Here is a 144,179-nt window from a genome sequence, read left to right on the forward strand (position 1 = left end):
ACTGCCTCCTATGTACAAGAATATAACTACTATAATACTGCCCTCTATGTACAAGAATATAACTACTATAATACTGCCCCCTATGTACAAGAATATAACTACTATAATACTGCCCTCTATGTACAGGAATATAACTACTATAATACTGCCCCCTATGTACAAGAATATAACTACTATAAAACTGCCCCTATGTATAAGAATATAACTACTATAATACTATCCCCTATGTACAAGAATATAACTACTATAATACTGCCCCCTATGTACAAGAATATAACTCCTATAATACTGCCCCCTATGTACAAGAATATAACTACTATAATACTGCCCCCTATGTACAGGAATATAACTACTATAATACTGCCCCCTATGTACAAGAATATAACTACTATAATACTGCTCCCTATGTACAGGAATATATCTACTATAATACTGCCCCCTATGTACAGGAATATAACTACTATAATACTGCCCCCTATGTACAGGAATATAACTACTATAATACTGCCCCCTATGTACAGGAATATAACTACTATAATACTGCCCCCTATGTACAGGAATATAACTACTATAATACTGCCCCCTATGTACAAGAATATAACTACTATAATACTGCCCCCTATGTACAAGAATATAACTCCTATAATACTGCCCCCTATGTACAAGAATATAACTCCTATAATACTGCCCCCTATGTACAGGAATATAATTGCAAAAAAACTGTCTCCTATGTACATGAGCACTTTACGGCAGCAGTCCTGTGTAAGAAAACAAAGGTGGTCAGGCTGCAGCAGGCCATCGTAAAATATGGACCTATGGGGTGCAGCAGACCTGTGTAATTTATCCACATGGCTTCTGCACCCCATGGCAGCATATTATATGCAGGAATGCTGCGCCAGACCTCCATATCTTTCCTTCCACAGGACTTCTGTTTCTACCTCGTGTAAAGCAGAAAGTGTCACACTTTGTACAGGATTGTCAGAAGTTACATTTAGCTACTCACAGGTGATGATCATCTCCATGAGGTATAAAAGTGCACTGATTCTCCAGGCCATCACTTGTCGATAAAGAATTCACACTCACGTTTAGTTGCTTCCTTGCAGCTCCTCTGTGAGCCTAAAGACACTACAGTCACTTACACTATAGTGTCACCTGAATAACACTGTGCTCCTAAGTAATATAATATATACCCCTCACACCACAACTGACCACACTGTGTCCCCACATATATCATATATACCCCTCACACCACAACTGACCACACTGTGCTCCCACATATATCATATATACCCCTCACACCACAACTGTACACACTGTGTCCCCACATATATCATATATACCCCTCACACCACAACTGACCACACTGTTCCCCATATATATCATATATACCCCTCACACCACAACTGACCACACTGTACCCCCACATATATCATATATACTCCTCACACCATAACTGACCACACTGTACCTCCACATATATCATATATACCCCTCACACCACAACTGCCCACACTGTGCCCCCACATATATCATATATACTCCTCACACCATAACTGACCACACTGTACCTCCACATATATCATATATATCCCTCACACCACAACTGACCACACTGTGCTCCCACATATATCATATATATCCCTCACACCACAACTGACCACACTGTGCTCCCACATATATCATATATACCCCTCACACCACAACTGACCACACTGTGTCCCCACATATATCATATATACCCCTCACACCACAACTGACCACACTGTACCCCCACATATATCATATATACCCCTCACACCACAACTGACCACACTGCGCCCCCACATATATCATATATACCCCTCACACCACAACTGACCACACTGTGCTCCCACATATATCATATATACCCCTCACACCACAACTGTACACACTGTGTCCCCACATATATCATATATACCCCTCACACCACAACTGACCACACTGTTCCCCATATATATCATATATACCCCTCACACCACAACTGACCACACTGTACCCCCACATATATCATATATACTCCTCACACCATAACTGACCACACTGTACCTCCACATATATCATATATACCCCTCACACCACAACTGCCCACACTGTGCCCCCACATATATCATATATACTCCTCACACCATAACTGACCACACTGTACCTCCACATATATCATATATACCCCTCACACCACAACTGTACACACTGTGTCCCCACATATATCATATATATCCCTCACACCACAACTGACCACACTGTGCTCCCACATATATCATATATATCCCTCACACCACAACTGACCACACTGTGCTCCCACATATATCATATATACCCCTCACACCACAACTGACCACACTGTGTCCCCACATATATCATATATACCCCTCACACCACAACTGACCACACTGTACCCCCACATATATCATATATACCCCTCACACCACAACTGACCACACTGCGCCCCCACATATATCATATACTCCTCACACCACAACTGTACACACTGTGTCCCCACATATATCATATATACCCCTCACACCACAACTGATCACACTGTACCCCCCACATATATCATATATACCCCTCACACCACAACTGACCACACTGTGCCCCCACATATATCATATATACCCCTCACACCACAACTGTACACACTGTGTCCCCACATATATCATATATACCCCTCACACCACAACTGTACACACTGTGTCCCCACATATATCATATATATCCCTCACACCACAACTGACCACACTGTGCCCCCACATATATCATATATACTCCTCACACCATAACTGACCACACTGTACCTCCACATATATTATATATACCCCTCACACCACAACTGACCACACTGTGTCCCCACATATATCATATATACCCCTCACACCACAACTGTACACAATGTGTCCCCACATATATCATATATACCCCTCACACCACAACTGACCACACTGTGCCCCCACATATATCATATATACCCCTCACACCACAACTGACCACACTGTGCCCCACATATATCATATACTCCTCACACCACAACTGCCCACACTGTGCCCCCACATATATCATATATACGATTCACACCACACTGACCACACTGTGCCCCCACATATATCATATATACCCCTCACACCACAACTGACCACTGTGCCCCCACATATATCATATATACCCCTCACACCACAACTGACCACACTGTGCCCCCACATATATCATATATACTCCTCACACCATAACTGACCACACTGTACCTCCACATATATTCTATATACCCCTCACACCACAACTGATCACACTGGGCAGCCACATATATCATATATACCCCTCACACCACAACTGACCACACTGTGCCCCCACATATATCATATATACCCCTCACACCACAACTGTACACACTGTGTCCCCACATATATCATATATACCCCTCACACCACAACTGTACACACTGTGTCCCCACATATATCATATATATCCCTCACACCACAACTGACCACACTGTGCTCCCACATATATCATATATACCCCTCACACCACAACTGACCACACTGTGCCCCCACATATATCATATATACTCCTCACACCATAACTGACCACACTGTACCCCCCACATATATCATATATACCCCTCACACCACAACTGACCACACTGTGCCCCCACATATATCATATATACCCCTCACACCACAACTGTACACACTGTGTCCCCACATATATCATATATACCCCTCACACCACAACTGTACACACTGTGTCCCCACATATATCATATATATCCCTCACACCACAACTGACCACACTGTGCTCCCACATATATCATATATACCCCTCACACCACAACTGACCACACTGTGCCCCCACATATATCATATATACTCCTCACACCATAACTGACCACACTGTGTCCCCACATATATCATATATACCCCTCACACCACAACTGACCACACTGTGTCCCCACATATATCATATATACCCCTCACACCACAACTGTACACACTGTGTCCCCACATATATCATATATACCCCTCACACCACAACTGTCCACACTGCGCCCCCACATATATCATATATACCCCCCACACCACAACTGACCACACTGTGCCCCCACATATATCATATATACCCCTCACACCACAACTGACCACACTGTGCCCCACATATATCATATACTCCTCACACCACAACTGCCCACACTGTGCCCCCACATATATCATATATACGATTCACACCACACTGACCACACTGTGCCCCCACATATATCATATATACCCCTCACACCACAACTGACCACTGTGCCCCCACATATATCATATATACCCCTCACACCACAACTGACCACACTGTGCCCCCACATATATCATATATACTCCTCACACCATAACTGACCACACTGTACCTCCACATATATTCTATATACCCCTCACACCACAACTGATCACACTGTACCCCCCACATATATCATATATACCCCTCACACCACAACTGACCACACTGTGCCCCCACATATATCATATATACCCCTCACACCACAACTGTACACACTGTGTCCCCACATATATCATATATACCCCTCACACCACAACTGTACACACTGTGTCCCCACATATATCATATATATCCCTCACACCACAACTGACCACACTGTGCTCCCACATATATCATATATACCCCTCACACCACAACTGACCACACTGTGCCCCCACATATATCATATATACTCCTCACACCATAACTGACCACACTGTACCTCCACATATATTATATATACCCCTCACACCACAACTGACCACACTGTGTCCCCACATATATCATATATACCCCTCACACCACAACTGTACACACTGTGTCCCCACATATATCATATATACCCCTCACACCACAACTGCCCACACTGTGCCCCCACATATATCATATATACGCCTCACACCACACTGACCACACTGTGCCCCCACATATATCATATATACCCCTCACACCACAACTGACCACTGTGCCCCCACATATATCATATATACCCCTCACACCACAACTGACCACACTGTGCCCCCACATATATCATATATACCCCTCACACCACAACTGATCACACTGTGCCCAAATATATATCATATGTACCCCTCACAGCACAACTGACCACACTGTGCCCCCACATATATCATATATACCCCTCACACCACAACTGATCACACTGTGCCCAAATATATATCATATGTACCCCTCACAGCACAACTGACCACACTGTGCCCCCACATATATCATATATACCCCTCACACCACAACTGACCACACTGTGCCCCCACATATATCATATATACCCCTCACACCACAACTGATCACACTGTGCCCAAATATATATCATATGTACCCCTCACAGCACAACTGACCACACTGTGCCCCACATACATCATATATACCCCTTACACCACAACTGACCACACTGTGCCCCCACATATATCATATATACCCCTCACACCACAACTGACCACACTGTGCCCCACATATATCATATATACCCCTCACACCACAACTGTCCACACTGTACCCCCACATACATCATATATACCCCTCACACCACAACTGACCACACTGTGCCCCCACATATATCATATATACCCCTCACACCACAACTGACCACACTGTACCCCCACATATATCATATATACCCCTCACAGCACAACTGACCACACTGTGCCCCACATATATCATATATACCCCTCACACCACAACTGACCACACTGTGCCCTAGGATAAATTATGTGTGTACTAAAATAATAATATTTACATTGCCACTTATAATTTACTATAAAACATACAGCTCCCCACTACATTAGAATAACTACAATTATATACTGTGAATACAGAAGTATATTCTGTTATATTTCCAAGACCTGTTACAATGTGCCAATGGTACATTGTAATAGATCATGTGTTAAATCCACATATACTGCCGTACTGTCGCATTGCAGTATATGGTAGGACCAATCCAGGGGTATGAAAAAGTAAAAAAAAATCAAAATTATAAAAAAGCTAAATATTTAAATCACCCACTTTCCCTAGAACTGATATGAAAATAAACAGTAAAAATCATAAACATGTAAGGTATCCCCGCAAAATGTCCTTTCTATCAAAATATAATAACGCTTATTCTCGGTGTTGAACCCAGTAATGCAAGTGATCAAAGGCCGTACAGATTTCAAAAAGGAAGCAAAGAAAACATCAGCTCATCGCGCAAAAATTCACATCTTTACACAGTCCCGTACACCCAGAGGTGGCACTAAGATATTTCTAGAAGGGTAATATTACTCCTCTTACTACTTTTGAGGAGTATATAATTTTCAGTAATACTAGTATATACCGTAACTCATGGCGGTACAGAATGTTGATAGACGCTATTTATATAATCATGTGTCAGTGTCTTCTGTGTTTAAATTGAGGCAGTTGTAGTGATGTTACATTATGCATTGCCCAGACTGGAGCCACCAACCCCCCCCCCAACCAGACTGCGACTGCAGCCACCGAAACCTCCCACCACCAAACTGTGGCTGCAGCCACCAAAACCTCCCACCACCAAACTGTGGCTAACGCCACTGACACCAAACACCAAGACTGCAGCCGACGCCGCCGAGCCCCAGTGGCCAGACTGCAGCTGATACTGCACATCCATGATGGTTGCTTTGTAAAAAGCTTTTTTTTTTTTAAAGAAATTTTATTTCATTTTTTTTTTGTTTGTGTGTGTGGGGGGGGGGGCGTTTTTTCATTATTTTATTAATTGAATTTGCATCTTTGTCATTTTTTGCCACCTGTGCACCCGCCAGACATGCAGCCCCACGTAACACACACCTCATGCCACCTCAGCACCTGCCAGACATGCAGCCCCACGTAACACACACCTCATGCCACCTCAGCACCCGCCAGACATGCAGCCCCACGTAACACACACCTCATGCCACCTCAGCCCCTGCCAGACATGCAGCCCCACGTAACACACACCTCATGCCACCTCAGCACCTGCCAGACATGTAGTCCCACATAACACACAGCTCATGCCACCTCAGCACCCGCCAGACATGCAGCCCCACGTAACACACACCTCATGCCACCTCAGCACCTGCCAGACATGTAGTCCCACATAACACACAGCTCATGCCACCTCAGCCCCTGCCAGACATGTAGTCCCACATAACACACAGCTCATGCCACCTCAGCACCTGCCAGACATGTAGTCCCACATAACACACAGCTCATGCCACCTCAGCACCTGCCAGACATGTAGTCCCACATAACACACACCTCATGCCACCTCAGCCCCTGCCAGACATGTAGTCCCACATAACACACACCTCATGCCACCTCAGCCCCTGCCAGACATGCAGCCCCACGTAACACACACCTCATGCCACCTCAGCACCTGCCAGACATGTAGTCCCACATAACACACACCTCATGCCACCTCAGCCCCTGCCAGACATGCAGCCCCACGTAACACACACCTCATGCCACCTCAGCACCTGCCAGACATGTAGTCCCACATAACACACAGCTCATGCCACCTCAGCCCCTGCCAGACATGCAGCCCCACGTAACACACACCTCATGCCACCTCAGCACCTGCCAGACATGTAGTCCCACATAACACACACCTCATGCCACCTCAGCACCTGCCAGACATGCAGCCCCACGTAACACACACCTCATGCCACCTCAGCACCCGCCAGACATGCAGCCCCACGTAACACACACCTCATGCCACCTCAGCACCTGCCAGACATGTAGTCCCACATAACACACACCTCATGCCACCTCAGCACCTGCCAGACATGTAGTCCCACATAACACACAGCTCATGCCACCTCAGCCCCTGCCAGACATGCAGCCCCACGTAACACACACCTCATGCCACCTCAGCACCTGCCAGACATGCAGCCCCACGTAACACACACCTCATGCCACCTCAGCACCCGCCAGACATGCAGCCCCACGTAACACACACCTCATGCCACCTCAGCACCTGCCAGACATGCAGCCCCACGTAACACACACCTCATGCCACCTCAGCACCTGCCAGACATGCAGCCCCACGTAACACACACCTCATGCCACCTCAGCACCTGCCAGACATGCAGCCCCACGTAACACACACCTCATGCCACCTCAGCCCCTGCCAGACATGCAGCCCCATGTAAGATACAGGTGTTCCCTGACCTTACTACAGCCATCCCATCCCCTCCTGTGAAGCCCCTCACCTCCATACACATGTTTGCACACAGTCCCCCTACCAGTTCTTCTTGCAGGCAGCCATTACATCTCCACTTCCTGCACTGTGAGGAGACTGTGTATAAAGTCACGCCCCTTTCCCGGAGGCTCCGCCCCCTCCCGTGACATCACTGCTGCACGGAGCAGCTCCAGTAAGATGTGGTGTGAGCTGAGCGGTGCCGGCCTGCGCGCTGTACACCTTACCTGTGCGCTCCGGACCATCAGCTCACAGGCAGCGGCGCTTCACTGCCTCTGTGTGTCAGTTATAGGATGTGGGTACTATTGATTAAAGTTGTAGGAAGTCCGTGGAGGGGGAGAGGAGACCGGCCCCAGACAGAGGAGATCGGCCCTGTCCAGCCAGAAACCGACCGGCCCACCGGGAGAATTCCCGGTCAGTACAATGGCCAGTCCGCCCCTGCAGGTGTGTGACACCCAGCACCCAGTGACCTCCTCAGCAGTGGCTTCTCCTGGAGGGGATCCCCCAGTGCTGATCTCCTGCTGCACCCCTGTAATTCTGCTCAGTCCCCTCTGAAACACTGGTGATACTGTGCAGAATTACATGGGGGACACTTGTCAGTACTATGTGCAACATTCTATAACGTTCTCTTCTCTCTTGCTGTGAGCTCAGGATTCTGCAGAATGTTTTGTAAATAGAAGGTGATGAACTGTAAATAGAGTCTGCAGCTCCTGTCTGCAGAGTATCTCATGTCTGTATTATATGTTCTAGTGTCTGCAGAGCATCTCATGTCTGTATTATATGTACTATTGTCTGCAGTGTCTGGCTGATCTTTGCTGCTAGAAATGAGCTGCTCTGCAAAGGGGCTCAGTGCTTTCTTCTCAGTTAACGCCACCTTCGGGCTGGAGTGTTTTTGCGCCAGTTTTTGCGCCTAAATTAAAAGTCGCAAATGATGAATATCATTAGGCACAGCAAAACATCTGGATTGCTAGGATAAATGAGGGAAAGCTGGGTATTTTTGCTGCGCAGCTAATTTGGCGTTTAGTCGCAAAAATGGCACAAAAACGGTGCGCCTGAATGAAAAGGCGCAAAAACAACAGAAAAAAACGATTGATACATGTGGCCCAAAGTGTGTTCTTAGATAGTTCTGCATAGAGAAGGGTTAAAACCATGAATATTAGTTGATATTATCCCTTCTCAAAATGTAGTAACATATAAAGTGAATATTTCCATTATCTGTGAGGTGCAGAAGCTCCTGTGTGCAGCAAATGCTCCCTGCAGCCTGATGGCTAAGAATCTGGATTTGGGGGGTTTAATTTCAGGGGGCTGTATCTCTGGCTCTGTGACACATAGAACCTTACTTCCTTTTTCCTATGAAAGAAGAGAGTCTCCTCTTTTATATGAATCTAAATTTGTGTTTCTAAAATGTAGGAAAACTGAGATATTAACTGTTAAACTGCCGTTGGGAGTGATTTTTATATATAAAAATGGCACCTGATATTCTCACTTTAAACCTGAATATCTCTGGATCCATAGCACCTAGAAACAAAATTCAAGATTCATTTGAAAGAAGAGATTCTCCCCTTTCTCCCAGGGGCCCTGGGCAATTGCCACCTTTGCCTACCCATAGCGCCGGCCCTGATTGCGGGTCACGTGAACCCTGGGCAACCGAACCAGGACTTCCTCTGACATCCCGTGTCCTGCTAGATGACGGTGGATAAGGGTGGTCGTGCAGTTTGCACACTCTCTCTGTCATAACCACTCCCACATCAGTGGTTGGTGGGGCAGGTGAGTCACATGACCCCTGGGTTGCAGGACTCAGGACTTCTTGTGACGTCGCTTGTGCTGCCTCTTTCTGGCAGATGGAGTGGGCTGCACAGTCATTACTGTTTGCTCATTCCCTCCATCATAACCATGCCCACATCAAAGTTTGGAGGGTCTGCGGTTGCCCTTGGCATGGATAATAGAGACCACTTGTACCCATCACAAAAATTCTATTATTTTTGGTTTCTGTTACTGATCTAATATATGGGTACCACTGCCCTTATAGTGTCAGATTGAGGTTGGAGCATTCTCTTTCACCTGATATTGTCCATAGACCCCATTGAAATCTCAAATGTTTTCTAGGCACATTCTAAAGGAACGCTAAATGTAGAAATAAATGATAGAAGGAATGTGGAAAAATAGGGTGAAAGTAAAGGAGGAGATGAAGGAAGTAAGGTCTGGGATTGTGAGAAGATTGGTGCTGATTCCTGCTTATTTCCACTCAAAGATAGAGACGAGTGGACCTGAAGATCTTGTTTGGGGTTCGACCGCGTGACCCGGACATATTGCCTGATTGGTCATCGAATAGCCAATCTGGCAAAATTGACACCCCTAACAACTAGCCATGGCTATAATTCTATAACTGTCATAGCCATGGCTAGTTTCTGGTTGCGTTGATTTGCTGGATTTGCCGAATATGTGTGGGTTCAGCTGCCGAACCCAAAAGATGATTGTTGGGTTTGCCCATCTCTAGTCAAGAACCATTATTTTTGGACATACAGTATTTTAGGGTCAATAAGTTTTATTGAACATAATATAACAATGATTTACAGACATTAGAACTAAGCTTGTACCAATTGTGAACATACATATCTTGCCACATTTGTGGGTGAGATTAGGAACAACTCCACCAGATGTGCATCATGATGCCCACCTCTCTGCCTCAACTAGGGACCTGAGGATACATCTGATGTAGTTGTACCAGGATGCAATACCACTGAGATAGTATTTTAATATTAAAGGGGTTTTCCCATGAACACAAGTTAGGTCCTATCCACAGATAGGGCCTAACTTGCTGATCAGTGGGGGTTTCAGTGATAAGACCCCCACAGATCATGAAAACGAAGGGTCCGATGGGGTCCCACGTAGATCTGTTGGACCCCTCGTCGCTCCAACAGAGTAATGGAGAAAACGCCTGCCCTATCCTGTGGATAGGACCTTACTTGTGTTCATGGGAAAGCCCTTTTAAGTTCCTGGAGATGACAAGATACGGACTGCTTATGGTATGCTGTCATTTAAATTGTGGTGAAGTTATTGCTGTATGGCCATGCTACTAATCATATTTATATATATATATATCATGACTAAACGATAATTTAATTTTATATTGGTCACAAAGTGTTAAATTGAAAATGGAGATTGGTTGGGAGGAGCCGAGTAATGTGATCATAGCTGTGTTTAGTCATTGTATTGTACAAACATCTGGAGCCTGTGTGCTCTGCCGGCTTTATACTGTAAAATGTCACAAAAGTAGCTCATTCATTCATTCATTGAAACTTTGTGCTCCTGCACAGCTTCGCCCACGTCCCCCACATGTGATAACTTCCAATTACAACACTGAAGAAATAAATATAGAACAGGGACACTTCCTGACCATAAGACATGACTGCTGTAAATTGTAGACATCTTTGATTCTTCTGTTAGACAAAGAGGTTTTTCTTTCAGATCAATTAGATGTCTTTTTTTTTTAATCCGCCCAACAGTTAAGAAAATATGGCCCCTGAGGCTTATATGTAAATTCACCAAAGTGCAGCACACACTGCAATTAGGAAATCTCTTTCACACAAAACAAAGATTTTTTTATTTTTTTTTTACATGGAGCTGTTTACATGTAATTGTGTATATTACAATATGGTTAATTCCACTTCAAATCTGATTTGGATTTAGTGTAATGTAAATTGATGGGTCAATTGGCAAATCCACAAGCAAATCGGAATTAGGCGATTTAGTGTCAGATTTTTATGCAGATAAGTTTGCAGATTTCGATCAGGACAGGACAGTCCTACTATGTTCATTTACTCTAATTTAACTGCAAATATAACTAGATTTCATTGGTCCTGGACAGCGATGATCTCCAATTTGAGAGCCACAGATTGTGTGGTGGATTAAGTGTCCTATGGACCCTGGTCTGTACACACGACTAGGGCCCCCCCCAGCGTCCAAACCAACATGTGTCCGGGTCTTAGAAATTAAGTATCACGGTTACACCTGCGATCCTCGGTATGGATTGAGGGAGTACCCGTGCCTGCTGCTGCGGTCCCCGCTCCCCCAGCTCTCACTTACCTCTCCTGGCTCCGGCCTGCACTCTTGCTCCCAGCTTGTAGGCCGCATGCTTCTTTCATGCAGTCGCGTGCTCCTGCCACTAGAGGGGACGTGCGCGGACTTCTCCCAGCGTCTTAAAGGGCCAGCTCTGGCATTCCTGGCTCGGCTATATAGCCTGGCGACTCCCAGCGTTCCCTGCCGGATCTTCAGGTCATTCTACTGGAAAGAAAGCCTTCCTGAGCGTTTCCAGACGCCTCTTTGTGTTTCCATGTTCCTATGGTGATTCCCATGTTCTGTGGTGTTCCCGTGTTTCTGTTGTCCCGTGGTCCTGCCTGCCTTCCCGTGGTCCTGCCTGCCTGCCTTCCCGTGGTCCTGCCTGCCTGCTTTCCCGTGGTCCTGCCTGCCTGCCTTCCCGTGGTCCTGCCTGCCTGCCTGTGGTCCTGCCTGCCTGCCTTCCCGTGGTCCTGCCTGCCTTCCCATGGTCCTGCCTGCCTGCCTTCCCGTGGTCCCCGTGTCCCTACCTTGGCTGCCACCGTGGGCCTAGTCGCACCCGCGGAGCGACCTAGTGAATCCCCGCCGCAGCAAGACCATCCCGCTTTGTGGCGGGCTCTGGCGAAGACCAGGAGTTCACTTAGACTCCACTCCCGGGTGCGGCTAAGGTTGTTATCTCCCGCGGTGGTCCAGGGAGTCCACTTACTTAGTCCTAAGGAACTATTCCCCTGAAACTGTGATATTAAGTATTACTCCATACCCTTACTCTTGCACTGTTCATAAAAGTAATTTAATGATGAACTTCAAACCTGCTCTTATAACCCATCTATCTAGGAAAGCCAATCGAATTCCCTACTGCATGAAACCCTCCACCCCAACTACCATACAGACCAGATCTCCCAGACAGTGTAGAAGATGTGGATCCTGCCCCTGGCTGCCCGGCGTCTGTGCTCTGCAGCTGAACTCCCCCTCATACTGTAAATACTTATAAGAATGAAATGTCCACAGCAGATGCCCTTTTACAGAAATGTCCACAGCAAAGCCCCCCTAAAAAGAAATGTCAACAGCAGAGCCTCCTAAAAAATAAATGTCCACAGCAGAGCCCCCCCCCTGTAATGAAATGTCCACCTCTGATGCTCCCTTTAATAAAATACATATATAAAAAAGATCGAAGCCTGCACTGAATAAGAGCAACTGCAAACAGTAACTAGCTTTCTCAAAGCAAAAGGTTCTGAATAATAATCTACCTGTATGATGTAGCTGAGATAGAGCATGAAGGTGAAAATGAAGGTGCGCAGGACTCCAGTATCGTAGAGTTCTCCAGTACTTCCATTTCACTTAGCTTCTCTCACACCAATTTTTCAAGATGTTCAAGGTCTCAGGATACCAGATAAAAAAACATTGGTGGATAATCCAAAAGTTTAAAATCTACATGAACTTTCACAAGGAGCTAAGTGAAATGGAAGTACTGGAGAACTGCAAGATTAAAAGAGTCCTGTACACCTTCATTTTCACCTTTAAGCTTCATTTCAGCTACATCATACGGGTAGATTATCATTCATATCCTTTTGCTTTGAGAAAGCTAGTTACTGTTTGCAGTCACCCTTATCCAGCGCAGGGTTTGATCTTTCTGTCTATGTGTTTTATACAGTTTTGGGGAAGAATTAGGGGGTTTACCCCTCGAGAGAAACCAGCGAAGGTTTTCACATTTATACAAGCTTCATTTTATAGGGTCTTCCGTGCCGGTAAACCATATTTTGTTTCTTTAATAAAATGTCCACAGCAGATGCCCCCTTTTACATAAATGTCCACAGCACAAATCCCTGCCTCTATACTCATCTTCTTCTCCCTGGAGCTCCATCTTCTCCTCTTCATGCCTGCGTGGCGTGCACACACTCTGACATCACGCGTCCGCAACACCACCGCATCATAGTGTATGCGCCCGGGCCGAAAGAAGAAGACTCCGCTAGGGGTCAGGGAGAAGAAGTCACAGGTGAGTATAGATTTTTCATTAAAGACTGATGGCGGATCTTTATATAGGGCCCAGGTATACTGCCTATATGAAGAGTGAAGGTCCGCCATTGGTTCGATGCTGCTGTAGCAGTATAATTATAGGAATTTTTTGGATTTCAACCTATTACCTATAATTTCTAGAATTCACTTTTTAATGTGTGATCTTGCCCATTTACCTAAAAACATTGCTTCCAACGTAATGTGCAATTGAGAAGAGACACTTTAGAGGCTACAGTAGAGCAAGGATTTTTTTTATTGCATCAGACTTGTGTTTCTGGCATCTACAGAATCAGAGATACAGAGTGTTAAAGAAATTGTCAGGAACTGGATCTTCATCTGCAGCTCAGATTTCCAATTATGCCTTAAACAGTCTGTATCCTTGGTTCTGTGTCTCAAATAACCATAAGCCTGCTGCAATCTGAATGAGTATATTATGGCAATACAGGTAATATAGAACCAAAGTTATGGGAATCTGACGTGAATCTCCGCCTCCAGCTATTAAACTTGACTCATCCCTGCAAAAGATGACTGTTCTCTGCTCATTTTCATATTACTTTGTAGGGGTTTTTTTCTATAGATTAATGGTCAAGATGTCTTGAGTTTTTAAGGACATGTCATACATAGGGAAAAATCAAATGAACGGGTCCCTTCAACCATGTACATAAGCCTTAAAAATATTACCCAGCAATTGTTATTGGAGAAAAGACTTTTATCTGTGAAATTATTTTGTCACTTATGTAGATAATTACTTTCTAAGTAGTGGCTTTAGAAAAGCAACCTATGGAGCACTGTGCAGCCACCTCCATCAGCAGTACGTATATGGGCAAAGGCCATCAAGTTCATCTCAGATGGATGTCAGACAGGATTCATGCTTTCTATCCCGGATCATTAGCAATCCCTCATTAATCTTGTTCCATTTACACACAAAACATTTACCGTTAAAAATAAAAACAAGAATTGCTAAATGTTCCATAAATAACTAGTGTTATGCAAGCAAGAATACATCTTCACCCAGATCAACAGCTTGCTGAGCACACTGTGTACCAACATGACACATCCATGTATCCTCACAACCAGTCCTGCTCCCTCGCTTGACAGAGCGGAGCCCATCTGAACACAATTCATGTGCCATAAACGACTGCAGGCGAATAATACGAAGAAGGAATTCCAAAAATGAATCTTCCTTCTGCATTCAGTCTAATACAAACACATAGCAAATAGAACAAACACAAAAACTATCTGCAACAATCTATTTATGTAGTTATACAAAGTACAAGGGGTACCAAAAACAACCGTATTGGGGAACAATAATAATGGCCAAGTCACATGAATATGTAGACAGAGTGCAAGGGGTACAGGGAACAATCTATTTAGATAGTTATACAAAGTACAAAAGGTACTAGTACTAATAACAATAGTAGTGAGGACCAAGTCATGAAAAGTACTAGTAAGTTGTTTGGTAAAGCAACCAGCTAGTCTAAAGCAGCTTACAATTGTGAAGTCTCTAAGGCTAGTGAGACGCATCCACCCAATACTATCCGTCCTACCTGCAGCTATTTCTCTAGATCCAGCCATGTACATGCATGCTCTGCCAGCTGGGGCATGGGCACTGAATAAGAGAGGGGAGAGCACAGCTACTAGATTCCTGTAGCTACAGCTTATCTCTCAGAGAAAGTGTCAGGACTGGAGGTAGTGGATCCTATGGACCACTGTGGACGATGACACAAGCCGACACCTAGTACTGGAGTCTAAGTGGCACCCGGTTTTCACCAGAGCCCGCCGCAAAGCGGGATGGTCTTGTTGCAGTGTGGTACCACCAGGTTGTTTCACAGACGCGACTTTGTCTGCGGTAGCGGCCAAGGGAGGATACAGATTTGGGAGGCAGAAGTGTGGTCGGAGATAGAGGTTAGGACAGGCAGCACAGGATCAGAATCGGGGACGTAGCGGAAGGTCAGGACAGGCAGCACATGAGCGAGGTCAGGAACGGAATCACGGTCACAACAGAAAATCAGGATGATCGCACAGGGCATTAGACAAGCTTTCTCTAAGGCTATGAGGCACAAAGATCCGGCAGGGAACACAGGAAGGGGCTGGGAATTTACCAGGACCCTATGAATGATTTTATGAATGAACCATAATACTACAATGTTTATGTTTACATCTTTGACGTCAGAGCATTGGCATCTCGCGCCAAAAATTACCTTTATAAACCATATGTTCTTCCACTTCTCTGAAGCTATATGTAACTGATGAAGAGCCTAGTACAGGCTCGAAACACGTTTTACACAGCTTAACAATAAAACTAATTATATTAATAATACTACTAAACGGAGTTATTGGCGCCGATGACCAACCTGGAACACACCACAACCAACTGTAAACCTAAGCAATAAGGTCCTAAAGCTGTATGCAAAAGACCTGTGAGATGTCCAATGAGTCATTAACATATTCAAGCTGTTCGGCTTATTCATGAGTGGGAGGCACAGCCACACCCCCCAGTGCTTGACTGACAGCCTGTATAATGCTGTAATGGCTCCTCCATGTGCTTCCTGATGCTGGAGGCCACATCCCCTGCAGCCTGTGTGTGTATAGGAGAGATACAATAGGTGTTCTCCTTAAGGAGACATTGCCAATTAAGGCCACCTTAAAGGCGTGTGGAGACTGAAAGCCATAGATGCTCCAATAGGGAATTCTGGGAAAATTGCAAATAAGTTTTCCAAGGTGTTAAATGGAAAACAATGCCTCCTTTTGCTACCTTGAAAGGCAGCCCTCTTAGGAGAGATACAACAGCTCCAGGCAGCCATGTTATAGCAGAACATGTCATGTACTTGTGTAGCTGATGTCTGTGTCTCTGGAGGAGATGATGTCTGTGTTAGGAGGATGCAGCATGTCAGCAGATGCAGCACACACACCAGCAATGCTTTACTATACATTACACACAGACATGAGCAAGGGGAGGGGTAACAGGAGTGACATTACTGCCTCTGACCATGTGACCAGCGTCATTTACATAATAAAGAATAGATGATTTTATAATCATAAATGCATCCACTGCAGTTCTGTTCCTATCATTATCACATCATGCACTGGCGCACAATCATAAATTTCCCCCATTGCCTGTTGTTAGGGGTGGATCAGTAACAATCACTAAATGCAAACCTATGTACACAAAACTCTATCATATAAGTCATAAAAGCTCTAAATAGTCTCCAAAATAATTTCCTAACCTTTGTGAGCGCAGTTGGAGAAAACACTGGATATTGTGAAAAACTGCAGTCAACTAAAAACGCAGTAAAACTGGCAAATTAGACTTGGGGGTGGCATACATATACCCCTTATTTTAATCTAATAAGAGTCAATTATCCAAAACTAGAAGAACATACACATAGATACATTTTTCCTCCCAGTTGAGATACATTTGACAACAACTTCCCCCTTAAACCAGTCAAATTCTGCCTATATTTCTGGTGTATTTGTGATGGTGGACTTTTGGTTGGTGAAATAATGATTTCTGTAACGTTGTGGAAAGTCATTACTGCCTGGAAAACCTAATCTAATCTAAAAAGTCTATGTGGAACTTGATTTGTAGAGGGCAGGGAGCCCAATTTAGTTTAATATAACACTGGCATTTAATGAATTCCACTGTTCTAAGTTCCAGCCATTCAAAGGGAAACACATCTGTCTAGTTGCACTTCACAGGGATAACTGAGATAATCCTATATGCTTAGTTTGTGGCCATCTCCAAGGATACACATCACAATATTAAAACCAGTGCAGTATTTCTTGGTGCTAGAAAACTAATCAAAAGACTACAAACTTTCCAGACCAGGAGATGTCAAGGAACATAAAGAAACGTTCATAAAATTTTTCTCCTGCTTGTTTTGTTAATGAGGCAACATAATGCTTACCATACCCATAGACCCTTTCATCAACTAAACGATCCAATGTTTTCTGCCGCCCAACAACTGATTCATGTACAAGATACAGCTCTATTTTTAGTTTACGTTGCTGCTTTTGTGCATACAGATTTTTCTTAAAGCAGAAGTTTACCTATCGAACTTAAACAACAAATCTGACCCACTAAAAAGTGTTTTCCGAAACGTGTAGTCCACCATTTGGTCTCCTCACTACCCTATGTTTATTTCCATATTTTCATGTTGTATGACAACTTATTTTTCAATAAATGTGACAGGGCTTATACTCTACGTGGATTCCGTTCAAAGCTGGAGTTTGTCAATTTGTTCAAGTATACTCGGAGCCGAGGTCTTCCGCTGCTCACAGCACCACGCAAGGACTACATGTTTTCTCTGTTTTTTGGACTTTCTGATGTTTTTTTCTCTAACAGCAGACCCACTGTCTTGGGGTTGTGCTGGACTCTGACCTCTCCTTTGCACCGCATATTCAATCTCTTGCTCCCTCTTGCCACATGTATCTCAGAAACATCTCCAGAATCCGCCCTTTTTTTACAATGGAAACCTCTTAAATGCAAATTATTGCTCTGATCTGGACACTCTCGTCTGGACTACTGTAACTTCCTACTAATCAGTCTTTCACTAAATTCTCTCCTCTTCAATCCATTCTTAATGTAGCAGCCCATCTTTCAGTCCAGATGCTACACAGATGCCTCCAGTCTGTGCCAGTCACTGCACTGGTTGCCCGTCTCCTTCCAAATACTGTGTAAAGGAATCACCCTCATCCATAAAGCTCTGCACAATGCTTCATCTCCCTTCAGCTCTTTGTCTATAGCCCAACCCTTGCGCTTCGATCTGCCAGTGATCTGAGACTGATCTCTACCTTGATTCGAAAATCTCACTATATGCCGAATTAATACATCTCAGAACTGACAACAGTTTCTTTATTGTAAACTGAAATGCCCTTCACGATCTACAAAATATTAGGAAGGAGGTTGATATCAGGCCCCTAACCTTTTTATTTTATTTTGTACCCATGTATATTTCATCTCCACTATTGAAGAGTAAAGCCTGGATGATGTTAGCACCATAAAACATTCCTTAGTTATGAATAGAAGAATTGTGTATGAGACGATTCATCTTACTGTCTGGTACAATGTATTGGAACAATATGACAATGCTGAAATAAGGTTTAACAAAAAACAAATGGCCATCTTGTTGACAACAATGGGGTGATTCATCAGTAGGTATATTCCATCCACACCTAGGAGTGTCTAATATCATGTGCCTGACGCTCTTGTTATTTATGAATAAGAGGTAATGACGGCAGAATAGAAACCACTAGTGTGTGTTGCCTTTATCCTTGTATAACATCAATCGGCACATACCGCACAGTGGGGCTCATTTACTAAGGGTCGCTTACAACCTTTTCTCAGACTGTGCAACTTTTTTTGGGCTAAAACGGCTTGCACAGGTATGAGAAGTGTGTGTGCTGGGATTGTGTCACACGCGACCCTTTTGTGGCACAGCTGCGCTGGCTTCCATGCAACACAAATTAGGGGGCGTGCCCGCACCCAATGCGACTGAACCGGACCAAGTGCCTTATTTAACTTTTAAATTGTGACGCAAGCCGTAGCTCTAAGATGCACCACTAAAAAGATGGTGAACTCTGTCAGACCTGAGCAGGAAGCAACAAATTCATGATTTTGGGCGCACGTTCTTAGTGAATGGCTGCACTCTGCATTGTGGGCGGACAACGCACTTTCTGTGAACTCCAGTGACCGGGTATGTAAATGTGCCCCTGTAAGTCCCAGTTCTGATAATTGTGGACAGTACCTTGTTCAATAAAAAAAGGTTTTTTGACTTTTGACCAGGAACAGATGGAACAATTCCGGCTATGACAAAAAGCAATTTTCTCATGCAGCATACAGATAGGATTTCTATGAATCCCATACACAAAACAGTAAGGGAAATGTTTCTCTGCAATTTTTTTTGGCGCATTGGTGGATCTTTGTGTTTTCTTTGAGTCAAAGACTTCCTCTATTTTCTCTAGTGTTTCGTCTGATATATCATCCAAATCCATCAGTTGAGGTCTAAAAAATGCAACAATTTAAAAATTGCCGTAGGAAAGGGTTGTATGGGTTGTGCAAATAAAAGTTGCAAGAAGACTAATGACCTTAAACCCTCGAATGCCAGATTTAAAAAGAAGGAGAACCCACCATGATAAATCTGATGGGCAGAAAAACACAAATAAAAGATGGGTGCACAATTCCTGCCTATTGATAAACGATCCCAGTAATATAATAATACTTTATTGTCCCGAACGGGAACTTAAAGTGTCACATCCGCAATACGCCGATTTAACAAAGACATCACATATTTGGAACTCACATAAAACCACATACACCATAGAAGGGAAAGAGAACACAGGTACATATAAATATGCATTACACCGATTTACAATAAATAGTTAAATGGATTATTAAAAGTAATTAAATAGTACCCTCCAGTTACATTTCTTGGAGTCATTCAGCATGATCCTTTCATATTCTACCCCTGATCGCTGTATTTGACAGCTCGAGAGCGGCCGGTATAAATGTCTTCTTAAATCTCTCCGACCTGCATCGCATAAGAAAAAACCGGGAACTAAAACCACTAGTCTGTGCCTGCAGCACGCCATGCATTGGATGGTCACTGTTATTTCTAATTTTATCCAATTTTTTGAGTATCCCACACCGTACTAGTTTCTCCCATTTTTCAAGGGGCGAGCCCACTATCGAGGAGGCTTTCTTAATTATCTTATCCATCCTCTGACAATCCCTACTAGAGATACAGTTGCCCCAAGCTTCTAAGGCAAATGCAAATGCACTCATCATAACCGTGTTATAAAAACCTACCATCATGGTCCTTGGGACGTCAAATGCCCTTAGTCTACGTAAAAAAATAGATTGCTATTTGCTATATGCTGCTATTGCTATATGCTGCAGCTTAGCCATCAGTGGTTACCAACAAATATATATCAAAAGGACTCTGAGCATTAAATGGGCCCTGGGCCACATCCCACCCACTATGGATTTTTGAGCAGCCCCGGTGGTCATGGGGGTCCCGTCAAAGATACTTACCTGGCAGAGCGGGGTCTGCTGACTGCTCATGCAGTGGCAGGGCATGGAGAACTACACTCCCTGTTCTGCCACTTTTCAGAGTTCCCAATGACGTCACTGTATCACCGGCGCTGGGCGCCTTACCACAAGATAGAAGAATGGAGAGATCAGACCAAAGCAAAGGTAAGTATTCTTTTTTTTAATTACTTACACTGCCATAAGTAGGGGAGAATGGAATTGGGGGCATAATGGGAGGTGGCATGATGAGAGGGGGAACTATAATGGGGACATAATGAGAGGGAAATCTCTAAAGGGGTCATAATGAGAGGGGGCACTATAAAGGGGGCATACTAGAGGGAGCATTATAGAAGGGGGCATAACGAGACGGGGCATAATGGAGGAAGCATTATAAAAATGGGCATAAGGAGAGGGGGCGGCGTAATAAGAAGGGGCATTAGTTATTGAGCAGAACTAATAGAGTCAAATATATTAGTCAGGCCCTCCAAAACCATTTCAATTTTGTATGTGGCCCCATAGAAAAATGAATTGCCCATCCCTGCTCTATTGGCATAGATTACATGTAGCAAGTATAGTCTATGGCCATTTCATTGTATTGGTTTTGTTTTTGTGACCCCTGATTTTATACATGTTTTTCTGTTGCAGCCAGCAAAGGTCTATTGTAAAGGTTGATTTCCACACTATGATCCACAACAATATGTGGTATGTCACTGTGATCAAAAGGTTTCTGCTGTACAACGTATGGTCTCAAGTGCATTTTCTGGGCTGTAAGTAACTGGCCATGTGCCATTGGTTGCCTCCCGCCAATGTCCACCAAACTAGTTCTAGTTCCTGGTGCCCACTGGAAGGCTATAGGACAGTTAGTTATTTGCAGTTTGTGCTTGTACACAACAATGGTAGTGCGCACGAGGCCTTAGTATGGGATTGACGTAAATGCCATACACTGGGGCTTATTTAATAAGGGTCGTGGATCACACTTTCATCGAATTTTCCGACGTTTTTGGGTTTTGCACGACTGTGACAGGTATTTAACAGGGGTCTGTGCTGGGATTGTGTCGCACGTGATCGGATTTTGGCACAGCAGCGCTGGCTTGCATGCGACAGAAATTGGGGTGGGGAGGGGTGCCATCGGACGATCCGACTGATTCGGACTGAGTGCGGGATTTTACTTTCAAATGGTGTCACAAAACAATGCACTTACATGCACCAGGAAGAAGAAGGTGAACTGACCTGAGCGGGGAAGCCACAAATGTAGGATATCGGGCGCACGATGTTAGTGAATCGCAGACAATGCACTTTCTGTGAACTCCTCGGACCGGGTAAGTAAATGTGCCCTACTATGTTTAATGGTGCCCTATAAGGATCAAAAGGTTCTCAAATCGCTTCACCTATTCTGCTGCTACACCAGACTTATATAGAAATTAGGAGCTTGGTTGGATGCTTTTCGGTCCAGTAGATCCACTTTACTAATTGATGTGCAGTTTACCAAATATTCAGACCCATCTCTTGTCAGTGAGGTGTGAACTTACCATGTATCCAATAAACGTCATCACCATTGTTGATATTCCCATTGACTCATTGTTGGGGCAATATGCACAGTGTTTTCTTTTACATTTCCTCCTCGAAATTTATTAATGTTATTTATGAGCAAGATGATTTTTCACATGAGGGTGTAGAAAGGAAAATAGCCCATAAGTGCACCTCAGGGACCGGATTACTTTTCTGTGAGGAGAACAGTAACCTGAGTCAGCACCAAGAATCGGATATAAAATGGAACAATGGATTACATGAAGAAACATGACTCAGAGTCAGATAATTGTCCCCTTGTAAGATCCCATAGTGTTAATAGGCTGACATAACAATGGAGCGCTGCTTTACCTCACTGCGGTGTTACATTCGTAATTCATAGGATGAAGGAAAACAATGTGTGTTTTTCCACCGGAGAACGTTCCAAATTCTCTCTGGGAGGGTTCAGGAACCCAAAAACAATCCATGCTGAGAGGAAGAAGGAGGACGTAGCTCAGGGGTTGTTTGCTCTCTTGTATTCATGTAATGGACAATACTGGGCACATATTGACACAACTGGTATGGAGCGTGCCCACTACCTGTGAAGTGTGCCCGCTACTGGTTGGTTCTCTATTTTCCACGCTATATTTTTGTGGAATATCTTTTGCGTCGGACCATCTAGAACAGTGATGGCAAACCTTTTAGAGGCCGAGTGCCCAAACTACAACGAAGACCCGCTTTTTTTATCGCAAAGTGCCAACACAGAAATTTAATTTGTGATTTATACTCCCTTCTCTGTCAGTTTTCATTGATACCAGCCCCTGAGGCACCAATAAAGCAGAAAATAGTCCCAGGTAGCACTGTCGTTTTAAAATACCTCTGTGCACAGCAAGTCCTGGGCTGTCTGGGACTGCAGGAAGATACCTGGAGTCATCTCTGGTGATGGCCTGAGTGCCCACAGAAAGGGCTCTGAGTGCCACCTCTGGCACCAGTGCCATAGGTTAGCCATCACTGATCTAGAACCTTTCATTATTTTGTACATTCTCTTTTCTGTCGTATTTGTTTTCTCACATGTCTATTATTTACATTATGTTTTGTACAAGATTTGTGTATATTATTAGCTGATGACATGTTGTATATGGATATATCTGCACACAGCTGAGTCAGGGTGAAAATAAACAGCAGAATTGAGCAATATGAGAATTCTTTGTGTATTTGAGATGATTGAATGTAAATTTTTGATGTTAACCCTTTCAATATGGGCATAACTGCTTCTAGAAAGTGGTATTTTAGCTAAGTGTAGACACTAGTACTGTATGTCTTTGTCCTATATTAGATAAAGCATATTTCTTTTTTCTGATTTACTGTGCAATATCAGGTTCATTTGGGTTAATGTAGCACTGAGGAATAGGTTTCCCTTTCCCACCCCGGAAAACGTATTTACATATTCCTTCTCCTGATCATTTGTTGGATAATGGTGGCATCATTAGTTGCTATGAATATTGCTTTGTATTACTAAAGTTTAATATTGTCAAATAAGTTATCTTGTATTTTAAAGGGAACCTGTCACTAAATTTTTCCTAAATACAGCTAGTAATAAGTTTCCATAGAGCTCTATTAACTAAATGCCACGCTTCTTTTAGCTAAAAACGGTTTCTCTCACATCCCCATACCATCTGCTTTGTCATATGGGGCATGTCCTGCTTGGCCAAGTCCAGCGGCCCCTCCCGTCCTAATTTGCTTCTACTCCTCCCTAAGCCCCATTCCGCACCCCATGTCATGTGATCAGGGTGATGTTATCTAAAGTCCTTTATCAATTGATAAAATCTACCCCATGTATGTATCTGTATAAAATCTCAGCATGGTTCCATGGACTTCTACCCCTCCCAGTTCCCCATGGAGACATGTTGTGATTTCATGTAATCAGATACTTAAATGGGCTAGATTTTATAAATGTTAGTGGATAAAGGACATTAGATGACATCACCCTGGTCATATGACATGAAGTGCTGAATGGTGAGAAGGAGGCAATGCTCATGTGGAGGAGTAGAAGGAGGTGAGGACGGCTGGGGCCAGGTAAGATAACATAGTAGATTTTATGGGGATGTGAGGGAAACTATTTTTTTGTTTATAGGGCTCTATGGGAACCTGTCACTACATGAATTTGCGAAAATTGTGGTGACAGGTTCCCATTAAGGACAGTGCATAAGTTCCTAAAAAGATGATTACACTTGTAAAACATAATGATGCAACAACACATCAATAAACGATTCACAACCCTTTGTAACAAGTGAAAACATGGCCACTATGACCTTTTAATGTAATGACGTCAGCAAAACACTGCATAGTCAGAGTATGCAATGTAAGAATTAGTACAGGACATTCAGTAGTACAAAATACACAATGTTTACGCTTCACAGAACATAACAGCTCAACAGTTAAGTAACCAATGTCTGGCCATTGTAAAAGCCGTATTAGGATTGCCCAGTTCTATTCGGATTATTGAAGAGTCTGGAAAATGATCGGACAAAGGATCCGTAGGATAGACAGATCCTGGTGAGGGAATGATTCACAAAATACAGTGGAGACAGACAAATGATTCCTAGGTCACATATAAAATACATTCTAGGCCTCTTCATTTGATTCCCAGTTATATGATGCCAGAATTGGAGCAGTCACTGTGTCATATAATAATACACCAGTGGATTGCAAGGAATTTGTGATCTTGTACTTTCATTTCAATAACATGAGGCTGTCTGTATCTTAGAAGTAACACTGTTGGTTCTTGAGGCCGCAGCGAGCTCATATGAGGCCTTCCAGCTGGTGAGAGATGGGGATGTACATTGGTTTTACAGACAGACATGGCAGATGTTTCCCATTGGAAGGGAGCAAGTATAAGTGCAGAGATAATACTGTCTCTGGTCTTCACAGTCTTACAATACAAAGCTGATACAAGTAACACAGAAAAGGAGATTTCTTCAGAGAAATTACTCAGAAAAAGGTGGAAACATCCCCAGGTCTGCAAAGTCTTCAATGTTGTAGTTCCCAGTTCCTTGGGTGGGATCTCCAGACATAGGAAGCATATCCTGGGGATAGAAAAGATTTACACTTAAATCCTGATTTATCCCTCTAATCTGTGTCCCAGGTCAAAGGCTGTCTGATGAAAACTTGTAAAATAATAAAATAACTTATATATATATAACTTACTGACCCCTGTTGACACACAATCAGCCGTTTGCTGGCCGCAGCAATGAGCTACTTCAGCTGCTGTGACCAGTTACTGGCTATGCCTGTACCAGAAGCCAAAAGGACATTTGCAGTGTAATATAGGGTTATATAGACGCAGTTGGGATAAATGAACATCACTCCTCCTCCTACTTACCTTGAGGAGCACAGATCAAAGTTAATCCATAACATTCCCGTTCCCTAGAGCCTGACCGGCAGTGACTGATATCACCACCATAGTGGTCGTATTGTATATTGAGGGACAGCACATTACCTGGAAGACTTCTGCTTGACCCGGCTGCTGATGGGAGTGTTGGTCATTGCTCTGCTGATTATGATGTTGGCTCTGCCACTGAGACCAGACTTCCGATGCCCGTCCCTGGAACTGGCTACCGCTCTGCCCAGTTTCGGCTGCACATAATGATGAGATAAATAGATGAGCCAAGCAACAAACTATGGCAGAATTTACAACGCACAAGTTTTACACTGAGAACATTGCCTCTTATCTTATAAATATGCATTCAAAGGTTTTTTTTTTTCCTGTCAACACATCATTTACAGTTTGCCAAAATCTATGTAATTTTTGCTGCTTCAAGAAATATCTCACAAATCTTCTGAGAAGGCTGACTTACTGAATGCAGCGTTCCTTCCTCCCAGGCTGGAGTAGGCATTTCCGCTGGGGGATGACGTGGCAGGGCTGGACAGCGGGCTATATGTAGAAGGGTCTGACGTATACGTGTGGCTCGTTCCGATGCCAAATGGAGAAGTTTGAGCTTTTCCAGATTGTGGTGTAATTTGCTGTGTAATACACAATACATATTTGTTTTAAAGTAACCCAGAACCTGACTCTTCACAATTAAACAAGAGTGGGACCACACAATTTCCCCTCTAAACGTTCAAAACAGCCCCCTTCCTGGAATAAATGGAATATAAAGCCATAAAAGAGACATGTCATATAACAAATATATGAAAAGGCAAGCAACATTTCAGAAATATCAACATACTATACAAGACCATTCATACAAACACTTCGTAGTGACAATACCTGTCCTTGGAATGGCGGACGGCTTCCCGTCCAAACTTGTCCAGCATTTATCTGGCGTGATATCTGGGTTAAGTTCTGTCCGGTGCCTGTTGGAGACTGGATTTCATTTACATGGACTACTGAAGAGCTGAAATAATAAAGTGGCAAAAAAGAGCATGTCCTTCATTATAGTGATCTACTTCTTTAAGCAATGTAGCGCATTCTAGATGATTGATTGTAAGCTGAAACAAGCAGGGACCTCCTCCTATTGTTGACTACTGCATTAGGGTCCTTTTACACGACCATATGAAAGTGGCCGTATGCTATCTGTACCGTGCCGTTTATATACGGGTAGCATTGGTCACATTCATTTCAATGGGCAATACAGCCATCTATTTATATAGCTGTATATACGGATTCATAGAGCACAAAAATACAGGACTGGAGAAATCATACGTTCGTGTGAAAGGGGCCTTACTCTGTAATATCTTATCTTGTTTGTATATGAGCACCATGATCTATTAAGCGCTACATTATATAAAGATTGTTTTTGATATATATTACATGATGTAGTATAATATAAAGTTTATTTGTTTCAAAATTTGGTCAGAGTGAAGATATGTCAATATGTGGCTGCAACTTTGAAAAGGGTTTGCCCAATGATTGAAAAAATGAAATTACATGTAAGAAATGTATAAAATACTACACCTTTAATATGGCTGGGAAAGTAAATTGAAATATTCCTCATTTTGCTTTCATATAGAAGATATATCAAATTGTGAATGTAAATAAATAATACTATCACATATAGTGATTACATCTAAGGGGTAACATACAACAATATAGCAAATATTATGATCTAAAAGAAAGCCTCAGGTTTTTACCCTATTACTTGACTTTTCATTTGTTACTTCTTTCTCTTGTTGGTGCATCATGATTTCTGAACAGAATGATCACTGATTTAGTTGCGGTGCAAAGGTCACCAAGATGTAATCCTATGTACCTGAGATGTAAGCTGAAGTCATGGTCATTAATAGGTGACCATATTTGGCATCAGACAGTGTGCGAGCCAAACAATCTGTCAACAATCACTATAGAGATGTGGTCACTATGTCACTATTCATCTCAATGGTCTCATTAGTACATACAGACTTAAAGATAGCCAGAAAAACAAATAGTGGAGCAGCACAGTGAGCAGAGGGATCAGGGACCCAACCAAGGTGCAGACTTCAACAGACCCGACTCAAGGAATTGTGTCGGTAATCTGCAAAGAACCATGGCCTCTCTTCAACATAATCTGGAAAGAACACATAGGCAAGCAGTGCTCCTGACTAGTGTGCAAATTTATTCACCCAAGGGCAAGAGGAGCTGAAAAGTCACAGCTTGCCCTTGGGTGAATAAATTTTCACACTTCTCAGTACCCCTTCCCTATGTGTTCTTTGCGGTCTTAAGGATAGTTATAAATAAGTACCTGAAGGTCTTGCCACCGTGACCAGGTTGGAAGGGGCTACCTGTTGAATACAACTGCTGAGTGCCAGTGCCGGATCCTGATAACATCTTCTTCTCAGCTAATAGAGAGGTAGGGAAGTGGTCAGACATGCGCTTTCAGAGTTCAGTGCAGTTTTTTCTACTTTGTAACCATAAGGGTGCAGTTGCACATGCATACAAGCTCTGGGGGGGACAGCACCCAGTGTCTTGCATGCGTTACGTGTGACCACACCCTTAAAGTGTGCAGCAGGCAGATAGAGAGAGATAAGCAGTGCTGTAAGTAGTTATTGTTAATGGCAAGTCCTATAGTATAGCGATAGGTTACAATAGGGCTATGAATCAATGTATATATCAGAGAGAGCGGCTGTAGGAGCAAAGGAGTCTATACAGCACACAACTGTATTCAGTGTTAGGTTTGTATACACAGTACATGCTAAATACGGATATGGATCTCCTTAACAACATTCAGTTTACAGTGTTGCTTAGGAGAGATATTAAAATAAATCTACCACCAAAAAAAAGCATGATAAACCAGGCACACTAACTAATAGATCCAGGCAATGTGACTGTGGTAATCTTCTTATATTTGAAAGGATCCTAGGGTGTTACGGGAGTCTCGCCAAGCTGCAGCTTCACAGGCTACTACACTGTCTCTCCTCTCTGCACTTCCCCCCTCCTTGTCGGATGTCATCTCAGTACATCTTAACACAATGGGAGGGGGAAAGTGCTCCTGTGTAACAGTTTGTGAAGACAGAGCATAAAGATGATCAGGTAACTTCACCAGGAAAACCATAGCCACATCCTGGTTTATCACACTTGATTTTGAAGGTAGATTTCCTTTAACAAACTAAGTATAAAATATATAACAAAAATGTCACATCCTCCAGACACTATAATACAATTTTGCATCTATCAACACTTTGATGAAAAATATGAATATCTTTAGAGATGTTGATAGGAAGTAAGTAAATGTAAACGGATTAATTAACATAATTAATACTCTTCACCTATCCCTATGGATCTCAATGGTTGGACCCCAAACCTTCAATCACTAATAACTGATCTTATGGATAGGTGATCTATTTGTAAATGATGGGATGATCCCTTTAAGTACAGGATTTGAGGGGTTTTCTGAGGCTTCTGTTATATTACCCAGATATTATAAACACATTGAACATATATTGTTCATTGTAAAATAAATCACCCTGCACCAGTTACAGTATTTAATCTACGTTCAATACATCTTACCTCACAAACACTATATAAATAATTTACAAGCCCTCAGATCTCTTGCAGACATTCCCCCCTAATTCTATCCGAGACCCAAACCCTTGTTACCTCTGAAACTATTCAATGATGGCGACAAGCAGGCTAGCAGAAGGCACCTTGGATACGTTACATTACATTCCTTCTCAGTGAAGACTCGGCATTTGACCCTTTCACTACATTTACAAACATACATAAATGCTTATTGAAAACACACATAACTGAGATCCCCGGGGTCCCTCAATTCTATTGCATTCTCTAAACTGTCCTGATCTGAACTTGATAGGTATCTAAGATCACGTAATCCCTTTATAGAGATGTAATAAATTGTTGAAAGTAGGCAGACTGACTCTATTAGGGTCAAGATAAAAAAGATGAACATTGATAGTCCTCTAGGTACTGAGGCGTCAAGGGCAAGTGCAAGAAAATATCCTGACGACACGCAGACAGGCTGCATGCCCAATAATGAAGCTATCACTTCTAATATCGTGTGATTGTTCCCAAGGGCTAGAATGGACAACTTACAGGCCGTGATTCCAGCAAACATCTCCGCAAACCTTGGGTCCCGATCTTGAGAAAATATGGATTCTGGCTTATCGACCACAGACTTTCCTCCTTCGTGTACATTCCCTGTCAGGTTTGGGACAGGCACCTGAAATGACACTGAGCATGTCAAGGGGCACACAGCAAGAAGATGGGTTGGGAGGAATAAGTGGTAGATACCCACCTGTGACAGGTCATAAGAGGACAGGCTGTCCCTTGGATGAACCTCCAGCTCGGCCTGCTGCTGCTGGACCTGCCTGGGAAGAGAGAGACAGCTGCGGAAATACTGAAGGCTATAACACTACAGATAGTTTATCTGGAAGAGACAAATAAACACCACAGCTGCCCTAGCTGTGCCCTCTTTCCTGCAGCATAGGGTTCAAAACATAAAGCTTAAAGGGGCTCTCCATTTTCAATGGATTATTATAAACTGGAACTATTTTGCAATTGCCTAGTGCCATCAGAGTATGTTCTGTAGTGAGGGAGGAAACCCACGCAAACATGGAGAGAACATACAAACTCTTTGCAGATGTTGACCTGGATGGGACTTGAACCCAAGATCCCATAGCTGCAAGGCTGTAGTGCTAACCATTGAGCCACCGTGCTGCCCATAATGTTGTGAAAGACAGGAGGCTTTACTTCACATATCAGTAAAGGGAAAAAAAATGTAATAGATGTACAGTCAATCCCCGGGTTACGTACAAGATAGGTTATGTAGGTTTGTTCTTAAGTTGAATTTGTATGTTTTATAATTGTAACCCCAGCAAAAATAATTTTTGGTCTCTGTGAAAATTTGATTTTACAAAGTACAAATGGTCAACGCGTTCAAAAACGGCATATCACAACAATAAGAAACAGATGGATGCGCATGAACAGGCCCAAATATGTGTAAAAAATCAATAACTTTATTTGTAATCACATATGAACAACAGGGAATACACAAAAATCATAAAACACACATACGCGGACCCCACGCGTATCATCACGCCGTGTTGACTTCCTCAGGGGTAAGTGAAAAAACATGATACCATCTGTAAATAGGGTGTTCGTAAGTAGAGGACGGCCTGTGTATTGGTAAATTATCTCCTGCTGACACGCTTACACACACATTGCAAAATGCATGAGGTAAAGAGGCCAACCCCTTTAAGCATTAATATTATTATTAAGCATTTGTGGTTCACATGGACAACATCTAAAACAAATGAGAATGACAAAAATTGAACTGAAAATTCACAAGTTTCCCGATAAGAGTTAAGACTAGAGAGTCCGCACATGTGGAGGTCCCAACTCCGATATTTTTGACAAGTCTAGTTCAAGACCAATAAATGTGTATTTAAAATGTAGCTGCCAAACTTATTTATTAAATAGTCTCAAACCTCTTGTAATGTTTTATAGCTATTGGAAGTCATCTTGTATTTCAGTGATGTGGACATCAGAACTTTAAATGGTCTCTTTGCAGACCTTTTATATACTTGGGGGCAATGTAATTGCTTACAGACTGTATATAACATTTCATACTGAATCTTTACTGTGTGCTTTAATACACATCAATACATGTCTATTTGGGAGGGGAAGAAACCCTCTGCATGTTGCTCTCTATTATTTTGAGGATCCAAATCTTTTAGCTATTCAATATAGCAGTGATGCAGCTTGTGGGGGTCTGCAGCCCCACATTACAAGGAAGATTTTTGTTTGGATCAGCCCCATACAACATGGCTGACCAGTGTGTGACCATACCTATAGGTGTTGCTGCAAAGAACAGGCAAAACTGAGCAAGTCATTTCTTCTTCCTCCAAAAAAGTGTGAATTTACCCATTGTGTCTATTTTGTACATTGTACAATGACTATAAGTACAATTGCGTCTCAGTCCATTTATTCTCAGTATTTAGAAACAATGTACAATAGGGTTTTTATCAAACTTCCTCACCCCAAGCTGGCTTACTCCATGCCCAATTGGCGAGAAGGTGGTGTAAAATAGGGAAATGTCACAATTCCTGGTACTTACCATAAATACTCGAGTATAAGCCTAGTTTTTCAGCACAAAAAATGTGCTGAAACCTTAAACTCGGCTTATACTCGAGTAAAAAAATATATCAAAACTCACCTTTCTGGGGCAGGGGGCTGGCTATATACTGGGGGATATGGCCTGGCAGGCTATATACTGGGGGGCAGGTGCTGGCTATATACTATGGGGCAAGGTCTGGCAGGCTACATACTGGGGAGGCTGTGACCAATGTATTTCCCACCCTCGGCTTATACTCGAGTCAACAGGTTTTCCCAGGTTTTTGTGGTGAAATTAGGGGCTTCGGCTTATACTTGGGTCGGCTTATACTCGAGTATATACGGGTAAATGAATTGTTTGTAAGCCTTAATAAATCCCCCAATGCATACATGGTTCTACATTTCATGCGCTGAAAAGCATTGGAACGCGATGGAGTTCACCGACTCGGGCTGAGTGTAGGTAAGTGCAAGCTCCGCGACAGATTTTTGGTTTTAAATGCGGCGGTTTTTCCCGAATCCGTCGGGTTTTCGTTCGGCCATGCCCCCCGATGCGCCAGAATCCGAACGTGTGCGCCAAAATCCCGGGGCAATTCAGGAAGAATGGGCGCAAATCGGAAATATTCGGGTAACACGTCGGGAAAACGCGAATCGGGCCCTTAGTAAATGACCCCCAATGTATAAAGGAAGTAAGAAAGGTCTTTAAAGGAGTGTGGAGACCTACAGCCATTTATGCTCCACTAGGGATTCTGGGAAATTTAATATGCACATAATTTTTCCTGGAAGGGATAAGTAAAACATTGCCTCTTGGCAACCTAGCACGACAGCTCCCTTTAACATGAAGCATAATGACCTGATATTTAAAGGACTGTACTAAGAAAGACAATGTGTAAGATTACTTACTTTACATTGGTATTTGTACAGATAATGTATTCAATCTCATCTGAATATGGGTTCTGGAAAGTGAAGCTGCTGGTGCGCAGTAGCATCCAGTCTCTGGTCTTAGTGTGAAACCGATACATGACTGATAAGACTTGTCCTTTCAGCTTCACCACCTGGAGGAAGACATTACATAATGTAACGAAACAGACAATCTAAGATATAGCATGTCATTCAGATTACTGTATTATTTTATGTAAGATTAAACTGCTGATCTGTACTATTATGTAACTGATTATCTTTTATTAACTTTTTCCAAGAGTGGATGGAGAAGAAAATCTAAATTTTCGAAAAAAAAAATTTGTGGGCAATTTTATTTATTGTGTTCACAGCGCTGTATAATTTGATTTTAATCATTCAGGTTGTTGTTGTCCTGTAAATACCAAACATGTTGATCTTTATTTTTTTTAAAACAATTTTACAAATTGTAAAAATGTGTATGGATAAAAACTTTTACTTTTTGCTATTATGAATTTCTTTTACTTTGCTTAATATTTGTTATGGTCCTGCTCGAAGATGGCACATTGTTACTTTGCTAATGTAATGTAATTTGATATTATAGCTGACCGGCCTATTAGAATGTTTCCTCCGATTGGGCGCAGATTCTACAACTGTCACAGTTGACGAGCAAGCAGAATGTGACCTCTGCAGCCAATCAGTGACCAATGTGGTCAGGTGCTGTATTACTTGTCTTATGTCTACGATCACTCTGGTTTGCAGCTGCTTATAATTTTTGGATGTGTTAGACATCTCCTTTGCACTCACAGAACAGAGCAGACAAAATGTACAAAAGATTTATAAAAATAAATGTCTGAAGTAAAAAATGTCACAGTTAATTATTCAGCAGCACTGACAGAGCTGAGAAATGTGCTGTGATGGGGGTCGCTGCCGAAGAACAAAGACTATTTCCCAGGCATTATGAGATTATAAGATGAAATAAGCGTCTCAGTTCTGCTGTTTGTCGAAAAATAGAGAGATCCTGCTCTGGGCTCATTCAAATTTGCATATTATGGATATGATATTATAATATATTAGTATATTGACAAACTATTTTGGTGAAGCGTTTGGTGCAAATTTCTATTGTTTATGTGCATGGTTTTCTTTTGATTATGCATCATGTCCCTATAGATCCATATGGGAAATAGAATAAGTCCCTAGAAGTCAAAATTCTGGTTAAATTCCACCTGTAACAAATGAGCTGTATATTAGGTGGTGGATTATAAAGGCAGGTAACATGAAGCGCTTAGGTTTCACTAGACAGTGGAGAAGTCTTAAGTACAACGTTGGATTTCTAAATATGCAGATGTATGTGGAAAGGGGTTATACAAAGCAGATGTTTTATTAAAACTTCACATCTGGACATTATCTACCTATCTAGGCATCTATCTTAAGCAATTAAATGTACAGTTCAACCATGTAACACGTCTGGCAAGGAATAATATTAGTTTTTTTGTATGGAAAAGGAAGTACACAATTATACATGGCATAGGAAGCTATGGGGAATGCAGCCTTCATACTTTACATTAGTGGGCTACATGTCATCCGTGCTCTAGGGAGTGGGCTACATGTCATCTGAGCTCTAGGGAGTGGGCTACATGTAATCTGTACATTAGGGAGTGGGCTACATGTAATCTGTACTCTATGGAGTGGGCTACAAGTGATCTGTATTCTAGGGAGTGGGCAACAAGTAATCTGTATTCTAGGGAGTGGGCTACAAGTAATCTGTATTCTAGGCAGTGGGCAACAAGTAATCTGTATTCTAGGGAGTGGGCTACAAGTAATTTGTATTCTAGGCAGTAGGCAACAAGTAATCTGTATTCTAGGGAGTGGGCTGCATGTAATCTGTACTGTAGGAAGTGGGCTACAGGAAATCTGTATTCTGGGAAGTGGGTTACAAGTAATCTGTAATGTAGGGAGTGAGCTACAAGTAATCTGTAATGTAGGGAGTGAGCTACAAGTAATCTGTACTCTAAGGCCCCTTCCACACTAGCGAGTGTGATGCGATGAACTCGCATCACACTCGCAACGCAAGCTGCCGGGAACGCACGGCCCGAACCCTGCACCGCGGGAGTGAACTGACATGCTGAGTTCACTCCCGCGGTGCAGCGTTCGGGCCGTGCGTTCCCGGCAGCTTGCGTTGCAAGTGTGATGCAAGTTCATCGCATCACACTCGCTAGTGTGGAAGGGGCCTTAGGGCCCATTTGCGGCCACATATCGTTCCCGATTGATGTCTTTGGCACTCAGTGCCTTACGGCCCGGTGAATTTACCTTGTGTGAATGTATCCTAAGAAGTTGGCTACAAGTAGTTTGTACTCTATGGAGTGGGTTTAGTAATGCTAAATATATTTATGTTAATGCATCTAAGCACTGTCTAAGATCATGAAATGCTATTTGGATAACAAAACATTAAGATATATAGCATTTATATTTCACAGCTAGACATCTGTCCTACTATCAGGTTGGGCATATGTCACGTATACGAGGACATATCCCCGGTTTCATAGTCTTGGCATTTCTTTAATAGTCAATCAGCACCAAATACCTGTTGAAAACTTTCTCGAAGATGACTCTGATCTTCAGGGTGGCAAAACTCAATAATATCCTTACCCAGGAGGTCCTAGAGAGACAAGAAGCAAAGCACCTCGGTAAATATATATCTCTGCAACATGTAAAGTATACGTCGAGGCCACTTTAGTGCTCCATCAATTATGGTGAGGGAACAACAATGTGCAATGTCTGATCAAAGGCAGAGACCGTAAAACAGTAAATAAATAAGAAGCAGTCAACTCAGACCAAGCCATTACTGTAAAAGAAACTCTGATCAACAAAATACCTCTGCTTGTTAGATCTCAGACAGATCACAGATGGTTACTGGTCCTAGCACTAACCTGTGGTTGGTACCCAATTACACTAATGCACCGAGGGTCTACAAATGTGATGATTCCATCTGTGCTGTGTCGTGACAGGAATTCGGTAGGAAGAGACATTCCATTCATATCCAGGCTCCCAGGAGAACTTGTGACCTGACAAAAAAAAGAATAAACTTTATCCCATAATTTATACTGAAAGGCAGAAATAATATGGAAAACTTACAACTGGATCAGACTTTGTGTGTAGGGAAAAAAAAAATCTGATGTGTGAGAAAGGGCTGAAACTAGATAGTGGATAAAGACGTGATACATAGTTTGTTGTACACGGTTCCACACTAACCTTTTAAGCTATTTTTTTACATTTCAGAAATTAATAGAGCATAATAGTAAACTTTCTAATATACTTGCTTTGTCCAGGCAGTGACTGTGGTCATCTTTGTAAACTTTGTAATATACTTTGTTTAAGAAATATGTTCCTGTGATCTTTTTTCCCCCATGTCTTTCGTCCTACCACCAGATTTAGCGGTGTAGACTGACACCAAAGCAATGTTCGGTACCTTAGGGGTTAAGGGTCAGTGTTTCTCCCTATCTTATACAGGTCCACTACACCAAATAAAGTACTTTATTAAAATATGGTAATGAGCCAGAGTCGCTCTGATCTCCAGAAGCCGAGCGCCTCCGTCCGATGATAAAATATGCATTCCCCCCTCCTCACCATCATTCTTATTCTGGCTATCCGCGAGCGTTGCAGGCCTGATGTCACCCAGCTGTCTGCAAATCTCGCATGAGTACTACACCTTGTGCAGCCACAACGTCTCAGGCAAAAGGTGCAATGCTCACGTGCATGCACGTCATCAGATGTCTGCAGCGCTTGCGGTTGGCCAGAATAATGCTGATGATGGCTCATTAGCATATTTTTATAAAGTACTTTACTTGTGGTAGCAGACCTGCATAAGGATGGGAGAAACACTGACCCTTAACCCCTAAGGTTAAGGGTCACAGGAACATATTTCTTTAACAAAGTATATTATAAAGTTTCTGAGAATATAATAATGATGATCGATTCTAACCTAAGATTGGTTGGGGACCTAACACCAAGCACCACTACTTGGGACCCCAGCATTGAATGAGCACCTTGAACAACTCCATACATTGTATAGTGGCTGTGCTTGCTATTGGAGCTCAGGCCCATTTACTTGCATAGGACGGGTCTGCAAACAGGCCATGTGACCCATGAAGGTGGCATTCAATAGATGGTGCAATAAGTATATCAGCATTCTGACCTGCAGTCTTCCTATGGCAACAAGGCAGTATTTGCTTCCTTGTCCAACCTCAGCATCTTCTTCAGGAATAGTCATACCTGTGAAAACAAGTATAACAAGGTTATGGATAAAGCACAAATGGTAGTATTAATAATAATAATTCTTTATATAGCGCACACAGATTACACAGGTGCTGCACAAAGCATGTCAAATTGGTCCCTGTCCCCAATGGGGCTCACAATCTAAACAACCTAACAGTATGTTTTGAAGTGTGGGAGGAAACTGGAGTACCCGGAGGAAACCCACGCAAACACGGAGAGAACATACAAACTCTTTGCAGATGTTGACCTGGGTGGGAATCGAACCCAGGACCCCAGTGCTGCAAGGCAGAAGCGCTACTCACTCAGCCACCGTGCCGCCCCAGTATTCATAATGACTGTGTCCCATTAACATGCCATTGTGCGTAGTAGTCCTGTATATGACGTGATGTACAATTCATGCGTAGAGAAAAATGTTTTCCGTTAGTTTCCATTAAAATGTTTTGTTTCTAAAATTAGCTTGTAAAAGAATGTCCATGAATGAGAAAAGTAAATATATTACACCCTCATATACACCCACAATGTACGTATTGGTTTTAACAGTAATTGAAGACACTGCTGCATTTGCTCTATATGTAGATTAGTCTCGCAGTACAGCACTAGTAATGCGTCATGGAGGATGCACGCTCTGTATTGGCTCTACATGAAGCTGCTGTCCCCAGTTCCACTGTTCGGCAGACACACAGCTCAAGAATGTTGTTTACTGGTAGCAAATCAGAGGCGATGGAGCACATTTGGGTCTCATTAGAGGTATTTTTATCACATGCAATTCTGTACTGCTTGGAGCCATCCAAACTTCCTGTTATGTATTTGGAGAAAAATGCGGCTTTCCTTCAGCAGAGCTGGTTTCAGCAGTTTTCCAAGCTCATTTCACAGAGTTATGTGGTGACGGTACAAGGGTGAGTCAGCCGGAGCCCATCTTGGTCAATAGAAAGGCTTTATGATTGACCATACCATTACCACCACTCCATGAGCAGCGTCGCTACCTTACAGGGAAATCGCTGTGATCTCCCAGATTGCACAAAGCTGGCACAGAGTCACTTGCTTATATGTAGCTCCAAAGGGGCTGTTCTTTATATACATAATGTGAACTATACACAATATGAGGAATCTACATACATACAAATGATTTGAGGAGGTATTTGCAATAATACTAATGTTAAATCTACACCATATATAGGTCCCTGGTCCTCTCAACCTTTCTGTCTTATATGGGGTCCCGGGGTCCCATCTTGTTGTGGCTAGGGGACATATACAAATATAATACAAAGAAAAAACAATCATATGGAACAATAGTAGTAACGGCCCTGCTCACAAGAGCTTACATTCTATGAGGATGAGGGGGGACACAAGAGCTTAAAGTCTATGAGGATGAGGGGGGACACAAGAGCTTACAGACTATGAGGATGAGGCGGTCACACAAGAGCTTACAGTCTATGAGGATGAGTGAGTGACACAAGAGCTTACAGTCTATGAGGATGAGGGGTGACACAAGAGCTTACAGTCTATGAGGATGAGGGGTGACACAAGAGCTTACAGTCTAATAGGATGAGGGGGGTGACACAAGTGCTTACAGTCTATGAGGATAAGGGGGGACACAAGAGCTTACAGTCTATGAGGATGAGGGGGGACACAAGAGCTTACAGACTATAAGGATGAGGGGTGACACAAGAGCTTACAGTCTATGAGGATGAGGCGGTGACACAAGAGCTTACAGTCTATGAGGATGAGGGGGTGACACAAGAGCTTACAGTCTATGAGGATGAGGCGGTGACACAAGAGGTATAAATGCTTGTATAATGGTCCAGGCATTATTTATAAAGGCAACAGTATAAAATATTTTAATAAATAAAAATTCTGCTGCTTGAACCAGCCATCAGCCACCATTTATATACAAGAACCAAGGTGAAAGTGACTGCAGAGAAGCCTGGAGCTTGCTATATATCTTGTGTCTGTCGGATAAGGAACAGGAGGAGGACACAGGATGGATTAGTAAACAGAGAGTTGACATTTCATGCAGTCAGCGAGTGTGATAGGCTAGTTTGAAACTTTGGAGGGTAGGTATTAGTCTGAGAAGGGCATTCCAGAAAATTGGTGCGGCTTGGAAGAAGGTTAATCTAAAATAACTGGCAGATCAAAGAGCAAGGGTTGGGCGATAGACTGAGATGAGAGAAGAGAGGGAGGTGCAGAGCTTTGTGGATCAGGATTATTATTTTAAACTGAATTCGGAAAGAGACAGGCAGACAGTGCAGTGACAGAGGTATCCGTGTAGCGTTGAAAGACGAGCCTGGCTGTTGCTTTAAGAATAGATTGGATAGGAGAAATTTTAGTGAGTGGAAGACCAATGAGTAGGGATTTACAGTAGTCCAGTCGAGAGTGAAACAAAGCAACAATTAGCATTTTAGAAGTTTCAGTTGAGCGGATTCTGTTGAAATGGGCGGATTCTTGAGATCTTTTTGAGATGCATGCGGCAGGAGCGAGCAAGAGATTGAATATACTTAGCCACATAATGATCTACGCCTCTAAATACATTCAAACATGAAAAGACTGTGGAAAGCTTGACTGGGCCCTGTGTGCTACTGTCCAGCCCCTACTATGCTGTATCTCATTCACATATTGAAGAACAATCAGTACATAAGTGACCAGTCCTGAGTTCTTTCACCCAGGGCCGGCGCTATGGGTAGGCAAAGGTGGCAATTGCCCAGGACCCCTGAGAGAAAGGGGAGAATCTCTTCTTTCAAATGAATCTTGAATTGTGTTTCTAGGTGCTATGGATCCAGAGATATTCAGGTTTAAAGTGAGAATATCAGGTGCCATTTTTATATATAAAAATCACTCCCAACGGCAGTTTAACAGTTATTATCTACGTTTTCCTACATTTTAGAAACACAAATTTAGATTCATATAAAAGAGGAGACTCTCTTCTTTCATAGGAAAGAAGAAGTAAGGTTCTATGTGTCACAGAGCCAGAGATACAGCCCTCTGAAATTAACCCCCCCCCCAATCCAGATTCTTAGCCATCAGGCTGCAGGGAGCATTTGCTGCACACAGGAGCTGCTGCACCTCACAGATAATGGAAATATTCACTTCATATGTTACTACATTTTGAGAAGGGATAATATCAACTAATATTCATGTTTTTAACCCTTCTCTAATTCTGCAGAATTATCTAAGAACACACTTTGGGCCACATGTATCAATGCTTATTTTCTGTTGTTTTTGTGCCTTTTCATTCAGGCGCACCGTTTTTTGTGCCATTTTTGCAACTAAATGCCAAACTAGCTGCGCAACAAAAATAAGCTGCTTTCTCTCATTTATCCTAGCAATCCAGATGTTTTGCTGCGACTAATGATATTCATCACTTGCGACTTTTCATTTAGGCGCAAAAACGGGCGCAAAAACACTCCAGCCTGAAGGTGGCGTTAACTGAGAAGAAAGCACTGAGCCCCTTAGCAGAACAGCTCGCTTCTAGCAGCAAAGCTCAGCGGGAAACTCTGCAGACACTAGAACAGATCGTACAGACATGAGATACTCTGCAGACAGGAGCTGCAGACTCTATTTACAGTTCATCACCTTCTATTTACAAAACATTCTGCAGAATCCTGAGCTCAGAGCAAAAGAGAAGAGAACGTTACAGAATGTTGCACATAGTACTGACAAGTGTCCCTCATGTAATTCTGCACAGTATCACCAGTGTGTCTGAGGGAGATGCTGTGCAGAATTACAGGGGTGCAGCAGGAGATCAGCACCAGAGGATCCCCTCCAGTAGAAGCCCCTGCTGAGGAGGTCACTGGGTGCTGGGTGTCACACACCTGGGTGCTGCTGTGAGTGTTATCTTCATGCTGGGATGTGGGAGACGCAGAGAGGAGCTTGTGTCATCACATGTAAGTGTCTGAATCTAACATTGCGCCTAAACTGCACCACAATTGCACCTAAACTGTGTTAAAGTAAAGTGATTAATAAGAGGCAGGAGATAAACTTATCACAGATGGTTGTAGCTTGTGATAATTCTGGAAAACAGTGCGCCAGAATTTAGGCGCAACTACTACACTTAGGCGCACAAAAGTGATAAATGTGGCCCTTTCTCTCTTATTCCCTTTTATTTTGTGATAGTTTTTTTTTGTTGGGAAAATTCACTGATACGATGAACATTCAATCCTCTTCGCCTAATGTGACTACACCGCGACCAGAACATGTCCAAAAAGTTATATGTAACACCAAAAACACTCACATGTTCTGGAATAAAGTTTTTATTTCCCATCATCCTCCATTATTTACACCTATGTTATGACGTTCTCACTCTCATTCTTATGAAGCGCGGAGGGTTCTGTTATTGTGCAGCTAATACAATGGCGCACATCTAAACGTGACTTTTATTATCTCATTAGAGAGGTTTATGGATATATAGTTATCTATTTGGGTTACCATTGTCAGACAGACAATGATACATCTGTGTGAATTTTCTGCAGTTCCATTTGCTGCATATTTTGGTGAATATATTGGTGTGGGGTATGTATGCTCTCCTCACATCTTACTGTTTTAGGAAAGTAGATTTTCTTTTTATAAGTATCTGGATTTGTACATATTTTAGAGGAAATTTTGAATGTTAATTGCCAAATGCATCCCTGGTTGTCTGCTTTCAAAATTATATTATATATTTTATATTATATTATATATTATATAGTTTTATGGTGCCTTTACTTTTTATTCTGTTTTATTATTATATTTTGCAGGTTGTGACTGTCTAAAAATGTCTAGCTGAAAAGCAGATATCTAGTTATTACAGTTTTAGTGATATTATGTGAACATATCAATAGGGCACATTTGTGAACTCTACAAATGTCCATGTATTACATTTAGGAGATGGGAAGGTAAACATTTTCTGTTTGGATCAAATTTTTTGCCATCAAAGTCAAATTTTAAGTATTTTTAATAAAATGTTTTAATTTGAATAAAAATTGCATGAAGGCGCCTATGTCTATAAAATCTTTGATGCAATTTTGAAAATGGGGCAAGTGTCTACTTTCAGAAAATATCGGTCCCTCTCCCCAATGGGCTTCACAGTCTAATCAACCTACCAGTAATTTTTTTGGAGTGTGGGAGGAAACCCACGCAGACACAGTAGCAAGGCTGTAGTGCTAATGACGGAGCCACCATGCTGCCCATAAATCTCCCTATCATCTATCTCCTATAAAATTCTCCCATATTACAGTTTGTTTTACCCTACTAAAGGAGCCTCTTACTGACTGTGACTGGTCATAAAATAGTTTTATTTTGGGGCCCCACTTTTAGTTTTGCCCAGGGCCCCACTTTGTCTAGAACCGTCCCTGCTTTCACCTATGGGGAGAGCATAATACACCTTTGTGTTTGCCACTTCTAGCCCATATTACTGTGTCCTTATGAGTCTTGTAACAGCTACCCTGTTGCAGTTGATCTTGCCTTTATACCATTCATGTGGGCTCACCTATCCAATGCTCCTGCTTCCCGACTAGGCCGCGCGCATCCTCACTCTCTAGGGTGCGTGGGTCGGCTCTTCAGGATTTAAAGGGCCAGCGCCTCCTGATTGGCGCTGGTTAATCCGGCTCAGCCTTTATAATCCAGCACCTCCCTCCCTGCCTCGCCAAATCTTCAGCATTCTTCAAGGAACTTCCAGGGTTTCCAGACCTCGCTTTCCATAGCGGTTCATGTTGAGGTGAAAGCCATTCCCAGTGTTTCCAGACGCTTCTGTGTTTCCTATGTCTCCAGCGTTTCCAGGCGCTCCTTTGTTTCTTGCTTCTCCAGCAATCCCAGACGCTCCTGTGCGTCTCCAGCATTTCCAGACGCTCCTGTGTGTCTTCAGCCTGCCTCCGTGTTCCTGCTGTGACTTCCAGGCTTCCAGTCCAGCGGTGTCTTCAGTCTATGGCAGTGTTCCTCCGTGTTCCTGTGTTACCAGTGTTCCTGCTGTCATCCCAGGCTCGGACTGTGTCCTGCACTTACTCCTACCCCTGCTACCTTGACTGCCACCGCGGGCTTAGTCACACCCGTGGAACGACCTGGTGGCACCCCGCCGGAGCAAGACCATCCCGCTTTGCGGCGGGCTCTGGTGAAGACCAGGTGCCACTTAGACTCCTGTCCCGGGTGTCAACTGATACCATCACCACCCGCGGTGGGCCAGAGGGTCCACAGACTCTTCCCAAAGAGAATCTCCTCCCAGTACTCCCTAGTACCCTCCGTGACTGTGACAGTTGTCCCTACAAACTGTGCCAGTGCAGTGACACTATGCAACCTAGGGCCATAATGCAGTTTTTTATAGCCCTTGTAAGGAAGGGGTACAGTGTTTTTAAAGGAAGTTGTCTTGACTTGCAGCACACAGTGTAACACTCACTAATACTGAATGTTTATTCTAACAAAATATTTAGATTGATTCCATTCCTTGTTTTCCTAATATGCTCACTCACTCTGCTGGATGTGCATGAACAATAGTAGGCTCCCAAATTCTGCTGTTCACACTCTCAGCTGATGGATCTTCACCCGAATACAGAACCCGCAATGGTCTCTCAGTTTCTCCAAAAGGTTTTGTCACAGTGAATGCACTTGGGCTTGTTCACACATTCAGGTTTTCAGATGCAGTTTTTAATGTCCAAAACAGTAGTGGAGAATCAATGCTCAATTATATGTTTTCACCTACTATCATCCATACCTGCTTTTGGCCTAAAAAACTGCTTCGGAAAACCTGAACGTGTGGACACATCCCAAGGCTGCTTTCACTCATATGCTTACCTGGTTAATTATACGGTGCCACACGTGTGGTTGGGCGCTATAGCCTTCTAGTAAGACATATATACGGCTAAACGTCTCCACAACGGCAGTGTGAAAGGTGCCTAAGGGTGCAACACCCCCCGACTAATCTTATAATGGTTATACTCTAGCCTTGCTTCTCCGATTGTGGCTATAATCTGCCCACTGCTCTGCTCCTTTAGGCACAAACTGTAAACCTTCTGCCCCCTTTACTTAAGCATCATGGGGCTACTGTGTTTCTAGCAGAGTCTGACCGCAGTGCCAAATATAATGGCTGACAACCTTGCCCACGCATAGGCAACAAGTGTAAAAGCAAAATCATCAATTTAGGATTAAATATGTCATTTTAAATATGGGAATACAAATTTAATCCTGTGAGTGTGTCATATATTCCACAAATAACTTCACCTTTTAAGTATGACTCAGGTAAAATGGCATAGTACTGTATAACTGAGGTAAGTACTTCTGTATAAATGAGATAACTAGGAACACTAACATATAACTGAGGTAAGATCTACTGTATAACTGAGGTGAGTAGGCAAACTACTGTATACCCAAGGTAAGTAGGCACACTACTGTTTACCCAAGGTAAGTAGGCACACTACTGTATACCCGAGGTGAGTAGGTACCCTACTATACACCTGATGTAAGCAGGCACACTACTGTATACCCAAGGTAAGTAGGCACACTACTGTATACCCAAGGTAAGTAGGCACACTACTGTATACCCGAGGTAAGTAGGTACCCTACTATACACCTGATGTAAGCAGGCACACTACTGTATACCCGAGGTAAGTAGGCACACTACTGTATACCCAAGGTAAGTAGGCACACTACTGTATACCCGAGGTAAGTAGGCACACTACTGTATACCCAAGGTAAGTAGGTACCCTACTATACACCTGATGTAAGCAGGCACACTACTGTATACCCGAGGTAAATAGGCACACTACTGTATACCAAAGGTAAGTAGGACCACTACTGTATACCTGAGGTAAAAAGGAACACTACTGTATACCTGAGGTAAAAAGGAACACTACTGCATACCTGAGGTAAATAGGAACACACCTGTATATCCAAAATAAGTAGGCATACTACTGTATAATTGAGGTAAGTAGGCACACTGATGTATAATTGAGGTAAGTAGGCACACTACTATATAACGAAGGTAAGTAGCCACACTACTGTATAACTGAGGTGAGTAGTCACACTTCTGTATACCTGAGGTAAGTACTACTGTACACAGTACTAATATTTCTACCTTAGGTAAAGTCCTTCTCCTCAGTAAGAGAAGTGCAGGAGTCACAGTATACGCCAGGAGCACGTCAGCCCAGTCTATAACAAATTATTGTTTTCGTTCCCTTGTCTTATTGTAACCAAATGTTTGAAGCCGAAGAAGCTGCGGGGGTTTTCGGAATGGAAAATGCTTCACCTAGTGAACTATAAATTAGGTTTTTATAATTCACCTCAGGTTCTCTGGTACTGATGCATTAAGCAGACAGCTGAAGACACGAGGCTATACATGATATCTGATGTGGGAATAGACAGATACTCCTGGTAATCTCAGCAGGAGCTGCTTTGTTCTGTACATCATACAAGACCATTGTACTACAACATTAGGTAATAACACATAAAGCACATTATGGAATATAACACTTAGGAACAGAAATGTTTCTTGGCCTGTACATGTACCATTGTATAATGCAAATAAAGCTTATTGAAGATTTTTTTTTTTCGGCGTAATCTGTGCACATTTGCACCTAAAGCCAAATTAAATGAACCTGTCCAGAGATTTCCAGTGTAGCATCTGAGAATGGTATATGATAGGGAAGCTGAGCTCTGTAATGTATAGGACGAGGAGAATGAGTTCTAGAGTAACTCCCCACAGGACTCCTAGTACAGAGATAGTAAGAGTCCTGATGATTAACAACCTTCGCTGCACACACACTAAGGTCTGTTTAAGACGACTGTGAGTCACAAGCTACGCAGTGTCCTGTTTCACAGACCGACCACAACGCCAAGGAAGGGACTCCATGCATCAAAATGATATATGATACAAGGAGTCCCTTCTTCCCTGCGGAACAGTGCATGAGCTCAGTGTTATTTTTACATTTAGTGCTCCTTCCAGCTATAGCACAGTGAATAGTATAACACATTCCAGATATACAGCTCTTTTATACAGTACAAGAGAATAATCATTTGTCAGAGTGACACAAAGCAACGTGTCTTAAGATCCGTAAACAGTTAACACAAGTATCACTCGCCAGCCGGGGCTTTGTTGTGTGCGCCAGATGTGATTCCAGTTACACTCTCCTTTTATGGGACAGAGTCCATGCTACTGCCGAATAAATCCTGGTCCTAGAAGACTTGGCAGGACAGCCGCTGCTCGGAATCTGGGATTTAACACACGGAAAATCTGCAGCTCGCGGCCTGGCGCACGCTGTATGGTTATTGTAGTACAAACATGGACACTATATGAAGGGACATACTTACAGGCTGGAATAGAGTTATATGCGAGAGAGATCTGGTTTCACATAAAAGGTTCTCCCCTTAAGTGTTGGTTGGAAACCTTAGATGTTTTCTCTCAGTCAACATTAGCTTCACCTTGCGGAGTCTATGTTGGCCAAAAACCTGGTCACAACTCATTGTAATAAAAACTAGTGCTGCAAGGTAAACTAATCACAGTACTTTCTCCTAACACCAACATTGCGGCACTTAGATATCTCATGTCATAACTCGAGTCTGTTTATTGCCTTAGGGATCATGCACACGGCCATTTCATGACTATTTGGTACAGAGCAGTAATGCTGCCGGCCCCTTTACTGGCCTTACTGAAGCCTGCACTGGCCTTCAGTTGGATATATTACAATTCTGCTAAATATTGTGGCATGATGCATATGTCTCTGCAAGTATAGAAGTATTTTTCTCTATAATCGCTGCCTCTTCAGAAAGATATATCTGTACAGAGTCCAGCAGAGCTTGTATGTAAGTGCAGACTGGTTGTATGCTGGGGATCATTGGGGTATGAAATCACCGGGACCCCCAAGCGTTCCTCAGAACAAATTTAGCACAGCCTGCACAGTATTTCCCTGAAGCAGACTGCATTCAAATGCACAGGACCTGCTGGGCTTCTCTGCACAACGGAGTGGCTTAAAGGACATCTACCACCAGGATGGAGGATTGTAAACCAAGCACACGGACATATTGATGTGTGCCCCCTCTTGCAGGATCTGCTTTTCTTTAGGTTTCTTATACTCTTGTATAATAAGAGCAAAAGAATTAAAGGCTTTAAAAATTTTGAAAATGAGCCTGAGGGGCTCCAGGCTACATTAAAATGAAGTGCTGAGCCCCTCAGGCTCATTTGCATAATGTTAAAATCCCTTTTTTTAAAGAAATCAGGGAATAAAGAGCTAAAAGAAGAGCAGATCCTGCCACAGGGGGCACACACCAGTATGTCAGTGTGCTTGGTTTGCAATCTTTCATCCTGGTGGTAGATTTCCTTTAACCCTTGCAATAACAATTTTTTTCGGGGGCGGATTTTTGCATTTCTATTTTTCCCTCGGCTCTTTCCACAGGCCATTTATTTTTCCGTTAACAAAACTGTATGAGGTCTTGACGTTGGACAATTTGTATTTTCTAGTGGCACAATTGAAAGTGAGAAATACCAACAGGATCAGCTCGAGGTGTAGAACAGTGAATTACGATAAGGTGGTCCAATAGAATAAATGGAAGGTACTACTTATCTGACATATTTTGTGGGGGGTAATTATCAGGGCTTGTACGCCAGTTTTCTGGCATACAAGTCCTTAAATAATCGCAATGCCTTGAGAACCACCAGGCATTGCGATTATAATCTTCATTATGCCACCTTCATACAGAGGAGGTGTAAAGGGTAGCATGAAGGGGGGCACAGCTGGCAGCGGAGTGGGCCAGCGGCAGGCATTTCTGACCCGCGCCTGCACACTCACTACTGCCTGCAAATTTTTATTAGTCAAATTAGGCTGGGGAGAAACTCTATCCCAGATAGGCCATCATGTAGAATTGTATGCCGACGCAGCTGCCCTGCCAAACACATAAGGAGGCCGGACCTGGTATATCATAAATGTCCCCCTTTGTGTTAATCCAAGGAGCAAGATTTCGGCTACAATTATTTTGTCAAGTGTCTGACTGCCAAAGATTGATATAGCCAAAACCTTGCTGCTTTAATAAATATGTGATGATGAGTCATGTACCGGGGTTTGTGGACCCTTGGGTTATGGTTTTTGAACATTATTTGATAATATAATGATCACATATCATAGCAATATGCCTTTATGGATGAGGTTATCCCTTTAATATTGTGTAGTGTCATGTCCTGTTTTTCCCTAATCTAATGGATTTAAAATAAAAATGATGGACATTTGAAATAAGTTAACTCTAAGAATATCTTTGTTATTTATCTAAACAGTCTCTCTCATTGAGGTCATCAGTTGAACATTAGGGCAGCACGGTGGCCTTGGAGTGCTGGGGTCCTATCAAAATCTCACCCAGGTCAACATCTGCATAGAGTTTGCATGTTCTCTCTGTGTTTGTGTGGGTTTCCTCCGGGCCCTCCGGTTTCCTCCCACACTCCAAAACATACTGTTAGGTTGTGTAGATTGTGAGCCCCATGGGGACAGGGACCAGTTTGTCATGCTTTGTGCAGCGCTGCGTAATCTGTGTGCGCTATATAAATAAAGAATTATTTAACATACAATGGCTAATGATCTTTGGTAAAACTTCGCCCTCCTATCTTTGTGTTATATTTTCAGAAAATGTGCCCACACTTTGAAAAGTATCACCACATGGTTATACATACAAAAAATGTATCTCTATAAAATAAAAAATCCTTTAGTACAAAATTGCGACTAGCGGCCATTGCTGAAATAAAGAATATAGGTAATGACCCTGAATGGAAAAAATGCAACTTAATTTACAGAGAAAAGCTTCCTTAGTTAGTGACCTCTGTCCTTGACACTAAGGAATTTAATTTGCTTACATTTGCCTGAATTGTTTCCATCCTACAGTTTTCACATTTCTTCATAATAAAGCTGAGCTTGCTCCATTAGGGGGTCTTACTCTATATGACCTCACATCAGTGGGATTGTTCCGATCTGAACACACAAACAATGTAAAAGAAGTGATCCATTGCGTGTGCTGGAACGCTGAATTCCCACCTGCCATGCATTAGAGAAGGGGCTGCTGGCTGCAGGCTAAACAATTCTATATATAGGATTTCTGAGCAAAATCTCCATTCCCACAGGACAAAACAGAATACGCCATAACGCTGGAATTTCCACAGGTTATTGAGGGGCAATAATGACCTGATCTGTAGAAGGAAGAAAAAAACCTGGAAACCTGTGCACATATGTCAAAAATCTGCATTTTCAAAATAAATCTAAAAATATATAAATATATATGCGCGTTTGCATATACAAAAGCAGTCAGCAGATATGAGACCATCATTTGAGGTTCTTTGTGGGACTAACTGTACTGTAAACCAATTGTCACGTTGTTTAAAGATCCAAATACGGTACTTCACTTCAGAGCATGCCCAGTTTCCTATGTTAGGCTACATTTAGATCACATTTTATGGATACATTCAATGTATATGCTGGCTTATATGTTGAAAGTATCCATAGACGTATCCTAGCAGGGGGAGGTGTCCTCATTACCTCCGTCTGACCACTGTATGTTGCATTCCGATAACGCTAGCAGTGTAACACTGCGGCATATGCTGTAGCACTTTAGTAAGCTAGTGCAGTTTTTAGAGGTGACCGGTACTCTTTAAGCTTCTTATAATTGTTTTTAAGAAAAATAGGCTTTAAATATTATGCAAATAACCTGAGGGGTTCCAGGCTTCATTAACACCTATGGAGCCTGGAGTGCCTCAGTCTCGTTTGTATAATGTTAGCCTTTTTTTTGTAGAAACTAGGAAATAAGAAGCTAAAAGAAGAGCAGATCCTGTCAGAGGGGGCACACACCAGTAGGTACATGTGCTTGGTTTACAATCCCTTATCCTGGTGGTAGATGCCCTCTAACTCAGAGCAGGCACACACTTAACAGCGCTTATCTGGAAAGTGCAGCAGCACTATACCCAGCACCAGACTCCCGCCACTCTGCAAATACATTATTTTATGTATATTTCATTTCAGCATGTGCTGGTTAAATACTTATACAACATCAGCGATTAGGCACTTACCTTGAGTCACTTTACTAGGAGCCATGAAGACTTGTTGGGAGATTATGCACTTAATTCTAGATGTTGTATTTGGAACTATAAGAATATCAGGTTATCTAATTCTCACTTGATGTACCATAAGTTGGTGGAGAGATTTATTTTCTCCTGATCGCACATACCGTATTCTATGGCTCTCAAGGAATTACATTTTAAAATATGTGGGGTTCATGGCTCTCTCAGCCAAAAAGGTTCCTGACCACTGCCTTAGCTGATGCCAGAACCAGGATTTAACTGCCTACTTCAGGAGAAGCTTTTAAAGGGGTTTTCCCCTAAAAGAAAGTTCTCAAATTTTAATCCCCTAGTGATGTTTACATAATAAACATCATTCTTAACCTCATTACTTTACAATTTTACTCAGTTTTATAGCAGTTTTAGCTGCAATAACTTAGTGTAAAATTCCAGAGTGTGGGCAGGGACTCTCTAACCAGACACATCATGATTCATCTGTGCTATGAGATGCTGTGTGCTGACAATGTGCTTAGATTATCAGAGTCCAGGTTTATCTAGACTTTTATTTAGCTTCTGGACATTCTTCCAGCATCACATGAAAAATGAGAGATGAGAGTCATATGATGGATATAAACCATAAGGACATCAAGCGGGATCCCAGGCTAGGAAAAATTCAACAGCATGATATAGGTATCGCTGTCAAAGGCTGTGTACACTTGGCTGAGCCCAGAAGTGATGTGCAAGAGGCCTGAAGTTAACAGAGTTTTTAAGTGATAATAGGGGGAAAATGATCTCCAATGACTGAGCTGGTTGATAGGGTTTTGCCTAAATCTGTAAATAAAGGACCACGTCTGGTCCTTCTTTATTTACACACTTTCTGGGCTCCTAATACACAATGTTAGGCTACATTCACACTATGTGTGCCCGTAGTACGGTGGGCACACGTATGTGCCAGGAAGAGGAGGAGGAGGCGAGCGCCGTATTTCAGAGAAAGATAGGACATGTCCTATCTTTCTCCCAGGTACAGAACGGTACGGTGCTGCACCATACCGCTCCCGTACGACGGATCGCCCATTGCCGTCTATGGGGGACGTATATACGGCGTATATACGTTGGCTGTATATATGTCCCCCATACGGCCGTGTGAATGTAGCCTTAGTTATGTAAAACAGAGATGCCGGTTTGACAGAGTTTGGCAGTCAGAATCGGTGACTTATTTTCCTTTGAGGATCTCAGCTGCCGGATCATTTTTCAGTAATAAGATGTCACTTTTCTATTTGGAAAAACCATTCTGATCAGACAAATACACCAACACCTCTAATGTTAACCTTTAGCTTTTCATTTGAAAAGAAAAAGGATTGTAAAACTGAGCACAACCCATAGGTATAAGCGATTCTAGAAATATTATAAACGTACATTTTTTTCTGCTCTAGTTAATATTAACAAACCTAGAGTGTAATGTTTTCTCTGGTTCATACAGCGTAGAGGAGAATTCATGTAACGGTAGACTACATAGATGCATCACTGCATATTCATGCCAATGTATTATACTATTCTCAATATACCCCATAATTATATATAAAGATTATTGAGAAGGTCCTGTTCATCCTGAGACTTCTGGTTGTTACAGTTGTCTACCTTGTTTTTATATTTTGTCAATATGTTACATCTCCAACATATACTGCAGTGGTGTACATAGTTTGCAGTGCTATGACCTGTGCCCTCTCTGTTACCCAGTGCAATACACATTGAGGCCAATTTAGGACGCCAAATGACCGATTAGTATGTTCTGAGTGTGGGAGGAATCTGGAACACTACAAACTAACATTGTGCAGGAAGTGTAAAAATGCAGATACTGCTTCCAGATATTACCCTGGTCAGATCTGAACTTATGAACTTGATACTACACGACTACATTCCTTACACAAGCATATGTGCCTCGCTTAACCATCTGATAACTCAAATAGGCAAGTTAAAGTGAACCCATAAACAGGAATGTCATTTTTAGCTGGTGACAGGTTCAAATAGCTGATTCCAATAGACAGGTTCCAATATGCCAATTTTAAAAATGCCTACTGTCTGCAACCATCGCCAGGACTTCTCTGAACCCCCCAAAAACGTGTCAGACAGTCCCCCACCCTCCAGACCTTCAAACATAACCTGAAAACACAACTGTTTACAATTGCCTACAACATACAATCCCCCCACTGCTCTGCTCTCTCACCTTGTGTCTCCCTCTACCCTCCCATATACATCGTCAGCCTTGTCCTTCTTCTTCTAGTCTAGTTTATCTTTGTGACTTTACTTATTTGTGTTGGTCTGCAATATATGAAGCTTGTTTGTTACAAAGTAGTTTCTGAATGGTATGTTAGAAAACGGAACCCTACAACCATGAGCACTCTAAGACAAATCATTACTACAAATGCTATAAATGCACAGTGGATTCTTATTTGTTTCAAGCATTATATGCTCGTAGTGTCATATTCACGGGGGGACATGCTCAAACTACACAAACAGTAGCTGACAATGAACTTACAATGGAATCAATGCTTTCTAAAGATACAACCCCTCAGTGCAGGTTATCATTTATCTCATCTAATGACTATGAACCACTAAAGCTTGAAGCATGTGAGCCATTGCACTTCAGCTCTTATGGACATGAAATAAAGTCACAGATTTTTTTGCTGTACCCATCAACAATTCCATACTTCCTAAACTACTGCAATGGCTATAGAGCTAAGCTTGCTGCAGCAAGACCTGGCTGCTTCCAATGGGGTGGACCAGTATTGTAGATAGGGTGCTCTGACACATTAATCCAAAAAAGCTGGAAGGGATTAGACCCAAGAAAACCCAAATAAGGAGTATTATTGGTGCCACACAGGCGTATGTTTTGAAAGTCATATCTCTAGTGCCTATATTGCAGTTACAGCGGTTCAGGGACATAAACTTGCTGACAGCTTCTCTAGCTGGGGGTCACCATTAGCTACAAGTCTTAGTTGTTAGACTTTTCCTGAAAGTTCCCATAACACCATCTTGATGGATAGATGACAAATTCCTTACCTGCTGGGGGCCAAGCCTTAATGTATCCAGTACAATGAACTACAGAATACTGAGCCTCTCCTTCTTTTACTGGTCCGAGCCCGTTCCTGCAAGAAATAAAATCCTGCTGTTCATAGAATACATACTGTAAAATATGATTCATGGTGTTGCCCAGGATTTCTAACAAATGGCCAATAAGCAGAGTATACGATAAAAAACGCCCCGGTTTCTCGTGCAGATGGTTGACACGCCATCAGGACCACCGAGACAGTGGCGGAAGGCGAATTATTTTACTGCATTCTCCGCCTTGTACTCATTTTAAAGATAATGGGGCACATTTACTTACCCGGTCCTGCGCGATCCCCGCTGTGCGTTGTCCGACGAGAATGAACTTTTCCGCGATTCACAAAGATCGCGCGCCTGATTTCCTGCATCTGTCGCTTCCCTGCTTAGGTCCGACAGAGTTCACCTTCTTGCTCCCGGTGTATGTAAGTGCCTTGTCTTGCGACACAATTTGAAAGTTTAATCCCGCGCTCAGTCCGAATCTGACGGCACGGCCCCTGATTTCTGTTGCATGAAAGTCGGCACGATTGTTCCAAAATCCGTTCGCATGGGGCACAATCCCCTTAGCTGTCACAGCGGCACAAATCCTGAAAATTTCTAAAAGCTGACGAAAGTGCGATCCGCGGGAACCTTAGTAAATAAGCCCCAATATTGCTAACAATAGAGTTCTGCACCTCTTACCTATATCTCTTTCTCATTGTGCTGATTCTGTTGAGGGGCAGGTGATCCAGAGGGGCATTGCCACACCTATAGTGGAGATAATAGTTCGATTACTATACGACATCCACAGATGATCTTGGCAATTTCTGTCATTGTGATATGGCCTAGAAAATACATCAAATATTTGCCCTAAGCACATATATATTACTATCTCATTCTCCGGTAACCATATTGGACCAAAGCCAAAACTATGCGACTTCATAAGCAACGCCTGAAATTCCAGTAGGCTAAGATGGGATTTGTACTTTAAGAAATAGGAGTAAAAAAACTGACAGCAAGAGCAGTCATTTAAGGTCCTTGCACTCAGCACTAGGACCCCTTTCTATCCTTACAGAACGTTGGACTGCTAGGGATCTCCTTCAAGGAAAATGCAACAGGTCTGATTACAATCCTAGTGAACACATATGTGAATGTCATCTGAACAGCAATGCTATGGATTAACAGACATGGACAGTCATTAGACCAGGCCTGTAAGGTCAGGAAGGCAAGCTTCCAGCCTGGTCTCACTCCGTAATAAATTGCTAATGAACATCAGTTAGTTATTTTGATAAATAGAGGCCTTTGCTTGATAGATTTATGCAAAAAAATCTGCTATGGTTTCCAAAATTCCTACAAAAGTAAATAGGCAACATACTTTGTAAATGATTATACAATATTAATAATGTATCATATGTAAAGGCGCTGACCCAAGGATAAATGTTATCGCTATCCATATTTTTGTGATCATAAGGGATCACCGCAGCTTATCATTACCAATAAGCATGTTATTCCCTATCCTGAAGATATAGGGGAACATTAAATCTTGGACAACACCTGTATACTTTTTTACCTGATCAAAATCTACATTGAAGTTATGTTGTTTTAGTTGCGTTTGGTATAAGTTATTTTGTTGATTCTTTTGATAAATCTCACCAGCCGACTTATATGGGGGAAAAAACTTGCACAGAAATTGGTGTGAAGTTGAGGCTGGTCAGACAGTGTTCATAGAGAATCATGTGCCATCAGCCTCCTGCTTTACAATTGGGTTTTAAAGGGCCAAAAACCCATGACGGCCATAACCATAATAAAGTGTACTTACATATTCCATCTAGCACTGCACATCCCAGTGTCTTGTGTTGTGTCCAGCATGTGACCACTGCAGCCAATGTGGAGTGAGCAGAGCAGTGCTGTATACAGGCCAAGTAGCTGTATGCAGCCTGTGACCTGTATACTACATCTGATGATAGGCTGCAGCACAATAGAGACAGGGAGTCGCATGACAGGAGCAGTGCTAAAACATCAGGGGAAAAACTAGGTATAAACACTTTACTATGATGCAGGCCAGCACTTAGGAGAAAATTAAGAAAAACAGACTTGGACAACCCCTTAATAATTGCCATATGGCTATATATGTCCTAATTGCACATACACCATGCAGTTAGCAAGTGTAAAGATTGCATGACATCGGCACACTTCAAACAGCTATGTCTTCTGAACAATGGCACCTAGAAACACAGTTCTGGTGTCATATTAAAGGACATCTACTCTCGGATTTACTGATTTACTGCCCTCACCAAAAATACTTGTTAATCTTGTCTATAAGATGACAGCTTTTTTGTTTGATCCTGGAATAGCCAATTTATGCTAAAAAAAACTTTATAAAAATATGTATATGAACCTGTGGCGCTCCAGCCCACGTCACCGGGAGCCCCTCTTGTCATCGCTGTATTATAATATATTCATATATGCAAGGAAAACACATGGGCGGCACTGCTTAAAGGCTTTGGACATCAATGACCAAAAGTCACTTTAGGTCAAACTTGGAGACTGGGGGCTTCAGGGGTTGTGCTCTATTCGTGAATAAATATCCAGTGAGACTTGCAATAGTAGAAAACGTGAATAGCACTCACCACTTTTTTTGTTGCTTAATTCTTAAAATTTATTTAAACATACTCACATATAAGCATTACGTGGTGGAGGGAGGACAAAAACAACAAAAACATTCGTTTGGAGCCGGAAGAATTTTTGTGCTAAAAAAGCCACACTCGGTTATACTCAAGTATATATAAAAAAATAAAGTTAGTTATCGACCTCCAGTTCTATCTCCCTCCAGCACGTCTTCGGGTTCCTTTCCAGAACTATGACGTCAACACTGCCGTGTCTTAGCTTCTCTGCTGGCAGATCACACAGACATGCATCTGCCGGTCCGGCCAGGAGTGCCAGAGGGTGATTACTAATTTTATTATTTTATTACACTCTGCAGTGGGCATAACATTTAGAGGGAACTCTGCTGTGGACATTGTTATTGATGAGGGAAGACTACTGGACATTTTATTATAGAGTAGCGGCTGAATTACTCAACCTAAGCTTATATTCGAGTCACTACGTTTTCTCTGCTTTTTGTGGTAAAATTAGGTACCAATGCTTATATTTGAGTGTATACGGTACTGCAAGTAGCATAATACATTCCCTCCCCACACTCACTATTCCCTTCTCATCCTTCCCACGGGTGAGGTCCCCCACAGTAACACATGGCCCTCCCCATACATACAGAGCTAACAGGGTGTGGAAGAGGTGGATGTTGTGTGTTGTACCTAGTGTAAGATCTCCATAGACTGTAGTGAGGCTCCGGCAGCTCCCGCCGCCTTCTCCCGTCACGTTATAGCTGTGTCTGGAATGGAGCTAAGGGAAGCAGATCTGCACCACCAGACCAACAAGAGGCATCTGCACAAGCACAACCTGAAGCACCGCTATGAGTTATTGGGGAAAGGCACCTCAGAGAGAGCTCGGGATATGCATGTGAAGGAGACCTGCACATTTTGAGCTGTATCTATGGGGAGGGCCACGTCACCTGACTGTCCTCTGCTCTGCAGGCGGGACAAGGGGGTAAAAGGGAGTATGAAGGAAAGAATATATTATAATGCAGCAGAGCCAAGAGTTGCTTCTGTGACGTTGGCTGGAGCGCCTCAGGCTCATTTATATTTTTTTATAAAGTTGTTACATCACAGTTCCAGAACTAAAGAAAAGAACTGTCATCCCCTAGACAAGGTAACAAGCATTGCGGTTAGGGCAGTCTACCAGTATATCAGTAAATCTGATGACAGGTGTCCTTTAAAGACATCTATTGCTCCTTGGTGCCACAGAACAGGAAATATCCACTGCTAATGTTGCTGTCAAAAATATGGTATTTATATACAGTTTTAGATGTAATTTTAACAGTGGATATCTTAGGAACTGTATGCAAAAAAGAAGAAAAGTCAGTTCACCTGCAAATCCTGCAAGGTCTATTCATGGGAACACTATGCACCAGTAGTGTATCTTGTACAAAATGTAAAAACGGGTAGTCCAGCTTGCACAAAGTCAATAAACAGAACAAAAAGGCCATTTATTCCAGCATGGTATACGCAGGCAGAGAAACACACAGCTAACACAGCCTACAAGTCATGGCGGACTCTCGCAGTGTTACAACCATACTTGTACACACCGATTAATCTCAGTATGTGCTGATCTAATAGGTAGGTGTAAAACAAATCATTACCTCCTGGATCTGCTCCTTGGAGATGAGATTTCCAATAGGACTTAATAAAAGACAGGAAGTCATATATGAAATATAATAAAATTAGTTTGAAAAATTTAAAACAATACCTTAATGATAATAAAGTGCTGATTTGCAACGTAACTATCAAGAATATAGCTCTCCTATGCAAACATAACAATGTACAATATCTTTTTTTGCAGTCCACTGGTCCTCTGGTTCTTTATTTACTTTCTTTCTCATATATGTTATAATGATTTGTTTTTAGAACTTATTTCACCTACCTTAAGCTCAGCCATAACGAAGGATTAACTTTCTAGGCTGTGTGTTACCTGTCTATGCTGAAATACAGCACGCTTTATAACGTGCTAAAATAAATGGACTATTTATTGACTTCATGTTATAACTGGAAGCTGGAATATCCATTCCTTTTTACATCTTAGGAACTGTGGTAGCAAGAAATATCTTGGTGTCATCTTAAAGGGGAGATTATTCTCTTTAATATGACATCAGAACTCAGAAGAAATAGCCATCTGAAGTGTTCCCGCTCCATCCTGTAATCTGAAGGCAGAACGTACAAGGAACTTCAGGGGGAAAGACATTTACAGAGGGTTCCCTACTTAAGAAAACCCAACTTACAGATGACCTCTAGTTAAAGAAGGACCCCTCTTCCCATTGTGACCTCTGGTGATGCTCTCTGAATGCTTTACTATAGTCTCCGACTGCAATGATCAGCTGTAATGTGTCTGTAATGAAGCTTTTTTGATAATCCTTACAGCAAAAAAAATTTTAAACTCTAATTGTCACTGGAACAAAAATTTTTTTTGGCTGGATCTAGAATTATAAAATATAGTTTCGACTTGCATACAAATTCAACTTAAGAACAAACTGATGGAACCTATCTTGTATGTATCCCGGGGACTCCCTGTAGTACCGTTGACCCTTGGTCACAAAAGGGTTAAACTATAAACATTATCCTGTCTGTGATGACAATGAGTTGAATTGAGTTGGAAGTGATACATAAAAAATGTTAAGTAGAAAAACTTGATGAACAATAAATCAAATCTGGAGGTTTGATCTGCGGTTAAAGGAACCCATCTTTTAAAAAATTGGCACTAAGAAACATATATACATGTCGGCATTACCTCATCCGGCAGATGAATGAACGCCGTGATCCCATACACATTCTCATCGATGACTGCTGGCCCTCTTTCTTCACTGTGCCCGTTTTCAAATCCAAAATCCTTCCTAAATAGAGAACAACAAAAAAAAAATGTAATTATTTTCCTTCTCAGTTCCTTATTAAATTATGTGTTTTAACATGATGACTTCACGCAGATACTCATGTTTCTCGAAGTAAGTAATTACTTCAAGTAGACCTCTTTATAGGATGAAAAGATGCAAAGAACTGGTCCTCAAAATGATGGAACACAAGTCATAACGAGGGGGCACACTGGCAGGTATAAAGCGGGGGCAATCTGACTGGAATATTGAGGGGGCGTCATAACGAGGGGGCACACTGGCAGGTATAAAGCGGGGGCAATCTGACTGGAATATTGAAGGGGCGTCATACCGAGGGGGCACACTGGCAGGTATAAAGCGGGGGCAATCTGACTGGAATATTGAGGGGGCATCATAACGAGGGGGCACACTGGCAGGTATAAAGCGGGGGCAATCTGGCTGGAATATTGAGGGGGCACGATGGTTGGCATAACGAGGGGGCACACTGGCAAAATGATGGGGTACGGTCGTGTCAAAAAAAAAAAGAATCTGGCTTCATACATTATGGTATATCTGTAACATAACAACTGGATTTCACCAACAGGACATACATAGTAAAAATAAGGCCCAACGATATAACAAAATTGTGTAGTAATCTCCTAAATAATCAAAATCTTTTCAAACAACCTAATATCACAGCAAGATATAAAGTATTCAGAGCAGCTCCTCGCCCTGATGTATCCTTGTACAATGGATTCTCAAATTTCAATATTTACAAGAGGCTAACAATGTAGCAGCATACGTGAACTACGGCCCTGGGATATTCCCCACATGATATAATGGCCAATAAATCTGTGTCTCTCTGTGCCATGCTTTTATTTAGTATTGGTCCTCTCTCTGGCAGATACAACATGTGCAGGTTGGTGTGACCCAGTCTCATATCCATCATTAAGACTTTCATAGCTGCAGAGATGATAGCACCTTCCTTTGCGTACATTGGTTGGCATGGAAAATATCAGTGTCCTGGCCCGTCTTTTACCATTTGTCTTGTACTGTGAAGATCCAGGGACAGATTGCACTTTAACTGCAGAAAATATCACAATTTCAATAAAGTGATCAATGATGTTCCCAAAGTGAGTGATCCCTGCCAATATCTGAAGCATTATGATACCATATATGTATTATACAGATTATACATCTTTTACAAGCCAGGCCTACAGCAATGTGATGTCCCCTACGTGCAGATACACCAGTGTGCCCCCTAGTGGCAGCCACATGTACTTCTCTATGAACACTGCAGATCGGGCAAGTTTCTAAAAATAGGAATTACATCGGTAAACTTGATTCAATGTAAAAATAGCTCCCCTCAAACATGTGACTGGATTACTTTATTGGATACAAGTCTGCGGTTTTGTAACTTTTAGGACATACATATTATGTAGTTGTTTTTTTTACATATTTTCTGAATGAATCAGTGGCAAAAAAACTGAAAAAGAACTAATCCTGTCTGAAGGGAATTGGAAAAACATCTGCTTTTTGGGAAAACACTGAAAAAAATTTGCAAAGATTGATAAGGAGCAAAATAAAAAAAACAACATATAACAATGAGTAATGTATACTGGTAATGGTAATGTATAGCTGATAATGTACTGGTAATGTGTAATGTATAGCTGTATTGCAGATCCTGCAATGATATGAGATGAGGTGCAGGCTACATGCCATGACAGCCAACTTTTCCTACCAGGATGTCACTTAAAGGGATTGTCCAGAGGTTGAAAAAAATGCCTACTCACTTCCATAAACTTTGCCTCACCTGACCATGGGTAGTTCCTGGTATTGCAATTCAGCTCCATTCATCTCTATACAGATGAGAAGCAATACCAGCACCGTAAACGCGGTTTTAGGAAGAAACCAGCCATGTATATCAACCTCCAAACAACCTCTTAAAAGAATCATTGTCCATCCCCACAGGTGCTATAGAGGCGTCTGCGCTCCCAGATAGCTTTTCCTTTTACAGCTATAAGTGTCTCATCCAGTTACTAAACACGATTTTAATCTAATCTCTGGCGAGTTCTGCACACTTTTGAATACATCCACCATTATACACAGCGGCCTACATTTATTGAAGCATTTGCAACACTTTTATGTCTGACTTTCCTCTCAAAGGAAGGTGAAAACTGCTTGCACATGTATTTGTAAAGTGTCTGCATTTTCAAGACAGAAAATTCTGCACCTAAAGTCAGACAAGACAGGTTAAAGGAAACCTACCACTTGAAATTGTACTTCTAAGCTCAAAATACAGAGCACCAGCTCAGGGTGAGCTGGTGCCTGAGCAGCTTCGGCGCACGGTGGAACGCACTAAATAAATAAATGTGCAGCAACGTCTTTATATACACAGGGCCCAGGGCCGCATCTGCCATGAGGCGAGATGAAAATCTCGCCTCAGGCGGCAGAATGCGGGTCCCTGTAAAGGGCGGCGAAATTTGCCGCTCTAAAGTGGGCGATTCGGGCGTCCATTAACGCCCCAATCGCCCACCAGCTAAATAAATCGCGCCTGTCTCTTTAAGACACAGGCGCGATTTATATGCGGAGCGACGCAGCGCCTTTCCGGCAGCTGCGCGCTCCGTCCTAAGCAGTGACACAGGCGTCATGACGTCATGCGCCTGTGTCACTGTGCGGAGCGGCGGCACACCGGAAGACCGGAGTGAAGGCCGCGTGAAGACGGGAGCCGCGCCGAGGGAGCAGCTGCCTGCAGGTGAGTACGATTTTATTATTTTTCATGTACTTTAATTAAATGTGGGGAGGTTTCATGTTATACTGGGAGGGGGGGTACTATATAGGGCTAGAAAACGTTTAATACTGGGGGAGGGGGGGACGCTATAGATATCATATGGGGCCATAATTATTTTATACTAAGGGGGGGGTGCTATATGTATTATTTGGGGCCATACTTATCTTATACTAGGGGGGGGGGGTGCTATATATATTATTTGGGGCCATAATTATTTTATACTAGGGGGAGGGGATGCTATATTTTATTTGGGGCTATAATTATTTTATACTGGGGGGGGATGCTATATATATTATTTGGGGCCATAATTATTTTATACTAGGGGGGGGGATGCTATATATATTATTTGGGGCCATAATTATTTTATACTAGGGGGGGGATGCTATATGTATTATTTGGGGCCATAATTATTTTATACTAGGGGGGCGATGCTATATATATTATTTGGGGCCATAATTATTTTATACTAGGGGGGGATGCTATATGTATTATTTGGGGCCATAATTATTTTATACTAGGGGGGGGGATGCTATATATATTATTTGGGGCCATAATTATTTTATACTAGGGGGGGGGATGCTATATGTATTATTTGGGGCCATAATTATTTTATACTAGGGGGGGGATGCTATATGTATTATTTGGGGCCATAATTATTTTATACTAGGGGGGGGATGCTATATATATTATATGGGGCCATAATTATTTTATACTGGGGGGGGGATGCTATATATTATATATCACTAAGCTGGGGGCTGTATATGGGATACAGTATATTACTGAGCTGGGGGGCTGTATATGGGATACAGTATATTACTAAGCTGGGGCTGTATATGGGATACAGTACATTACTAAGCTGGGGGATGTATATGGGATACAGTATATTACTAAGCTGGGAGGCTGTATATGGGATACAGTATATTACTAAGCTGGGGGGCTGTATATGGGGTACAGTATATTACTAAGCTGGGAAGCTGTATATGGGATACAGTACATTACTAAGCTGGGGGATGTATATGGGATACAGTATATTACTAAGCTGGGGGGATGTATATGGGGTACAGTATATTACTAAGCTGGGGGGATGTATATGGGATACAGTATATTACTAAGCTGGGGCTGTATATGGAGTACAGTATATTACTAAGCTGGGGGATGTATATGGGGTACAGTATATTACTAAGCTGGGGGGATGTATATGGGATACAGTATATTACTAAGCTGGGGGCTGTATATGGGGTACAGTATATTACTAAGCTGGGGGGATGTATATGGGATACAGTATATTACTAAGCTGGGAGGGCTGTATATGGGATACAGTATATTACTAAGCTGGGGGCGGTTTATGGGATACAGTATATTACTAAGCTGGGGGGATGTATATGGGATACAGTATATTACTAAGCTGGGAGGGCTGTATATGGGATACAGTATATTACTTAGCTGGAGGCTGTATATGGTATACAGTATATTACTAAGCTGGGGGGCTGTATATGGAATACAGTATATTACTAAGCTGGGGGCTGTATATGGGATACAGTATATTACTAAGCTGGGGGGCTGTATATGGAATACAGTATATTACTAAGCTGGGGGCTGTATATGGGATACAGTATATTACTTAGTTGGGGGATGTATATGGGATACAGTATATTACTAAGCTGGGGGGCTGTATATGGGATACAGTATATTACTAAGCTGGGGGGGCTGTATATGGGATACAGTATATTACTAAGCTGGGAGGGGGCTGTATATGGGATACAGTATATTACTTAGCTGGAGGCTGTATATGGTATACAGTATATTACTAAGCTGGGGGGATGTATATGGGATACAGTATATTACTAAGCTGGGGGCAGTATATGGGGTACAGTATATTACTAAGCTGGGGGGATGTATATGATACAGTATATTACTAAGCTGGGGGGATGTATATGGGATACAGTATATTACTTAGCTGGAGGCTGTATATGGTATACAGTATATTACTAAGCTGGGGGGGATGTATATGGGATACAGTATATTACTAAGCTGGGGGGATGTATATCAGGTACAGTATATTACTAAGCTGGGGGGGGCTGTATATAGGATACAGTATATTACTAAGCTGGGGGGATGTATATGGGATACAGTATATTACTAAGCTGGGGGGATGTATATGGGATACAGTATATTACTAAGCTGGGAGGGGACTGTATATGTGGGGCAAGATTTTATTTAAGCTGTAGGGGATCTGTATATGGGAGCTGTATATAATTTAATTGGGTGGTGAATAACGAGGCCTTTAAATATATGAGAGCAGGGATAATGAAGGGATGTGTTATATGTGTGGAGCGTGTGGTCAGTTGTGTTGTGAGGGGTATATATTATTTAGGAGCGCAGTGTTGTTATCCAGGAGACTTTATACTGTAAGTGACTGTGGTATTTTTAGGGACGCCGGGTGGAGATGCTGCACGGAGCTGAAGATATCCGGCCGTGAATTCACCTTTGATACGTCATGGATTGGAGAACCTGGAATAAAGTCCACTGATGGAAGAGATTGTCATCTATAAGGTACTAGATTCCACTAATGCCTCTCAGATCCTGTAGTCAGTCACACAGTGTCAGGGAGCTGTCTGTAGGGTTGTTAGTAAAGTTTAAGGATTTACTTAGCGGGGGGGGGGGGGGGGCAGCATTTTAATATTCGCCTCAGGCAGCAAATATGCTAGAATCGGCCCTGACAGGGCCACATTCATCAAAACTAGTGCGGTCTGTACAATGTGCAGTTTGCCTGTATAGTGTGCAGAGTGCGGCAGATTCATGGAAACTGGAGCACTCTGGCGCCCCCTGCACTGCTCGGGAAGATTGCACTATTTTTTTTTTCTGCGCTTTGTTCATGCTTCAGAATTGTGGCCCACGTCAGTAAAAAAAAAAAATTAGGTGCAAACTCCGACTAAGCAGTAACTTGCACATTTTTTCTGTCTTGTTGGACACCGTGCAGCAGCGACACAAAACTGGCGCAGACACTTTATAAATACATGTGCCAGCAGTTTGCACCTTCTTTTCAGTGGAAACACTTTAAAGGAAACCTACCATGAGGATGAGAAGCAGCTCTGATTGTAGATTCCTTGTGCCTGCCTCTGCCCTAATCTGTAATTTATTAATCCTGGAAACTAACCTTACTAGTTAAAAACTTTATTTTAGTAATACGTAAATTTAAAAATGTGGGACACGATGTTTCCATTTTTCCCTCGCACATTCCTCTCTCTCATCCTCTCAGTAGTTTATATATACAGAATCATCTGATTTCATTTGGATTGTTATTTTCAGAAGAACATAAGGGACTTCACTTCCACGTTGTGTTAATAAATTAGACAGTGGTTATAAAGCCAGGCATTGTGACATGTGGCATATGTGGCTTCTGTGAACAAGTGCCAGGCTCTTCCGGTTCTGGGCAGCTTTGGTTTGCGTTTCCGCCACAACACAGGCACCTGCCACACATTATAGGAGTTCACAGCACAGTCACTGCTGACCTCGACTGCCAGGGCTTTGTATTCCCGTACTAGATGAGAGTGGCCAGTGCAGTAATATGACAGCATGCGCTCACTGCAACCTGACCGGGTGCCATAGGTGTCTATGGGGACCGAGATCTTCGTCCCCCACACGTTCATGTGCAAGGGGCCTTCGTTGCAATGTGTCTGCTTGCAGACAAAGTGGCTTTCTGTCGGTCACATTAAAGGGAAGAAGGGAAATTGCAGCTGAAGAGACACAAGTAGTACTATAAAGGTTTGGCAATCAAAACACCTATCAAAAGGCCTATTCCTATTCAATTAAGGAACAGGGAGAAAGTTTTTGAGATCCTAGATGGAAACCTGTCACTAGATTTTACCGCTTTAAACTACTAGCTCCCTCATGTATGGTATAAAATTCCCTCTTTTATGTGCAATTTATTTTGTTTACTTATAAAAAATCTCCTCCAAAGTCATGTTAAAAAGAGCAGAGAAGAGTCATATTTGTCTGAAATGAGTCAAGTTTAGAGGCTGCAGGGGGAGTGTTACTTCAGATGCCCCAACCTTGGTTGTATAGTACCTAGAAACATTGTGTCATATTAAGAGAAGAATCCCATCTTTGGGGTCGCATCAGGATAGTGGTTCTGTGAGCTACAGAATCCAAAATACAGGTAGTTAAAAACAAAAAGATCCAATCCCTGTCTTTTCCTTAACTGCCTGTATGTCCAGTTCTGTAGCTCAAAGAATCACAATCCTGATGCGTACTGAAAGATGAAAGTCTAATCTTTACAATGACACCATGATTCTAGGTAGTATAGAACTCAATATAGGGACAAGTCCCTATTGCCACATCCACATTATTACTGATGTGACACTTCCTCTGCGGCCTCTTAACTCATCTCAGGCAAAATATGACTCTTCTCTGCTCATTTCCAAATAAGTTTGGAAGAGATTTTTTTTTTTATAGGTCATCGGGGGAGTTTTCTCATAAGAGAGGGGATTCTAGAAAGGACATTTCACACTCTACCTGAGGGGACTCAGTTTTTTTTAATAAGGTAAAATATTTTGACAGGTTCCCCTTTAAGATTAAAAAAGTGATTCAATCATAGATGTTTTCAAGCATTAAGAGGACGGCCTTATTAATCCCTTATAAGGTATACTCAGCCAGAAAGCAACTTGTCTCATTAAAAAAACTGGACCTGCAGCCCAGAGCCAGTGCACGCACTGAAAAGTGAGAAGATTGGGAAAGAAGAGCAGGCGAGAGCTGTAAAGGCGAGTGGTGGCCGTCCAGAGTTCAATGCCGCTGCGCTGCAATTTAATTTCCCGTAAATCACAGCAGAGTTCTAGTTAACGAGGAAGATGACTCCAACAGCATCAGGACACATAAAAATGTGGGTCAGCATCTGCTATTAGTAAAGGCTTTAGGCTTTATGAGTCCCCTAGATAACCATAGAGTCAGAATAACTGGAACTGTATCAGAAGAAAAAAAAAAGAGAAAACTTCAGTCTCCAGTCCAAAAGAAAAAAAAAATCCCTAAAAGGAAGAAGCCAGACGAGGGCACAGGAAAACAACAAGGAAATGAATGGCCAGGGGGGCAGTGCAGGTGTTTGATTTCCTGCCAGAAAATGAGGAGGATTTGTGAGGAAGAGTGTCACCACAAAACACATTTTTTAAGACAGAGCCAAAACCCATGTCATTATTCCAGAAGGATGACAGAAAAGGGAACGGATTAGTAAGAGTGAACTGAGAATAAGGCTAAGGATCTGACTGATGGAAATATACTAAATCGAAATCAAGCAAAATAAGAAAAGAGAAAAAAGAAAGAGTTTAAGGAGTAAGACATTTTTCTATAGTTCAGAAATGAATAGAGCAAGGAAAGCAACTTCTGTGTCTTTTTTTGCTCTTTCTTTCTCCTGTAGTGAGTAATGTAACTGAAGTTCCATACACAGCATAGACAATATTTCTTTCTTCAGCTCTGTAACGAGATTAGACTAACCACGGTTCCTTTATCTCTCTGGCGTCAATGAGAATAAGGAAGAAAGGTAAGGGAAAAAGAAGGGCACAGGAACAGATTTATCTATGAAATCAGAAGCATATGGAGGAATATAAGACATATGTATGGATGCATTATTATTTTTGGGTGTAGGACAGTTTCTAATTCATTTCTTCATTATGGTACACACATCACCAACCCCTGCTACCCATGCTCTAATGCAGTGGTGGCGAACCTATGGCACAGGTGACAGAGGTGGCACTCAGGGTCCTCTTTTTGGGCACGGAAGCCATCAACGTAGCTCAGAGTTTGCCAGACAGAACTCAAAGAATCATCCTGCAGTGCCAGACAACTCAAGAAATGCTGCTCTCAGTGCTATTTTAAAGCAACACATTTTTGCTTGGTACAGGCATAAGGAATATAAGAGGCTTTATGCTCAGTTTGGAGCTAAAGTGACCAATCATTAGTTATGTATCATTTATCAACTACTTTTTCTTTAGGCAAGGACAGGATCTGTCTCTGAGTGTCAAAGAGAAACTATGCAATAACTTTGAGTGTTTGAGTCCACAAGAGATGTAGATATTGATATGGAAAGTTTCTAGAAGCAGGCAGCGCCAGACACAGAGGAATACTACTGCACGGACAGAACATCCAGCTGATAAAGAATTTCGCCCAGCCCTTTCAGTAAAGTTGAGGATTTTTTTTTTCTGTAACAAATTAAAGAAGAAAAATAAACTTTTTTTCCCCCTTTTTTGCGCTCTCGGAAATATTACAACTAAAATAAAACAAAGCCGGGGGAAAAAGTTGCTGAACTTTAAACATTTCTCAAGTACCATCAAATAGAGAAGCAAAACAAGGCAGGGCGAATAAATATTTTACTCTGAAGAGAAGCAGAACTGGATCCAGCAAAACATCTGCCATAACAAACTGCAGGAAGAGACCGTGAAACTCTAAACCGAGACTCTTGTGAACTGTCAGGAACTGTCTGCTGCCAGGGCCCTGCCGAGCACCGTGGGGCTATTGGGAGCATGGTGCGCCGAGGCTGCACTGCTCCATACAATGTACTCCGTCATGCCCATAGGTTAATGTTCTTGCCTATAAGCCCCCAGTGTGAATTACCACTAGGTTCTTTGTCCTAAGGTGTTTGAGTGTACAAATCATAACAATACAGAAGCTGGACGCTTTCCAAATGATGATCCTCTTTTATGGTCAGAGTAATAATTTAAAGGGGCCCTGTCACCACCAATAAACAAATGTCTTTTGTTATAGTTTCAGGTTCAGTTTCCACAAGTATTAATACATTTAAGTATCACCATAATACATCTGTATCCAGCTGCAACAAAACTGCATCTCCCAGCCGAAGATGGCTGATCCTCTTCAAGATATTTTTGCCTTTGTCAATGTTGTTAAATATAATAACACCAAATATCTATAGCAGATACAATTTACAAGAATCCCAAAAGTAAAGGATAGCTGTCTTACATTATGGCAGTAAATTTGCTCTTAGATGCATATAGCTGAGCAATGATAGTAGATATACCGCCACAGCAAATATTTTCATGGAAGGCTTGGATGCACCTAAATAATAACCTCAAAGATGATCTATGGCCACAAATACAAGTGTACTTGAAAGGATAAAAAAGCACTGAGGCAGTACATTCCCTCTGCTGTGGTCAGCGTCTTGTTTCACTAGAGGTGTACTTGACATGTGGTCCACAAGAACCTCTGAAAAGGAAATGGTTTGAAGAACAGATGCATTGACTCACTTCTACCTTCTGCGACTACAGTGTTTTGCTTACTTACACGGTCCTCCATTGAAATTCTAGAACAACGCTATTAAAAAAAAGTGTGTAATGAATGGATCCATATGAAGCTGTATTCACACAGTACTTAGTATAGAGCAGCACAATGACTATGCCTTGTGATAAAGGTGTATTCTAGCCCTATCCACCTTCTGCATTTTTCCAAGTTACTGTAATTTATCATATTATTGTTAGGTCGTCTTACCGACAAAAGTTTTAACTGCTTAGAATCGGCTACAATTCAAAAAGTATATGTAGCTATATTTAGGCCTCATGCAGATGGGCGTGTAGCACACTGCTGGCATTGGAAGGTGAGCGCCCACCTGGCTAGATTATGGTGCATTGAGTCACTGTGTGCTCACCACATCATGGTCGGGTGCCATAGACCTCCCATAAATTGTGCGATCATACCAGGACAACCATACAGTCATGTGCTTGGGGTCTAAGTTTGTAAATATCGGTTGTAAAACTCTCAGATAAATGTGATTAGCTGCAGTAGAGTACAGGAATTGTTAAAATGGGAGCTGGAATGTTAGTATGGCTTCCTTTATTATTTCATACTATTATTTGATGTTTTTAAACCATTATTTGGCTTCGAGCTCATATTAATGACCTGTGGCAAAACAGCAACCAATCAGGGCTCAGCTTCTAACTGCCACAGCATCAGACAATGGCTCCTGTATATGGTGGGTAATAAGTGTATTTTGGAAATTGCGGGGTGAAAATTTCGGCTCAAACATAGTCTATGACGTTCCACGAGTCGCAGAGAGTGGCTGTGCAAAATTTGGTGATTGTAAACGCATCGGTGGAGATTCCTTAAGTGGACATACACAAACACACACATAAACTAGGCTTTATATATAAAATTACCATCTCCATAGTCGACATGTGTACAAGGGACATCAGAAGAAGAACATAGAATAGTTATGGTTATAATAATATGGATATAGTTACAGATACTTCATCACTAAAAAGAGTTAATGGTCCATCATTTCCATTATTTTTTCTACGGAAGAACCCACCTGTCATGGAGTTCTCTGAAGTGCACAGCTGCTCCCGGAGCTTCTCAATGTCATCCGGATGTGTCTGCTCATACAAAGTACTTCCAAACCACTCTGACTGCGGATGGTTCAGTACCGGAGTGACAGAGTCGGAAACGTAGATCACGCGTCCAGTTTCTGCCGCTACGACAAACAGAAATCCATCTGCTGCTTCTAGTATGAGATGCTTCAGCTCCTGGCCAGGGAAATAAGCAAATGATAAAGGGCCACAGTGACCGGGTTCACTACACACCATTGATAGCGAGTCAGAAGTCAAGTACTGCATTTACCATCTTGAACTACAATATGTAGAATAGGCTATGTTTGCGTAAGGCTTTGTTCACATATGCACGCCTTTACCGTATTGTTCTACCCCAACATAGAAGCATTATTTTCACTAGCCATCATTTTGTCAGACATAAAAAGTTCTGCAAGCAAATGTGAACCAAGCCTACAGTCCTATTCACACTAGAATTATAGACACCTGGGGGTGGTAAATAGCTCAGCCTGGGAGATTATTTACTACCTGCCATAACTTCAAATAAATATATGTACATTCAAATGGACCTTCCACCATCTCTACAAACACTAAGGCCCCTTTCACATGAATGTATACTTTTTTCAGTCGCGTATTTCAGTGTTGTACATACATGCCATTTTTTAAGGGTATGTCACGTATCTGTTTCATATCCATATAAAATATGGTGGTGTTACTAGCTTACTAATCTATGGATACTACACTTATGCATACCGCATGCATCACGTATTTTAAACTTTCCCATAAGCTTCTATGGGGCGTATGGAACGGAGAAACAGAGAAAATAGGACATGCTCCAAATTTTTTTACGTCTCGTTCACAGTACAGTGGGCAATATGGCCATGTAAACGGAAGACCGTATTGCCTGTTGTAGTGAATGCTGCCGTCTGCTACCTACGTGAAATTGTAAGGTATGGGTATTACAAAGCCGTTTTAATATGTTGGTGTGAAAGGGTCCTAAGGCTAGATGCATTTTCTGAATGGATAGTACATGGCAGCACTAAATGCAATTTTTCAAGGGATCGTGGGCCACAGTGTTGTTTTGAAAGGAAAGGGAATCAGATCCGTTAAGTAGTAGAGCATGTCCTAGTCAGTAACGTTATTTGCAGATCGCTCAAGAACTACAGTTTAAGGTCTGATGTAAATCGACCATGAAAAACCGAAGAAAATTTTAGTTATTCACAGCTGAAATTTGGCACATTTGTTGGCAGGAGCCTAATTCTTTATATCTTTTACTAGGTGATGCTCCACCAATTGGATTTGTTTCTCTAGCTCCCACCATTCCTGAGCAACCATTGGAAAAACTTTTATTGCTCTATAAGCAAATTACGCTATCTATGGGCAATGCTAGTCACAAAACTAACTGCACTGATTGCTGCGCAAGGGTTATGATAGATTCCAAAGGATTACAACCTATTGAAAGTTTATTTCTGGGATCAGGGTTTTTTTTATAGGTTTCAGGGGGTATAAAAATAATAAAAGCGGTACACATATCTCTCCCCAGCCCTCTGCGGATCTGTATTCTATAGAGAGACTCAGCGGTGACTCAGGGGTCCTATATATAAAAATGTTGGGAAACTCCTTTAAGGGATGCAAAGAAATTGGTGAAGATGGTGAAAAAAGTCCTTATTAAGTAAATTCATAAACCCAGTTTTATGTAGCCATTTTAGTATTTAAACTGCGGCTGCCTCACAGTACACACTGACAATCTATTGTGCACGGTCACGGTGTGGTGCACGCACCATGTCTAACAGTACCGCGAGGCCACGTTCACAGGAATTGGCCCTGCTATATAATTTGCAGCTGGCCCAATTGGCACATTCACACATTGCGTTTGGAAACGCATTACAACAGCTGAGGAGAGGTGATTTGCCTAATTACATTACTGTTAACATTTGTGTTTACAAAATGCATCGGAAATGCAATGTTAACTCAAGTGTTTTGTTTATTCATGTATTAACATTGCATTAACAAATGTAAACAATAAAGTAATTAGGCAAATCACCTCTCCTCACCTGTTGTAATGTGTTTCAAAATGCAATCAACACGCAACGCACGTAAACACGCCAAGTGGGTCCGCTGCAAATTATACAGTAGGACTAATTCCTGCCCAGATTTTGCTGCACAGCTGGTTATTTTTATGGGCCCGTTGCTTGCGGCCTGAATATAGCATACGTCGTTGTGCATGAAGCTTTACAGACTGAGAACAGTAAGATTATGTGTGTTTCCTGAAGTTAAACTGAGAATTAGTAGACACCGCAGTATCTGACGTGGAATTTGACCAATATGGCTAATATTTGGTCAGCCCATCATAAAAGGAACTGTGGCCTCCTATACATTCATTTTAATGGCCAATTGATTTTACCACAAAAATGTGACAAAATCCGCTGTGTGATATGTATGATATGCACACAATACAACTAGAATGAATTATATGTATATATATGATACTCGTGGCTATAGTTAGAATAATTTTAGCAAAAAAGACAGTAATTGGTTTTACTTACTGGAAAACTGGAAAAACAGTCCATTAAGGCAACATATAGAAGACTGGTTAAAACAAGTACAACAGGTATATACAGTATCACTGACATATGCTATACATTCAGCTGCTGTATCTATACACATTAGAAGGGATGACTAGTGAACATGGCATATATTTGTGAGGATTGCAGAGCAGCAGCACCTGTTCTGTTAAGAAGGAGGGTTTATACGCTCCGTCCGTGGATTTATTTCCTGTCCCTCTCATGGATTTCATGTGGGATACAGCCATGCGCAGGATGGTGAGCTTGTCAGGTTTGCGTGCGAGGGCACTGCAGGTGGGAACCATGTCGGACAGCTCTGTGATGTACTGTGTCATCTTATTCCTCCGACGTCTTTCAATTTCACTGTGATTCTCTCTGGAAGCAGAATCAGAGCAGGAGAAAAAAACGGAAGAGTATAAGAATCAGCACCAAGCAGAGCCGTCCAGGGACACGGTCCCCGCAACCCAACAAACACACACACGTGTGATGGGGCTGGATGGGTTGTGTGTACACAAGAGTCTGTCAGTGTCTGTTCAGCTTCCAATTTACTTTCTTACTGGCATCAGGTCTTGGAAATGGTTTGGTAATCCTTTGCTTGGTTATGTCATCCTCCAATATAGGACTTACACAACTACATTAGGAATTTCCTTGACTTTTTGCGATGCAGTGAATAAGACTGAATGTGTTTTCTAAAACATTAATGACCTATCCCTAGGATAGGTCATTGGTGTCACATTTTTGGGGTTTCTGCACCCGCGACCCCCACTTTTAAGTGAGTACGGCTTCCACTTCATGGTCCTGTGACGTCAGTCCTGTTCAGTTCAATGTTTCCTAGATCAAGGAGCCACCAAGACCAAATAAAAAATTGCTAATTCTCATTAAGTGACTGAATAAATACGTATTGGCGTGTCAGCTGAAAAAACACTGGCGACTTTCCATGTGTACCATTTACCATGTATTTATTTGCCCTGTACCCATTTGGCACAAAACACTGGTTATAAAGTATAAATACCAGTGTACAAAAGAAAAAGTGGTGTTGCCCGTAGCAACCAGATACTTACATTTTGTAAAACTTAATTTACAAAATGACAGGAATTTTTTACTGGTTGCTCCTGGCAACACCACTTTGTATATTTGCACTGGTCTTTATACATAACCTTTTTTTCAGCAGTGTTTATCAACACACAAAATAATATATTGTACTAATAATACAGAATACAAAGTATAACAAATATGGGAAGCACATATTTAATTACAGGAATCCTGTCACCAGTGACCTCATTTTCACTATAGGCAGTTTGCAGAAGCTTATTACACCTGTATTGCCCATATGCCATTCTGCCTTTTCTATGCATTTCTATAATTGTGTGTTATAACTTACCTTGCACCCTGACAAACTCCTGGGGTAGTCAAAGGGGCTGGACTTTGGTTTGGATGCATTTCAAAAAACAACATGCACCTTCTCTGTGTTACTCCCTCCTCAGAGCTTGCCCCCCACCTTTGTAATCCTGTACAGCCCCACCTCCTGCTCCTTCTCAGAGGTCACAGCCTGGTGAGCTGACATCAGTGGGGGAGGGACAAGCTGTACAGGAGCACGAAGATGGAGGCAGCCTTCAGCTCAGACAAGTCACATGTTGTTTTTTGAAATGCATCCAAACCAAAGTCCAGCCCCTGTGACTACCCCAGGATTTTGTCAGGATGCAAGAGTAAGTTATAACACACAATTATATTGTAATGCTTAGAAAAGGCAGAGAGGCATGTTTGCACTGCAGGTGTCATGGGCTTTTACAATCTGTCTTTAGTGAAAATGAGGTCCATGGTAACAGGTTCCCTTTAAAGCAGTGGTTCTCAATCTTTGTAATACTGTGACCCCGCAATACAGTTCCTCATGTTGCGGTGACCCCTAACCATGTGATTCTCTGCAAAAACGCAATAAAATTGTGGCCTTTGATGGCTTTAGGTGACCCCTGTGTCTTGGTCATTCGACCCCTGGTGGGGTCGCAACCCACAGGTTGAGAACCGCTGCTTTAAAGGGATCCTCTCATATTGAAAATCTCGCTTAGTTTGCATGTAGCATTCTACAGAGAAAGGGCGCAGAACAGATTGATTTTCTGTATAATTCAATATAACTTGTTGATTACTTATTTGAGTCTCTGCTCTTTCTATGCTTAGGAGTCCAGTGGGTGGGTCCTATCATTAGCTGACACCATTTCCTGTATCAGTGTAATAAGAGGCAAACAAATCTTATTTATCTGTCTGCTCTGAAGCACCTTCTCCATAACAAGCTTTATTTTTCATATGATTGGTTCCCTTTAATAAATCTATAGACTTTAGCAATGACCCTTATTATTTGATGAGACCAGGGAATCCGGACATCCTCACCTGAAAATGATCAGAAGAAAATAAATATACATCATACATAGGTCAGACACAGTATAGACCAATTAACTCTCATTCCTCTTACCTTTATGTAGAGACATTTCTCTGTGCTTTTAAAGGAAACCTACCATTTGATTTGATGCATTATGAAGCAAACATACCTTGAGAATGCTGTAGCTAGTGGTTTTGCTGATAAAACAATTACAAAGTTATGATAATGAAGCTCTGTTGCTTCTATGGCTCCTTCAGCGCTTCTCCTAGCACGCGAGTTATTTACTGCTGCACAGGATGATGTAATCCCTGGGTTGTGCCTGAAGGCAGAATAATCAATTGCTGCACCATCCCCCAGCTGCTGGGTATGAGTGATCCAGCTCACGTTGATTAGTCATGTCTTGACTAACCTCCGTTTGTAATTACAAGTGTGTAATTTGTTTATGGAAGCCAGCCTGCCCAGCTTTCCCAAGGTCAGCTATACTGACCCATTCTTTTCAATGGGCTTTTTCACACTTTATTGTGAAAAAGCCCACTGAAAAGAATAGCTCAGTAAGACATCAGAGACAAATCACTGAAGCCAGGCAGAGAAACCAATCTGTATGTGTCCATAAGCCAAAATGGGTTCCGTAAAAAATCACTGATGTGAAAAAAACACCAATGTGAAACCGCCCTAACTGAAGGAAATAACTGAAGACATAATGGAGATGTGAATTGACCCCAATTTGTTCTGAAATAGTCTGAACCCACATTGCCCCTTAGCCACATTGTCCCTTAGAAACGTGATGCCTTAGTTTCCTCAGATACGACCATTGCACACTCTTACCACAGGACAGCTGTGGGACCTGCAGTAACTACCGGACATTACATAAACAAAAATGTTTTGTTTCTTTGTGCAATTGCTCCAGCAGAGGTGGTTGTATCCAAGGACACAGTCTTGTTTCTAAGGGACTATATGACCATATGAATTTATCGTCACACAGGTAATTTTTTTTAATAACCTCTAATTGAAGAAATAAATATGTATGGCAGATTAATCTAATTAAATGTGAATGCCAACACAAGAATTAAGGAAATAACTGAAGAGCTAATGGGGATGTGATCTGGGACTTATTCTGACAAAAGGAACAATAATGTCTAGTTGTCAAACTATTGCATTTTATGAAAAAATAACTGAGCAATGTAAGAACACAAAGATTTAAGTAAAGATGCTCCGGAATTGTTATTTATGTAAGTATTCAGTAAAAGATGTCTGGAGATAAGACTTGACCTTGAAAAAAATCCCAATCTTGTTAGGGCCCTTCCACTGAAATGTATTCCTTTGCTATTTGATTTTAAGGCGTTGTATGAAGTTAGCTTTTATCCATAGTGTAGGTGATAACAAGCTAATCAATGTGGGTCATATTGCTAAGACCCCCGTTGATCTTGAGTACAGGACCCCCAGCAATACAGAGAACGGGGTGCTCCTGCCACTACATACAATTGTGTGGGAGTGCTTGCCTATCACCAGCACTGACATTCATTGCCAGTATGAAGCAGCCTGCTTGACCTGCTACTGCACCCATTAGTGACAATGTCAGACCATCACTGATGAGCTTGTTATCCCCTTGGTACAACCCCTTTTTATCAGTGATATAGTACAGTTGCATCAGTGTGACCAGTAAAGTTTTGACCATATTTTTTCTTTATTGTCTCGCTCGTGTGGTGTGTACAAAGCAACGCTCTTCACAGCGACATCTTCATTTTGTTTCCATAATGGGTGGAACATGTTTGGATATATATAGAAAAATGTGCATAAACTAGCAGATTGAGGCAATAAATAAATAAATTTCAGCTTGACAAAGGGTCTAAAGAAGCAGAAATGTTGCATTTTGGGTGAATATAGTCCTTACTTTGGTACTCAACCCATAATCGTACAGTGTAATGTATACAGAGAGCTCAGGGGCAGGCTTGGGGCTGTCCAGCTATTAATATATAGCACACACAGATTAGGCAACTCTGCACAGCGCTTGCCAAATCGGTCCCTGTCCCCATGGGGCTCAGAATCTAAACAACCTACCAGTATGTTTTTTTGGAGTGTGGGAGGAAGCTGGAGTACCTGGAGGAAACCCAAGTGAACAAGGAGAGAACATACAAATTCTTTGCAGATGTTGACCTGGGTGGGACTTGAACCCAGGACCCCATCGCTGCAAGGCTGTAGTGCTATCCACTCAGCCACCATGCTTCATTCCAGGTCAGCACCTAAATAGCGGTCGCTTCTTGGAATGCAATCTTCACCCCTACATACATCATCTGGTGGTGTGAATGGTTGCCTTAAAAGGCAGAAACTCTCAGAGGCTTCCAGGCCTCTCAATCAATGGGGGAAAAGTGAAGAGGAGAAGTTATAACACACTGCAATTCTATGTGAGGTTAAACAATGTGCATAAATTTGGTATCTCCATGATCATACTGACCCAAAGAATAAAGATAATGTATGGCATAGTACTGGTTCAGTACAGTGAGGATTACCCCAAGGTGTTCACATACCTGAACCAAAGGGGGGCATAATGCTCAGAAGAAATAAAGCTACAGTAATAGAGCAAATGACTGTACATCTCCCAGTCCTGCAGAACATCATTCTTCTCTCCTGACATAGGAATGCAGGGCAGGACATGGACGCTATAGGCACAGGGAGACATGCAGAGCACTGAATGATAAGACCCCTGGAATCCAACTCCTACAAGTCAGGCCAGTATTCCATATACCGGATCCACACATTCCATTTGTAACTGATTTGTCAGGTTCAGGAACTCAAGGGTAATATCAAACTTCCTATATAAATAGGCAAGGAACACATTTCTTTTGCTGGTTCAAAGGATATAAATTTGCCAAACCATTATAGAGATGAATGCCAGCTGACTTCAGCGGTTTTACTGGGATTCACCAACCAGCACCACCAATATGTGGCTGCCATTATTCTGAACAGAAAACACTAAAATGGAGTTGTGAACTTAGTCTTATATGGGTGGCAGGTCTCACAAACACTGTGGGAGGTGCAGAGGTGTGAACTTAGCCTAATTTGTTTAGAAGCAGATGAAAGGGTCAAGAATGGTTTGTTTGATTTAGATTTCCAGAAGGAAAGCTGGTGATCTACTGAGAACTCATGCATGCTCTGCCAAACCGAGGATCCATGTGTATGGGGGGCAAATACCATGTGTATGGCTGGCCATTGTTGTCTTCTTCCATAGAGCCGTACCCTGCAACAACCATTAGTTATAAAGATGTTCCTTTTGATTTTAAAAAGAAGTCCTTATTCTTAACCGGTGTAATATTAGACTAAAATTCGATGGAAATGAGGAAATCACACATGGAAACCTAAGCATACCTTGGTAACCTTGCTACAGAAATGGATCTTATGTGGAGATAAAGCAACGCAAGAAGAATGCGTTTAATCACTAACCTAGAAAATTTACTGGGTCCTTCACCGTCTTCATCATCAAAGTCCATCCTGTAGAAAATAAGAACATTTACTGGAAGTCAATTTATTATAGAGGCCATAAAAGTGACATGATTAAACATATAGGGGGGGGGGGGGATTTATCATATTGGACCTCTTGATGTATGCGGCCGTGTATATGTTTCGACACCAGGTCCTACTTGTAAAACTTCAATAGCTGCAGCAAATGTGTGGGCTCCGGGCAGAAACAACCCACTGTGGCCCACTCCCCCACTGGTTGAACCCTGCCCTTGATGCCCTCTTCGCATGGATCTGGTGTAAAGGGGCCAACAATCACAATGACTGTCGGTTCACAAGACACTGCGATTATTTCAGGACTACTACCAGCCCTGATAAATGGTGGTAAATACAGGCATGTGTGTATATAAGTGTAAGCGTAAAACCAAGACCTACCGAATATGATGGGCATCTTTAATTCCTATAGCTAATTATATATGATATGCTGCTTTCCTTTATGGGGTACTAGAATAGTTATAGGATGTTATAGGTTATAAGCCAATTGGCTGCCCATGAATCCAATAAGTGTCATATCCAATAATTTTCTCATCTATCTGGCATGGGAATATTTTTCACAATTATGAAGTTTTTTTTTTAATATTTATTTTGGAGGTAAATAAAGTACAATCTATTTGTACTTTGTCTGTATCATTTATAAATCTGCTGAATTGTAACACATCATTGTGGGTATAATGTGCTCCCCACAGCCTAGCAGACAGCAGACATACAGGATTGAGGATATATAGCGCTGTCTATAGTCTCACACCGTGAGCTAGAACTTTTCCCACCATCCTGGTCCAGGAAACAGGAAACAAAGGAGATGTGAGGCACGGACTTTGCTTTAAACAAACACACGCCTCGCGCCTCACTGATAACCGGATGATTCCTCGCTCACACGGAAGGGAGGAGACATCTTCATTCCCAAATGAATCTTTGAAAGGTAGAAAAGTGTTTGACAGCTCACATCCTACTCAGCAACCACCAGCAAGGCGAAGCTCTGTTCCTCTGTGACAATCTTATGGCGTTACTCCCTCTTTGTAAGATACAAATACGTTCTTGCTCCTGATAAACTAATCGAGTAGTGGGCTCACCAAGTCACCAAAGCTTTATATACACTATAGGGCACATTTACTTACAAGTTTACCCAAGTTCACTAAAAGTGCATTGTCCGTCTATAATGCTGTGTACAGCGATTCACTAAGATCGTGCGCCAGAAATCATGAATGTGTCGCTTCCCTGCACTGGTCCGACCAATTCACCATCTTTTTTTGCGGTGCACCTTTAACATTGTGTGGCCGTTGTGCGGGTGGGCGGCACAGTAAAAAAGAGGGTTCAACCTGATGGGTGCAAGCTACAGCGTGTCTGACCCAAGACCGCTACGTTACAGCATACAACCAGAGAAGTAGCAGCACTCCGTATCCAATTCAAAGGTGTTTATTCACCAGGTGAAAGTACAGCAACGTTTCAGCTAACTCTTTGTAGCCATTTTCAAGCTGCTTGAAAATGGCTACAAAGAGTTAGCTGAAACGTTGCTGTACTTTCACCTGGTGAATAAACACCTTTGAATTGGATACGGAGTGCTGCTACTTCTCTGGTTGTATGCTTTAACATTGGGTGTGTGACACAATTTGAAAGTAAAATAGGCGTTTGGTCCGAATCAGTCGGACCGACCACTGGCACGCCCCCTAATTTGTGTCGCATGGAGGCCAATGCAACTGCGTCACAAAAGGGTCACATGCGCGACACAATCGCACCGCAGGCACGGTTTAGCCATGAAGAACGTGCACGGTCCGAAAAAAAATTGCAGCACGCAGCCCTTAGTAAATGTGCCCCTATATGTTTTAAACCTAAGCAGAGTAATACAAAATCATCTACTTCACTTGCTGTGAAATATGCTTGTGAAATTCACAAAAAATACCATAACATGCAATAAGATCTATTAAATCTAATGGACCCACATGGAAACTTACCTGCAGTGCAGATTTTACAATCCACAGCATATTGCAGCAATTTATTTACTCTAAAAGCAATAGAAGGAATTTTGCACCAATTCTGTATGAAACTCACAATGAATCAGTAAAGGTTCACTGCAGATATTCTTCAAGAATTTCCTACAGACACCCTCCATGCGCAGGGGGCCTAAGGCTAAGGCCATATATCCCTGAATTATTTCGTGTGGATGTCACCACAAACCCACAGCAATTCTGTAGCACCCACAAGCACTGCATTTAGCTGTGAAGCGATTGTAGATCATGGGTAAGACTACTATTACCATGTGGTTATAAACCAGATAAGCTACCAGCCATATATAACACTTGAATTCTGTTCTCAACTCAGGTTTATCACAACAAAGAAATCAGAAGCTCAATATCCCGGAATCTGAAACCTCATTGCTGGAGATGGCTGCCAGGGATATTGGCCACATTTACATAATCTTACAATGTCTGTCAAATTTTTCTTGTGCCAAAGTGTTACAGTGGGGGACAGCACACGAACAATAAAGGTCTTCATATTTGAAGGTAATTCGAAAATCTCCATTCACTGGCTTCAAGCAGATCTTGTAAGGAAATGAAGCTCAGGGGAAAATATGTACATACAATTACACAATCCTTGTAATGGGCAAAAGCAGAAGCAAAAACAAGAAAGGTCGATTTCTATTACTTTATGGCATGATACTGCCATCTACTGACACAATATGTAAGTCGCATGTATGAAAAAGCCTCCATTCACACTAGAGCTATAGCTTCCACACATAAGGCTACATTGACCACAGAATTGAGAATTCAGCTGCTGCAGATTTTCTTTAAAATTTATGCCTAGTGCAAATCTACAGATACTAACAGAGCCACGATCACTAGAACAGACCCATTTATAATTCTAGAAAGTAAAAGACTGTCTGACTTCCAGAATCCATCTCTGCAGATCACACTATTCTTAATATCAAAAAGTAAAACAACTTCATACAAAGAAAACACCAGTGTGAAATAGAAAACTATCAAACCATGAGACCAACAAAACCAAAAATCGGCCATCTCTTAGCTGTCAGTATATTGGTTGTAATGTTGCTGCCCTCTGGTGGCAGAATACATAAATTACACACATAACATTCAGTGGTGCTACATACTGTACACAAAAAAATATTAGTCTGCATCATTTACAAAAAAAAAAAAAAAACAGGAAGGCAGGAAACTGCATTTCTATAAACCTAATAAAACACGCTGGCAGTGAATGTAGAGGTTAGGGATACACAGTGACTTTGCCTTTGATACATAGTACATGGGAAAGATTAGTAGAGTTGTGCTGCCTGCATTAATACAGCTAGAGAAAGTGAATGTGGTCACCTGAGAACCACGCCGCTTTCATTTTTTGCCATGTGTAATGCTGCAACCATGGTCACTCCAGAAAATACAGCGTAGTGGGTTTTATCAAATATTTCAAGCACCTTTCTTGTGTAGTAGCTTGTACATTTTGGAAAGTAACACTAACCATAAGTAGTGAAGATTTAGTATGAGATTGGGATATTGCATCCATCACTGCATTTCCATGTTTATCCGTACAGTTATGCAAAAGTATAAGCTGTGACTGATATCTCAGAAAGCAGCACCAGAAGGTAAGAAATGTCATATACGCTACATTTTAAGAAACTGAAAGCTGCTACATGACTGACAAGGTTCATCTGTCACACAATGCTCATGTCAAATGCAACAGTGCAATATACTCCGTCTACATGGAGGAGAGACGTATAGAGGATGAGAGCGATTACTGACCATATATACTGTACATGTACAGGCAGTACTTGGGATGTGACTTCTATGTCATCATTGTACTAGTATAGTGTACTGCCTGTGACTACTACATCACCACTGAGGAATGTGCCCTGTATGGGGTATACTGGGGCTGTGACTACTACATCACCACTGAGGAATGTGCCCTGTATGGGGTATACTGGGGCTGTGACTACTACATAAACTGCCCACAGTGATATAACTACTACACAATACACCGTGGGGTCACATGGATGTAATGTATAGACAACACTGCACACCCTGTGACCCATCTTGACAGAGAAAAAACTGAAATGTAGATATTTTTGCTAATTTATTAAACAAGAAAAGCTGAAATATCACATGGTGATAAGTATTCATCCCCTTTGCTCAGTACGGAGTAGAAGCTTCTGAGCTAGTACAGCCAGGAGTCTTCATGGGAAGATGCAACAAGTTTCTCACACCTGGATTTGGGGATCATCTGCCTCTTCCTTGCAGTTCTCTCAGGTTGGATGGTGAACATTGGTGTAAGGGATTTTCAAGTCTTTCCAGAGATGATCAATTGGGTTTAGGTCAGGGCTCTGGCTGGGCCAGTCAGGAAGGGTCACAGAGATGTTCTGAAGCCTCTGCTTCAATTGCAACCAGTCATTCTGTCCCTGCAGCTCAAAAACACCCCCATAGCATGATGCTACCATCACCATGTGTCACTGTTAGGATTGTATATGGCAGGTGATGAGCAGGGCCTGGCTTTCTCCACACATCCTGCTTAGTTTGGCTGGATGGCCAGGTTGAGTAAGAGTTGTGGTTGTACCAAACTTCTTCCATTTAAGGATTATGAAGGCCACTGTATTCTTAGGAACTTTGAGTGCTGCAGACATTCTTTTGTAAACTAGGCTGTGCCTTACTAGAATTTTGTCTCTGAGCTCCTTGGACAGTTCCTTAGATCTCATGATTCTCATTGCATTGTGAGCTCTTATACAGACAGGTGAACTATATTAGAGAAAACGCATGGGTACTGCCAGTCCCACGGACAGTTAAACACACAATGGCTTGCAGGATGGAGGGTGCAGCAAATATATATTCAGTCTAATCAGCTTAAGAAAGCACTGGCTGGCGTGAAACGGCCCATCGCTGTTGTGGTATTGTACCGCCCTGTGTGTTTGCTTTGAATAAAGAAGTATCGTATTGAGTGGTGCCGTCTCTTATACAAACAGTTGTGTGTATTTCCTACTCAGTTTAAGTAAACTCAGCTGGACTCCAATGAAGGAGTACAACCATCTCAAGGAGGATCAGAAGGAATTAGACAGCATGTGACTTAAATATGAGTGTCACAGCAAAGGGTCTAAATACTTTTTTCCTGTCAAAATGGGGTCCATTGTGTACATTAGTGAGCAAAAAAAAATAACTTTTTGATCTTACCAAATGGCTGCAATGAGACAAAGAGTAAAACATTGGTCTGAATACTTTCCGTACCCACTGTATGTGCACTGTACGGACACTATTGTAGTTTATTACTCTGACTATTTGTGAAGATTGCTGTAGCCTATTATATGAGACCAGTTATGGTTGGGAGTATTTTATAAAATGTAACCTAAATAAAGGCTTGTTGAATATCAAATAGTTTAGGAACTGGACATAGCAAAGCCCTACCAACCCATGGTGTCCAATGACCATGTGATAGTTGAGGTCAGGTAAACCTTAGGCTACATTCACACTGCCGCATGGGGAACGTATATAGGGCCGACGTATATGCGGGTGATATACGTCCCCCATAGACGGCAATGGGTGCACGGTGCCCTACGGGAGCGGTACGGTGCAGCACACCTGTGGCACCGTACCCCGGGAAAAGATAGGACATGTCCCGTATTATGCGCCATACATCCCTATTGAGAGGAGCGGGGGTGAGCAGCAGTCACCTCCGCCTCCTCTCCCCGCGTGCTGCCGTGTGCCCGCCGTGCTACGGTAGGGCGGGCAACGGCAGTGTGAATCTGTGTGCCATGTGCTGGTGTCACATTACCCGGCCATAACCTTACTATGAGGAAACTGAAATATTACAACTATTACAACTGGAAAGTGACCTTGATTGTAATGACCTTTGCAATGAAGGACGCGCAATAAATGTGAACTTACCCTGAACGCCGCTTTCCACCTCGTGATGGCAGAGGACCAGCCATTCTCACCTGCCCAGTTGTCATGGCAGCTCCTGGTAATGTTACAGATCCTGGTATGTCTGTAGTCATTTCTGTGAACCCAAGAGCAGAATATTAATTATTAACAAACCATACAGTGTGTACTGCATACTATGAGCTATCCAGATTAAGAAAAGAAATGAGGCATTTCTAGAAAATTGTTAAATTCAAAGAACTGCATTAGAGGGGTCATCCAGGGAATACACATGAGGTTACTCAATAACTTCTCAGAACCTTCCCCCTTGTTACTTTTTTATATAACATATCTGATGCAGGGGCCCGGGAAGCAGTGACTTTACACTACCTTAAAATGACATTTTTACTCTTCTCACAAGAGTTGGCATTTCACTGCATGATGTGATCAGGGGACTAATTCAGCCCCTCAGTTATAGCAGAGGGTTCAATGTTGCCAAAAGGTACATGCACAAGTCTGTATGGGAATGTGCATGCGTTTGGCAGCTGCAGTTACCAAGGGGGCTGGATCTCTTCAGTACAGCACCATGAATCTAGCACCCTGATCACATGATGTAATGCAGTGCTGACTCTCAGGAGGAGGAGATCATGTGACCCAAAGTTGGAGGGTCATTGCAGTGGGGACTGCTTCCTGGTCCTTGCATTGGTCCATTAATTCCCACAAGGGCCCCAGTTTTTGTAACTCTCATCATGTAATAACACTGCAAAGGCAGCACACGATCGGAGTGCAAGACTATGCTCTAAAAAACACCAAATAAATAAGTCAACCACCAGCTTAATATCAGTACAAATGTAAGATGTAAATAATAAATACATAAAATATCCAACACATACAAAAGCAGTATCAAAATGGTTATGTGGCTGACCCCTGAGGAAGTGGAGTAAGGCGTTTGTTAGGCATGGAATCACATAGATATTGGTTATAGTCCAATACTCGTGAACCATTTCCTCTCTGTATTTTTGTCTGGTTTTTAATTGTGTTTTTAAATGTCGGTCTTAATGGTTTTGTTCCTGCTTTAACAAAGATTTTGTATATACTTTGTATAAATGCATTACATTCTTGCAATTGATTTTTGTAATAACACAAATTAACACTTTTTTCCTACAGATTTTATAAACTCGAACACCCTAAATATGATCACATGTGTCACACAACGTAATCCATAGAATCACAAAAAGTCTGCGATAGTTAAAGGGGTATTTCCAGGAATATGAACGTCAACCCAAAAAACCCTTAATTCTATAAATAAATGAATACAACTCACTGTTATTAATCACAAAAATCTATACTAATGACTGTACACAATATATTAAAGAGGATTAAAAGGGGACAAAAATGCCCAACAGCATCAAATAATGCAAAAAAGTAAAATAATTTATTAATAAAGCCCTAGAAAATTCCCAGTCCTCACTCATGCAGATGTCTTTGACAAAGGTCCCTTAGTGGGTGGAAACATTGTCATTCAAAGTCCAAAATATGGGACACTGAAGTAAAGGCTGGACTCTTACATCCATAATATGTCAGTATTGTAACGAGATTATTACAAATCTAGTCCTGGCCACAAGTATAATGACCTGCACTAGAAGAATCACAGTGATCTATGATGCTATAAATTTGGGTCATTAGACCAGTGGGAAAAGTGGACTGTAATACGGTCCATATGATGCGGGTGTGTAATACATCACATAAGTATCCTTCAATTCTGTACACAAAATGTGCCACTGGTAATATTAACTACTGTACATTAATGTCTAGTAAAGAAGCTGAGGCCGTCACAAGCTGGATACATAATTATCACTGTATAACACTATATCATTGTATAGACATGTTATAGAAGAGGCTTATATGCAGACCCCATAATCCGTCTGCTAAAGCCGAGCAGAGATCGATCTGTATCTACTAAAGACCACTACAGACAAAGACCCGGATACTAGGCCAAAATAACATACTACCCAGTGGGTAACACCCCGCTAATCCCAGCCATACTGCTTGACAATACCGAAACAATAAACTTTTACCTCCGATGGAAGGAATAAGTAAGAGCCGAGACTGTTTCCTCCTAGTAGAGAGTCTTGCGCTGAGAACAGAGCATCATCAGTATGCAAGGAACCTGGCAGCAATGGCTGAGGTGGAGGAGGGGGACGAGAATTTGTATTCAGCTCAGAACAAGACAACATCCCTAGCTGCCTCTGTTCTCAGGGATCGTGATTCAGCTTACTGCACGAAGCTGTCTCAATAGCAACCCCACATCATACACCTCCAGCACGTCTCCATCTAACAGGTTGGAGAGAAGAATGCAAATATACATATCATACAATGGCTCTCCCTATCCTGGAGAGAGGGATATTACATGAACTTTTATGGTGTAATGGCCAGATATTCCCTATTAGGACTGACTGGTGAGAAATCCAATGATACTGAGAAAGGCAAGGAAGAAGCAGCAGAGTATGTGCCTTCATTGCCCATTACACGGGAGATAAGTGACCTACCGTAAAAATAAAAGCCCTATATGTAATACACACAAATCTGTGGTCATTTACAGTACATTAAGTCTCCACAAGACCACATCCACAAGATGCAGCACGCATCAAATTTACATCCGCAACTAATATCCAGTAACAGATTTCACTCATTGACTCATTGGTAAATTCTGTGACAAAATTAGCACGTAATATGTGTCTGAACGTATTTTTTGTAGTCATTTAAGAAAATCTATCATCAAAATGATAAGTATGATAAACCATAACGATTCTGTATGAATATATGCATGTCATAGAGAAATCTCCTGTTTGGGACCCCTCTTTCTTAAAGGAAATCATCCTTCATGATAAACTAGGGACACTTACAAATAGATTCAGGCACCCTGACTGTGGTTATCCTCTTAGAATTGTTATCCATTGCCTCCTTCCTTCTAAAATCACTTGGGAGGTGTTACCAGAGCCCCTCAGTGCTACAGAATCACAGGCTGTTACACTGTGTAGGTGCACTTCCCCCTCAAACTGTGTGCCGAAACGTCCTCTGCTGCAGTGTGATTACATCAGGCAGTGGGAGTTGGGAAGTCATGAGGGATTAGAGTGGAAGACAGTGTAACAACCTGTGTAACTACAGCACAGAGAGGCTCTGGCAACAACCCAAGAGCCTTTCAGGCTTATTAGCATAATAATAAAAGTTGATTTTAGAAGGAAGGAGGCCATGGATAGCAAATATAAGAAGAGTAAGTGTCCCTGGTTTATCATGATGGATGATTTGCTTTAAGAAAGGGGGGTCCCGAAAAGGAGACTTCTCTATGACATGAATATATTCAATAGAAAAGTAGGTGCAAAAAACACAGGTATATATTTTTTTCACTGAGAAATTGTTTAGCGGTGTTTGACCAATAGCTCCTTCAATTAAGCTAGATTCACTGACTCCAAAGTCAGTGAATCTAACACAGGTATATAGGTGCGCGGTGCCCCTAGAGCTAAAATGTAACAGTAAAGTCCAGGATGTGTGTTAAAGGCTTTATTTTTATGGACAACACGTTTCGAGGACGAATTGTCCCCTTCCTAAGGTCCAAAAGCAACATACACTAAAAAACATCGGTCAAAATAAAAGGTATCATAAATAAATAGGTACAAAGAAAGGTGTAAAATTGTGGTGGCGAATAGAAAAGTGAAACCAAATCGGAAATACATATGGGATATAACCACCTCCCACCACCATACCATGACCACCACCATCATATCATATATATAATTTCTCCCCTCGGAATAGTGTCTCTTTTTCATGTATGGAAATCCTCAGTATTGTTTTTTTCTTAAAAATTAAATAAGCTTTTGATGTTGTTTGAGAGAATTGAGGCGACCAGGACTAACACTTTCCAGCTGTTTGAAGGGATATGCAACCCTTGTATTGATTCGCAGGGCTCCCCCAACCTTGAGAGGGCTTTAGTACAAACTTCTTCACTTACTACACTTATACCAATCTTGTGTCAAAGCCTTTCTCTCTCTCTTGCCCCCTGTGTGCCCCTTCCCCACCCCTTCCCCCTTGTACTTTATTGCTCAAATGATACAGTATGGTTATGTATCGAATGAGACTGTGATATACTTCCCCCTGCAATGTAATGTCTTATGTCTGTATACTGTGATACATGACAGTGCTATGAAATAAGGATTTATTATTACCGTATTTATATGCAAACCTGAAAATACATATTTAACCATTTCAGACATGCTGTCTTTTTTGGCAGGTGCCTTCACCAATCCAAAGTGTTTCTCTGTGCTTAAAAAAAAGATTTCACAGATTTGACTGCTTTGCATTAACTATTCATAGAAATTTTATCACTTCATGCAAATGTGTATATGGATGCGTGGGGGGAACCAGTCCATATCTGAAGTGTATGACCAGTAGGTCATAGGGGTTATGTAGAACAGGTCATAGGGGTTAGTTGCCCCATGGAAGGCACTGATCCCCTAGCCACAGGTCAGGCTGTTATGATAGAAAACACATCCATTTTATCTAATGTCGCTTTAACCACATCATTAAGTGCATTTACCATAATAAAAATTACATTTTTGTATGAAAATCTATGACCACTATTATCATCCAGAAGTTCTAGCTTATTAGAAGTAAGATAGCAGAGGAGTACTCACCGCTGGGGTTCACCGCTGCTGGCGTCGCCATTGTCGTGAGTGAGATGTGTCCTGATTATACCTGCAAATAATTAACAAACATCAGCGGAAAGGAAAGAGCGATGGGGCGGAAAGTTCTGGATGACTGGGTGGGAATGAGTCCCTGTACAAGAGTGCACGAGGGAGCAATGGTCCTGACACAACACTGCATGTCCATACATACCAGCAGGGGCAATACTAGGGGTGCTACAGTGGGTGCCCTGACACCCCAGGGGGCCCATATAATCTCATTAATCCATTTTAGGAGACCACTACTGCACATTGTAATTGAGAGGCTTGGTACAAATTTAGCAGCAGGTCCTAGCAGTTTGAGCCTATGCCTCTACCTGCCAGGCATGCTGGTGCTTGTAGTTTCACAAAAAATTGACATCTATGGCTCGCTAGGGTTTTCTGCAATGACAATTGAAGACCGCATCTTTCAGTACAGAGGATACGTGGACTATGGAAGGACAATGGCAGACACCACTGTGACTCCAGGTGCTGAATGAGGGCACACATAGGGGGATCAGATTTTCACATCTAACAGCTCTGAGCCACTTCTTGAAACATGTGCATGCAAAATTGGATCAAAGGATTGGATCAGATCAACGGACCGCGAAAAACATCTGATGTGTGCATAGAACAGTAGACTGTCAATGTGTAAGGCAGGGGTCACAAGCAGCGTTTGTGTTACGTTTTGAAACCCAACGCAAAGGCTATGGGGGAGGGGCTTTGCGATGGGGGATGCTCCTGTGCATACAGAGCGCGGCTCGGGGGGGGCGCTCCTGTGCACACAGGGCGCAGCTCAGGGGGGACGCTCCTGTGTACATAGGGCGCAGCTCAGGAGGGATACTCCTGTGCACACAGGGCGCAGCTCGGGGGGGGGGGGGGACGCTCCTGTGCACACAGGGCGCAGCTCGGGGGGGGGGGGGGACGCTCCTGTGCACACAGGGCGCAGCTCAGGGGGGGACGCTCCTGTGCACACAGGGCGCAGCTCAGGGGGGGACGCTCCTGTGCACACAGGGCGCAGCTCAGGGGGGGACGCTCCTGTGCACACAGGGCGCAGCTCAGGGGGGGACGCTCCTGTGCACATAGGGCGCAGCTCAGGGGGGGGACGCTCCTGTGCACATAGGGCGCAGCTCAGGGGGGGGACGCTCCTGTGCACATAGGGCGCAGCTCAGGGGGGGGACGCTCCTGTGCACATAGGGCGCAGCTCAGGGGGGGGACGCTCCTGTGCACATAGGGCGCAGCTCAGGGGGGGGACGCTCCTGTGCACATAGGGCGCAGCTCAGGGGGGGGACGCTCCTGTGCACATAGGGCGCAGCTCAGGGGGGGGACGCTCCTGTGCACATAGGGCGCAGCTCAGGGGGGGGACGCTCCTGTGCACACAGGGGGGATTATTGTCTACTATGGGGGCACAGTGACTATCGTGGCTTCTATAGGAGAATAATAGTAATCTCAATAGAAGCAACATAATAATAATAAGTTAATGTTAAAAAGTGCTGTTTTTGAAACTCCAGAGATGAATCGTAGTTTGAAGAAGCTGACATGGCGGCCAGGTAGAAGAATAAAATAAAGACTCCTCTGATCGAAGACATCATCTGTAACCATATTTACAGTAAGTGCTGGTATCATTCATGAGTTTAGAACTACTCTGTCTCACTCGGCTTGGTTCTGGTCCTGTAGCTATGTAGCAGATTTTGTTTTGTTCCTGAATTTATTTAAAGAGGACCTGTCACCCATAAACTGGGCACTAGGAGCTGCTTGCTAAAGTTAGCAGCTCCAAGTGCTTAAACAAACGCTGGAGGGTTATAGTGATAGCGTTACCAAAAACCTCCAGTAACAATAAACATCTAACACTGCGGCGGAGTACAATGTAAATGCCGGACCGCTTGGCAAGCGGTCCGATATATTCATGAGGGGGTGGGGTTGGGGCATGGCTAGGGGCAGGGACTTCGCATGACGCACAGTAGTCACCGCCACCCTATGGAGCAAGCAGGGCGGTCCAGGGGAGAGGCAGAGCCTCAGACCGCCCCTCATGAATACGTTGGATGGCTTTGCGAGTGATCCGGCGTTTACATAGTACTCCGCCACAGTGTTAGTTATCGGAGGTTTCCGGTAACACTATCCTTCTAACACTGCGGCATTTGTTTAACACTAGGAGCTGCTTACTTTAGTAACATCTCCTAGTGCCAATTTATGGGTGACAGGTCCTCTTTAAAGGTGCTGTGCCGGTAATATATCTATTTGTGTGTAGTCATATAATAATGATCTTTATTTATATAGAACCATCATATTCTGCAATAATCTTGGTTCTAGTACTGTATCTATGCTGTTATGTTGGTTCCACTGCTGTATCTATGAAGTAGCGTTAGTTTTGGTGCTATCCCCAGTAATACATGTTGATATGTTATGGTTTCTGTGCGGCATGTGTTGTTATATTACTCTTTTTATTCATTAAACGTCAAAATATTGTCCCAGCGCGGACCCATCATAGTCTTATTCTTATACAGAAACACATTGCAAAAATTATTCGCACATAAAATTTTCCAATCAGGGTCCTAAACTAGCCGGGGGTTACCCTGCTCCTATGTATAGGGGGTGACCCTGCTCCCTCCCCCCAGGTATTACAGGTTGGTGGCCCTATGCATGGAGCAGATGACACTACAGTGCAGGTATATAGAGATAACCCTCTGGTACCCGGCCTCACATCGCTTTGTTCTCTAGTGTAGGGACGCAGTGTGTGCACAGGGCGCAGCGGAGGGATACAGATGACGGGTGTGGTGCGGTTATACTCACGGTGCCGCCTCCCCCTCCCGGCGGTCCGGTTCCTTTGTGCCTCCGTTAGTGACAGGGCAGATACCGCGAGAGCCGGAGCCTCCGCACTGGGGGCAACCAGGAGGGGGAGAAAGTGCCGTGTTACCATAGCAACAAGTGAGCGCCTGGCCAGACAGGGGGCGTTACTATACGAACACCGGGGGGAGGAGGGGGCGGACACTGCGCGAGGAGCCCCCGCACCGTTATGTACCAGGTGGCGGTGACGTCACCGGGGCACGTGACCAGCAAGAGGCGGGAAGAGCTCGTGAGGCGCGCTCCATCACTCACAAACTGGACGTGAGGAGAGGGGCTGGAGGCGGATGGCATAATTTTAGTATCGGACCCTGATAGAACTGTGTTCGTCCATTTCACAGCACCTTCCCAATAACTCCCATGGAATAGCCTGTAGGAAGCTACTGACTCGTGAAACCTTTGTTAGGTTTTGTATTTTTATTTTTCACTCTCTAATTAAAAAAAAAACATGTACACAGCTGTGTGAGGGCTTGTTTTTCGTGTAACAAATTGCACTACAGTGTTCCATGCCGTATACTAAATATTCCCAATGCAGTGAGATTGGTGAAGAAACACATTTGCGCCATTTTCTTGTGGGCTTTATTTTTACAGCTTTCACTTTGTGCTCCAAATGACATGTCTACTTTATTCTCGGTACAGTCAGGGGATATGAAATGTATTAATACACCTTCATTTATAATGTACCTTTTTGAGGACTATTAAGCCTTTTGATTACTTTTTATTCCATTTTTTATATGTTGCAAAATTGCGAAAAAGTGAAGTTTGGGACATTTGTGTGCTATTTTCCATTACAGGGTTAAACCCCGGTAATAAGTGTTACTAGGTTTCTTTTTACACACCAAAACATACTGCTAGGTTAGATTGAGAGCCCCAATCCTGGGGACAGGAATTATTATATTTTCATAGATCTGAAATTTTTGGACGTGGCAATACCTACCGTAATTTTTATTATTTTTACTGTTTATTTTTGTACCAGTTCTAGGGGAAGGGGAATGATTAGAATTTTTAAAGGTTAATTTTTTTATTTTATTTTTTACTATTTTTCAGACCCTCTAGGGTACTTTAACTCTAGGTTGTCTGATCCTACCATATACTGCCATACAACAGTGACGTCACAGAGCCCAAAATCTAAGCCAAGATGGCGGCGCCCACGCGCCACCTGTATTTTAATGCCACCGACAGTTTTGCAAGTGGTGATCAAAGAGTGAACATCTGCGATCGGTGTGTGTTTGCTGCAGTATGCAGCAAACGCCCACCTTGTATGGAAAGGGCTCAGCCCATGAGCCTTCTCCATATACCTGCAGCTGACATGTGGCATACTTATGTTACACATTGGTAAGAGGATAAAGATGACATTGCCCTCACCTCCCAGGACATGGAAGGTTATTTACAAATTGCATAGTGCAGCAATTCAAACATCCTACAATGAAATCAAACATCAACATAGCCTTAATCCCTTAGTTACCACCCATACGTTGTTTCTATGTCAGTCACTAAGAAATCTTAGGCTAAGCCGATGGGCCTCTCCGTCGGTCCAACCTAAGGTCTGCACAGGCCCCCCGTGCAGGGAAGAGCAGTGACCCGACCCTGCTCTAACAGTCTGGATCAGAACTCCTCAGCTATTGTAATGCATTTCAAAACAACCAAAAAGCACCATGTGAACGCGCCCCATAAATTACCATTATGGGGGTACTTATCATTACTCTCTTATTATCAACCCAACACCTGAACCACTAACAATGAGGGCAGGCTGAGGCACGGACCCCTGTATTAGCATTGTGCTTGTAAACGCTGCTCTAGCTGTATGTGTGACTGTTCCCTAAATGTTTAGGAAAACCTGCAACAGATGCCGTTTACATTGTGTTTTCAAATGCATTACAAAAGCCGAGGAGATGAAATTTGACTAATTAAATTGGTGGTAACTTTTCTGCTTGCAAAACGCACCTGTTAATGCAATCTTAACACATATGTTAACATTGTGTGATTAACTATTCGGATAGCCCGCTGACGTCTAAAGTTAGACGTCATTGCAGTTTTCTGCTGCTCCTGTGCTAGCTGCGGGAGCAGGACCCGGTCTCCGGGTGTCATAGGCACCCGGAGACCCTGGGGAGAAGGGAAATGCAGTTAGTTTCCACTTCTTCGCGCTAAATGAGAGCTATGCAGCGAGGAGCAGAGCCAGCACGGCCCCCGTCCCATAGACTCAGCGGTCCAAGACTATACATATTCTATATCCAAACGACCGAAACAAAAGAGGGAATTCATTAATAATGTTCATTTTGAGTTAATTTGAAGATAAAAAAAAAAATACTATAAATTACAAAAAAAGCCTTTTTCCACTTTTAACCCGAAATAAAAATGAAAAAAAAATTAAACTGTTATCACCTTTCTAACTAGCTCTGTGTCCCTCCCAAAAGAAAAAAAATTAAGATAGCATGCAAAAAAAGTTGTGTACAAGAATATAACTACTATAATACTGCCCCCTATGTACAAGAATATAACTACTATAATACTGCCCCCTATGTACAAGACTATAACTACTATAATACTGCCCCTATGTACAAGAATATAACTACTTTAATACTGCCTCCTATGTACAAGAATATAACTACTATAATACTGCCCCTATGTACAAGTATATAACTACTATAATACTGCCCCTTGTGTACAAGAATATAACTACTATAATACTGCCTCCTATGTACAAGAATATAACTACTATAATACTGCCCCTATGTACAAGTATATAACTACTATAATACTGCCCCTTGTGTACAAGAATATAACTACTATAATACTTCCCCCTATGTACAAGACTATAACTACTATAATACTGCCTCCTATGTATAGGAATATAACTACTATAATACTGCCCCTATGTACAAGAATATAACTACTATAATACTGCCCCTTGTGTACAAGAATATAACTACTATAATACTGCCCCCTATGTACAAGACTATAACTACTATAATACTGTCCCTATGTACAGGAATATAACTACTATAATACTGCTCCCTATGTACAAGAATATAACTACTATAATACTGCCCCTATGTACAGGAATATAACTATTATAATACTGCCCCCTATGTGCAAGAATATAACTACTATAATACTGCCCCCTATGTACAAGAATATAAGTACTATAATACTGCTCCCTATGTACAAGAATATAACTACTATAATACTGCCCCTATGTACAAGAATATAACTACTATAATACTGCCCCTTGTGTACAAGAATATAACTACTATAATACTGCCCCCTATGTACAAGACTATAACTACTATAATACTGTCCCTATGTACAGGAATATAACTACTATAATACTGTCCCCTATGTACAAGAATATAACTACTAAAATACTGCCCCCTATGTACAGGAATATAACTACTATAATACTGTCCCCTATGTACAAGAATATAACTACTATAATACTGCCCCCTATGTACAAGAATATAACTACTATAATACTGCTCCCTATGTACAAGAATATAACTACTATAATACTGCCCCTTATGTACAAGAATATAACTACTATAATAATGCTCCCTATGTACAAGAATATAACTACTATAATACTGCCCCTTATGTACAAGAATATAACTACTATAATACTGCCCCTTATGTACAAGAATATAACTACTATAATACTGCCTCCTATGTACAAGAATATAACTACTATAATACTGCCTCCTATGTACAAGAATATAACTACTATAATACTGCCCCCTATGTACAAGAATATAACTACTATAATACTGCCCCCTATGTACAAGAATATAACTACTATAATACTGCCCCCTGTGTACAAGAATATAACTACTATAATACTGCCCCCTATGTACAAGAATATAACTACTATAATACTGCCCCCTGTGTACAAGAATATAACTACTATAATACTGCCCCCTATGTACAAGAATATAACTACTATAATACTGCCCCCTATGTACAAGAATATAACTACTATAATACTGCCCCCTATGTACAAGAATATAACTACTATAATACTGCCCCCTGTGTACAAGAATATAACTACTATAATACTTCTCCTATTTACAAGAATATAACTACTATAATACTGCCCCCTATGTACAAGAATATAACTACTATAATACTGCCCCTTATGTGCAAGAATATAACTACTATAATACTGCCCCCTATGTACAAGAATATAACTACTATAATACTGCCCCCTATGTACAGGAATATAACTACTATAATACTGCCCACTATGTACAGGAATATAACTACTATAATACTGCCCCCTATGTACAAGAGTATAACTACTATAATACTGCCCCCTATGTACAAGAATATAACTACTATAATACTGCCCCCTATGTACAGGAATATAACTACTATAATACTGCCCACTATGTACAGGAATATAACTACTATAATACTGCCCCCTATGTACAAGAATATAACTACTATAAAACTGCCCCCTATGTACAAGAATATAACTACTATAATACTGCCCCCTGTGTACAAGAATATAACTACTATAATACTTCTCCTATTTACAAGAATATAACTACTATAATACTGCCCCTTATGTGCAAGAATATAACTGCTATAATACTGCCCCTTATGTGCAAGAATATAACTGCTATAATACTGCCCACTATGTATGGATAAACCTAACTTTTGTTTGTGGGATAACCCCTTTAATGGGATAACCCCATCCTGACATGTCATTTGATTTCTGCTGTGCACTCGATTTGATGTGTTTTTGTTTTAAAATCCATCCGAAAGATATGGCTTCTAGAAGTAGCTCCTGATAGTCAAGAGGGTGGTAACCATTTAGTTTTATATACCAAACAGAGGCCTCCCTCCAGAGAAAATATAATGGAACAGCCCTGTTGGCTATTATGATCCACAATAAACATGAATTTCCAGAGGCCATATCCTTTAAATATTTGGGCGTTTAAAAAAAAAAAAAAAAATCTACCTGCCTTTGAATGAGTAGTCACTCTCCATTGAGGTTGCATACATACCACGTTCTAGCCATCCGTTGTAAGGATACGCCAGGTGCATTCCCGTCGTGTACTTACAATGAAGGGCAAAGACGTATCCCACTGTATGCACATACACAGCCATATGCCCTTCTTTTCCCTTTTCTTCTCCCTCCCCCCTGAAAGCAGGAGGAGGAGGAGTGAACACCGGCAGCAGCCAGTGATTGGCTTCTGCCAATGTACAGGGTGTTTCCCCAGTGATGTCACTGCCCTTATATAGACAATTACATCACTGGAGAGTGAAGGTGGGCGGAGAGACATCCACTACTCTTGCATCTGTCCCCATTGGCTCAGGACTGAATGATGTAGCTTGCTGCATTTTTCTATCTTGTGTTTTGGACAGTATAAACTGTGCAGCCAGAGGCAAAAAGGACGCCTCTGTCTGCTGCTATACATCTATGGAAGCGCTCAGTGTATATGTCGAGAGCTTTCCTGGCATATACGCTGATTATATACAAAAGATGAAATGTCAATGTAGCCTGAGATGGGAAAATCCAGATAATCTAATTATTGCATGTTAAGCTCCTGAAAACTCTGGCCATTAAAGTGTGAAGTGTATGCGAGTTGAGCTGCAGTACTCCTGAACGACCACTACACTTTATGCTTCTTGATTTAAACATAGCCAGAAGCAGCCAAGAAAAGCTGATCAGTGGGGGTGTTGGATGTAGGACCCCCCACTGATTTGATATGAATGACTTAGGACAGGTCACTTATATCAGAGTCTTGTAAAATTAAATCTCTCCTTATTCCATTTGTACAGCAAATAAAAATAGAAGAGCAAATCCTTCAACTTGAATTGCTTCCATTATTTTCTCAAATAAAATACAGCCATAGTTTAGAAAAATAAGTATATTTAATAAATAGAAATATGATTTAAATATTGTAATTTCAACTCAAAACGAAATAAGAGACCATACAACGCATACAGAGACAAGACATATATACATAATATAAACCCAATCAGGTAGGTACGTCAAACTTTATAAACAATGTCTGGTCTTCACGTTCAGACATGCGATGGCTCTGTCCGCCATAGCTCCACCAGGTGTGAGTACTCTTCACAGGAGACCTGATAAATACATTATAACATTCAGATTAATATCAACAACAACTAATACAACAAATGGTTAATAATATGATGGACTATGCTATATTAGATGCTCTAGGCAATAACATCTACTCTTATTCAAGTAACAGGTTATATTACCAAACTTTTCAAAAGCTTGTACACAAATATCAATGACTATACAGTATTAGGAAACACCTACCATTTGTTGGTAGCTTGGGACATAGTAGTCATTGGGTGGATGAGACAGTGCCGTTCTGGTTTCTAGACAGTGGTTCTGTGGTTGGTGTACATGTAATATGGGGTGTTGATACAATTCGTAATGCATCTGGTTACTTGTTTCCATATTCTGCCATTTTGGGTCAATAGCTGGGGTTCTTGTGGATGGTATATGCTCTTGAGATGATGTAGTAGCTATTCTCTCTTCGTCCGCCTCTGAGCAAAGCGAGTGGTTAACATCCATGTAGCAACTAACGCTCTGTTCGGATCTTGTCCTCTGCAAGGAACCTTGTCGTCTTTGCTCCAATACTTCTTCACTTAGACCAAGTTGTTCAGATAGCAGTGAGATGTAGCGGATGGTTAGTTGAAGAGTTTCTATTTTGGTTAGGGTCTTGTCTATTGGAGCTACTGAAGGAGGTAGATATCTTCTAAGGTTCTGCAGAGCTTTGGAGAGGTTCCTCATTCTCATCTTCTCTCTCTCACTCGCACTTTGTCGTTGAGTGTCAGGTAGTTTTGCTTTCATTTTCTTGGTTTTCTTTCCTGTAGGGATTTTAGGCTGCATTTTCAAGTCCATTGGCTGTGAGCAAGGCATAGAAATGTTACCAAGGGTTTCCTGTGACGTTGCATAACCAATATAAGGAGGGGATAGGCCACTGGAGTCTATGGAAGATGCAGGAGAAAGACTGCTGTATCCCTCAGAGCTGGGATAATTGTACTGATGTAAGGTGGTACAAGTCTGGTACATGTTGTCTCGGTGGTGGAGAGGCACAGAAGATCTTTCCATGTCTCCCTCTCTTCTTGGAGTGTGTGTGTGGATCTGTGAGGAGAAGAGAGCTGTCCTGTCTTTATCCAGCCTGCAGAGGTGTGAATTGTCACCTTCGCCACCATCATCAACACATCAAAGCCTCATGGGGCCCAGTCAGACTAAGCAGGGGGTCCCTGGGAAGAAGACTCAGTGAAGTACCAAAGTGAGCAAATTCACTCCTAGAGGAATGAAATGTAATTCAACCTGTCTGAACATTTTGAAATATGCCTATATAGGTTGGAAAACTTCTCTGAGAACGCTTAGAAAAGTCCCTCCCATGTGCAATCCCGCAACAGGGTGAGAACTGCACTCTTGTTTTTAGATGCAGCTATCCTCATTAAAACTCTGCTAGAAATAGCCCCTGAAGTGTAGATTTTGCTGAAGAATACAAATTATCTGACAAGTAGAAATATAATAAAGTTGACATTACTACCTGCCCGTTATGATGAATTTACTGCAATGTGGAACTGACGTGGGATACTTGGTATTACAGGCAAATGATCAGGATTCTCTTTTATAGAGTAACCTTTAATTTATGTGTAGATTCTGATCAGGTGAATACAAGCTTAATACCTTTGAGGTTATTGGCATATGTAGTGGCCGCAACATAGTGTTGCAAAACTTCACAGCCAATGGCAATTAACACATAGTAAGCAATAAATTGATGACACAGTATAGTGGTAAATATTTGGATTGTGACGCTACCAGAGGTTTATATCTACAGGGCAAAACAAATACATATGTAGAAATTAAATAATGGGGCAAAAATACACCACTTTTGCTTATATATGTTTAAATTGCTCCCTATACTCGTTGATAAAAAGTTTACAAAATTGAGTCGTTCTCTGCGGGGAATGGGATTTGGGTACCTCAGACTCTCCGCAAACATGTAATGACACCTGAAAACGGAAATCAAAATCTGTCCTACAAACGCTCAATAGCACGCCTTTCCTTCTGCGCTCTGCCAGTAGGGTACATCCACGTGTCGGGTGTCCTCGTACTCGGATGAAACTGCACAATACAGGCGGTCCCCTACTTAAGAACACCCAACTTACAGATGACCCCTAGTTACAAATAGACCTCTGGATTTTGTTAATTTACTGTACTTTAGCCCTGGGCTACAATAATCAGTTATAACAGTTATGAAAGGTGTCAGCAACTAAGCTTTATTGTTAATCCTGGTTCTTATAACAATCCAACAGTTTTAAAATCCAATTGTCACAGAGACCAAAAAAAATTTGGCTGGGGTTACAATTATCAAATATGTATTTCTGATTTACATACAAATTCAACTTAAGAACAAACCTACAGAACATATCTTATATGCCTGTCTGTATTTATATTTGTAGATCCATTTTCTACTTTAATTCAGCTTGTGGGAAAAATGAACATATTAATAACGAAATTAGAAAATTCCAAATAAAACCTTAATTTTGTTTTAATTTCTGTAAAATATTTAAATGGTTAACACGCCTGCTATGTGCACTTTTGAATGGTTTTAAGGGTAACGTTATGAGAATGGGGTGATTTGTGGGGGTTTCCATTAATACGACTTCAAACACCCCTATAGAAATAAAATTGGCCCTAAAATAATTATTTCTAAAATTATCTAAAAATTTGGAAAAATGCTCTTGAATTTGTAATCTTTCTAGAATTATAATAAAACAAAAGGACACCAACACAGAGCTGAGATATGGTAAATGTTAAATATTAATTAATTCGGGAAGTAAGACTATTGGTTTTAAAAATTGAACAATTTGAATTTTGAAAATAGCTAATTTTTTAACATTTTTTGGCAAATTCACTTTTTTTTCATAAAGGAATTTTAAATATAGCAACCAGAATTTCCCACTAATATGCTGCGAAAAATCTCAAAACCAATTGGGTAAGTTAAAGCGTGCTTAAGATATTAATGGATAACTGGATAGCTGGATTCAGCCTTTACCTATCCGAACCTGGTATCTGTTGATGAAGGAGATAGGCAAGTGCAGATGCCTTTGGTGCCACTTATCTCAGGGAACGTAATAGGATTAGACAATTTGAACTCCAACCTGTGTCATAGAGAACCTGTCACCATAAACATGCAGGGTGATATGCTGGTGGCATGTTATAGAGCAGTAGGAGACAAGATTGTATACAGTGGTTTGTTGAAAAAGTGAGTAAATTGTTATCTAATAACATTAATTTGTGACTTTTGTAAGTGACAAATGTTTACCTTTTTTTGGTCTGGTTTAATGTGTTGTATTACCATGCATTATGATGTTTTGCATTTGCTTGTACAGGCAATCCCCAGGTTATGTAAAAGATGGGTTACATAGGTCTGTTCTTAAGTTGAATTTGTGTGTAAGTCGAAACTGTATATTGCCCCACTGACAATTGGAGTTTAAAAATGGGATCAAAGATTATCAATAAAGCTTCATTACAGACACCTTACAGCTGATCATTGCAGTCTGAGACTATAGTCCCAGAAAGCATTCAGAAAGCTTCACCAAAGGTCACAGTGGGCTGAGGGGTCCGTCTTTAACTAGGGGTCGTCTGTAAGTCGGGTGTCCTTAAGTAGGGGACGGCCTGTACTACAAAATCTTTGTTCTGAAAAATTAAAAATAAAGAGTAGAATAAAAAAAAAACAACATTAATTTGCTTAGAAAGAGTGTCAATTTTGTGAGTGTCAATTTTTGTAAGTGCATCCATACGTGGAAGGCTATCGGCAGCGCGGTGGCTTAGTGGTTAGCACTAAAGCCTTGCAGCGCTGGGGTTCAAATGCCTTCCAGGTCAACATCTGCAAAGAGTTTGTATGTTCTCTCTGTGTTTGCGTGGCTTTCCTCCGGGTCCTCCGGTTTCCTCCCACACTCCAAAACATACTGGTAGGTTGATTAGATTGTGAGCCCCATGGGGACAGGGACTGATTTGGCAAACTCTGTGTAGCGCTGCGTAATCTGTGTGCGCTATATAATTATTATATTATAACACTGAGGACCTTCTCCATGACCGCTTCTACGTTCAGGATTAGCCGAGATATAAAATAATGAATGTCAAGTTATACAGAATCATTCTTGGAAATCTTCGATATTACAAGGACACTAAGACAAGCATATGAGATTGTTAGTCACTTTGACCAAATGTTCCAAGCTTGTGGCTTTTAATATTTTTGACCCCCTATCCCCAATAATAGGACAGCCCTTGCTATCATCTGTACTTGATAAGATTAATTATACTTCACAGGAGGATATCGGTAACACTTCCGGATGTAATCTTCATTGGGATAAACAAACTTGTATCAAATTTAGAGCCATCTTCCCCAATAATAATAATAATAATAATAATAATAATAATTCCTTTATTTATTTAGCGCACACATATTACACAGTGCTACAGAGTTTTGCCAAATCGGTCCCTATGATCAATGAGTTGTCTAATTCATTTTTTTATTTCCTGGAGAACATTTTACAAATAATGGAATTCATCTGGGTCATTTGTTTCAAATTAAAACCAGATATTGTGGTGAATGAGTGTGAAACAAAATCTGGTAATCTTGTCACCCAACCAGCCTTATGTTATGTACCAGGCATTGTCATTGTGTAAGACAACAGAGAAGCCCAATAACAATATATGCTGATCCATTTATGATATATAAGATCATTCCCCTCAAACTGGTTATGTCAGTGTTCATCGTGAGTACCTGGGAAAATCCACTGGGACTTCTTACCATTTACAGCTACTAAAGGAAGGTTCACAGGGAACCAGGACATTCCCACACTAAAGAGACCAAAAGGTGGCCAATTTGCCTCCTTTGGTGACAAATTCTTTGACTAGGGGTAAAATGTGAAGGCTTAAAAATATAATTCTCATCAGTTTAAAAGCTATCCATAGCCATGATTTTTGTTGGATGTTTTTTGTGTGCAGTAAAACGACCTTTCAATTGCCTTGAAGGACAAGGATTTACTTTTTTATATGGTTTATACTGATAATCTTGTTATTTCGGATAACAATCACTTGAAGCTTATGAGTGTTAGCCAATCGAACATTTCATGTGCAACCACCTACAATGCTATAATGATAAGGTATAAGTGGCTGCAGGAGTCTTGCTTATACTATGTACATATAATTTAGCATAATTTCCCTCCTGTGAAATATTTAAGGAAAACACATAAACCATGAAACAAGGACATTGTGATCTTCAGAAATACTGAAAGCTCAAAAGATGTGGGGGAAATTTATCATCCGGGGACTATTTCAAGTCAGTTTTGATGACTGCATTAATTTCCAGCAAATTTATAAAACCTCACATATTGTTTGGTGCAATGTTTCTTACAATTCTTTCCAAATAGGGGAGCATTTACTGGAAGGGTCACCGGAGTTCACAGTGCATTGTCCGACTATAATGCACTGTGTTGCGATTCACTAAGATTGTGTGCCTGATATCCTTCCCCACTCAGGTCCGAAACAGTTCACCATCTTTTTTGTGGTGCATCTATGTGCTTGGGCTTGCGACACAATTTGAAAGTTAAATCCTGCGCTCAGTCCGGATCAGTCAACTTGTCCAACGGCACGTCCCGTTTTTTGATTTGTGTCGCATGGAAGACAGTGCAGCTGCGCCACAAAAAGTGTTGCGTGTGCCACAATCCAAGCACACTTCTTAAATACCTGTGCAAGCCGTTTTAGCCCCGAAAACGGTGCACTGTCCGACTAAAGTGCGCAGCGCAACCTTTAGTAAATGGGCCCCAATATGTTTTGTTGGGAAAACATAAAGTTAAAGAAAATTTAAGAATAGATCATCTATTCTGTGGTTTTAGTGACACCAGAATTATGTACTGCTGAACTCGAAAAGCTCCCCCCATTTTGTTCATCCATAGTGAATGGAGTGGGAAATTTAAAGGGAACCTTCCTACAAGCTCATTAGGTTATAGTAGTTTGATGGCCCTTGTCTTCAGCTAATTGGGGTAAGACACAAAGTGGGGAACCCCATTTAATAAGTCAACATTCCCTAAGAGGAGGGTAAGAGGGGACAGACAACCCCTTTAATGTTTATCTTTTAACATATACAGTCTATCCAATAACAGGATTTCTCCCAGACAGGAACTACTTATCTGTTGTCTGTCAAAGTGAGTGGAGTCCCGTCAGATTAGAGAGAGCCGGGACATCAAATACAAGATTACAAGAGATCACAGTGAGATGTTTGCATTTCAAACATCGCAAGTCACAGATTGACAGGAATGAAAGTTATTAGCAGCCTATTTCACAGATAACTGCTGTTCATTAGTGAGCTCCAGTTCATTTCCAGATCCTCCCCAACTCTTGAAACGCACAGTGCCTATATAATTGTGTATTGGCATCCTAGTGCAAATTCCCGGTAACACCTGGGCTTTTATACCAGGGCTGAAGGAGCTGTCCAGCCAGAAGACTAGTTAGCAATCCACAGAATATGTTACTGCCCAGTCACAGGTAACTGTAAGCAGGATCTATCCGTAGTGTAAACACCTATTGCAAGACTAACTCCTCCCACATGTAATGAAATAAAGATTAGTATTATTATTTTTGAGAATTATAGTTGCAGGAGATTAGTGAGGTTTATTATTTTTTAACTTCTTTCAACCATTCCCAGTCTTAAAACTTTACGGGCTGGAAAACCTTTTTTAATTGTGTTTGCAGGGATTTTTTATTTACCACCCCCAGACGAAGGCTCTCCTTTGAGCCGAAACGCGCGTCGGGGCGAGCGGTTCAGTCCAGGCAGTGCAATACCTTGGTATCACCCTACATTGGTAAGGACCTTTTTCTTTTTACTGGGCAGGTTCCCACACTATTGGTTTATACCAGGCACGGTTGATACTACCAGCCAGTACTTCAGTGGGTTTCCTTCCCCCCCCCCCCCCCTTTTCCCTTTCCCCCTCCCTCCCCCTGTTTTCTCCTTGGTCCACAGTTTACCACATTATACAATTTTAGGTTCCCCCACTGCCTTGGTTTCTGATCGCTACTCTCTCTGTGTCATCACCATACTGTATCCAAATATGTTCACATGATTTATTTGTTTAATTTTGTTGTCTATAATAAAAGTACTTCAATTTTTAATCCACACATTTTGTCTTGGTTACTCCTCTCTTTTCCCCCCGGGTTTGTCTTGGAGGGATACTATTAGGTTCTCCCATGTTTTGAGGTGTGTAACCTCATGCGTGTATCACAATAAGTAAGGGGCCACTATTGGCTAGAACTTTAGGGACTTAGGCCACTGGGCCGCTACTTGCCCCCTGTTCCCCCTTCATCTGATCTTTTGCCATTGGATCTAGGGATTTTTTATTATATACCGGGCTAGATTTATCAGGGCTTGTACTCTTCAAACGTGGCTCTTTCCTCCATTGCCTTCTCACTACGAATCTTGTGGACTTGTGGTGGAACTCAGAAAAGGTGCACTGTCAAGATGGCCCTGCTGTAGGTGGCAGCCTGTGCATTGCCTGGCAGCCAAAAGCATCAGTAGCAACTTTGTCTAAGCACCTGAAATGTAAGTGATCACAACCAGAGCCTTACAGCAAGTCAGGAGGACGCTGCACCAGGCAGCTTAAGTACTGGTACCTGGCAAAAGTGGAGCTACAGGCAGTGTCTCTTCTGCCAAACCAGCAGCAGCAGTCCACCACTAGTTCACCACAACACTATTAGCGCCATACAAGCACTCCTACTTGTCTGTCTAGTCTGTGTCTCTTTGTTATTTGTATATTTGTACTGTAATTGCTTCCTCCATGTGTAATGTGTTCATCTGGCCTTTATTGTGCTGTATTGTAATGTCTTGTAACTTGGTTTGAATGGAACCAAGGAACTAGAAACATGTAACATGCGCCTCTCCAAGTGTATTTATGTATTTGTTTCGTATTGTATTTGTATCACAAAATAATTCCCCCCCAGGAGATCAATAACGTTGTATTGTATTTTATGTACAAGCCCTGAAATAGGTACAATTCCTGGCTTATGGTTGGGAATTTCTTCCCTTCACCACATGCCAAGAGGCTATAGCACAATTCTACATCAGGCCAGACCTGGCGTAGAACTGCTCCACTGGTGCAGCATAGCCTCCCGCTGGATTTATCACCACAGCTGCCCGGTGGGGTAAAATTATACGTTGGTGATAAATCCGCCCCAAATTTTTCTGCTCTGTTTCTATTATCTCTGTATAATAATAGCTATAACAAAAATTGAGACAGGTTCTTAACTTAAAGTTGCCTTTATATGATCACTTTCCTGTCACACTTTAACAGTTTATGGCTAGGGCATTGAGTACCTTTAAAATCTCTTTCTGAGTGTTAAGAAAGTACAGACGGTCCCCAACTTAAAGGACATCTAACATCAGATTACTGATGGTAAACAGTCACACTCGTTACCTGTAGGGTTGGATGGCACCAATTTTCCTTAAATCCTGGATGTCAGTATTGCCAAGAAATTAAGTTTATAAAAATATGTAAAAGAGCCTGAAACGCTCAGGTTGATGTCACCTGAGCCCCTTATGCCTCCGCCGTCTACCAAATTATGCACACGCCCCGCCACTCAATATGTTCCCGCCCGTTGTTTTTCTATGGTACGGTCAGTTTAACGGGCGTGCGCCACATTTCACAGTAATAAATGGGGCGTATGGTCCGAATTGGCACCTGCACTTTATGTGAAGAATTTTGTGGCGTGGTGGATACAATACAGCTCCACAAAACTGCCGCAGACACTTCATGAGCACACGTGCAAGCTTTGTGCGCGTTCTTACTAGTGCAACATCAGACAGAAAACTAGTGCAGCCAGAATAATAGATCTGCCTCACGGTGTGTATATGTGATGGAGCAGGTAGTTGCCAACAAGAATTACAGTATCTCCATAAACATATTTCTATTTAATATATATTTATCTAACTTTTGAAATAATACATGATTTATCCTACCTAAAAAAATAATAATGCCAACATTACTATTTTTTTTTTTTGGGTAACCTTACCTTCCAAAATTTTTTATAAAAATAAAGGATTTTATGTACAGTTCTCTAGAAAGGTACCAAGAAAAACTACAACTTGTCTCAAAGATAATCAAATTCACCCACAGGTAAAAATAGCTCTCAAAATTTGACCTATTTCCCATTTCTGATCTACAGAATAAAATTAACATTTTTGTTTCACAATATAAAAAAAAAAAAAAAATCAAAAAACAATGACAGTTACGTGTTATAAAACATTATGGCTTTTGAAGGGAAGTTTGATAAGTTTGAAATAATTTTAGAACATTGAGGGAGAATAAATAAATATGTGACCTCTATAGGACAAGACTGCATGCCACAATAGGTGATTTGGTGATCACAGTACGTATGATATTGCCGCATTGAGGAAACGTGAAATAACTCGGGTTTCCATATGTTAATTATTTATTTTTAAACATAAGTAAATATGTATTTGGTAGCATTAGGAATCTTAAAAAGAATATAACTAAAGGCTCAGTCCAAGGTCAGGTCAATTGAGTTTCATTGTAAACTTTTCCAAGCATGCTCACTTTTCCCAAACTTGTCTGAGGTCACTTGGGTGCCTCTGAATGTTTGGAAGTGTGACTTCTTCACACCTCGGCCTCATGTTGACACAAGTGCCTGGCCTCATGAACCTGTCCTCCCACAAGCCTGAAGTGTTAACTTGGGAACCACTACAATAAGAAGAGCATCATTTATTCCTAACTACTTTTCCAGATTGCAGCTAGAATAACCCACAATGAAAATGCAATTCATACAGCATTGTATTAGAGAAATGCTGTTGGGTTCTTCATGGTTACTGAGCTAATAACAGCACAAATATAGCACTAAAAAGTATAATAACTCATCCTATATTCTAATAAGGTTGCGTGGTCCATCAGGGGTGGTCCCAAGTCTGCCAAGTGCTTCAGTTCATTTGTGAAAACCCACAAGTATGTTACAGAAAAGCAAAATCATCAATCAAACCAAGAGATAAAGGTCAGGAACATGGTGGAGTCATAAGATGTGGAAGACTTGCCAGACTTGGTACCACCACCGGGACACTTGATATTTGTATACAAGATTAGTGTTCCTTTTTGCCCCACTGCTAAATCTATCTGTGGCACTGGCTTTATAATTGTAGTATTAATAATATATTAACTTTAATCGTCTCATACCCCTTTGTATTTGTATGATGTCCTGCTCAAATGGTGCCTAAGTTATGTCTCTGATTAATTTTGGTCAAATTTGGCCTTCATACAACTGATCTCTTAGTTCAGGCTTGTGATTCAGATGGTTTGTGGACGATACTTATTATGATCAATGTTTAATGTTCCAATAGTTCATACACATAAATGCACATGGGTGACAAAATCCGACTTCCAAATAATTCATTGCCACATGTTTTTGTATATATCCAATGCATTTAACTTAAAAGTGTTATTTGTCGCTTTTTTGAGACATATACTATACTCTTTTACAATTTACAATTTATAAATGAGGGAGTTTCCCTAAATGCCATTTTCTAATATACAATTAATGGTTTGAAGAAAAATGATTATTAGCACTAATAATGCACTAAGGCCTCATGCACGTGACAATTTGTGGGCAGATCTCGGCCCCCATAGAGGTCTATGGCACCTGATTACAGTGCAGTGAGCACACAGTTTGTCTCTGCACCGCTCAGCTGGGTGTGTATTATATATGGGACATGTCATATATTTTGCTGGATTACGGTGGTGGCCTCTTAACTTTCTATGGAGAGGGAAAGGTTTAGGAGCGCTCCCCCCCCCCCATCCCTCCTTCATATAGTTGTGTGCTGCGTCTGGCTTACGGACCGGGAGAGCACACGGCCATGTGAAAGAAGCCTTAGTTTTATTTTATTTTTAAAGGAAATCTACCACATGGATGCAGTATTTTAAACGAAGAACACTTACATGACAGTGTGTGTGTCCTGCAACAGGATCCATTCTTCCTTTATCTTATAATGGGCTAATTTGAGTGAAAAATCGTCTTTTTAAATTATGCAAATGAGCCTCAGGGGCCCCTGTTTACGTCACTGCACACCCTTTTGTGGCCGTCTGATGTCACCAGCTTTCTGACTGGGGAGCGGTAGGAGGAGGTGGGTAGTAACAATGTGAAGAATTGTGCATAATTAGCAGAAGTTGGAAACCAGAAGGGGCTTCTGTGACATAGAGAGAAGTATTATGAGGCTCATTTGCATAATTTTAAGACTTTTCCCCCAAACTAGGCCATTAGAAGATAAAGTAAGATCTTATTTCAGGGGACACAGACCAGCGTGTAAGTGTGTCTGGTGTACAATACTGCTTCCTTAGGGTAGATTTCCTATGAGCATTAAAGAAAATCTACCATCAAAGCCATGTATGATAAATCAGGGACACTTACTCATAGATCCAGCCAGTGTCTATGGCAGTCTTGTTATATTTGTTAAACAGGACTACCTTTCTTCTAAAATTTTTAAAACTTTTACAATTATGCTAATGATCCAGAACAGCGTTACTCGTCTTCAAAGGCACTGCAGTGTCCCTGGTTATTTTGAGGGTAGATTTCCTTGAAAGGCTTTTCAGGCAAAATTTGGAGCAATTTTATAATGCTCATACTTATATTTGACAAATTTAAATATCCTCAAGATACACCTAAAGTCAATGGCCCACATTTATTAAGAGGTTTGCCCCAGTTTTCTCTCTGACTTCACTCTGAACAGAATGTGAAAACTGCTTGCACATGTATTTATAAAGTGTCTGCGCCAGTTTTGCATCATGGCTGCACTGTGTCCGAAAGACAGAAATAATGTGCACTTATAGGGGCGAGGTACTGCTTAGTCGGAGTTTGCACCACATTTATTACTGATGTGAACCACAATTCTGCCGCAGGAACAAAGTGCAGAAAAGATAAGATGGTGCGCACTTGCAGAGCAAAGCAGGGGGCGCCATATTAATGAAGACTGCAGTCTCCACACTCCACAGGCAACTGCACATAGTACAAACTGCACTAGTTTTGATAAATGTGGCCCAATGTCTTGTATATATGTCTAAATTCATCTATAGTTACATGGTTAATGCAACTAAATAACTGTGTTTACCCTGTAGGTTATTAGTGCCGGTTACCAATAGCTGGCTGTCATGACCTCTCTGTCATAAACTTCAACGTTACTTTCCCAAATATAATGGCTTGTTGCTGCTCCCTGACCTTTCCAGGTCTCTGTATTAGTGTGAACATTTCTCACTTTTGTCCTCTTTATATTTAGACAAGTGCCAGAATTCTGACACCTCCTGAAACTCCCTGAGACTGTTCTCAGTCGGAATCAGACTCTGGGAATCTCTCATCCAAGTAGGACCCAGAGACGAACTTTACAGGTTTCTAGTGTAGGACAAATTAACCTCTACTGAATATCAGGTCCAAATTCTTGACTTCTGAATTCCTCCACATTTCTAAGGAAAGTATCCCTAATAATGTAAAAGGTACCCAATCATACAATGTGCTACCTACTGAGCACACTGGATCTACCCCCTTGATCTACATGGCAAGTATCCCAGGTTTATTGTTATACCAACTTACCAGAAAGTAGGTTCCTCCAGTGGCACAGGTTCTATCACACTAATAGATGACCAGCAAACATGTTTCATTGGATTTACCTTATATACTCGAGTATAAGCCTAGTTTTTCAGCACAAAAAAATGTGCTGAAAACCCAAACTCGGTTTATACTCGAGTAAAAAATATATAGGTTTTACCAGGTTTTTGTGGTAAAATTAGGGGCCTCAGCTTATACTTGGGTCGGCTTATACTCGAGTATATACGGTATTTGTATTTGGTGAAAAATTGGTAACAAGAACCTTTTATTCTACTGGACCAGGGAACACCAGTACTGTAAAATGTACTGCATTGGGGCCCAGCAGCTTCAAGAAGTAATGATCTAAGGATCCAATTCCATCCAATTTGACAAATGTTAAAATATGTTAATGTCACTATTCAAAGATTTCTCATTAGACAGTTATAGTAATTTCAGTTATTGTAGTTTCTGATTTTATTTCATATTTATTTATATATATCTAAATGGATCACAGGCATGGTTTTCTGCACGACCTGTTCAGGTGAATAGGATGAATAAGGCGGTTGTATAATGTCTGCAATGATTTTTAAACATGGGATACCCGTATCATAACATTCCTGCTTACTATGACTTGGGTTATTCTAAAGTATCTGATATTAGCATCTCCTGTATTCTTTTCACCATAAAGCCGCACAATATATGATCTGTGTACAGTTATCACACAAAACCAATATTATCAAGTGGCACAAAATGTTATGTAACCCTCTTGTTATATAGCCATCCCTATCCTCCAATTATAATTAGTAAAACCGGGGCTAAACTCTGCCTCTTATATAATGCATTATGAAAATGAAGAATAATATTATAATAGAAATAGTGTGAAGCATTTATAGATATTGTCATAAATATAAATCTTTTGCCCAGTTCTCTTCTTCAATTCAACCTCTTTTGCCAGTTGCCATAGACGCAAAACTGGCTTGTATATAGTCAACTCTATTTCCATGGTATGTCTTGCTCATTTACTAAATGATAAATAATAGTGTACTACAACTTTTAACTGATAACCTAACTATGGCATTTGTACTAAATTGTAGAATTTGAAAAGCAGTTTTTTAAGCGTGAAAGGTAAAAAGATCTCTAAACTAGCAACTCCAAATAAACCAGAATACCCATAGAAATGGTAATTGGACAAATCAGCAGTACAGCGCATCTTATTATTTCTGTTCAAAAGTTCTATAGAGAAAAATATTTCCATAAAACAGTTTTATTTAACCTAAGTTTTCTTAGCCTGGGCACCATGGGTATTTTTGGCTTCTCTACGGTAATCAGCATTGTGATGCAATAATACGATGGTAAATACTGTTGTCACAGACTATGTTAATATCCACACACAGCATTTATCTTTTAATATCATTTTTGTAGCCAATGCATTAGTCACCTTTGTTGTACAGAGAAATCATGGCTACCTGCTTAAAAGATTGTCTGCTGGGTCTGAGCAAATAACATGAGTATAGTGGAGCTAGATGCTCCTGATACGGGTGCCAGAGGCAGAGCACCATGGTGGTGGTTTTGTAGTGTCGCCCAACATTCACGCCTGGATATGTATACCACACTGGAATAAATTCTTGTATTAGTTGCGTATGTCTTTTTCAATAATAATAATTCTTTATATAGCGTCTACATGTTCTGCAGCGCCACACAGAGATTGCCAAATCGTACCCTGTCCCCTGGGGCTCACAATCTAATCAACCTACAAGTATGTTTTGCAGTGTGGGAAGAAACAGGAGGAAGCCTTCGAAAACATGGATTTCAATTTGTGCCTAAGCTCCTGTCTCTACGTGGATATACAGTGCAGTGAACCTACCGAAGTTCTTAGTGAGTACATAGATGTGTCATAGAGGATTATTTACTATGGATCGCATTTCTGTCGGACTGTTCATGGTATTCAGGATTTGCGCCGCTGCGACAGGTATTTAGAAGGGGATTGTGTCGCACACTGTTGGTGCCGACTTTCATACGACAGAAATCGTGGGGCAGGCCGCCGGGCGGTCCAACTAATTCGTACTGAGTGCTGAATTTAAATTGTGTCGCAAGCCATGCACTTACATACACCGGGAAGAAGATGGTGAACTCCGGCGGACCTGAGCAGGGAAGCCACACATGCAGGATATCGGGCGCACAATGTTAGTGAATAGCGGCACTGTGCATTATCGTCGGACAATGTACTTTTGGAAACTCCTCCGGACGGGTAAGTAAATGTGCCCCATAGTGTTAGTACATCTCTACAGTGACATGCAAATGAACTTCACAGCTTTCACTTCCCATACAGCTAATTAACATCCTGACTAAAGTTAATGTCTGGAAAAGTGCCCTTAGGGTGTATAAAAAGGGCCTGTACATTCTGATGACCAATTAGGACCTTTTCCACTTATCCTGCCCACAAACAGCTTGGTGCTATACTATCACATATACAAGCTGGGAGAAAGTATCTTTTAGGTTAAATTATCTTGCATAAAAAATATAAGATTATTGAATTACAACAAGGGTTAGTTTTGCACCTGAACTGTAATGTAAAGACAACATGTTAGGGATGAGACTATGGGGCCTGTGTTACTATTTGGAGCAGGGGGTTATACTTTGCAATCAGGGAAATGGGACTTGGTAACTGTGGGGAGGTTTGGAACTTGGCTACTGTGTGTGTGGGTCATCTTCTGCAAAGAGTTTGTATGTTCTCTCTGTGTTTCTCCGGTTTCCTCCCACACTCCAAAACATACTGGTAGGTTGATTAGATTGTGAGCCCTATTGGGGACAGGGACCGATTTGGTAAGCCCTGTGCAGCGCGGCGTAATCTGTGTGCGCTATATAAATAAAGGAATTATTATTATTATTATTATTGTGTCTGTTTTTGTTCCTGGGGGTTAACTGGGCCTTGTCTACAATGGGGGAGGGGGCTTTTACTTGGCCTCTGTGGGGGTGGGACTTGGGATTGGCTACCTAAATGGGGGAACTGAGACTGCACTGTGGGGGGGGGGAGGCACTTGGTTACTGTGGGGGGGACTGTAACTTTTAGCTACTGCAGGGCCACTGTGTCTATTGACTACTGTGGGGGCACTGTGAATAATCGCTACTGTGGAGGAGGGCCACTATGACTATATTATCTATTGAGGGGGCTCTATTGCGATATAGGCTGCGCAATTATCATTTTAAGTATATTGGTTACTGTGGGACCTCTATGACTATACTGACGACTGTGTAGGTACCATTAACATACTGTCTAATTTGGGGACACTGACTACATTGGTCACTTTGACCATTTTGGCTATCGTGGGGTTATAATTTTATTATCCTGCATTAGAAACTATCATAAATCTGGTGTAATATAAGACTGTCTCTCTCGCTTTACTTGTTTCTAGTCCTGAAGGTTGTTGTGCTGTTTCTATGTAATAGATTTGATTCTGCTAACATATCTGTAATAGCAGGACAAGGACAATGAGCCCTAATTCAGAGCCCCCCCAACACAGTCCCTGGCTGATTACTGGGTCCGCACAGTGGCCAGTAACTGGGTGTCTCTCCCTACGTCAAAGTTATAATATGAATCAAGACCGATAATACAACCTAAAAGAATTGTCAAACAATCCAGAGCACAAAGGAACAATGCAGTACAGAATTAAATACATGGAAGAATAGTCAAACGATGGAAGCCAAGATTAATACGCCAGAGGTTCAGATAACAGGGTCACACTTAAATAATATAGGGGAGCAGACAAAGGAAAACTTTAAGCCATGCTGGACAACCTGGGAATGGGATATTTATAGTTATAGTTATGTTATGTATCTATGTAGTAATCTTGGTTTTAGTACCATATATACTATATCTGTAACCTTGGTTCCGGTGCTGTTTCTATGTAGTTCTATGTTTCTATGCAATTCTTAGTTTTGGTAACCTATCTTTGTAGTATTCTGAGCTTTGATATTGTATCTATGTAGTATGTGTAGTTCAGTTGCTGTTCATATCTAGTTATATTGAGTCTTGTAATGTTTCTATGTAGTAATCTTGGTTCTGATAATGTATCTGTGTAGTAATTTTGGTTCTAGTATTGTACCCTATGTAGTAATATTGGTTCTGGTAGCATATCCATATAGTAATATTGGTTATGGTAATGTATTTATGTGTCAATGTACTATATGCCCCCATGTACTGCTTGTATTGCAGGTAATATACAGTATTTAGTTATGTCATAGTTTCTATGTAACAAGTTTTGTTATATTACTGCTTTTAGGCACTAAATGTCAGATCACTTAAAAACTTTTGTCCAATGGGGATGTTACAATCTCTTTACAGCGCAGGCCACGTGATAGTCCTCAACTAATAAGTAGAAACAAAGAAGGGAAACTAATGTGCATGGGGGAGATGGCACACAATTTGCAAGGCCCGGAAATTGCAATGGCAGCCCTGTCTAACAGTATCCAACTACTATGCATGTATCGGCTAGTTGTTGGGCCTGCTAGATGTTGGGATCTGGTGCATTGGCAGTAGTTGCTACCAGGCAGATGAGAATCAACTCACTTGTGAAGAAGGGACAGGGACCTTCGGATATAGTATTTGTACAAGAAAAATCATCGATCTTTAGCATTAGAAAAGCACTTAAGAGTAAAAATTTACACTAACCCATGCGCTGCTCTTCAATGTTGCCTTTCATCTAGCTTTTCTATACACTGTGGTATTGTACATGACAATTTTGCAGCCTATTATCATTACTTCTTAGGTCACAGATGTCAAACACAAAGCAGTTTGGCCAAATGCGGCCCACTGCCTTTTTTTTTTTTAATTTGGGGTCAGCGTGTGGCTTCCTTTTATCATGGGTAAGGACACTTGTACCCTTTGGATATCTTACGATTTCTAGTAGTACACCTTTACCTGCACATTTGTATGCACACTGTTCAGTGCCAGGGTATATTTTCCCTGTGCACAGGTGTCTAATAACAGCACAAGTCTATATTTTAAATATCTTCTTGATAAAAAAATTTATTAATATTTGATTAATATCTTTATGGTGGAATCAATTTTTTGGTTAGAGTGCTCATTACTTCTTAGGTAACAGATGTCAAACACAAAGCTGGTTGGCCAAATGCGGCCCACTGCCTTATTTTAAGTGGCCCAGAAGGTTTGAAGCAGGTAGCAACCGGATTTGTTTTTAGTTGCAGTGCAAACAGCTATGAATGGACCTTAATTGAAGCTCCTGCTCCTGGCCACACAATGACACTAGTACATAAAGCTTACGTACTGTCCTTATACATGAGAAAGCCTCCATCCCATGCTTCAAATCTTACAGCCAATGTTGGAGTGTAAGGTGTTTGGGAAGAGGAGAATTTAGGAATGGATAGAAGGAGAATGTTACAATCAATTCTTTAAACCCAATCTTTGAGCTAACGTGACCCTCATTGTAATGGAGTTTAACACCCTTAGGGGATCATTTGGTTGATCACAAGACCAAGGATCCACAAAAGCTTCTGGTTTCTCCATAGGAACGAAGAGATAGTGGGTATATGTCAAACCAGTGCTCCATGCACATTTGCACATTTAGAAGTCCCTGATCAAGCATGTGCACCAGCACTCTATTCATATCGGGTACTTGTAGACAGTGTGGCCCTTGACTCTCCTGTGAATACGGTTTTTATTTAACTTGTGGGAAAACTAATTTAAAGAAGGTTTACAGAAAACAATCATGGTATTTTGAGATGCTTTATTAATACTCACTTTAATTTCCAAATTGATAATTTCTTTGCTGCTGCCATAATGAAATATTTTCAAAATTTCTTAATTTCATTTAGACATTACATACAGGAATGAAAATGCATGAGAAGATGAGAAGATTGTACCCAGTATCCTATCTGCGGGTAGTATGATATAAGGAGCAGTATGTACATAGTTTCCTGTCTACAGGTAGTATGTTATAGAGCAGGAGGCACTGAACAGATTGTACAAAATGTCCTATCAGCTGGCAGTATGTTATAGAGCAGGTTGAGCTGAGCAGATTGTACAAAATGTCCTATTAGCAGGCAGTACGATATAGAGCAGGAGGCGCTGAACAGATTGTATAAAATGTCCTATCAGCAGGCAGTATGTTATAGAGAAGGTTGAGCTGAGCAGAGTGTACATGCTGCCATATCTGCAGGCAGCATTCTATAGAGCATCATATTGTACATTTTGTCCCAGCATTTTAGTGAGCAGGAAGAGTGGAACAAATTGTACCTAGTATTCTACACACATGCAGAATGTTATAAAGCAGGAGGAACAGCAAACAGGAGTGTTCCATCTGCAGCCAGCATGTTTTAAGGCAGGTTGAGCAGAGCATATTGTAAATGATGTCTATATGGTTACAGTCCATAGGAATGCAGGCTTTTTGTTTATGAGGTGTTCACACAGAGAAAGTTGGACCAGCACTCCTCATCCATAAAATTCAAATCGCTTCCTTCTGTGTACATAACAAATCACATAGGGAATATACAGAATATGTGTCCATGTCTCCATGTGACTAATATGAACAAGGACCTTATGGTCGGAAACGCGTCAGGTGGACAAAACTGTATCTTCCCTATGTGAGTGTTATGTGCACAGAATAAAGCTATTTGAATTTTATGGATGAGGATTTCTGGTCCAACTTTCTCTGTGTGAACAGGTTCTACTAGTATGAGAGTCTAACCCCTCCACTATAGGAATCGTGCACCAAGGAAGTGAGCTGAATAATACATTATGCTATACTACTTTTGTTTATGACACCACTGCAAATGAAGGCCAATGTGGATGCCTGTCACTGGGTGTCATGACAAAAAAATTATTTCCGCCAAACACCTTGAAATGAGGCAGGGGTGTAAGGTGGGGCACCACCTGTGTCTGGATGGTAGACAACAAAACTGTTGAGACAGTTTCTCCTGCTTCTCTCATGTTCCTCCTTGAAAAGCCTGTCATCTGGTGAAATGTTTTTAAGTGTGCGGTGGAAGTATGCCTGGCACACTGCCAAAAAGTAGCCGAGAGCCCTTTTATAGGGCATCAACATTTTGCATTGAATCAATTTAATGTGGGTATTCGGAAATCTGTGTAAGCCCATTCATCTTAATTGATGTCCATTAGAATTGTCTTGTGTGAAAATATAATCCTTTTAAGGAGATAGTAAAGACAATATCGAAACAAACATTTTTATATTTTATCCTTTGTAGTTTTTATTCCTTTTGGGAATGTAAATGGTTTTCTATTCTGAGAAGTAACATTGGAAAACACTTAATTTTGTATTATTTTTAGAATCTTTGTCCATTTGTTATATGATGATTAAAGTTATATCTCCTGTTGACTAAATTCATTTTATTAGTAAAGGAAGGGGAGGGCAGGCTCTATTGCAGAATGTGGAACAAGGAAGGAAAAATAGTATTATAGTGTTTTCTTCGAAGTTGTGTATAAGTGTTGGAACTGGAAATTTAAAGATGTTGTTACAAGTTCAATTTTATCCTGTTTCTACAATTTCCCACTGTCTGTTTTTTTAAAATGAAACGTTTTCACCAATTTCATGCTGACCAGTTTATGATGCAGTGTTTAAATTGCACCTCGACCACTATATGTGAATAACCTTACTTTACCATTACTAATGGTAGTACTTTGTAAGTGCAATATATCCACTAGATCCTTTGGAATTATTTATTCAAAAGGCTAATTATAATTTTACAAAATTGCTATGTATTAACTTAGGATGTTTTTGGCTTCCAAGTTTTGGTTAACAGAATAAAATGGGGGGTGGGGGGTATAGATCTAAGTATGTCCGCCAGTTTCTCGGCTTGAAAAAAGAGGCAAGTCTTGGTGCAATCCATTTTTTCCTTTTTTTTTCTCATATGTTTAAGGCCATGTTCACACGTGGCATTTGAATTGGATTTTGAAATTGCTTTTGGAATTGTGTTTCAATATGCAACGCAAATGCCACATGTGAAGTCTTATGGCATTTTGTAAAAAAAAGTAGGAGGAGCGTGGACATGGAACAACAAATTTATTACTTCCACCCTATCATTCTCATTACTAGCAGTAGCATGGCTTTAGGGTGGATTCACACGACCGGTGCCCGCCGTACCGTAGCACGGCAGGCACACGGCAGTGCGTGGGGAGAGGAGGAGGGGGAGAGCGCTGCTCACCCCCGCCCCTCTCCATAGGGATATATGGCGCACGGCGCCGTATGCCCTGAAAAAATAGGACATGTACCGCTCCCGTAGGGCGCCGCGCACCCATTGCCGTCTATGGGGGACGTATATACGTCCCCCTTGCGGTAGTGTGAATGCAGCCTTAGTGAGAGTTATCACCAGATACAATAATTGACTGTACAAGTGTAATCTACTGATACTAATGAGGACGCAAATTAATTTTTATGCTGGCTTTATTAATGTAGATTAGAATTTATTAATAATCCCTATTTATTGGTACAGGCAGTCCCCGGGTTACGTACAGGATAGGTTCTGGAGGTTTGTTCTTAAGTTGAATTTGTATGTAAGTCGGAACTGTATATTTTATAATGTAAATTAAGTCAATTTTTTTGGTCTCTGTGACAATTGGATTATAAAAATGTTGCATTGTCATCAGAACCAGAATTAATAATAAAGCTTCATTACAGACACCTCTGATAACTGTTATAGGTGATTATTGTAGCCTAAGGCTAAAGTACAGTAAATTACCAACATCCAGAGGTCCGTTTGTAACTAGGGGTCGTCTGTAAGTTGGGTGTTTTTAAGTAGGGGACCGCCTATATTTCTATTGGAATTTTATAAGCCTGTGGAAGTGGTTATTTCTTTCCCTTCCATTATAAAACTTACATTTTACATATGTGTTACTTTTTATGCATACCGGTAGTTATCATACATCGATTCCTTTATATTAATTAACTCAAGCCAATGAAATGAATATACATCTTAAAACACATGATGTAGATATAATTGAACTTTATCTAGGAAAATTACTACTAAGTATTCTGTCACTATATCGAAGCCGCCGTGTACCTTTTTGCCTACTGTATACATCTAAAAGTTATCTTATAAAGACACTTGAAGTAAGAAAGTTAGCAGTTGTCATATATATAATAATTGTTCCCACCACACATAAGGAGTTCACTGTAGCATCAATTAGTGACATAAGGAGACAAAATTCACACTTCTACAAATGGGGCTCACTTTCCCAGAGACCCCCTGCAACTGACTCATTCAAAAGGCTGATGATTTTGACACATCGCTAGTCCTGGGAAGAAGACTCTTCACACCTCTGGACTCAGTATATAAACCAGGGAAGCTGAGTGTCCTCAGTATTTGGACTGACTGTCAAGAAGCACACCTCTTCAGAGTAAGAAACTGTTGGACACTTCTAGACTATATGATGCCTCAAGACTGCTCCTTCCTTACTGACTGGGTCTATCCTTCTTCAGGCTCCCGCTCCCCAGCATCTTCTTCTGAGTCTTTTTTGTCACCCAACTATCCGCCTCCATCATTCAATAACGAGACTATGAGCAATTACCTCCAGGATCCGGTGACGAACATGGCTTGTCATCAGGGTGAAAAGTCTCCCATGACATCTAAGAGAACAAGATGTAAAATGATTGGGCCTCAAAGACAAAATGCCAGTGAACGGGAGAAGTTGAGAATGAGGAATCTCTCCAAGGCTCTACATAACTTGAGAAGATACTTACCACCCTCAGTTGTACCAGCAGGCCGTAACCTAACTAAAATCGAAACCTTGCGACTGACAATAAGCTACATCTCTCACTTGTCACAATTACTTGGTTTGAATGAAGAAACACTGAGTCAGAGAAGAGAACTTCAACCTGAAGCAAATGCTGCAAAGGTCCCTGAAGGTTCTCAAGAAGTGACATGTCGCCAATATCAACAGAACCAGCAGCAGCCACAAAGTACCTTTTGCAATGAATTATCTTACCAATGCAACAACTTCCGGATTTCCTCCACTCAGTACAACACCAGACAACAAGAAGAACAATGGATGCCATCATCAGTCTATCATAGGAGACACCTGCCGGCCACTGACTGCAGCCTGACATCTCCATTCACTTCCAGGTTTACACACAACTTACACCAGGTAATGAGCTTTGTCTCCATTTATACAGTATAAGTGTATTGTATGATGGGTTATTCGATTCAAGTTGTTTTCTATGATAAGAGATATGATAGTATATTCATATGTTTGGTGTTTTATTGGCTAACTCAGTAGATTGAAATTGAAGCTTTAGGCGGTGTGGCCATGCACTGATGCAGTTGGGTGCATCAAGAATTTGTGACAAAATTATTATTTTTGTCAGTTTCATGTTAACAGGACATGAAACTGTCACTAAATAATAATTTTTTTAGGAGTTATCATCACAATTCATTAATTTATGAGACCAGATGCATCACATCTGCATTGTGGTCGCACCATCTATTTGTAGACTAAAATTGTTTTTCCCAAATACAAAACAGGATAAGAAGAGACTGGGGAGATATATCACTGTTCTGCATGGCTTGCTGGAACTTTTTAGGTACAAGGTAGCGAGGCGCACCTTTTCAGGTGCACTCCACTGTGGTGCAACTTGGTAGTACAGTGGCAGTACAGTGCGCCTGATAAGTTGCAGGGCAGTGGCTTGCGACTGAATATGTGCACTTCGCTGCCTTGCACTTCAAAGTTGCCAAAAATCAGCCAGCATAGTGATGTATCCAACCCCAATGAGTCTGTGTGAATAGAGCTTCAATGCTCAATTTACTTCTATGGACATTGCAAAGTACAGAGCTATGTTTGCTCCATAGAAGAGACAAGATTGATCGTTATAATTTCACTTTAAAACTCAACTCAAAAAATGATTCAGGGAGACCCCATTCTCATTATTTTTATCGGTCTCAGTGGTCAGATCGGAGGAATCTTATGTAAAGATAATGGGATAAATGACAGCCCAGATCTCTTCAGTGTGCACTACTAAATATCTTCAGTAAATAACTGAAGTCTCTTTTTGCACATGTATTTTCAGTGTATGTAGTGTTTTACTTAATGTAAACTCCGCAGACATAGTTTAAATGCACGGGCCGCACGGTGGCTTAGTGGTTAGCATTACAGCCTTGCAGCGCTGGGGACCTGAGTTCAGTTTCCAGGGTCTACATTTGCAAAGAGTTTGTATGTTCTCTCGTTTGTATGTTTGCATGGGTTTCCACCAGGTCCTCCAGTTTCCTCCCACACTCCAAAACATACTGGTAGGCTGATTAGTTTGTGAGCCCCATTGGGGACAGGGATCGATTTGGCAAGCTTTGTGCAGTGCTGCGGAATCTGTGTGTGCTATATAAATAAAAGGAATTAAAATGCCAGAAAATAAGTGACAACTATTAGAAGATAAAGTTTTGCTAACAATAAAGTCATGGTTTCCGGTTATAATGCAGAAATGATACATATGACGGATTCTGGTATAGTGGCAATAGAAGCACTGCAGACTACACTATTCCTACCATGAAAAACAGCACATTGCCAACGTAATAGCATCAATGTGAGCAGAGATTTTCTAGGTTATTTTTCTATTTCATGAATGACACTGCTGCAGCTCATATAATATAAATGCCCTTTTGCAATTTGTACTTACTTTTCTCTTTTGCAATGCAGGTTCCAAATGATCAAACATCAAGCCTACACTACCCATCACATCTCCCATACCTAAGAGAAAATGACAGCTGTCTGAAGAGCAATGACCCGCATTTCACTTTCATCAATGGATTGCAGGCCTCCTGATTAAAGTATATACAATAACCCTAACAAAAAAAAGACTATTATCGAAACACATTTCCAAGACAAGACCAGTTCTTGGAATTGAATGTAATGTGGGTTTATGATGTGGAACAGGTGTCCAGCAAGGATTTCTTCTCTATGTTTATTATTGGTTTAGTTTATGCACATTTTAGTTTGTCATTTGTTTATACTGCCTGTGTAAAAATTAATCCCCACTGCTTCCCTGCGAATGACATTAGTAGAATACAGACTTGTATATAGAAGTTTCTAAATGCTGTATCACTGCTGACATTATTTTTCTAAGTTTTGGTGAGTGATTGATGTGAGAAATTCTATTGTATCACAAATATATATATGTACTTACTTTATATATAATATTAATGTGTGTTATGTATTGGAATATTTATTTGTATAATAAGAATAAATATAATTTAGAAGAACATTGTGGGGTATTTATCAATTTGGGCACAGGGTGGTGCTGGAAACGTGCTGTATTTTTCAGTACTATTTAAGTTTGTGGCGAGAGGGATTAATAATTTGGCGCACAATCCAAAAGATTAAAGGGGTTGTCCAACTGTCTTGAAAATCAAGCAGGCGGGCTGGGGAGGTAAGTTTTAATTAAAAAAAAGCTACACTCACCTCCTCCGCCACTCCTGGTGTCCCAGACCGCCGTCACACTGGTCTGTGCCGCCGTTTATTTACATGGGCACAAAAGTTCCACTGAGATCGGCTTCCACGACTGGAATCTGAACTCAGCAGAGCTTCCACCCCGTGTATATAAACAGGTGCACGGACCAGTGAGTAGGCGGCGGGGGACATTGGGAGCTCCTGAAGAGGTGAGTACAGCTTTTGACACCCCCTTTAAGGGGGACAATGATCAAAATATTTTAGCTTGTTTTTGTTGTTTTTTGCACAATTTTTTCACGCAGTTATTAAATATGTCTAGAATTTACTTTATACAACATGAAAAAATACTTCAGCATAGTTTTAAAATGTTTTAATGTCCCCCTAAAAGCTGTCTCCACATTCATGAAGGTGAAATAGGGCTGTGGCACTAATTGTGGCGCTGACGCTTCATAAATAAGGCGCAGGAGGCACAGCAGGGAAAAAAACATTCTGCCAGTTTTACGTTTAAAAGGCGATGATAAATGACCCCCATTGTATGTTTTGTCGTGTACTAATGGTTAATGAATAAAAGGTTAAAATACAGACACATTTTATATGTAGATATTATTGTTAATTATAGGTGGAAATTATAGGTGATGGTTATTTAACCTTAAGCAAGCGATAACATTGGGACAGAATTACCGTAATAATGCTGTCTATCTGCAGGCAAGTTATCAGAAAAAGATCAGCCGTATATTTTCTATAATACACTGTTGTCCACTATTTTCTTCCTGTACTCTGTTCTTTCATAAAGATAATCCTTCCAGTTTCCAAAAAGATGCAGTGACCATCTGTTTTTATTTGTTGTTGCAGGGATAATTTAGTATTTTGTGTTGACTATTTTAATGCTTGACTGACTATGGTTTATGGAAATTTTTTTCCCTATGTTCTTCCAGAGCAACTTTTCTATGCAGGTAAGTGGTTAGCAAATATATCTGGTGCAACTAATGTTAAAGGAAGCCTGCCAGCAGAAATTGTCCTAATAAACCAGTATCAAGGAGCTGAACACCTTCTAGATCATGTTCTTTCATGGCCCAGTGTGGTGGCATCATCCACAAAATCAACTTTGAAGTGAGAAGTAAAATGATTGTATAAAGTCATGGAGGAGGAGAGCTCAGAAATCAATTCAATTTCTCTCCACATCAGAATGTCTTCTCAGCTGTAATTGACTTCATGAACTTGACTGTACAAGATAAGATTATTGATACTCCTGGCTGCAGAGAAGGGGACATTTTGAGGTAGGGAGAGCTTGACTTCTACACCCTCCGCCTCCATGACTATGCAATCATTTTACATCTCATTTCAAAGTTTATTTTCTGGATGATGCCACATGCTGGACCATTAAAGAAGCATTACCTGGAAGGTTGACAACCTACTGGTAGTGGATAATAAGGTTGACTTCTGCTGACATGTTCCCTTTAAGGAAAAAATAGTTTGATGTACAGTCTAAGAAAACAGGCTATCCATTTTCTTTGACTTCAGGCTTTCTGATTCAGCTGTAGAGAAAAAAAAGCAGTCATTTTTGGCCAATCTATCCACTATGTTATGCTGCATAGAGCAGACTTCATAATCGACAATACAGTTACTCACCTACAGGTAGTTGTTACAGGACCTCAATTTGCTTCCAAAAATTCACACTACAGCAACAGAAGGTGTTCATATATATATATATATATATATATATATATATATATATATATAAAAAATAAAAGAAATACATTAGCACTCCAATGTTGTGAACAAACAAGTAAAGTGTTTATTCCACCTCCAGCAACATTTCGGCTGTTAGCTCAGCCTTTGTCAAGCTGAGCTAACAGCCGAAACGTTGCTGGAGGTGGAATAAACACTTTACTTGTTTGTTCACAACATTGGAGTGCTGCTGTATTTCTTTTTATTGGATATCAAATCGACTCTGACTGGTCGATAGGATAGCACCCGTTACACTTTGTTGTTGAGGACTGTGCTGCTGATTTTTTCGTTTTATAGATAGATAGATAGATAGATAGATAGATAGATAGATAGATAGATAAAATCAGGGACATTTATCAGTTCGCCAGTTTTCAAGTCTACAAACCCTGAAATAATCTCGATTCCTTGCAAATCATTGTGCCTGGTGATGTAGTGGGCTGGGACATTTACTATAGCCAGGGACTGTCACGCCTGAAAGGACGCTGATAAAAATAATATATTTATTTATATAGCGCCATCATAATCCTCCTTTTTGTAATGCTAGCATTTGATGCTGCGATGAAGGTCTACATTTTTATGTAAAGTTGTGATGCTAGATGTTCTTTATGAAATAAAGTGATGCTTTCGAAAGCACGGTGGTAAGCTTATTACTAGGCCCCTTAAAACGATTCCAATTTCTCATGTGGCCCCATGGGAAAAATAATTGCCCACCCCTGGTCTATGGTATAGGCACCCTCCACAAAGTGGTCTACTACCAATATAGCAAATGAGGTTCCTCAGACACAGCAGTCTCTCCCAAATAAGGAGAAAATTGTCAGAAAAGCACCAATATTGTGCCGACGACACTTAACCATAAAAAATATGGTGCAATAGGCTCAGGAAGGAGTTTTCCGTCTGAAATCCGATAATGAATGTCCCCCATGGTATCAATTTAAAGATAATAATCTCATCATTCAGATCACACTGAGGTACAGAACCGGAGATACAGACAACCGCAGCCTCTAAACTTGACTAATTTCAAGCAAAATGACTCTTCTCTGCTTATTTCCACATGACTTCGGAGGCGATTATTTTTATAGGTAAGAGCTATCGCATAAGAGAGGGACTTCTAGAAATCATATACCCTACATGAGGGGAACATAAAGCGGAACATAAAAAACACACCAGTCGCATGACATTATCCAGTTATCCTCCCTGTGTTATCATGGGTTTTAAAAGTTGAATACATATCCTAAAATCTCAGATAAGCAGGGGTCCGGCATTCCACACCCCCCAATAATCAGTTCCCTGAATCAGTTGCAGCACCTGGATTTACACTGCTCCCACTTCACTGCCAAGTGAGTGGGGTTCAATGTACAAAGTACTCAATAGAGTCCAGACCAACCATTAATAATGGGCGACATACATCTTGCCAAATATGTGCTAACGGAGTGCAGTTTTTGTAGGCATTATAATTATTAATTTTCCTTGTCTATTCTACCATTCAAGGTAATTTCAAGGTTAATATAGACTTTAACTCAATTCTCATTTGTCGCAAGGTAAAACAACCCATGGCGTAAACGAGACCTTCAACATGAATTTTTGCAGAAATAACTATATCAAAGCCACACTCAGCTTAAGTGCACTGAGTAAACATGCCGGCTTTGAGGTGCACTGCTAGGTAGACGGCCGGCTTTGAAGTCCTGGATTAGCATTCTAAAGGTTTAATTAGCATGTAATCATGAGACATTAGCAGGCAAATCCTAAACCCTCTGATGGATCATTTAGAGTACTGTGTGTATTAGTGTCTCCCTATCTCTCAGGCCAGACATCCAGTCTCTTCCCCTATAAACATCCCAGCAGCAGCACAGCCGTATATCACTGCAGGTAGTAGAGCCTCTGTTTACACACTCATTTCCATATGAGCAGGTATTTCACAACTATCTCAGCTGTGATCTAGGTAGGCGGACATTTCTAATGACACTAATTCCAAGTTAAAGAAATAAAACAATTATGTTAATAAGCTACAGACAGCTTCTCATCATCCATAGAAATGTTACCTTTACTGGCCATGGGGATCACTCTCAGTAAGATTTCTTAAACTGGGTCTACATAAAAAAAATAATAATTTATACCATTTCATTATATAGCATATAGAAGTCTACAGTGCCCAGTGGAAACTGATGACTATGATACTGAAAGTCTAGGGCTCTGACGGTCTTCAGTCAGGGAAATATACCTGACATATGGTTCTTATTTGGCAAAGGTTCTTCTTTAGAGATTAGTGAATTTTTCAACAATTTGATTTGACCGATTTCCTGAGGTTTTGACCATTGCTGCAGCATGCAGAATGTCCTGAATCAGTTACTGTGCATCAGTAGTAGGTTTCATACAATATATGGACATAAAATAAAAGGAGAGCAGAGGTCCAATAACTGCATGGAAAGTGTCTGTTTTGGATTTGGATCGAGTACCAATTAAAAGGGTAATGGCTGATTGTTTAGGGCCTTACTGCTGGGGTCTCAACTGATGACAAGAGGGAGATCTCCCACTATGAACAGGATGTATAAACTAATGACCCCCATGATGATTTTCAGAAGCCTATGAGCAGAAACAGTGAACAGGGTGTATTGAGTATTGACCCCCAAATTGATGGAAGGCAGCCTGTCAGCAGCAGCAAGGAACAGGGTCTATTGACTGCTCCAAATGTTGGATAGCATCCTATAAGTATCAATTAACAGGGTGTGTTGACCCGAAACATTCACTGGTAGTCTGCTTCTGCTGGACTGTCACCAACCATATAGTAGCCATCGCCACCAAGGAAAAATGTTGTCAATACGGCTTTGTGATTAATCAAATTTTTTAAGAAGTATGAAATTCAGATTAAATTCTTGAATTCTTCCTTATCTTAAACCTTCCACTCAAATCTCCAGGACTTCGTCCAAACAGCACCAATTCTCTGGAATACCCTGGACTCATACCCATCCTCCAAAGATTCAAACATGTTCTTAAAACCCATCTCTTTAGGCAAGCCTATTTCATTCCCTAACTGCATGAAACATCAACTCTCTCTTTACTAACCCATCCTGTGTCCTACTCCCGTCTGTTATCCGGCAAACACCAGATGTATATCAAGCTCCAGGCTTCTCTGTAGTCCCATTGGCTTTGGACATTGTATATAAGGTGGTGGCTGATGGCTGGTTCAAGAGGCAGCATTTCCATGTATTAAATTATAAAAAATATACGGTAAATAATGGCTGGACCATTATACAAGCTCTTATACCTCTTGTGTCACCCCCTCCTCCTCATAGACAGAAAGCTCTTGTGTCACCCCTCATCCTCATAGACTGTAAGCTCTTGTGTCACCCCCTCATCCTCATAGACTGTAAGCTCTTGTGTCACCCCCTCATCCTCATAGACTGTAAGCTATGGGGCCTCACTCCTATTGTTCCATATCACTATGTTTGTACACTGTAATGTAATATTATATTTGCATATGTCCCCCATGATTGGTAAAGTGCTACGGAATATATTGGTGCTATGTAAATAAAGATCTTTATTGCAGTATTTAAATTCCACTTTGTCTAATCGACCTCGCTCATCCCTGTTCCTCACCACTACTTCCCAATAGTCAATGATCAATAAAAATGCAAAGAATGCCAGTTTTCAATCAATTTTGATGCATTGCGCCCGATGTTTTTTTTGTATCCCTATTTTTATTTACTTTTTATAATTATTTTGGTTGTTATAATTTGTTGGCCTTTTTCAACATAAAGAAAAAAGATCAAATGTAAACCATTCAATAAAAGCTACCGTAATAAGAATTGACTCTTTACAGTGTAAGTGATGTTTCTGTAGTTATACTTCTGTTATAGGGTGGTGGTGTTGAGAAATGAAGTATGTCTCACACTATCCTCTATTAACTCCTTCCAGCTTTATAAGGCCTTGTTTTCTATGGGACGCATTGTAATTCCTAACAGCATTATTTAATATACCATTCAGAATCAGCAGGTAAGTATGATCAATGGAACGTGGCCTCAGAAAGGGGATTCATGGGAAAAGGGTCATCAATGAGTCAAAAATTTGGGCCATTTTTCTGGCGTAAGCTAATCCAACTAATAGGAGGTGCAATGTATGACAGTATTATACTATGTCAGATCCAGAATGAAATACTTTGATAAATCCACTCCAGATGGCTTTGTTATGTCTTAATAACGTTAAGGACACGCCACATTTTCACCATTTGTACGGAGCGACTAAGAGCCATGTGAAGGCTCGAAACGCGTCATCTACGATGCGTTTATTGTGTATGGGAATGAATTTTTAAGTTGAAGAATAAAGTGTGAAAAACTTTTAGCAAGGTGCTGGATAATTCTTATTTTCAATGTGATGATCATTTTTGAACACTTCAACTTACCCAAGTGATTTTAAGAATGTTTTTTTCATATTTGTATTAATATCTTAATGATAAATTTTAGTTTTCCATTTTCAAAATATTTTATTTTGTGCTTTTTAGACTACTGAATTACTACCTAAAATTGTTACTAACATTAATCCAATCTCTGCTTGATTTTGGCATCATTTTCTAAATGTGCTTCTCTAGTCTCCTGGAGTTGGGTCATCATGAAATTAACTGTTGATAGTCTTAACCCAAGAGGCGCTAGAGGGACTGATTACCCCGTTAGATAAGGCAAAGCCAGTTATTCAGGGCCTCATTTACACTCTTGATCCCTTTGCAACCATATTCCCTGGTAAAGCTGCATTCAGCTACAACACTACCACCAAATGGCTGAAATAGGGTATTACAGTGCACTAGTTGTATTCAATGCATGACTGTAACCTGGAAAGGTTAATGTATGTTTACAATTTGTTTGAACATTTTGTATATTCCTGAGGTTTTTGCAGGCTGTCATTGGGTGTCTAGACAGATAAAACCTATAAATAATAATAATTCTTTATTGATATAGGGTCTGCCTCACTCTAGAGATTAGTGTGATCAGTCTCAGTTCTGAGTCTCTACTGCAGAACACACTGCTATATTGCTTTTCTGTGCTGCTGATGTAGCAGAGCTGACCTGGCTCAATGGAAATTATTGACAGTCAAAGTCTAGAGAAAGCGCTTATGTAGTGCGAAGCTGCCCATCGCCTGCCACGGCTTGCACACTGTCTGACACACTGGAATTGACAATAAAGTATTGAACACATCGGTGAGTGCCGCCCTGTTTTATTCATATCGCCACCAGCATGGCAGTGTGCCTGGTTTACAATCCTTGATCCTGGTGGTAGATGTCCTTTATAGGGAAGCTGCGCCATTCAGAGCAGACCTTTAGTGTCACATTGCACAGGCTGTAACATTTGTGTCCACAATTAAAGGTGGACATATGAGGGCTTGTTTTTGCACTGTACAGATACTTGATTTTTGGATCTATAGATTGTTGACAAGATTTTATTAACTCTTTCAAGTTGGAGGAAAAGAAAATCATCAATTCTTGTTTAGGATTTTTAGCATATGACATTCATTTATAACCTAGAGACAAAGACTATGTAAAAAGTATATATACACTGTTTGGAGTACAATGCCTAGATATATGACTAAGTGCCCCTGGTAGATGATGCTTGGGCATTCTGGGGCAAATTGGGGCAAAGTGGTCTCGCACAGATTATACATCCTAATATAGTTCTCTTCCTGCCATAGCCAGTTACAGCCTATAAGACTTGGAAATTATTGGGATTTTTAATGACACACTTTACATTGTTTAATATTTGCAGTACCCACCAAAATGACACTAACAATCTGAATTCCGCTCAACCAGAGGTTGTACAGCTGGCTGTCTACAGCGGACAACCACTGTATACAGCACCCACTGTGCTAGGGAGCCGTACATATAAGACGACTTCGAATGTTAAGGGTTAAATAAACAATTTTAAATTTCAGTCAAAGGAAATAAGAAGATAATTTTCATTGATGAATGCTCAATTTATAACCTAATAATAATTTTTTTTATCGATGTGGTTCTTTCTTGTCCCTTGTAAGGACATTTCAGTGGTGAAAGAACCAAGATTCTGAACTGCTACGGCCTCTGGATGGGGAAGTGGACAGCGAAAGGTTGGTTGGAAAAGGAAATCCTGGCAGAAGATGGATTAGAAGTTCAGGTCCATGTCCATGTCTGGCTCAATCCCCCCCCCCCCCCCAGGGTTAACGCCCACAATTGGTGCTACCAACGATCACTGGGGTTAACTCTTTAAATGCAGCTGGTAAAGTCGTGTTAGCCTGTGAGATCACAGTAATTTAAATGCTGCTGGTGAAATATCATCACTAATTACAGCAGTCGTTTATGCTGAGCAACTCCTAAAGGAAGCTTGTAAGAAATGCAGGGTAACAAGGCATACTTCCAGGGTCTTTCCCAGGATTTCTACTTGCAACTTTCTTTCTGCTACAAGTTCAGTTCATAATGGCAACTCTTTGATACCTACTAAATCATTCAGTTTACATACATTAATAGAAAATAAATGATAAAATAGAATGTAATACTGCTTCTACCACAACCGTTTATGTACTCTATGTACTCTAGATATTTTGGAACTTTCCATAAAAATGTATTGATGGTAGCATTACATGCAGGATCTAGAGTGATCTCTTTCATGAAAAGGTAGAAAACTGGTTTAGTCTAGTTTCATATCTATTGGGAGGCCTCTTAGTGCTTTTCATATCTTCTGTAATTCATATTTCTTGAACCTTTCATTTATTGGTGGCTTGATGCATAGAAGGCTTCAGTTTGTACTAGTGAAAAGTGGATCTACCCAAATAACTGATCAAATATGTTAAGACAATACTCAACAAACATGTAAACATTGATAAAACGGCGCCACCTAGTGAACAAAGCACCTAAAAGGTCAAAGATTGCTAGACACATTGGGGCAAATTTACTAAGGGCTTTGAGCTGCACTTTTGTCGGACTGTGCGCGTTCTTCTAGGCTAAGACAGCTTGCACAAGTTTTTAAAAAGTGTCTACAGCGCTATTGTGTCGCACGTGACTGTTTTGTGACGCAGCTGCGCTGGCCTCCATGTGACACAAATTAGGGGGTGTGCCGGTGGTCGGTCCAACTGATTCGGACCGAACGCCATATTTAACATGCAAATTGTGTTGCACGCCCTATGTTAAAGTTTTACCACAAAAAAGATGGTGAACTCTGTCTGGCCAGTGCGGGGAAGGGACAGATTCATGATTTCTGTTGCATGTTCTTAATGAAACGGTCGCACCCAGCATTGTGCACGGAAATAGCACTTTTAGTTAAGTTTTCTACTTTCTAATTAAACCTGCCCCATTGGGACTATTGTATTAAGACTGATGCAGACGGTGCACGGTATGCTGGAATTATTAACAAGTCGTGGACCCGTGTGACATCACATGACTATGGACAGATTTCTTTCCACTGGAACTAAATATAGAAGCTTTCTATAGCATGACAGCAAGCAGAGATCTAGAAAAATGTGAGGAATTGATACAGAAAGTATATTGGAATATTGTATAACTTTTGATTACACAAACCATATCAATTATTTGCTGAAAGTGGACAACCCCTTTAACTCCTGCAGCCTTTACTGAAAAATGTAGCCAGTCATGTGCCATATTTGGGTGGATATACATTCATCTGGAACTATTCTACTAGTCTCATTGAAAATATTGATGATCACAGTGAACCTATTACTCATTGTCATTTATAGTATAACCGTGGTGAATGGAAAGGACTGCAAAACTTTATACATACTTCATTGAAATGACCATGCATGGCAAAAAAATGTTTCTTTTCTTCTTATTGAAGATAGTCAGTATCTGGTTGTTTATAGTGAGTGAGTGATTGATTGCTGTTAATTTGTCTATTTGTTATAGTTTACACAATGGACTTCCAGAAGAAATCTGTTAGAAAATCCTCCTAGAATTTGCTTCTTATTGAATTTAATTGTTAGGTATTGAAATTAATTGTTAGATATTTTTTATCAAGAGCCAAACAGTGAGTAGTTGGAAGCCACTACAGCCCTATTCTATGAGGATTATCTGTCTGTGGTAACCCAGCAGTAAATGCCCAGGCATGTCTTCTGCCCAGGCATTTTTGATTGGATCTATCATGTGAGCCCATCAGTTATTTACAAAACGCCAACATATTTTAAAGGATATCTAATGCCAGTATGAAGGATTGTTAACTAAGCACACTGACATACCGGTGTGTGCCCCCTATGTCAGGTTCTGCTTTACTTTTAGCTTCTTAGGACCTTGTTTTTTTTTTTTTAAAGTTTTAAATTATGCAATTAGCCCGAGGGGCACTGGATTCTATAATAATAGTTCTTTAATAATAATTCTTTATTTATATAGCGCACACAGATTACACAGTGCTGCACAGAACTTGCCAAATCAGTCCCTGTCCCCATTGGGGCTCGCAATCTAATCACCCTACCAGTATTTTTTGGAGTGTGGGAGAAAACCCACACAAGCACGGAGAGAACATAAAAACTCTTTGCAGATGTTGACCAGGAACCTGGAGCCCTGAAGGCTCACTTGCATAACTTTTAAAAAATGTTTTCCATAAAAACAAGTTCATAAGTAGCTACAAGAAGGGGGCACAGACCAAAATGTAAGTGTGCTTGGTTTACAATAATTCATCCTGGTGGTAGACTTCCTTAATGTGACTGTACAACGACAGTGTCATCATCCAGATCATTTCATATGGACTTACTGGTTGATGTGCATGAAGAAGACATACAAATCCAGCAGCTAATATTATAAACATTGGATAAGGGTGAACCACTGCTAGTGAGTGATTATTATAATTTTATTTATTCTTGCTAATATTAGCATTACTTTAAAAAAGTCAATACAGGTAATCCACAATTTAATGACACCCGATTTACAGATGACCTCAGTGCCCACTGTGACCTCTTACGGAGCTTTCTGAATGCTGGTAAATTACGGAACATTAACCCCAGGCTACAATGTACTAACTGTAAGAGGTGTCTGTAATGCAGCTTAATTGTTAATCATTTTTCTTATTACAACCAAAATTATTAAAATCCTACTGTCACAGGGACTAAAAAAGCACTTTGTCTGGATACAAAATATACCCATTCCAACTTACATACAAATCCAACTTAAAAACAAACCGTCAGAACCTGTCCTGTACATAACCCGGGGGCTGCCTGTACTTATACATTATGTCCTGCAAATGACAGCAATGACCTGGGCAGTGTGATGACTGCTGGCACATGCTGGTGTCAGGGATGGAGAATTATGACACATATGAAGGGCACCACGGGTTATCTATACACAGACTACGAGTTCAGGGCAGTTATTCTGAAAGTGAGACTTTGTCACAAGGCGCACAGTGGGAGGGCGAGCCAGGCACATGTGCAAACATTGTGCAGGATGAAGTGTGAAATGGTCACACTTCCAAGAAGGTAGTGACCTGAACGGAGAAGGTGAAATGGAAGCCACCAGACAGCAGCCCTATAAAGCTTTTATGATCCCTGCAGTGGTTAGTGCATGGAATGTGTAGTAAATATTCAATATGTGACATATATTCAGCATGTGACTAGTATACTACTAGTGTTGTCAATAAACACATGCCACCAGGGACAATACTAGGATATAATACAGAAGTGACAATGCTGGGTTCCACAACCGTCTATTGCGTATGCTAAAGGACATGAACATTTTAGGCTATGATTTGGCTATGCCAGCACAAAATATTCCTGGGGGGTCATTTACCACTAGGCAAGTTTCTTGCAATGGCACCCTATGACTACTTTTGGAGCTCCGCTGCCTGTCAAATCTCTAAGTGGCATATTCCTATTAATAAATCTCTCAGCAGTGTCTGGGGTTTTTTTTATAATTGCAAAATAATTGCAAAATGGGTAAAATAAGTACAAGCACACACACCTATGGGAGAGTGAAGTGACCTTGCAATTTTTTTTCCAATTATGTTTAAAAATTGCAAATCCTAAATCTGGCTAAAGCCACCAACAGCACTTTCTTATGTATTATGCACATCCCCTGCAGTCATATTCATAGATGTCAGCACACATGAGAAATCCACTTTTATTCTATTGAAGCTTGCAGTCAAGACCGATTTGGCAAACTCTGTGTAGCACTGCATAATCCGTATGCACTATATAAATAAAGGAATTATTATTATTAAGGAAGTAGGGCTGCTCAACTAGGCAGTCAGGGAACCCCACATCCTGATTGCCATTTGCTTACTGACACCTATAAATATGAGGGGCGGACCTGCATAATACAAAAGAAGGTACTGTTGGTGGAATTAGGTGGGTTAGTGTGCTGACAGGTTCCCCTTAAGGCTATCTGTTCAATTTGCAGAATGGCTGCATCATGGAGACCCTTCAGATCTGTATAAAAGGTGAACTTCTTAGTGTAACTTGAAAGATGGCCACCAGAGGGAGCCAGATAAATGCTAAGAGAGTAAAGCCAAAAGCTTTAGGGATCCATGCACCAAATACGAACCAAAGATATATGTCCTTTTTTTTAAAAGAATAGCAGTATGGAAATGTATATTATTTTACTCAGACTCTAATTTAACACTTTAACGGCATGTGATGTATCTGTACATCACATGTAAGTTAAGGTTGAGGCTGAATGGAGTGGGTTCACGGCTGAGCCCCTCTTACACAGCTGGGGTTAGCTGCATTTTACCGTCTTGGATCCAGCCATGCCCCCCCATGACTTCATCAGTGGGTGCTAGCCGGAACCTTACTGAGGGTTCCATGGCTGGCTGTCAGCAGGCTCTTTTACAGATCCACTCATTTTACAATATACTGCATTACATTAATTTTTCATTATATTATAAAGATGACCGGATCCCCTAGGGTTCAAGTACCCATGGGTGTCAAGATATACAGTAAAAAAATTGTAAAAAATCTAAAGGTTCAAATCACCCCCCTTTTCCTAGAAAATAAATAAACAGACTTAAACATGTTAGGTATCACCACTTCCCAAAATAACCACTTTTTTCAAATATAAAAACAATTATTCCCAATGGAAAACCTGTATTGGAAAATAGTGTCCAAATTGTCACTTTCTCACCACTTCAAAATGCATAAAAATGTTAATAAAAAGTGATCAAAAAGGTCATACAGTCGCAAAAATGGTAGAAATTAAAATTGTCACCTCGTCCTGTGAAAAATACCACCTGTACACCAAAATGTTATTGGCGTCATAATATGGTGAAAGAAAAGAAATGTATTTTCATAAAAAAGGTTTTCTATTAAAACCTAATAAAAACTATATAAATTTGTTATTGTCGTGATCGACACTGAAAACAGTGACCACATAAAATTACACAAATGCATTTTTACTACAGTTTCGTCACATTTGTAATTTTTCCCAGCTTCCCAGTGTACAGCATGGAATGTAACATACCACCACTAGGAAGTACATTTTGTTACGCTGTAAATAAGTCTTAATACAGCTCTGTACATTGAAAATAAAAAAGTTCAGGGTTTTTGAAGGTGGGGAACTAACAACTTAAAAACTTAAAATAGAAAAAGTCTATCATTGGCAAGGAGTTAAAGAGGCCGACACCCAAATAATCTATCTAGGAGCTGTTTACTAAAGTGGTCCGGCATATTAATGAGGGGGCAGTCCGAGGAGTTGGTGACTGCCGCATGAAGCCCGGCAGTCACCCCTGGCCTATGGTGTGGGAAGGGTGGTCCGAGGGAGAAACAGAGGTCCGGCTTCTGGTCCTGCTTTCTGAGGGCTACATAGTGCAGTGTTCGCTAGCTTTATTGGATGTTCCGATAAAGCTAGCAGTTTAACACTGCTATTACTGGGGTAGGGCTAGGGAGCTGCTTTCCCAGAAGGTTTACATAGGGTAACATAGTCCTTTTTCAGCCAAATTTCACTATTAATCCCTTTTTTTTACCAACACAAAAAGCACTTTTTATCATAATTAAGACTAGAGATGAGCGAACATGCTCGTCCGAGCTTGATGCTCGTTCGAGCATTAGCGTACTCGAAACTGCTCGTTGCTCGGACGAATACTTCGCCCGCTCGAGAAAATGGCAGCTCCCGCCGTTTTGCTTTTTGGCGGCCAGAAACAGAGCCAATCACAAGCCAGGAGACTCTGCACTCCACCCAGCATGACGTGGTACCCTTACACGTCGATAGCAGTGGTTGGCTGGCCAGATCAGGTGACCCTGGGATAGACTAGCCGCTGCCCGCGCTGCTCGGATCATTCTGTGTCTGGATGCCGCTAGGGAGAGAGCTGCTGCTGGTCAGGGAAAGCGTTAGGCTGTTCTATTAGAATAGTGTTAGGCAGGAGTGATTCTCCAAGAACCCAACAGCCCTTCTTAGGGCTACAATAACGTTCTACTTTTTTTTTTTTTATTTGCATCTAGTACCATTTTGTGAGGAATTAGCAGGGGGACTTGCTACCGTTGTGTTTAGCTCTTAGTGGCACACATATCCACCTCAAACACCAAAGTGGGAAAATTTAGTAGGGGTTGGATTTCAATTAGGCACAGTCTGCCATTTTTCCTTTTTTATTTTACGTTTATTTTGTTTAATAACTCAGTGTCATCTCATCTGGCATAGTAGTGTGCTTTCATACTTGGCTAGAAAATAGCCATAGGAGAATCCAAACGGCTTACTTACGCCTACAGTAGCGTTATATATTTGATTTCTGGTTGATCTGCTGGTGGCTGTACTTGCTGCAGTGCATCTACTAGCCAATTGTGAGCAATTTGTAGTGAGACTTGCGACCGCTGTGTTTTGCGCTTAGTGACGCACATATCCATTGCAAAGACCGAAGTGGGAAAATTTAGTAGGGGTTGGATTTCAATTAGGCACAGTCTGCCATTTGTCCTTTTTTATTTTACGTTTATTTTGTTTAATAACTCAGCGTCATCTCATCTGGCATAGTAGTGTGCTTTCATACTTGGCTAGAAAATAGCCATAGGAGAATCCAAACGGCTTACTTACGCCTACAGTAGCGTTATATATTTGATTTCTGGTTGATCTGCTGGTGGCTGTACTTGCTGCAGTGCATCTACTAGCCAATTGTGAGCAATTTGTAGTGAGACTTGCGACCGCTGTGTTTTGCGCTTAGTGACGCACATATCCATTGCAAAGACCGAAGTGGGAAAATTTAGTAGGGGTTGGATTTCAATTAGGCACAGTCTGCGATTTGTCCTTTTTTATTTTACGTTTATTTTGTTTAATAACTCAGCGTCATCTCATCTGGCATAGTAGTGTGCTTTCATACTTGGCTAGAAAATAGCCATAGCAATAGGATAGCATCGTTTGGTTTTAAAAACTCAAAAACACAAAAAAAAAAAAAACACAAAAAAAAGTTTAAAAAAAATTAAAGCTATAACTCTCATTTTAAAAATGTTTAACCCGAGGGCTAGGGGTAGAGGACGAGGGCGGGGACGTGGGCGTCCAACTACTGCAGGGGTCAGAGGCCGTGGTCCTGGCCGGGGTGAGACACCACCTGCTTATGAGGGAGCAGGGGAACGCCGCAGAGCTACACTCCCTAGGTTCATGTCTGAAGTTACTGGGACTCGTGGTAGAGCACTGTTGAGGCCAGAACAGTGCGAACAGGTGATGTCGTGGATTGCTGACAATGCTTCGAGCAATTTGTCCACCAGTCAGTCTTCCACGCAGTCCACCCATGTCACCGAAATCGCCACTCCTCCAGCTCCTGCACCTCAGCCTCCTCCCCCCCAGTCTGCCCCCTCCCAGGAAAATTTGGCATTTGAACAGGCATACTCTGAGGAACTGTTTTCTGGACCCTTCCCACAGTCACAAACCACTTGTCCGGTTGCTGCTGAGCAATTTTCCGATGCCCAGGTTTTCCACCAGTCACAGTCTGTGGGTGATGATGACCTTCTTGACGTAGTGGAAGTGTGTAAAGAGGTGTCCGACGATGAGGAGACACGGTTGTCAGACAGTGGGGAAGTTGTTGTCAGGGCAGGAAGTCCGAGGGGGGAGCAGACTGAGGGATCGGAGGATGATGAGGTGACAGACCCAAGCTGGGTTGAGAGGCCGGGTGAACACAGTGCTTCTGAGACGGAGGAGAGTCCTCGACCAGAACAGGTTGGAAGAGGCAGTGGTGGGGCCAGACGGAGAGGCAGGGCCAGAGCTGGTGCATCAGCGCCAAATGTGTCAACTAGTGAAGCTCCCGTGGCGAGGGCTCTTGCGGCGAGGGCTAGATCTTCAGAAGTCTGGAGGTTCTTTAAGGAAACACCGGATGACCGACGGACTGTGGTGTGCAACATTTGCCAAACCAGGCTCAGCAGGGGTTCCACCACTACTAGCTTAACTACCACCAGTATGCGCAGGCATATGAATGCTAAACACCCCACTCAGTGGCAACAAGCCCGTTCACCTCCGGCCGTGCACACCACTGCTCCTTCCCCTGTGTCAGCTGATAGTCAGCCCCCTGCCCAGGACCCTGCCACAAAAACCCCATCGTCGCCTCCACGATCGTCCACAGCATCCACCAGCGTTCAGCTCTCCATACCCCAGACGCTGGAGCGGAAACGCAAATATAGTGCAACCCACCCGCACGCCCAAGCCCTTAATGTGCACATCTCCAGATTGCTTAGCCTGGAGATGCTGCCCTATAGGCTAGTAGAGACCGAGGCCTTTCGCAACCTCATGGCGGCGGCCGCCCCTCGGTATTCGGTCCCCAGCCGCCACTACTTTTCCCGATGTGCCGTCCCAGCCCTGCACCAGCACGTGTCAGACAACATCATCCGTGCCCTGACCAACGCCGTTTCTGACAAGGTCCACCTGACCACGGACAGGTGGACGTGTGCTGCCGGGCAGGGCCACTATATATCGCTGACGGCACATTGGGTTAACTTGGTGGAGGCTGGGAGCGAGTCTGACCCTGCGGCTGGTCATATACTGCCGACGCCGAGGATTGCGGGGCCTACCTCGGTCCAGGTGTTTCAGGCCTACTATGCCTCCTCCTCCTCCCACCCCTCCTCCACCTCCTCCTCCGAACTACCATCCGTGGGCACGGCGCCATCAGTCGGTAGCTCTAGGCACAGCAGCAGTGCTGTCGCTAAGCGACAGCAGGCGGTGCTCAAACTGCTGAGCCTAGGCGATAAAAGGCACACCGCCCAAGAGCTATTACAGGGCATCACGGCGCAGACTGATCTGTGGCTGGCACCGCTGAACCTGAAGCCAGGCATGGTTGTGTGTGACAACGGCCGTAACCTGGTGGCGGCTCTGCAACTCGGCAGACTGACACATGTGCCATGCCTGGCCCATGTGTTAAATCTGATAGTTCAGCGTTTCCTCAAGACATACCCCAATCTGTATGATTTGCTCACGAAGGTGCGCCGCATCTGTGCGCATTTCAGGAAGTCCAGCACAGATGCTGCCACTCTCAGGGCAGCGCAGCGCCGCCTCCAACTGCCCGCTCACCGACTGTTGTGCGACGTGCCCACGAGGTGGAATTCAACACTGACCATGTTATCCAGAGTTTACCAGCAGCGCCGAGCGATTGTAGACTGCCAGATGTCAACTTCCACCAGAACTGGTAGTCAGGTCAGTCAGCTTCCTCAAGTCTACAATGAGGAGTGGACGTGGATGTCTGATATCTGTCAGGTGCTGAGTAACTTTGAGGAGTCAACACAGATGGTCAGTGGCGATGCCGCCATCATCAGCCTCACCATCCCGCTGCTTGGCCTGTTGAAAAACTCTCTGATCAGCATGAAGTCGGAAGCTTTGCGCTCGTCACAAGAGACGGGGGAAGAAGATTCCCTTGTTGATAGCCAAAGCACCCTCAGGTCTGTTTCTCAGCGCATATCGGAGGAGGTGGAGGTGGAGGAGGATGAGGAGGAAGAGGAGGAGAATGTTGGCGAGACACAAGAGGGGACCATTGTTGAGTCCTTCACTGTTCAGCGTGTATGGGCAGAAGAAGAGGAGTTGGAGGAGGAGGAAATGGACAGTCAGGCCAGTGAGGGGAGTGAATTCTTACGCGTTGGTACTCTGGCGCATATGGCAGATTTCATGCTAGGCTGCCTATCCCGTGACCCTCGCGTTCAAAGAATTTATTCCAGCACCGATTACTGGGTGTTCACTCTCCTGGACCCACGGTACAAGCAAAATCTTTCCACTCTCATCCCTGCAGAGGAAAGGAGTGTGAGAATGCATGAATACCAGCAGGCCCTGGTGCACAAGCTGAAACAGTATTTCCCTTCTGACAGCGCTAGCGGCAGAGTGCGTAGTTCTGCGGGACAAGTAGCGAGGGAGAGTAGGCGAGCAGGCAGCTTGTCCAGCACTGGCAAGGGTACGCTTTACAAGGCTTTTGCCAGCTTTATGTCACCCCAGCAAGACACTGTCACCTGTCCCCAGTCTCGGCAGAGTAGGGCTGATCTTTACAGAAAGATGGTGAGGGAGTACGTAGCTGACCATACCATCGTCCTAAATGATCACACAGCTCCCTACAACTACTGGGTTTCAAAGCTGGACATGTGGCATGAACTGGCGCTGTACGCCTTGGAGGTTCTTGCCTGCCCTGCCGCTAGCGTCTTGTCCGAGCGGGTTTTCAGTGCAGCTGGTGGCATCATCACCGATAAGCGTACACGCCTGTCGACTGACAGCGCTGACAGGCTGACGCTTATTAAGATGAATAAAGCCTGGATTTCTCATAATTTCCAATCTCCACCAGGTGAAGGAAGCTCAACCTGAATAATTGATCCACTCCTCCTCCTCCTCATTTTCCTCCTTCTCCTCCTCTTTGTACAATAAAGCAGAGGAAACTGGCTATTTTTTGACAGGGCCCACTGGCTCTAGCTATAGTACTTTATGCATTTAATTTTTCTGGAGGGCCACCTACCCGGTCCTCTGTTTTAAACAATTTTTGGGAGTGCCACATACAGGCACTCAATCTATTCAATTTTTCTGGAGGGCCACCTACCCGGTCCTCTGTTTTAAACAATTTTTGGGAGTGCCACATACAGGCACTCAATCTATTCAATTTTTCTGGAGGGCCACCTACCTGCTCCTCTGGTTTGAAAATTTTTTTGGACTGCCACATACAGGCACTCAATCTATTCCATTTTACTGGAGGGCCACCTACCTGCTCCTCTGGTTTGAAAAATTTTTGGGACTGCCACATACAGGCACTATCCAAATTAAATTGTCTCCATAGCAGCCTCCACACGTTGTCTCCATTGCTACCTCCAAAAGTCGTCCATATAGCTGCCTCCATACATCGTCCCTTTATCAAACGAGGTGTGTCAGGCAGAAATTTGGGTTGTTTTCATGGATTCCACATCAAAGTTGTTAACTTTGTCGCCACCCTGCTGTGTTATCCACAAAATATACTGGCAAACTTTTATCATTTACCAATATTATTTCAGCGCTTCTTGCGCATCTGTTTACATTCCCCTCACCCGGCATATCCTAAACTTATAAGAACGCTACTACACTTGATCTTATACAAAAGGTTCTTAGAAGTGCTGTTTGGGGAGTAGCCTAGAGACAGGGGCTTGGATTGGCGAAAGCTCGCCTGGCAGCGGAGCACCAGCTCCATGCGCATCAGCCGCTTCTTGCGCATCTGTTTACATTCCCCTCACCCGCCATATCCCAAACTTATAAGAACGCTACTACACTTAACTTGGTGCAGGCTGGGACCGAGTCTGACCCTGGGGCTGGTCATATACTGCCGACGCAGAGAATTGCGGGGCCTACCTCGGTCCAGGTCTCAAAGGCCTACTATACCTCCTCCCAACCCTCCTCCACCTCCTCCTCCTCCGAATTACCATCCGTGGGCATGGCGCCATCAGTCGGTAGCTCTAGGCACAGCAGCAGTGCCGTCGCTAAGCGACAGCAGGCGGTGCTCAAACTGCTGAGCCTAGGCGATAAAAGGCACACCGCCCAAGAGCTATTACAGGGCATTCCACATCAAACTTGTTAACTTTGTCGCCACCCTGCTGTGTAATCCACAAAATATACTTGCAAACTTTTATCATTTACCGATATTATTTCAGCGCTTCTTGCGCATCTGTTTACATTCCCCTCACCCGGCATATCCTAAACTTATAAGAACGCTACTACACTTGATCTTATACAAAAGGTTCTTAGAAGTGCTGTTTGGGGAGTAGCCTAGAGACAGGGGCTTGGATTGGCGAAAGCTCGCCTGGCAGCGGAGCGCCAGCTCCATGCCAAGATCCAACTAACATAGTTTTAACTGCAGCACCTTTAATCTACTACTAGTTCACTGCCTCCATACATGGTCCCCTTATCAAACGAGCTGTGTCAGGCATAATTTTGGGTTGTTTTCATGGCTTCCATGTTAACTTTGTCGCCACCCTGCTGTGTAATCCCCAAAATATACTGGCAAACTTTTATCATGTACCGATATTATTTCAGCGCTTCTTGCTCACCTCCTTTGGTTCCTCTCTGCCACCCATTGGTTTGAAGCCTGAGTCCATTTAGGGTATGTCGCCATGCCACTCTCTAGCCTGCTGCCGCTGCCTCTGCATGCCGTCCCCTATAGTGTCAGGGTCAATTATTGCATGTTTTAGATGCTATCTAGCTTCATTCTGTCACTCTGTCATGGCCATGCTGTTGCCCATAATTTTGGCATAATGGTGCGATTATGCAGCCTCAGAGGCATCCATGCATGCTGCCCCTGCTGTTTCCTGTCCATTTCCGTGGTGTTTCCATCCTTTTCTGAGGTTCCCAGGTGTTTGGCCAAGCTTCCCTGTGCAGAGCCTTGGTCCCCTTGAAAAATGCTCGAGTCTCCCATTGACTTCAATGGGGTTCGTTATTCGAGACGAGCACTCGAGCATCGGGAAAAGTTCGTCTCGAATAACGAGTACCCGAGCATTTTAGTGCTCGCTCATCTCTAATTAAGACCCATAGAGTAAATAATATGTGGCTTAGTAACCAAAAGGGGTTGTACCAAGTTATATTGTTATCTCCTATCCAAAGGATAGACTACAAGAGTGGGCTTGTGGATTTCCAACCACTAATGAATGGAGGGACAGGTCAAGCATGCATCCTTCCAGTCAATTCATTACTATGGGACTAATGGAAATTGGGGAGAACAGCGCTTGGGTATTTGTGGTACTCTTCAACACTGTCTTTGAGATTACCAGAGATAGCTGAGCACTTTGCTCAGCAATTTTTGGAAAATTACATAAGGTTGAATTGAGTGGCAGAATCTGTGCTTAACCTAGCGCTCCATTTATTGGTGAGATTGGGGCACTCATTTTTTAAATTGAGTTGGTACAACCCCTTTAAGGAAGACCTCCAGCAGGAGTACATAGGCCGGGGGCACACATGGCATTTTGAAACAATTTTTGGCCCATTTTTAAGCAGTCCGTTAAAAAAAC

The 144,179-nt window shown here is 41.7% G+C and overlaps 2 protein-coding genes across 5 annotated transcripts; both read right to left on the reverse strand.

The window, feature by feature from the left end:
* Positions 1-25,124: 25,124 nt before the first annotated feature.
* Positions 25,125-92,195, reverse strand: ARNT2 (aryl hydrocarbon receptor nuclear translocator 2). Of its 4 annotated transcripts, none has more exons than XM_072148477.1 (20): positions 91,925-92,195; positions 89,197-89,257; positions 84,533-84,644; positions 78,585-78,632; positions 72,937-73,150; positions 70,196-70,409; positions 59,024-59,126; positions 54,326-54,391; positions 53,603-53,688; positions 37,481-37,557; positions 36,216-36,350; positions 35,870-35,944; positions 33,292-33,443; positions 30,575-30,647; positions 30,373-30,499; positions 28,565-28,661; positions 27,115-27,241; positions 26,702-26,867; positions 26,344-26,480; positions 25,125-25,930 (listed from the first exon to the last, which is right to left on the reverse strand). In XM_072148477.1, the coding sequence occupies exons 2-20, from the start codon at positions 89,225-89,227 to the stop codon at positions 25,832-25,834; spliced, it is 2,139 nt and encodes a 712-aa protein (XP_072004578.1). In that variant the 5' UTR covers positions 89,228-89,257; positions 91,925-92,195; the 3' UTR covers positions 25,125-25,831. The 4 variants fall into 4 exon arrangements, with proteins under 4 accessions (XP_072004578.1, XP_072004576.1, XP_072004579.1 ...); XM_072148475.1 differs by having other exon boundaries at positions 92,014-92,194; XM_072148478.1 differs by having other exon boundaries at positions 91,920-91,998.
* Positions 92,196-98,091: 5,896 nt separating this feature from the next.
* LOC140128506 (uncharacterized) lies at positions 98,092-99,154 on the reverse strand. Its single transcript, XM_072150204.1, has 2 exons — positions 98,354-99,154; positions 98,092-98,154 (listed from the first exon to the last, which is right to left on the reverse strand). The coding sequence occupies exons 1-2, from the start codon at positions 99,152-99,154 to the stop codon at positions 98,092-98,094; spliced, it is 864 nt and encodes a 287-aa protein (XP_072006305.1).
* Positions 99,155-144,179: the final 45,025 nt, after the last annotated feature.

The sequence above is a fragment of the Engystomops pustulosus genome, chromosome 4 (assembly GCF_040894005.1).
Source record: "Engystomops pustulosus chromosome 4, aEngPut4.maternal, whole genome shotgun sequence".
Lineage (NCBI taxonomy): Eukaryota > Metazoa > Chordata > Amphibia > Anura > Leptodactylidae > Engystomops > Engystomops pustulosus.

Excerpts from the sequence above, each read along its gene's own strand:
- ARNT2 (XM_072148477.1), bottom strand. The coding sequence starts at position 89,227 with ATGGCGACGCCAGCAGCGGTGAACCCCAGCG. Across the intron at positions 84,645-89,196 it reads AGCAGCGGTGAACCCCAGCG|AAATGACTACAGACATACCA; the intron begins GTGAGTACTCCT and ends TTGGGTTCACAG. Across the intron at positions 30,648-33,291 it reads TGTACAAATACCAATGTAAA|GCAGGTCCAGCAGCAGCAGG; the intron begins GTAAGTAATCTT and ends CTCTCTTCCCAG.
- LOC140128506 (XM_072150204.1), bottom strand. The coding sequence starts at position 99,154 with ATGGAAAGATCTTCTGTGCCTCTCCACCACCGAGACAACATGTACCAG. Across the intron at positions 98,155-98,353 it reads TCCCAAGCTACCAACAAATG|GTCTCCTGTGAAGAGTACTC; the intron begins GTAGGTGTTTCC and ends TGTATTTATCAG.